Source organism: Ceratotherium simum, chromosome 20 (assembly GCF_057802395.1).
Source record: "Ceratotherium simum simum isolate JZ-2026a chromosome 20, ASM5780239v1, whole genome shotgun sequence".
Taxonomy (NCBI): Eukaryota; Metazoa; Chordata; class Mammalia; order Perissodactyla; family Rhinocerotidae; genus Ceratotherium; species Ceratotherium simum.
The window spans coordinates 56,564,412-56,708,590 of record NC_141919.1 but is presented as its reverse complement, the minus strand read 5'-3'; the positions used below and the strand labels follow the sequence as shown (position 1 = coordinate 56,708,590).

At 38.9% G+C, this 144,179-nt stretch overlaps 1 protein-coding gene across 2 annotated transcripts; it reads left to right on the top strand.

Annotated features, from left to right (window-relative positions):
- Positions 1-27,339: 27,339 nt before the first annotated feature.
- On the top strand, positions 27,340-103,898 carry SLC71A2 (solute carrier family 71 member 2). Of its 2 annotated transcripts, XM_004442718.3 has the most exons (12): positions 27,340-27,748; positions 57,458-57,553; positions 72,088-72,150; positions 82,957-83,084; positions 84,839-84,953; positions 89,988-90,206; positions 91,861-91,974; positions 95,483-95,554; positions 97,164-97,276; positions 99,414-99,511; positions 101,281-101,423; positions 102,122-103,898. In XM_004442718.3, exons 1-12 carry the CDS (start codon positions 27,641-27,643, stop codon positions 102,371-102,373), a joined length of 1,521 nt encoding a protein of 506 aa, XP_004442775.1. In that variant the 5' UTR covers positions 27,340-27,640; the 3' UTR covers positions 102,374-103,898. The 2 variants fall into 2 exon arrangements, with proteins under 2 accessions (XP_004442775.1, XP_087300964.1); XM_087444838.1 differs by lacking the exons at positions 27,340-27,748; positions 57,458-57,553; positions 72,088-72,150 and adding an exon at positions 81,080-81,264.
- Positions 103,899-144,179: the final 40,281 nt, after the last annotated feature.

Here is a 144,179-nt window from a genome sequence, read left to right as displayed (position 1 = left end):
AATAAATGTGGCATAAACATAGAATATTATTCAGTTTAAAAATCAAGGAGGGGCAGGCCTGGTGGCATAGCATTAAGTTTGCACTCTCTGCTTCATCGGCCCAGGGATCGCAGGTTCGGATCCCGGGAGTGGACCCACGCACCACTTGTCAAGCCATGGTGTGGCAGTGTCCCATATAAAGCAGAGGAAGACAGGCATGGATGTTAGCTCAGGGCCAATCTTCCTCAGCAAAAAGAGGAGGATGGGCAACAGATGTTAGCTCAGGGCTAATCTTCCTCACAAAAATAAAAAATAAAAAAAATAAAAACAAAGGAAATGTTGATACATGCTGCAACATAGGTGAACCTTGAGGATATCATGCTAAGTGAAATAAGCCGGTCACAAAAAGACAAATGCTGTATGATTCCACTTATATGAGGTTCCTAGAGTGGTCAAATTCATAGAGACAGAAAGTAGAATGGTGGTTGTCCTGTGGGGAGGGAGGGGAGCTGTGGGGAGGGAGACGTGGGGATTTATTGTTTAATGGATTCAGAGTTTCAGTTTAGGAGGATGAAATTGTTCTGGAGATGGATGGTGGTGATGGTTGTGAAGCCGGGTACCTGAGGTTTACTGTACAAGATATTAAACCAATTTGCTGTTTTCCTATTTAACTTGAGGAATGACTCAGGGGTCTCAAGGATTTGTGAGCTTGTTTTGCAGAAGAAAGAGAATGCCTTCAGGGAGGTTGCAATCACTGGCTGGATGGCCCTCTGCAGCCATTGAAGCCCAGAAGTCAGATTGCCCAGGGACTTATTGGGAGTGACCTCTTTTTTTCCCTGAAGATCCTCCTGCCAAGCCCCTTAGCTCCATAAAATCCCCTGCTTTCTGTTCTTGGGGAGGTGGATTTGAGCGAACCCAGGCTCCCACCTACTCATTTTGGCCAATTTGAATACATCTTTCTCCATTTCTAAGCACCAATGTCTCAGTGTTTGGCTTGCTGTGCATCAGGCACATGAACTTGAGATTAAGAGGTTCAGTATCATTTGCACAAAAATGCTAATGTACTTAATGCTGCAGAACTGTATGCTTAAAAATGGTTAAAATGATAAATTTTATCTGATGTATATTTTACCACAATTTTTAAAAACCGAAGGACTAACACATGATACAATGTGAATATTATGAGAAGTGAAAGAAGCCAATCACAAAAGGTCATATATTGTATAATTCCATTTATATGCAATATCAAGATGGATAAATCCATAAAAACAGAAAGCAGGGCCGGCCCCGTGGCTTAGAAGTTGGGTGCGCACGCTCCGCTGCTGGCGGCCCAGGTTCGGATCCCGGGCGCACACCGACGCACTGCTTCTCCGGCCACGATGAGGCCACGTCCCACATACAGCAACTAGAAGGCTGTGCAACTATGACATACAACTATCTACTGGGGCTTTGGGGCAAAAAAAATAAAATAAATAAAAATTAAAAAAAAAAAAAAAAAACAGAAAGCAGATTGGTGGTTGCCAGGGGCTGGGGGAGGAGGGAACGATGAGTGACTGCTTGATGGGTATGGGGTCTCCTTTGGGGTGATGAAAATATTTTGGAACTAGATAGACGTGATGGTTGCACAACCTTGTGAATGTACTGAATGCCACTGAACTATGTGCTTTAAAATGGTTAATTTTAGGGCCGGCCCGTGGCTTAGCGGTTAAGTGCGCGCGCTCCACTGCTGGCGGCCCGGATTTGGATCCCGGGCGCGCACTGATGCACCACTTGTCCGGCCATGCTGAGGCCGCGTCCCACATACAGCAACTAGAAGGATGTGCAACCATGACATACAACTATCTACTGGGGCTTTGGGGGAAAAATAAATAAATAAATAAAATTATTTTTAAAAAAAGATTTAAAATGGTTAATTTTGTTACGTGAATTTCATCTCAATTTTTAAAAAATGCAGGAGACACTCCTTCAGGGTGAGCAAAGGCCTGGAAATCAATGTGCAGATCAAGAAAAAGAACAAAAGAGAGAGAGACCTTCATTGCAATGCAAGTGTGCAGGCTAGGAGCTAGGAAGAGGCCCCTTGGCCAACCAGCCTCCCTTACAAGGCAAGTATTGACCATGCCATCCTTATCTGAAACTCAGGTTTCATTTTGTTCTTTTCTTATTATAAATACCTTGTGTTATCCCCAAACTTATACTAATGTTTTCTTAATTGTTGCAATCAATATCTTACCTACAGAACCAAGATGCTTGGAAAACCAAGATAAGAGGCTGTGTGTTGCAAACAGCATTGGCCAGAAGAGGTGGTAAGAGGTGATCTGCAGAAAATGGAGCAAGAGTTGAGAGCAAGAGTGCAGATCAAAAGAAAGCAGAGATCTTAGGAACCTCCAGGAAAGATTTTTGGGACAGTCACACATTCAGACGCCTAATAAAAGGCTACACTTCCAGCATTCATTCAGGAGGGTTACATGGAAATTAAAGACTAGAGAACTTGGGGGACATCTGGTTCATACTGAGAAACACAAACACAGCAGAAGTCTGCCTGTGGAGTGGAATTCTGGAAAGGCTCATGGCCCAGACCATAATGCATGCCCCCAGGCACAGCACCTGCCAATTCTGAGAAGAGTGTGAATTCTCTATCCAGGTAGATACAGAATTCACATAAAGGTCAGACCAGCATCTACAAATCCAGCTCATACTCCTTGCCTGTTGGTGGCACTTGTGAGTGAAGAGTGAAATCCGGAAAGTTGCAGGGGAGATGGTATGAAAAGTGCCACAACAGGAGTTTCCTGGGAAGGCTGGGGCTTGGTAGACACTGTCATCCGTTCTTGTTGGAGGCAAATGTGTCAGGGGTATGGCAGCTTGCCCTAGCACCAGGAACATGACACTCCCCAGCATCCAGGACTGTTGATGATGACCTCAAAGCCCAGCTGGGGAGACCATGGAACCCAGGTTCCACGCGGGTAGGATGCTGGCTTGTTCACAGCAGTGTTCCTAGTGCCCAGAGCACTGTCTGGTACAGAGTAGGTGATAAAAATAATTTATATGTCTGAATGTGTGAGAGCCAGGGAAGAGGACTTGATCCCAGCTGCAAACTGAGACCTCATCAAAACCTCACATGTGGGGCCAGACCCGTGGCTTAGTGGTTAAGTATACATGCTCCACTACTGGCGGCCCGGGTTCAGATCCCGGGCACGCACTGACACACGGCTTGTCCGCTGAGGTGGCGTCCCACATACAGCAACTGGAAGGATGTGCAACTATGACATACAACTATCTACTGGGGCTTTGGGGAGAAAAAGGGAAAAAAAGCAGGAGGATTGGCAATAGATGTTAGCTTAGGACTGGTCTTCCTCAGCAAAAAGAGGAGGATTAGCATGGATGTTAGCTCAGGGCTGATCTTCCTCACAAAAAAAAAAAGCCTCACATGTGAGTCTACAGGAAGCTCCAAAAAGAAAGCTGCTGAGTCAGAAACCAGCTCCTTCTCAGTCCAAGGTGGGAGCATCACTGAATTCCTTCGTTACGATCCACTTAGAGTTGTTTTGATTTTTTTGTTTTTCATCCCTCTATTTTCAGATACTAGTTTGTCACTTAATGGTCCATAAAAATTCGCTTCACACACACAAAAAGTAGGAATCAGAAAAATATGGCTTAAGGAGTTTTGTGTGTCCCTTTCTAGTAGTTTCTTGTATATTCCACAAGGTGCAGCAAGTCTCCTTTTAATATTGGATGAGTACCAGCTGTGGCGTTGACGGCTAAGGACCTTGCTGGCCATACACCACCAAGACCAAAGTGTGATGGAATATGATCCACAGGGACCAGGTGCTGTGAGCTCACCGTGACCCCGTAGGGTTAGCCCTATTTTGCACATAAATGGGACCATCAAGGAGGCTGAGAAATTCCTTTAAATAGTAGTGAAGGAAATAAGTCCGCTTGACATCAAGGCTGGCCCAGCGGCGTAGTGGTTAAGTTCACATGCTCTGCTTCAGCGGCCCAGGGTTTGCTGGTTTGGATCCTGGGCGCGGACCTACGCACGGCTCATCAAGCCATGCTGTGGTGGCCTCCCATATACAAAATAGAGGAAGATGGGTACAGATGTTAGCTCAGGGTCAATCTTCCTCACCAAAAAAAAAAAGGCCAAACTCTTATGCACCAGACAATGCAGTCTGTCAGCTTCTAGCATCCAGTGATGTGGGATTATGTGTAGTCTTCAGCTCTAAAATATTGTCTGCTCCCTTCTCAGCCAAAACATCTACATTTTCATTATTAAAAGTTGTACAAAGAATATTGATAAGTCCATAAGATCTCCATGGCTACATTTTGAGGAAGGCAACTTGACACTGTTAATTAATTATAATTGATAACATACCCTTATACCCAGCCACCCATTTTAGGCACTCTAAAAAGATATGTGCAGCCCTACTGATTATGGCCAAAAACAAACAAACAAAAGAAAAACCACTCCCCCCCCCCCGCAAAATAAAAAACAAATTAGAAAGAAGTTAATGCCTACCCATGGGAGAAAGATGAGTAGGTCATGATCTATGCAGACTGTGAGATATGCGGACACTCATGAGAACGTATTTGGGCCATGTTGGCTGCCCGAGGTTTGCCCTTGAGTGTGTAACGACTCCACCAACCTCTCAGCGGACTTGGCACTTGCTTCCTGGTTGAGCCCATCCTGCTCTGACCTCCAGACCAACCCTCATGTCCTGATCACCTTTGTCATATTGGAGGATCCCAGCATCATCATACAGTGCATATCCATATATTCTGCCTCAGTCTGACTTGGTCTCACACCCCATCCATCAGACTTTCCCTGTAAAGCACTTTAGAATTCAGCCACTCACCATCCCCACTGCCCCCTCTCACCTGGACCCTGGCCACAGCCTCCTAACAGGTGTCCTTGTGTTCACTCTGGCCCCCACATCCTATTTGCCACACTAGAATCTTAGAGGTCATTTCAAAACACAAATCGTTGTGTCATTCTTGGAACCTTTGACGGCATTCACCACTTTCGGAGAGAAGTTGATGTTGCCTCATGGAGCCCACACCTCTTGGCTCACCTTCCTCTCCATTGTTCTCAGTTACATGCTCCACCACACTGGCCTTAGTCTGTCTCTCAGCCACTCCCAACTCATTCCCTTACTGGGCCTTACACAGGCTGTTCCTTCTGTTTTGAATACTCATCTCTCAGATCTCCCCATGGCTGCTTCCTCATCATCATTCAGATCTTAACTAAACTGTCTGCTTTTCAAGGAGGCCATCTCAAACATGAGGTAAAACCTCCCTCTCTAATTTACCTTTTGTATGGTAATTATCAGTACCCTACATAACCTTATTTCTTTGTTTAAATGTTTATTCCCTATCTTCTCAGCAGAATATGAGCTCCTATGGGCAAGATTCTGGCTTGTGATTAGAACAATGCCCAGCTCACAAGACAGAATCAATACAGGGAGGAAGAAAAAAAAAGTAACACACCAAATTGCTCACATTGGTTTCCCTGAGCAGAGAGAGGACAGGGAAGATGAGAAAAAACAAGACTGTAAAATAAAAAGAAAAATATCCATGATAAGAAGGCACTTACAGGGATAAATGTTTTGCACATATATAAAACTCAGTGTGAGTTTTGTGTGTGTTTTATTAAAGAAAAAAATTGTTCATTAAAGACAGTAAGGACGACTTTATTCAAGGGAGCTACTACAATGAGATGTTGTAGTAGGGGAGAGAGATAGGCCTCCACTGGGAATACAAGGAAAAGTGGGAATTTATAGCCAAGGAGCAGGTCAGTAGATACAAAATTACTAACAGGAAACATCAGGGGTGAGAGAGGATTCTGGCTAAACCTACCTAACAGCATTCTTGCTGAAGGCAGGCCAGAGTGCCCAGATATAAACCTCAACACCCCTGGAAGAGGTCATATCTTGAGCTTCAAAAATTGGCATCTTTGTCAATTAGTTAACAGCATGATGAGAGCAAGCAAGTCCCTGTAGGGGAGAGTCCATGGGCAAGAGTCACAGGGAATACATGTGAGGGTCTCACTGGGGGTAGTAGCTGAGGGTGTCAACAGGGAAGGGAAAGAATACCAAAGACACAAGTCACCACGGACAGCCCTGCCTCAGCTGCCCAGCAGCAGTCACTGCCAGCCCTTAGAAAGCAAGAACACTGGATTTAGGTTCAAGACATCTCCATGCAGAGGCAGATGCCCTGGAAGCATGACAATCCCTTAGCCCTCTCCACCATGCAGCTCTGCGACTGCCTGAGAGAGCCTCCCAAGCAAGCAGAAAAGCCCCAGGATAAAGATATTTGAATGCTCCATATGTTTAAAAAGAACTAGAGGTGAATAGAAGACCAGCTATCCCTGTACTCTGGGCCTGACCTGGTTTTAACACTGAATGTCCCATGTCCTGGGAAACCCTCAGTCTTGTTCAACCAGGCCAGCTGGTCACCTCATTAGAGGTTGTGAGGCAGAAGATGGATTTTAGCACCACCTTCCCCTCCCTGTTACACTGATATCATGAGATCCTATTTAATAAACCTGATTTGGTTTCTGCAAGAAAGCCAGACATTTAGTTAATAGATGCTGTTTATATTTTGGAAATTAAATAGGACTATACACAGTCTGCATGTTTATCTTATTTCCATTACACAATGACACCAAATATCACAATGATTTTTATTAGATAATGTCTCTACTAGTGAATCACTAGGTGGTGAAATACTTTATAAGATACTCCTATGAAAACATTTGTGCAAAGAATTTTATCCTCCACATACTATTTTGACAAATTTACTCATAAATTGCACTACTGAGAATTCTTGGGGTTGGGGGACGTGGAAGACACTATCTTTTGGGCTGTTTTATTTCTCATATTATAGTGTCAATGAAACTACATCACTCTTTGAAAAATTGATAAAATCTCCAATAATTTCTCTGGCCACTCAATATTTTATTATCTATAACATTTCAACACATCTATTTGGTTGAAGTGTACTCATTACTTGATGGAGTGCACATCCGTCTGCTTTGGTGATTTACACTGTATTTTCCTCTGAGTTTATCTTCTCTGTTTTATGGGTTTCAATAGGGCCAATGGTTCTCAAGTTGGATTATAAGAAACCTTAGCTTTCCACACAGGGTACAATTGACCATTGGTCTTAACTCAGGTCATGGCAGTTGCATTTCTATGGAAACAAAGCTAAACTTGGAATTGCACCCTGACCAAAGGCTCACTAACAGCAAATAAATCATAACTCGATAAGTAATGTCTTAAAGGCAAAAATACTACAGTAATTCACTTTGAACATTTAAAGGGTCATGCTCCCTGTCATTGTCTTTGAGATTATGAAAGGATAGTAGAAAACAACTCATCTTTATTTAATAGATGAGGACACTGTGTCCCATGGAGATGAGGGAACTTGGTCAAAGTGACACTGGTTTTAGTGGCTGAACTTGTGGGAACTGGAAAATAATGGGAACATTGTTGGAACTCTGCCATGGAGTTGTAATCTGATTTCAAGCCACTGAGTCAACGTATGAGGACAAGGATTTCATAAACTCAACAGCAAAAATGTTCTAAGAGAAAATGAAAGACAACTTTATTCAGCACTTTATTTTATTTTTTCACAAAATATTTACAATAAGGATAAATAAGGTTGATGACCTAAGAGAACTGTGAAATACTTTCACAATTTCTTGAAGACTAGTAGTGAAACCAGAGTATCCCAAGCTTTCCCAGCCTGTTGGTAACAGTGCAACCACATGAACATGAATGCTGCAATCCCACAGCTCTGAGCGCCATCCCCAACACGTCTGCTCGTGCTGCATTCAGTTCCTACCAAAATGTCCCCTGTTCTTGTGGATAAGGCCCAAAGGTCACACTAGTGGACTCAAGTGCAAGCCCACCGTACTCTTGGGTCTCTCTCTGGTGGCGGTGCCCTTTGAGCCCTGGATGCAAGGCCGAATAGGGGAGGCTCAGCCTCCCTGCAGCCCCACAACCCCCAGCTGCTACAGCTGTTCTCCACCCACCAGATGGGAAAAATTTCCTCTCTCCAAGTCAAAGTGGATCACCTGGACACTGATCCTCCCAAAGCCTACTGAAAAACCAAGTCAGTAACATGAGGCTGTTATGTTTATTACTCATCCAATTTGACAAATCCAATTTGTGAGATAATATCAACTTATGGTCAGGAACCCCAGGGTCATTCTGCCTCTATTTGAATCCTGGAACCACCACTCACTGGCTGTGTGGCCTTGTGTACCATAACTAATCTCTATACTTCTGTTTCCCTGCATTTAAAATGCAGGCGATGCCCACAGGTTTGTCCTGATACACGAATGACTGCGTATTAAAGGGCTTACTACAGCCCTGGCATTCAGTTAGCTCTCAGTAAATGTACTATTATTCTTTCTATGTGTTGACATTGGTTTATAATTGTGAATAAGACACAGACTTGTCCTCAAGATGCTTACAATCTAGTGGGTCAGTTGGGTTTATTTCAATTCAACTATTTGTTAACAGATGAATAATACTAAGTATTGTTCTCAAAAAGATGAAAGTCTACAAAGAAAGAGAGGCTTTTTGGTACACAAATAATTGTAATAAGTATAATAAAAAAGAAGTGTGCACAAGGTAAAAGGTAGCACACACAGGGAGAGTGACCAGGAAATTCAAATTTTATAGTAATATGATCCAGGCTACTTTGGTTGGCCTGTGCTTCCCAAAAACACTCCATGTGTCACGCATACAAACCCCTGGTGCACTGACATGTATTCCTAACAGAAAAACTTAGCTTTGGCCCACACCTAACATCTTCCTTTGAGATGTTTACAGCTGAGCTGGGCTTCCACCTCAGAGAAATTGCAACTGCAAACCGCTCTAAACCAGCTCTACCCCAACCAGGGAGCAGTGCCAGCACAGAGGGACTTGGAGGTGACCTGAGGTTGCCTCTGCTTTGTTACCATACCGAAATCACCCCCCACCACCACATACCTTGCTAGTTCGGAGGACTATGCATGCCCCAACTGTGAAAAGATTGCTCTAAGAGAACATGGTTATTTTGGATTGAAGCAATTAGGTCTTTACAATATTGAAGTATATCTCCCTTTATCAGCTGTGGATCAAAAGAGGAAGGGGCCAGGTGCATTGGGCATTCTGTGACTATCTTAAAAGGCGAGAGTTTATGAGTTTCAAAGGGGGTGGATCTGAGATTTAGAACCAGTGGCAATGGTTTTGGTCAAGGTATTTGGAGGATCACTACAAATTTTCCCAGTTGAGTCTTAATAGTGCCATTAGTGCATTCGACTAAACCAGAGGACTGAAGGTGGTAAGCATAGTAAAAGTGTTGTAAAACCAGCCAAACAGTGCAGATTTGTCAAAGTACCTGACTAGTAAAATAAGTTCCTTGATCACTATGAAGTTTGAGAGGAGTTCCCCAGGTAGGGATAATCCTTTGCAAAAGGACTTTAGCCACAGAAGAGGCAGTAGCCTGTCTGCAAGGGAAGGCTTCAGTCCAGTAAGAAATCATACAGACAGTGCCCAAAGGTATTTATATCCATGAGAGAGGAGCAACTGTATGAAATCCATTTGCCAAGCCTCAAATGGCCTCTTAGGCAATTTTAAATGTCCAGGAGCAGTGCAAACAGGCTTCCCTGGATTGTGTTTTGGGCAGGTGGGACAAGTGAGGCAGACACTTGTTGGGGCCTTATTAATATCTTCCCACCAATGTTGATTCATAAGTGCTATCATTTTGTCAGTGAATCAATGATTTAATATGTGTACGGTGATTAGGAATGGCAATTTTAGAGTCTTCAGTAGGACTGGGTTGTTATTTGGCTTGAATCAGAGCTTTCTTTTTTTATCAAACCAACAATTGTTGAATTTCCAACCTTGTTTTTCCTTTTTGGAGGCTGATTGTTGGGCTTCTCTAGCCAATTTTTCTAAGTTATCATTTGGGAAAATAGCCCCTTGAATCATGACAGAGGCTTGGCTGCTGTTGGTTCCTTTAAGAGCTGCATTCCTTGTGGAAATATCAGCAAGGTGATTTCTTTTAGCTTCCAGAGAGTCAAATTTAGAGTGTCCCAGGATCTTAACAATAGCTAAAGCAGCAGGTAAAATTATAGCATCCAATTATTCTTGAACATGGGGGCCATTTTTAATTTTATCTCCATTGGAAGTAATGAAGCCATGTTTCTTCCACATTCTAAAATCATGAGCTACTCTGAAAGCTTATCTACTATCAGTACACATGTTGGCAGTTTTGCATTTGGCTAGCCTGCAGGCCCATGTGAGTGTGTACATTTCAGCTTGTTGGGCTGTAGGGGCCAAAGGCAAGGTGCCACTTCAATTAGATCAAAGGGTGTTGATATTTCATATCCAGCACAATATTTACCATTGTAACCTTTTAAATAAGAACTACCAATGAACCATGAGAAGTTAGTGTTACTCAAAGGAGTTTCCTACAGATCATCACGGGGGGTCAGGAGGTGATCCATCATTGTTAAACAGTTGTGAGGGGTGTCGGGGGAAGAGGGAGAATCTCCCTCTGTCCTTTTTTTTAAGGTTTTTATGGCTGGCCAAATAATTAACAAGACAGGTTAGCAGGAGAAAATAATATCAAGTTTAATAACATGTATATATGGGAGAAAGCAGGGACACTGTGTTTTTCAACACAATAGCAGAAATTTTCATCTTAAATACCATGTTCAGCCAATGACAAAGGAGGATTTTGGGGGTGGGGGGAGTCAGTTATAGGAGATTGCCACTAAAGTACAGTAAACAAGAGTAAGGTTATTATGCAGATTTAAGGCCTCACCTTCTACATTGATAAGCCTCTAGAAATGAGGCCATCTCCCCTCTTCTCAAAACAGAGAGGGAGATACCTTTATAAATGGAGATTTCCCTTATAAATATAAATGTTTGTCTGGCAACTCTTTGTAGGGCCATCCAGAGAATGTGGCCAGAGAGACAGAACTTCCGATAAGATGGGCTTTTGGTGCCTTTTCTATTGTAACATTTATCTTACGTTATCTTTACAGCCATCATGATAGAAGATCTGTTTCAGGAAGGAGCCACCACGTCAAATTCTTTAGGCAGTTAGTGGGGGAGGTCAAATGTCCCTCAGAGAAAACAATCAAGGTAAAGAGATAGATTTCAGGGTGACCAAATCTTGATCTCCCATAGTCCCACCTTTGAAACTAGAAGTTTCACAGTCTTTTTGAAACTTAAAGAAGTTTTATAGTCCAGAAGTTGAGTTGGTAGGCTATTTTATCTCACTGAACACATTTTTTAGTCCTGATAATAGATCAGTTCAATTAAGTTCCTTTTGGAAGATGGTGATGCAGGTGGGCTCTCAAGGTTATGCCTATATTGTAGAAGCAAGCAATCAAGTATTTAATAGAAGCATTTTTATGTAAACAAAAGAAAAACAAGGTTAATGGTTGGAGCAAATTGTAAACCAGTTTCTGAGTTTAGAGGACAGCCAGTTAAGATGTCAGCATCAAAGTATCTTTTGCAGTTTAAAACGTCTCTGATGGTGTCGTCAGGTCATCTCTTAAGTTTATATCAAGTATATCAGCTTCAGTTTGTAAGGCTTCAGGAAAAAGAGCAGGTTTAGTTTTCAGTGATTTTAAATGAAAATGATGGAAAAAAATGAAAAACATTAGTTTGGAGATCTGTAGTCAGATATTTTAGGAGACTAGAAGAAATCAGGATCTAGTCTAGTAAATAGATATAACAAAAACCTCAAAAGACAATTAACAAAACTAGGATCTAATATCTGCAAATGTATATTATAGTTTTTATTGAAATATAATTTTTCTTTTTAAAATCACACTCATTTTTATTAAGATAGCCAAATTAAAACTAACTAGTTTGCAAAATAAGTCTAGTTCTAATAAAGTTGGCCCAATTATTTACATAAGTACAGCAAGAATAGCAATTAATCATATAAGCTCTTTTAAATCTGCTTCACTGGAACTTTTTATAAGGAATCTCAGATTGAACTTCAAAGGCCTCTTGAGGCCAGGAAAGCCAAGCCAAGGATTTTGTCATCAGACTTTGCCTGTAATACCCATAGATTTGGGTGAATTCTTTTCTTCTGAGGTTCTCCCAAAATATTTTGAGGTTCTTGGTACCTGCCAGATAAGTGACATTTTTTATTTATCCTGGTAAGTGTTGCTTGGAACATAAAAGCTACCAGGCCAATATTTCCACGTGGCTTTATTCCATAAAGTCTAATCTTCATTCTTCAAAAGCTGTACGGTTATATCGCAAATATGATGTTCCAGTCACAGCCTTGGTAATATAACCAGTGTTTCTAATTGTGTCCTGTTATAAGGAGAACAGATTTTTATTGAACTTATGCAAATAACTATATTGCCATGAAAACAACAATATTCACTTACTAAGAGTTTCTAAATTCGAGGGATCAGATAGAGGGAAAAAGATAAATATTTTAATTTTACTTATAAAAGTATCATTTACCAAATTGCTATAAGTCATAGCTAGCTCAGGAGAAAAGAGAAAAAGTTTTCTTTAAATCTGAAAAAACAAAACATTAAAAATTCAGCAATATTTCAAATGAAAAATCATAAAAATTATAATTATCTTTATCAGTTCATTCAGTCCTGTGTAACCCATTTTTGATCCCAACCTTTTTGTTAGCAGCTTTATGAAGTTATCGGTCTCTCCATCAGATTTCTGTAGTTTCTTAAGAAGTTCAGTTTTATGATCAGAAAGTTTGTCAGAAACCTGTACTTTAGTGTAAATGCCAGTCTTTTTTATGAATTTTTCTGAAGTTACACTTTTACATGTTTTCAATTCAATTGTAACCTGAGTCAAGGTCTTAAGGCTATTCAAATTTTTCCCTTCCTTTTTCTGGCCTTTTCTTAGGTACCAAATAAATAATTATGTGAGAGCTCTCAAAACATTTTTTCCCCCAATTTAGAAGTTTTCCCAATTTAAAGGGGACAGACTCGTCGTCTGTCCATTGACGAGTAGGATCTTCATTGGTATATTTATTGCAATAGTGACTCGAACCAATAAGCCTTTTTAAGGAAAGACCCAGAGGTAACTTTCTACGCTTAGAATAAATCTTTCCCATGGACGCAAGAGGAGTCCCTGGTGAGGGCGCAGATGATGCAGCCCCTGTGATCCACAGAATTCACTCCCAAAGATATTCAGAGACAGTAAAGACCTTCGTTGCACAGGCGGTAAGGATGGTGTAGTGAAAACGGTGTCTCCGGTCTCCCACAATAGTGTGGGATGCCTCCAGTCACCGATCCGCTAATCTGTGACACCGGGCAGGCGATACTGGAATGGGATTTTTCCAGCACTAACAAGCAACAAAGGTTAAGACGACAAAAGCCCTTATGGACTGGGCCCTTTATGACAAACTCCCCTGAGAGCTTGGCACAGCCGGACAAAGACAGTTCGGAACCCCAGTCTACTCGACTGGCCACCAAGGTGCACTCTGGTAAATGCACCTTCCGTATGGTGGAGACCAAGGAGAATATTCTCACTGGTCACAAAGCCAAGTTCTCAGGACACAGAACAAGACAGAGATTACTCTGGGAGGAAAAGGGATCAAGATCAAAACCAAGAGTACTCTACCAAATTTAAACCAAGAGTCACTAAAAGCACAAGAAACTAGTTTCCCAAATATTTTCTCTTGCCAATCTAAATTTAGAAAGAGAAAAAGTTCTCACCATTTCCTTCCGCTGGACTCCGCAGATAGAGATTCCGGGAAGCTGACATGGTAAGAAGTCTTACCGTTTTGCCGGCTTTTGTCAGGCGTTCCCGTATCTCATCATCTGCAGTAGTCCAGGGAGAAGGCAGGTCTTCCAGCCAGAGAAGGCAACTTGCCAGCCAGTGTGGATCCTGCCGACTATGCCAAAACTGTCGGGGGGGAAGAGGGAGAATCTCCCTCTGCCCTTTTCCTTAAGGTTTTTATGGCTGGCCAAATAATTAACAAGACAGGTTAGCAGGAGAAAATAATATCAAGTTTAATAACATGTATATATGGGAGAAAGCAGGGACACTGCATTTCTCAATACAGTAGCAGAAATTCTCATCTTAAATACCATGTTCAGCCAATGACAAAGGAGGATTTTGGGGGTGGGGGGAGTCAGTTACAGGAGATTACCACTAAAGCACAGCAAACAAGAGTAAGGTTATTATGCAGATTTAAGGCCTCACCTTCCACATTGATAAGCTTCTAGAAATGAGGCCATCCCCCTCTCTTCCCAAAACAGAGAGGGAGATACCTTTACAAATGGAGATTTCCCTTATAAATGTAAATGTTTGTCTGGCAACTCTTTGTAGGGCCATCCAGAGAATGTGGCCAGAGAGACAGAACTTCCGATAAGATGGGCTTTTGGTGCCTTTCCTATTGTAACATTTATCCTACGTTATCTTTACAGCCATCATGATAGAAGATCTGTTTCAGGAAGGAGCCACCATGTCAAATTCTTTAGGCAGTTAGTGGGGGAGGTCAAATGTCCCTCAGAGAAAACAATCAAGGTAAAGAGATAGATTTCAGGGTGACCAAATTTTGATCTCCCACAGGGACTTCCTCAGCAATGAAGGGGAGAAGAGTAGCAGGGTTGAGGTTATTACAGGGTAAAAGAGTTATGTGAGGAGCAGTCAGCAAAAGGATTTCATAGGAGACAAGGCAGCTGACTGGAAAACGTTGAGTATGATGAGAATTCAGGAGAGCTTCTACAGCCTGAGCTACAAAGATGGTTAAAAGGGATCCCACAACTATTTTCTCAGGGGCCTTAACTGAAAGGACAGTGGCAGTCATGGCTCTAAGGCAAGGGGGTATCCCTATGCCACAGGGTCCAGTTGCTGGCTATAATACCCTAAGGCCAATGGTGGTCCCTGTGTTTTTGGGTGAGTACCGCAAGGGCATTCCCTTCCTTTTTCATATACAAAAGGGAATCTGATAGTTGGGATGCCCAAAAGCAGGAGGGTTCATTAAACTCTCCTTTAAGGTTTTAAAGTATATGTCATCCTGTTCTTCCAATAAAATTGGGTCAGGGTTGTTGTTCTTTAGTAAGACATACAGAGGCTTGGCCATGAGGAAAAAATTTGGAATCAAAATTCAACAATAACCAGCTAGCCAGAGAAAACTTAGTTGATGCTTAGTTTTGGGTTTGGGGAAACTTAGCACACCATGAAGCCTAGCTGGATCTAAGCATAGCCCTTGTTCTGACACCAGATGCCTTAAATATTGAACGTGGGTTTGGACAAACTGCAATTTTTCCTTGGCAATCTTGTTTCCCTTTAAGGCTAGAAGCTTTAGCAAGTAGATACTGTCTTTCTGTGAGGAGGTTTGGGAGGGAGGGCAAAGAAGCAAATCATCCACATATTGCAACAAGGTAGAATCCCTAGGGAACTTTATACCATCCAGATCAGCCTTCAGGATTTGTGAGAAATAAGAAGGGCTCCTGGTAAAACCCTGAGGCATTGCTCTCCAGGTGACTTGTTTTTCTTCCAAGTCAAGGCAAAAAGGTATTGGCTAGCTTCATCAACTGAAATACTCAAGAATGCACTGCAGGGACTGGCCCGGTGGCATAGTGGTTAAATGCACACGCTCTGCTTCGGCAGCCCAAGAGTTCGCAGGTTCGGATCCTGGGCGCGCACCGATGCACAACTTGTCAAGCCGTGCTGTGGTGGTGTTCCCACATAAAAGTAGAGGAAGATGGGCACGGATGTTAGCCCAGGGCCAATCTTCCTCTGAAAAAAAAAAAAAAAAGAATGCACTGCATAAATCAATTACAGTAAAGAATTTTCTTTCAGTTGGGATGGATGTTAGGAACAACAGGATGCCCAGGGATAATAATGCTGTTTATTGCTCGAGGTCCTGGACAAACCTCCACCCTTGGCCCTTGGGTTTTCTCACAGATGAAATAGGAGTATTACAGGGACAAGTGCAAGTGACAATGAGGCCCTGAGCTTATAATCCTCTATTATGGGCTTTATTCCTTGAAGGGTGTTCTGTGCCAGTGTCAGCCTATCAATAACCAACGTTGTGGCTGGAGCAGCCCTTACAGTTCCTATTATGATTGCAAGATGTCCTTCAGCAATAACCATCAGGCAACTTTGAAAAACTAAAAATTTATTACTTATAAGACCGGGAAATTACACAGCACACATGGGGCCACACAGTGAGGTCGTGGGGAGAGAGAGAGAGAGCATGTGGGCCTGGAATTCTTCTTTTATTGCGGTCAATGGTGGAGGCCTAGCAGTTATGCAGGCTCACTCTTTATTGGTGAATTTAAAATATAAAAGCAAGAATTTAAAGAATGAGAAGGAAAAAAAGTAGTCCAAGTGGTCAGTTATTGAAATCAACCAAGATCTCTGAAACAAAGGAGCCTCAGTGTGGGGAGGCAGCCTGGCTCTTTATCCTGTGGCTGGCAATGTGTTTATTTGAGATAGCACTCTTTGAAGTGGATGCCTCTTTGAAATGAATGCCTCAGCAATCAAAACTTAAGTCAGGCACTTGCATTACAAAAAGGAGAACACCCAATTGTCAGTGTTGTTGACCCTGTGATGGGAAGCATCAGAGTGAATGGTGAGAACACTAACTGCCTGAGTAGCTGATAGGCTAAATGTCAGGGGTAGGGTACAAGGTAACCCAGAAAGTACATGTCTAAATAGGATTATAGTAGCAAACCCTATCATAATTATACAGGCCATAGTCTGAAATCTAGTCCATAGCCATTGTCCCAAACTTGAAAATGTCCTGCAATGAAACTAAGTCAGTGATCTCGGGGGCCCTAGGAAACTGTTCAAAGATTTGGGTAATATTGTGAAATATTTTAGCTCTTGGGCCATCTGATGTAAGTAGGTTTGAACCTGTCCTGAGTTGGTAGATTGCTCCATATCTCATCGAACCAGTCTCTTGGTCCTAAGAATAGATCAGTTGAGTTAAATGTTGTGTCTCATTTCAAGAGGTGGTGATGCAGGTGGGCTCCCAAAATTAGGCCTATGGTGCAAGCAATCAGGTATTAAGAGGCATTTCTATGGAAACAAAAGAAAAACAATGGTTAATGATTGGAGCAGACTGTAATCTCAGTTTCTGAGTTCTGAAGGCAGCCAGCTGAGATTTCTAGTTGTCAGGGTTGAAGCGTCTTTTGCAGTTTGAAATGTCTCTGATGATGTCACTGGGTGTTCAGGTAAACTTTCTGAGTGGCTTACACAGCAACAGACACAAAGATTGTCTAAATGTGTGCTATTGTGGTGATTTCTCTTAAGTTCACGTCAAGTTGTTCAGCTTCACTTTGCAAGGCTTCAGGAAAGGAGCAGCTTCAGTTCTCCGTGATGCCAAGTCAAAAGCGGGAGACAAACTGGAAGCATTACTTTGGAGAGTTGTAGCCAAACATCTGAGGACACGAGAAGAATTCAGGACCCAGTCCAGTTTACAGATGGGAAACAAAACCTCAAAGACAATTAACAGAACTAGAGTCTAATATCCACAAGTGTGTATTATAGTTTCTACTGAAACATTAGACCCAGATATTTTACAGCCTTGTAAAGTCAGAAGTTATCCCATAAGAAACTGGTGAGTTGATTTTCTTTTCTGTGGTGGGAAAATAAGACCAAATGTTACAGTTTGATTGCCCTATAGGACATTAACTAGGGCTGCATCTAATTTAGCTACCTTATTTCATTATTCATTTTTGTTCTCATTCACTGTGCCGGGGGAAGAGGGGGAATCTCCCTCTGCCCTTTCCCTTAAGGTTCTTATGGCTGGCCAAATAATTAACAAGACAGGTTAACAGGAGAAAATAATACCAAGTTTAATAACATGTATACATGGGAGAAAGCAGGGACACTGCGTTTCTCAACACAATAGCAGAAATTCTCATCTTAAATACCATGTCCAACCAAGACAAGGAGGATGTTGGGGGTGGGGGTGTCAGTTACAGGAGATTATCACTAAAGCACTGTAAACAAGAGTAAGGTTTATTATGCAGTTTTAAGGCCTCACCTTCCACATTGATAAGTCTCTAGAAATGAGGTCATCCCCCCTCTTCCCAATACAGAGAGGGAGATACCTTTACAAATGGAGACTTCCCTTGTAAATGATTGTCTGGTAACTCCTCGCAGGGCCATCCAGAGCATGTGGCCAGAGAGACAGAACTTCCGATAAGATGGGCTTGTTGGTGCCTTTTCTATTGTAACCTCTATCCTACATTATCTTTATAGCAGTCATGATAATAACTCCTTCCTGAAACAGATCTTTTGTTTTAAATTTTTTAGGCAGTTTAGGAGGGGAAACTCAAATATTCTTCCTGAGTTCTCTGAGTCCTTATTGTCTTCAGCTCGAAATAATCCACATACCAGAGTGGTGCTTCCTGGGGTAGCTTACCCTGAGCACCATCAAGTGTAACAAGCCTAGTTTTTCAAATTCTTTTTTGAACTCACTTTATGAGATACATGAACTATTGTCAGGTGCTCACTATCTCTTTGTAAGAAATATGTTTTTAACGTTTAAAGAATTACACGTCAACAAAGAAATATACACAAAGTGCACAGAAGGCACAAGGAAAGTGTATGTGATGCACAAGAGGAGATGAAGAAGACCTGGTGGAGATGATACCGAAGTTGAGGGGAAGGGGAGGAGGCTATTCCAGACAGAGGAGGTTCAGGTATGAGAGCACAATGACAGGGATGTAGAATGGTGCCAGATGACGAGGCTGAGAGGTGGGCAAAAGCTAGATACTGAGATATGCATGTCATGCTAATGAGCTGGAGCCTTATCCTGCATAAAAACAGGAGACCTTGAAGAGTTTTTAGCAAGGAAGTGATATAATAAGATGGATTTGTATTAGAAGTACAAATTTTGTTTAAAGAGAGTAGGTATAGGTGGAAGTGAACCCAAAGACAAAGACACTAAACTCTTGAGAGATGAGAAGGGTATGAACTAAAGCAGTGGCAGTAGAATTGAGCAGGCACAGAATGGTTTGAGATATAGATTAAATAGAGCATGATGATTGCTTGGATGTGGGGGTGGAGAAAGAGAGGTAGGAGGTGAGAAAAGTAAGATTTGATAATTGATTATGATGAGGTGGCAAGGAGGAGAAGCTGACCCACATCAGCAATAATTCCTGCTTTAGGCACAGAGGTTGTGTCAGATGGCAGCAACACATGTATCCAGTATGTGAAACAGAGAGAAGTAGGGCAAGGAAAAAAGTCCTTAAATTCCTAACTTTTTACACACATTGTAGAGTAAACTCTTTGTCTGCCTGGCTCACTCAAAATTACATCCTTCCTTATGAAATGTTTGCCCATTCAATCTGATTCTGAATCATTGTAGTGTGCATAACAGCCTAACATACTTTTTTCAGAAAGTATATCACATTTACCTTTTAGCCTAGGGCTGGATGGAATGCAAGAAGTTGAGAAGCTTCAATAAGGATAGTTCGCCCCCCCACACACAAAAAGCCAACTAAAGTGAATCCTCTGAAACAACAGACAGATACAGAAATAAATACAGATATGTGTATACACAAGAGGGTCTAGAAGCATTGACACCTCAGTAGCCACAAGCATAGCCAGCACCCAAATCTTGGTCTCTAATAAAAGGAACCAGAAATGGCTGCTTATAGGGCTCGGCTGAGAAAATACAAGATAAGATGAATGTGGAGGGGCAGGCCCAGTGGCGTAGCGGTTAAGTTCACGCCTTCCACTTTGGCGGCCTGGGGTTCACAGGTTCGGATCCCGGGTGCGGACTGATGGAATGTTTGTTAAGCCATGCTGTGGCAGCGTCCCATATAAAGTAGAGGAAGATGGGCATGGATGTTAGCCCAAGGCCAATCTTCCTCAGCAAAAAGAGGAGGATTGACATCAGATGTTAGCTCAGGGCTAATCTTCCTCACAAAAAAATAAAAAAGATGAACTTGGAGTATCTTGTAATGTCTGTGTTCTCTTGTAGCTCAGTGAACTTCTTCAAAACAATTATTTTGAATTATTTGCCAGGCAATTTATAGGTCTCCATTACTTTGTGGTCCATTACTGGAAAAGTATTGTGTTCCTTTGGTGGTGTCATGTTTCCTTGATTTTTTGTGTTCCTTATAGTCTTACATTGATGGCTGCACATTTGAAGGAGAAGTCCCCTCTTCCAGACTTTACAGACTACCTGCCCTAGGGAAAGACCTTCACCTACAGTTGAGCATGAGGGTGCTGGCTGGGTGGGGTTCAGGAGCTCCAGCTCTGGTCGGGGGGAGGTTCAATAGCATGGACTCTAGGCAGCTCCAACAAGTGAGGTTAGTATTGGTGAAGACCGTGGAGCTCCTTGACAGACAAGGCTGCAGGTGTATATGGCAGCAGCAAGGGCTGCTGGGGTCCTTGGTGAAGAATGCTGGGGTTCTCCTGCTCGCCCTTCCCCTGCAGGGGGTAGTTACGGCTGAGGGGGATCCCTCTTGGTGCTGAGGTCCTGGGCACAGGTATTTGGGGTCTGGGGTGTGGGTATGTGCATGGCAGCACCAGAATCTGGGGCATGTATGGTGGCACTGGGACTGAGGGGGATGGAGTGGCTCCAGCCTCAGGGGATCAGGTGGTGGCTTCTTCTCTGGGGGGGCATAGTGACACGGACTCCAGGCACCTCCATCACTGGCGGTCAGTGTTGGCAAACACTGTGGGGATCCTCTGTGACAAAAGCTGCAGGTGTCTGTGGCACAGGTGAAGGCTTCTGGGGTCCTCCTGCTCTCTTTTCCCCCCATCAAAGGACATTGCAGCTGAAAAGATCCCTCTTGGTGCCTAACTTTGCTGGACTAGGAGATGGGTAACACAGGTAAAATGCTTCCTATGCCTTTCTATGCAGACATCCTCAGTCGTTTTGCTCCACTGGGTTCCTGCAGCTTTTTCATTGTACTCCAGAGCTCTCCGATAGCTATTTTTGTTGGTAGGTAGTTGTTACATTGTTTTTGTTGGGGGACAAGAGTTGGGACTTCCTAAGTCCATTATCTTGCTGATGTCCATCTCTTATAACAGTTTTTTTGAATTGTAAGTTCTTCTAGTGAGTCATTGAACCTGAGGGTGGTCCTGGGAACCCCTGGCTCCAAACCGAATCATTAAATACCTGATTTTAGTGTAATGCAGCACTAAGTTTACCTCAATTTTAAAATCCAGATTTAAGACTACATGATTAATTCATTTAAATGGAAAAAACTCAACAAAAATATAAAATCAAAATGAGCAAACTCTTGAATTTCTCCTTTTAGGAAAAAGAACTGTATTAGCACATTTTGCTCTTACATGGCAATATCTATCATCAACAACATAATGGCATCCTTATCTTGTAATAATTTAAACATTTGCCTTAGCAGATTCTAAGAAGTGTCTCGTTAGGCAATTTTGTCATTGTGCAAACATCATGGGGTGTACTTACACAAACCTAGATGGTGTAGCCTACTATGTGCCTGGGATACGTGGAACTAATCTTATGGGACCACTGTCATGTGTGCAGTTCATCACTGACTGAAATGTCATTATGTGGCACATGACTGTACTGCCAATGTCACAGCAAACTTCAGTGGATGTTGTGATAAAGAAAAAATAAACTTCAAAAACCTCCTTGTTCTCTCTAGAACAACTCTACTGAGAGTTACCTTAAGAAAATGGCCTACAAAATTTTCTATTTTAGGGACCCAGGAATCAGAAAACGATACTCCAGCTCCTAAGTGATATAATCATTACAGTCAAATAGCATGGCATAAAGCATATATTTCCCTTTTTGTTTAGAAAACTGTTGAAATAAAACATTCATTCAGAAAAGTAGAAAAATCACAAGTATACACCTGATGAATTTTCACGAAGTGTACACATCTGTGTACTCAACTCCCAGATCCAGAAAGAGAACATCAGCCTTGTAGAGACCTCTATGACAGTGACTGCCATGACTTTGAACATCACAAATTAATTTTTCCTATTTTTCAGTCATGTAAAAGGAATCATACTGTCTATATTCTTTTATGTCTGACTTCTTTTGTTCTGTGCTGTGAGATTCAATGATGTTGTTGAGAATAGTTGTAGTTTATTCATTTTCATTGCTGTATGGTATTCCATTATGTAAACACACCATGATTTATGAGATAATGCCTGTATTTTACTTTATTTTGAAAATAATACACTGACTGCATTACACTATACAAATTCCTTTGTGTAAAGCAGGGTTTCTCAAACCTCAGCACTATTGACATTTTGGACCACAAAATTCTTTGCTGTTATGGACTATCTTATCCATTATAGGATATTTATCACCATCCCTGGCCTCTTAGCAACCTCCCCCTGCCTGGAGGTCATGAGAACTAAACATATCTCCAGACATTGCCAAATACCCCCTGGGAAGCAAAATCATCCCTGGCTGAGAACCACTGGTTTGAAGAAAGAGACAATTTTCTAGAACCTTGGGATTTGTACACGTGCCATTAGAGCAAGTCTAATCTTTAAAAAAATAAAAAGTTTCTCTTGTTTTTGCTTAAATTTAAGCATGTGAGAAAAAACAGTCTACCCACTCATAAGTAATGCAACAAATAACAAAACCCAAGACTATTTCAACAAAGAAAGAAGTGTTTAACAAGCATACATTAAAAGATTCTGTAAAGTGTGTGTAATATTTTCAAATGTTACTCAACTCTTCTCACAGTCACTGAGTGGAGACAGAGGATATATAGGAAGAAAGAAAAAATAATAGAAAACACACTGAGAACTACTCTGCTAAGAGCTTTACATTGATTATCTCAGTTAATTATCTATATGTATGTATAAGTAAATAATATGCTTTATGTAATTAATATCACAACAATCCTAATACGCTAGGTATTAAATTTATAAACGAGGGGAATGAGGATTAGGAAGATTATATAACTTTCCCAAGGTTCCACAACCTATAAGTGGTGAAAATGATTCCAGCTCAAGTTGATCTTTCAATCTCTACATGCTATCACTTCCTTTTATTTCCTAAAAGTTGGGAATTAAAGAACTGCAGGTTTTTAATGTTAGATATCTGATTCATATGAACCTCGACTGACAATTCCAGTTAAAGTTCTAAAACCTGGCATAGACATAGGTAATAACTAGAGAATTGCATCCTAACCCTTGTTCAGAATTCTTTTGAGTCACTTATTCCTTCTGTACATATGAATGTTTCTGCCAAGAAACAAACAAGATCAGCAATACCCAATATACTGTATGAGTCTAGGAAAATGAAGTTGGAAAGACTCCCAATTTCACAGTATGAGGCCTTCCTTCTTAATTAGGCCCTGTTTGAAACAGTATTATCTTGGTTTAATTTAATTCTACAAGTGTTTGCTGAGCATCTCCTACATTCTGGGCACTGAGCAAAGCCATTGGACTACAAAGATAAATGAGAGAATTTCCTTGTTCTAAAGAAGTGTATGGTATGCAGAATTCTAAGATGGTCCCCAAGATTCCTGTCCCCTAGTGTGCACACCCTGCATAATCCCCTCCACTTGAGTGCAGGCAGGACCAGTGAATATGATGGGATACCACTCTGTGATTAGGCTACTTATCACTTTACTGAGTTAATCCAAAGAGAGATTATCTTGGATGGGCCTGACCTACTCAAGTTAGCTCTTTAAAAGAAGGTAAAGTGTCAGAGATATAATTGAAGGAGCAAACTGCTATGGAGAGGACCCCATGGCAAGGACCTGAGAACAGGCTCTAGGAGCTGAGAGAAGTAACTGACTGACAGCTCGCAAGAACGTGGGGCCCTTCGTCACAGGACCACAAGGAAATGAATTCTGGCAATAACTTTAGGGAGCTTCGAAGCAGATCTTTACTTAGTTGACCCTCCAGATGAGTATGCAGCCCACCGACATCTTGATTTAAGCATTGTGAGGCCCTCAGCAGAGGACCCAGTTAAAATGTACCAGACTCTTGACCCACAAACACTGAGATAACACATTTGTGTTGATTTAAGCCACTAAGTTTGCGGTGATTTGCCATGTAACAATAGGAAACTAATAAAAAGTGTATAATTCATTACATTTTTTTTCAGATTGGAAAATTTGTCTATTTTCTTTTTCTGATTATAAAAGTACACTATTACATATTCACAGCAAAAAATCAGAAATTTGTATGAAAAATATTCTTAATTCTACAGCTAACTACAGTTAAGAGAAAACTTTCATTCTTTTTCTATTAAAGTTTTTAAAAAGATCTGACTATAGCATTCTTTTATAATTTTTCTACGCGACAGTATTTTACGCATATCTTTCTATAATATTTCACGCATCTTTCACAATCGAAGACAAAAAGGAGCATTTCCCAAACTGTGTCCTTTCCATCTGCCAGATATTAATCAGTGTTCCAAGAATATAGATGTTATGTTTAAGTAAGTTTAGGAAACACTGCTTCCTATATGCTCGTCTTGGAAAATCATGATACTTATTAGCATATTAAAACTTGAAGAAATCTGGAAACAAAAAAAAGAAAACATTTTAATTTTGTTATTATTTAACACACAAAGTTATTTCCTACCAGGGCAAGACTCTTCCTCTTGCACACCCGTTAACATCCCGAGGAGCATCTTTTCATTAAAATGAATTCAAATGATAGAGATATCTTAACTACTCCTGGATGAAACAGGGTAATACACATATCTTTCAGTGAGCACCATTCAACCATGTTGAATTAAATTTTGTGGAATCCCAGGTCTTTGGCCTCGAATAGTGCAGAATTAATTAGAAGGTAAGGGTAAGGGTCTATTTAATTCCTATCATATAACTGTCAACATAATGAAATAAACAATTCATCTCTTAAAAATCACTTTTATGATTCTACAGATCGGGGACCAGACCTCCCAGTGCCATCATTAAATATTATTTATGGTGTTTCATTTTTGGCAATGCACTTTAATTGGGATTTTCACAAACTGATATGTATCTGGAGGATAATCAGGAAAGATGACAGGCTCATCTTGGCATTTTAAACAGGTGGAATTAGACATTTTTGTATAAGTATAGAAGACAGAACCAGAATCAAAGCATGGTTGAAACAAGCAGGCAGTTTTTGGCTAAATAAAAGAACATAATTCCAAAAAATGACAACTATACATAAATGTATTGGGTCTGTTTAACATATCCTCTTCTCTGGCTATATTTAAGTAGAGGGTAGGGGACAATCTGTTGGGGGAATTTCCCACTCTCAATTCAAGGCTGGTGGCTTCTACGATACTGTCAGTCTCCTAGTGTGGACTAAACAGTTTTCAATTGAGGTCAGGTGGCAATAAGTTCCCACAATAAGTGGCAGTCTAGGTAGATTAGCAGAACTCAAGAAAAGAACTTCTGTGTTCTTACAGGAAGGGACAATTTTGGACATCAATGTGCTTTGGGAAACAATGTCTGAACAGTGAGTGTGAATTAAGCTATAACTCTGTACCCCAAGTACTATGGACTGAATTGTGTCCTCTCAAAACTCATATGTCAAAACCTTATGTATCAAAGGCTCATACGTCACCCGCAATGTGATGGAATTTGCAGAGGAGACCTTGGGAGGTAATTAGGTTTAGATGAGGTCACAAAGATAGATGGGGGTGGGGGGAGTTGTCATGATGGCATTAGGGCCCTTATAAAAAGAGAGACCAGATAGCTTGCTGTCTCTTTTTCTCTCCCATGTGAGAACACAGTGAGGTGGCCATCTGCAAGCCAGGAAGAGAGCTCTCATTGGAACCAGACCTGCTGGCATCCTGAGTTCAGACTTCCAGCCTCCAGAACCGTAAGAAATCAATTTCTGTTATTTAAGCTATCCAGTCTGTAGTATTTTGTTATGGCAGCCTGAGCTAAGACATCAAGGTTATACCAGCTCAAGGCCTGGGAGGGTCTTAAACCAGCAGATGTACTGTAGCAGAGCACACAAGAATCTTTAGGATTGTGCATGACCTTTTTGCAACAAGAACACTACAAGATGCAAATTAATAGTGGACTGATCAGACTTATTCCATTCTCCAGTAAGTCCACCTGTGTTGCTTTAATAAGGAGGAAGACATAAAATCTTTAGAGTTTCAAGATATTCATCTTTTTCTGAAGAGGCATTGAATGCTCAAACATCTAACAGGAAAAAATATTCTGACTATATTCGTACTCCAAATTTGCAGAGCAGGTCCTACCTGTTACCTTAGCTTCATAACTAGCCAAGTTGCTTACCTTTGGAAGCTTGCGTTGGCATCTGCAAAATAGGATGTGATATCTCACAAGGTCCTTTCGGGCCCATAATAATAACAACTAACATTTATGGAGCCAGGATTAGTGTTAGCTGATTTCTGTACATCATGATCTTACCCAAAGTAAGCTATTGTCCCCATTTTATAGATAAGGATCATGATTTTGAGTAATTAGTTCATATTCTTGGTGTTGGTACCATCAAGTAGTTATAGATTAGAACATGGGCCTGTATGCTTCTTAAGACTGCCCCTCACACTCATCCCATGGTAAGCTCTTCATGAGCTTCGCTTTAGATTTTGAGAAACAGAACAGCCTAGTTATAGTGCATCTGGCACTCTTCCAGTTCGGGATTCCAGACCGGAGGGCTCTCTTTCTGTATCAGAACGTGCGCATCTATATACAGATCTTCTTCCACTTGTGATGGGGTTAAGTCCTGATAAACCTATAGCAAGCTGAAAATATCATTAAGTGGAAATTGCATTTAATAATTCTAACCTACTGAACATCATAGCCTAGCCTACCTTAAACATGCTCAGAACACTTTCATTAGCCTAGATGGGCAAAATCATATAACACAAAGCCTATTTTATAATAAAGTGTTTAATATCTCATATAACTTATTGAACACTGTACTGAAAAAACAGAATGGTTGTTTGGGTACAGAATGGTTTAAGTGTATTGGTTGTTTACCCTCCATCGACTGGGGGCCAAGGTTCACTGCTGCTGCCCAGCATCACGAGCAAGTATCCAACCGCACATGGCTAGCCAGGGAAAAGATCAAAATTCAAAATTTGAAGTAGTTTCTATTGAATGCCTATCGGTTTGGTACCATTGCACAGGGGAACAATCACGTCGAACCATCGTAAGTAGAGACCCTCTGTACTTGCTGGGGGCATCAGGAATCATTCGTTTGACGCCAAACCAAGACCAGAGGTGCCACCACTACAAAAACCCCGCACATCTGAGACACCCCTTGACTCTGTTCTCCAGACTCCGGAAAAAGAAGACAAGGCTGGGGGCGCCAGGAGATGACGTACCCCTCGCGCGACGCCGAGTCCAGACGCCCAGGCGACCAGGAGACGTGGAGGCGGGGCCTGAAGAGGCCGGGGCGCCGCGGGAGGCTTCCGGAGGCCGGAGGTGGAGGCGGGAGCTGGGCTCCGGGTGGGGTCTGCTACCCGGCGGGCTTGTGGTGAGCGGGGGCGCGGCGGCCGCGGCCTCCTGGCCACCCGAGGCCGCCACTGAGGCCGCCGGCAGCCCGGACCGGCAGTCCCGCAGCTGCGCTCCTCTCCTCGCCTCCGGGGGCTCCAGCCTCGGCCGTCCTCAGAGCCCTCGGCGTCGCCGCTGGCGCCGCAGCTTGACCCGCAGGCCGCCGGGGGGCGCGGAGCCCATGAGGGCGCGGGCCCCGCCGCCGCCTCCGCGGCGTCGCCGTCGTTCCGGAGCGCCCCGAGCCGGCGCGGGCATGGCCGCGGCATGAGCGCGGAGCCGCCGCCGGAGCCGGAGGGGAAGGCGGCGTCCGAGCCCAAGGAGGGAGCCATGCCGGAGAAGCGCGCGGGCGCGCAGGCCGCGGGCTGCAGCTCGGTGAGCGCGGGCGCGGGGTCCGGCCGTGCGGCTCAGCCCGAGGCCCGGTGTCGGGAGGCTGGGCGGGGCGCGGAGCCCGGGTGCCCGAGTCTCCCGAGGGACGGGGAAACCCGGACCGTCCGCGCCGGCCCGGCAGGGGCTCCGGCTCCGGGGAACCCGTCCTTTTCCGGTCAGCCGCGGAGTTCGTCACGACGAGGCTTCCTAGGCCGCCCGGCGCCGGACACAACTTGAGGTGTTTGGGTTATTGTTCCGGAGCGCCGGACCTGGGGGGTGCACAGAAGTCGTGCGGTTCTTTCGGAATTCTCCGCACGGGTGGCAGGCGATGCCGTTTTCCCGGGAGTTTCGGCCGAGCCTCCTTAGGCGTGTGGGGGAGCCGGATTCGGCCCTCGCCCGGGAAGTTGGCGGAGGCTGGGCTGCGCCTCCCTCATCTCTAGGCGGTCCCGCTGTTCGCGGCAGGGTTCAGAGGAAGCTACCGAGCCCAGGGCCCGGCCGAGGAGCAGGTCCAGGCCGGCTCTGGTTCCAGTTCTACGGGAGGGTCGGAGGGCTTCCAAAGTCCTGGTCCAGTTGGCCTGGGCTCAGCAGAACAGCCTTTGTCAGTGGCGCTTGGTTTTTTAGGATGGAACACTAAACATGGAGATCCGTTATTTCTTAAAGGCCTTTTGTTTTTGGTCTGTTTAGGACAGAAAATACAGAAACGTTACAATGAATAGAAAGTCTAACACCAAGGAAACGTTTTGCAAAGAAAAATAAGAATTTTAGGAAAGTTAAATATACGCAGTCGGCGTCAGATCTTTAGCTTACATAATCTAAATTTGCTTTTAAAGAATGCTAAATGATTACATTCGGTGATGTGAGTCCCCGTAGAAGTAGAAGGAGAATAAGAAGAATAAGGAAGCATAAGAAGTAGAGGGAGCAGTAAGGAGAATGGAGCCGGCAGAGCTGGTTTCTGGTCCAGGTTATGCCAGAACCGGTGTGCACCAGGCAGGGTACTGACACAGCCTTGCTATTGAGTGCCTAGTCTGTAAAAGGAAGGCTTTGTAGTGTTGAAAGCCCCTTCCTGAGCAAGTTACTCCTTATTTTTGAAAAAACGTTAGGGGCTCCTCATTTCAAAGATAAAATTTCTGGAAAGTGGGAAGTTTATCTTGGTAGGGGGAGGGAAATTCTATAGAAATGGTTTTTCTTGTTTTGTTTTTGATTATGTAAAAAGTAGACTTGTCACCTTCCTGCCACCTAAACAAAACCAAACTGCCAGCGCCTCCTTCTGTCTTTGGATTGATAGACAGTAATTACTAACCAGTGGCCAAGCTAGTAACCTGAGAGGTAGCCTCCTTCATCCTTTCGCATACCTGCAACATCCAATATGTTACTAAGTCTGTGTTTACCAGGTACAGATTTTAGGTTTTTATCCTCTTCTCTGCATTACTATGGTCAGTTCCTCAGCATTTTTGGCCTAGATTTTCACTCTCTCTTGAGACCCTTGCTTACCTCACCATCAATCTGCCCTCCACAGTGTTGATCAGTGTGATCTAACATGTAAATATGATCATTGCTGCTGTCAGTAAATTTTTTCATTGGCTTCCCTTGGCTTACAGGATGAAAAAATAACCTGGCAAGTTGAAGCATTATAGCATAGTGATTGCTGAGCATGTTTGGAATCCCAGTTCCCACCTCTTATTACCTATATATCTTTGGGCAAGTTACATAATCTCTCTGAATTAATAACAGTATTTACATCAGAGGATTGTGTGGGTTACTGCAACCTGGCACCTAGTTAGTCTTCAGTAAATATTAGCTGTTATTATTTCAATATTTTGGGCATGATTGATTGGTCAGAATGTATAGTTGAATCCTGACTGATAAAAGTATTCAGTTTCCCCCATTTACTAATCTGTGCAGGAACTAGACGCTAACCTAAAAATTAAAGTTGCTAATTTTATGTGCTTAGAGCAGGAACTTTGGAGAGATGTGGACTCAAAGAAACCTGGACAGTTTATTCCGATTCCTCCTCCTGTGGATCCTGATGCTAATTTGGACTCAAGTAGATTCCTGCCCAGTCTTATCTCTGAGAGTGCATCCAGTCAGTATTGATAAACTGCAGTGAATACTGACAATGAGTTTTCTTGGTGCTTGCTGTACTTAGTGAGGTGGCTAGCATGGGCAGGTGGCAGAACAGACACTGGTGCTTTTTGGAATGTGCGGTGGCTGGGAAAGCAGTGAATGCCTTTAATCATATATGTTCATGTTATATGCCGGTACCCCCAAATTATGCGTCTTTCCTGCTTACAGTTTCTGTCTAGCATCACTTCCAGGTGCTATGTTCTATAGCCTCCATGACTTGATTTCATTTTGATGTGTTGGAATTTCCTTATAGCTTGATTCCAGTGATACTCATGGTTTCAGGTTCTAGATGCTACTAATAACCACAGGAAAGACTTCCCATGTGCAGGGAATTTGCTGACAACTTTTTTCTACCTTGTTTGGCAAAGAGAGATATTGACCTGAATAATAGAAAAGAATCAAGTATTTACTCCAAGAGATCGTTGCCTTCTAGAAAAGGGAGGTATGTGTAGCAAATAAGTTCTTGTTTTCTTGTCCTCTCTTTGCTCTATGCCTCCCTAATTTTGCGTGTACACACAGCTTAGATGTTTTATCAGAATTATTTGCATTGTCATTGAATGCGTATTTTCCATTATAGTTAGCCTTCATAGCCAGGTAAAGAAAAGTCCTTTTGGAGTCATTTACCCTTGAGCATCTGGTGAGAATTAAGGGTTTGCTGCAAAGAAAACAAAACTAAGTTGAACATACTATTTCAGGATGTTCATGGCCTCTAAGAAGCCAATACTGGGCTACCAGTTAAGATCCCTGAAGTAAGGCCTTTCAGGATGCTGTATATGTAATGTAAATGTAATATAAATGTAAATTCTTAAAAAATTTTAAATTTACAGTTGTTTGCTGCCAATATATGGAAATACAGTGGATTTGAGAAAAATTTTTAATTGCAATGTTATACATGTAACATAAAATTTACCATTTTTAAGTGTACAATTCAGTAGTGTTAAATATATTCACATTGTTGTGCAACCAATCTGCAGAACTTTTTCATCTTGTAAAACTGAAACTCTATATCCATTAAACAGCAACTTTCCATTTATCCCATCCCCCTACTCCTAGTAACCACCGTTCTGCTTTCAGTTTCTATGAGTTTGACTATTCTGGATACCTCATATAAGTGGAATTATACACTATTTGTCTTTTTGTGACTGGCTTATTTCAATTAGCATCATGTCCTCGAGCTTGTTGTTGACACATATTGTCTTCAAGATTGTTGAAGGCATGTGTGGCACATGTCAAAATTTTCTTTGAGCGAATAATATTCTATTTTATGTATATGCCACATTTTGTTTCTCCATTTACCTATTGATGAGCACTTGAGTTGCTCCTCTCTTTTGCCTGTTGTGAATAATGCTGATGTGAACATGAGTGTACAAATATCTCTTTGAGACCCTACTTTCAGTTCTTCTGGATATCTACCCAGAAGTGGAATTGCTGGATCATTGAGTAATTCAGTTTAATTTTTTGAGGAACTGTCATACTGTTTCCCATAATCGTTGTGCCATTTTAGGTTCCCACCAACAGTGCACAGGGGTTCCAGTTCTCCACATCCTCATCAGCACTTGTTATTTTTGGAGGTTTTTTGGTTTGGTTTTGTTTTTGTTAGTTTTTGGGTAGTAGCCATCCTGATGGATGTGAGGTGATACCTTGTTTTGATTTTGCATTTCCTTAATGATCAGTTACGTTGAGCATCTTTTCATATGCTTGTTGGCCATTTGTATATCTTCCTTGGAGTAATGTCTATTTAAGTCCTTTGTCCATTTTTAAATGGGGTTATCTGGGGTTTTTTGTTGTTGAGTTGAAGTTCTTTATATATTCTGGATATTAGCTCCATATCAGATACATGCTTTGCAAATATTTTCTCCATAGGTTGCCTTTTGACTCTGTTGATTGTGTCCTTTGATGCACAGAAGTTTTAAATTTTGATAAAGGCCACTTTCTGTTTTTACTTTGTTGCCTGTGTTTTTTGGTGTCATATCCAAGAAATCATTGTCAAATCCAATGTCATGAGGTTTTTCCCCTGTGTTGTCTCCTAAGAGTTTTGTAGTTTTAAGTCTTACATTTAGGTCTTTGGTTCATTTTAAAAGTTTGTGATTTTGATGAAGCCCAATATCTATTTTTTCTTTTGTTGCTTATAGTTTTGGAGTCATGTCTAAGAATCTATTAGTAAATCCAAAATTTACCTCTGTGTTTTCTTCTAGGAGTTTTATGGTTTTAGCTTACTCATTCGTTTTGAGTTAGTTTTTGTATATGATGTGAGGTAGGGTCCAGCTTCATTCTTTATATGTGGAAATTCAGTTATCTCAGCACCATTTGTTGAAGAGACCGTTTTTCCCCCATTGAATGGATTTGGCACTGTTGCCAAAAATCAGTTGGATATAGATGCATGGGTTTATTTGTGGACTCTCAATTTTATTCAGTTGGTATATATGACAGCCTGTCTCTTGCTTCCATGTTGGCAAGTCACTGGTGTGTATTGGGCACTGTGATCTTTGAGTTGAGGGTCATGTGTGGGACAAATGGGAGTAGCTTTCAACCTTTTCTTTTCCCAGTTGACAGCAGATGACTTGATTGACAAAACCAGATGCCCTAGTTCATCGGAACTTTTCAGGTTACATTGAGAAAGTAGGTGAGGGGCTTGATGGAGATTGTCCTTTTGCCCAGGTACATGCTACACAAGGCCAGACTCCTTAGTGTGGGGAAAGGGGTGGGTGGGTAAGTAAAGGTCTGCACTTTGCTTTGCCTGAGGGATTGTCTACATTTGACTCCTGTTACCTCTTACTCAGGTTGCTGCAGTCCAGGCTACCTGCCATATTCTATGTGCTGATTTTATTTGTGGAGAAATTTGGGCTAAGAAAGGTAGTGTAAGTAATACAGTGGTTAGTAGCACACACTCTGGAGGTATGTGACTCTATACCAGCTCAGGCACTTACTAACCGTGTGAATTGGGCACGTTACTTAAATTCTCTGCATCTGAGTTTTGTCATCTATAAAACAGGGATAATAATAGTTCCTATCTCAAAAAATTGTAGTGAGGATAAAGTGATAGTATCTGTAGTGTGCTTGATCAGGGCTTGGCACGGCATCTGTTGCTGCTGCTCTGCTGTTGTAGCATAACTTTTGCCTGGATGTAGCTCAGGATCCTTTCTAGACTGTCCCTGACCTATGTCCTTGTCCTTCAGAGTGCTTATTTCCATTTTTAATTTTATATTCCATGAAATGGGAGCAGGGATAGCTGCTACCATTGTTTCCAGCACATAGTTGACATAGTAGAACTCAACAACTGTGTGTTGAATGAGTTGAATATTTTCATTCTTAAAGAATGTTGATAGAAATATTTACAAAAACAGTTCTTGGCATCTTGGTTAGCTTTAAGTTGGGTGGTGGTTGGTAAATTAAGAGTTTGAAAAGTTGAGTGAAAAGCAGTTATTTTACAAATGTTTAATGAATGCTTGGTCTATCCAGCATGATAGCCATGTCATTTACTCAACTATTTAATGTAATGTTGAGAAACCTTTTGTAATATTTGTGGAAAAGGTATTTCATCTGGAGAAATACGCAGTAAAATTTTTTTTCCTACTTGCATTCAAGTGTTATTAGGTTGGAGGAGGAAAAGCAAAGCCTTCAGGTATAGTCATTTATTTGGCTTTTAAAACTGTGTACTTCATCCTTGTGTTTATGTTTAAAAAGCTTTCTGATAAAGAATTTATTTTTGATGGAGCATTTTACTAACTAGATAGATATTTTAAATGACATAGACAAATGTGTGCATTATTAAAATATTGAACCATAGCTCATAGTGAAACACTTTTCATACGTGTCTTTAGTAGTAATGCAGAGATGACTTTGACTCTTACGGCAGTACTTTCCAACTTTCAATTAGAAATATTGAGTATTCAATTAGAATATATTTGAAGAGGCCAGCCCGGTGGCGCAGTCGTTAAGTTCACATGCTCCACTTCGGCGGCCCGTGGTTTGTGGGTTCGGATCCTGGGCATGGACCTACACACGGCTCATCAAGCTGTGCTGTGGCGGTGTCCCAGATACAAAAAATAGAGGAAGATTGGCAACAGATGTTCGTTCAGGGCCAATCTTCCTCACCAAAAAACAAACAAAAAAAGAATATATATTAAAATAATTTCTTTTTCCACTTAGAAGTACAATAGAGCCAACAGTTTACACAGTTATAGTCTTGGTTCCTTAGCTTACTCATGAAAATCAAACTCAAATATTTTATTTTTAATGGGTTAACATTGTGCATGATGTAATGATGTACTTGATGATAAGGGGATTTATTATTGCACATAATAGGAAGTCTAGGAATAGTGTGCTTAGCTTAGCAGTTTTATATCACTGAGGACCTGGTGGGCTTTTTACATTCATATGCTCTGCTGTTCCCAGTGTGCTGGCTTTGGGTCTTTAGGATTGACCCCTTGTGGTCTCAAGATGGCTGACAGTGCTAAGTATCACATCCTTACACAACAATGCCCCAAAGTAGAAACAATAATATTTTGTTATATGTCCTTAGAAGAGTGAAGAAAGGTCCATAAGCCCTCCCACATATTTCTCCTCATATCTCATTGGCCATAATTGGGCCATGTGGCTCATTCCTATCTTAAATCACTGAATTATCCTGGTCAAGCTGGCTAGTCAAGATTCAACTCCTGGATCTGAAGAGCTCTCCAGCCTGCAGTCTCAAAGAGGTGACTGCTGTCTGCTTAGGCACACAGTTACTAAAACATGAACACAATTGGGAATTTGTTAGCGAATATCTCTTGGGCAGTGTAGGAAGTCAACCTTTTTCTGCCACAAAGGCCTGTTATCTGCTGAGTTCAGGGTACATTTAGAGAAATACTATGAGATCCCTGCCTTTGAGAGGTGTTGTGTAGTATAGGAGGAAGATTTGTGTTAAATGGAAAAGAGGCTACAGAGATTTAGTAGAGAAACACCTGCCTCTGCTCAAGGAAGTCAAGGAATGTCAGCAGCTTCTCAGATATTATTATCATATTGGGTTGTTGATATTTATGAACTCACCTTTGTATTCCACTTATTCATATTGGGGACAGCATATTTTTTTCTTTAAAGAACGTGACACTAAATATTTTAGGCTCTGCAGCCATATAGTCTCTGTTGCAGCTACTCAACTCTGCCAGTGTAGCCCAAAAGCAGCCACAGACAGACATAAGTGAATGAGCATTGCTGAGTTTCAGTAAAACAGTTTACAAAAACTGGCAGTGGATTTCAGCTGAGGGCCGTAGTTTGCCAACTTCTGCTCTAATATTTAATGGCACTAGTTTTTCCCCTACTCTTTCCTTTTCCTTCTTCAGGATGTTTTTATATTCTTGTCCATTTTATTTATTTATTTATTTATTCATTCATTCATTCATTCATTTATTTATTTATTTTTCCCCCAAAGCCCCAGTAGATAGTTGTATGTCATAGCTGCACATCCTTCTAGTTGCTGTATGTGGGACGTGGCCTCAGCATGGCCGGAGAAGCAGTGCGTCGGTGCGCGCCCGGGATCCGAACCCAGGCTGCCGGCAGCGGAGCGCGCGCACTTAACCGCTAAGCCACGGGGCTGGCCCTGTCCCTTTGTTTTTAAAATAAACTTTATTTTAGAATTGTTTTAGATTTACAAAAAAATTACAAAGATAGCACAGAGATTTTTTTCTCCTATTATTAGCATCTTACATTAGTATGGTATATTTGTCAAAATTAGTGAACCAGTATCCATACATTATTATCAGCTAAAGCCCTTACTTTATTCAGATTTTTTTGGTTTTTACTGAATGCCTTTTTTCTATTCCAGTTTCTCGTTACATTTATTGTCATGTCTCCTTAAGTTTCTCTTGGCTGTAATAGTTTCTCAGACTTTCCTTGTTTTTGATGACTTGCATAATTTTGACGAGTACTGGTTAGCTATTTTGTAGAGTCTCCATCAGTTGGGATTCATCTGTTGTTTTCCTCATGATTAGAGTGGGATTATGGGTTTTGGAGAGGAAGCCCACAGAACTGAAGTGTGGTTTTCATTACATCGTATCAAGGATACATATCATTGTTGATGTTAACCTTCTATCTGAGGTAGTGTTTGTCAGATTTCTACACTGTGAAGTTACTCTTTTTCCCCTCTTTCTATACTGTGCTCTGGAAAGGAGTCACTATGTACAGCCAACATTTAAGGAATGGGAAGTTATGCTCCACCTTCTTGAGTGCAGAGTATCTATGTAAATTATTTGGAATTCCTCTGCACAGGAGATTTGTCTATTCTCCACCATTTGTTTATTAAATCATAAAGACTCATAGATATTTTATAATTTGGGTTATAATCCGAGACTGGTTTATTTTTTCATTGCTCAAATTGTTCCAGCTTTGGCCATTGGGTTCTTTGATATACCCATCCCTCTTTTTTTTGAGCACTTGTATTCTGGCACTACAAGATTCTCCAGGCTCTTCTTGTATATTTCCTGCCCTAGTCCTAAAATTACCATTTCTCCAAGGTGTTCTGGTTCTTTTTATTGGAGAACGGTGTTTGAAACCAAGACCTGGGCACTAGATGCTTATTGCTTTTGGGCTACTGGGGTGTCATTGCTTTTAACTCTCTCAGCTGACAGGGCAAGGAAATATACGTGTGTATGCTAGCCTGTGTATATACACATATCTATAAGTATTTCTATATGTGACATCTCATGCTAAAATGAGTTCGTAATGATATCTCCAACTCTAATCCATTATTACATGGCTCATTCTAGCTTCTTCCCCTTATTTATTAGTAACCTTCCGCTCCAGCAATGGGAAAACTGACTCCCACCATTTGCGTTCCATTTACTTAATTGTTCAATTCCGCTATATATGTATAGTGGTTTCAGAGTTGTTACCTGTACCCTTATGGGAAACACCTTTATCAATTAGAGTACAGTGCTTATATGCAGTTCCTTTTGCCTTCAGTATTACAGACTCTGCTCATTCCTATCGTCACTTGGATCACCAGCTTTTTCCCCTACTCTCTTCAATGAAGTTGATTCATGCATCTGTAATACAATTAGCTTCTTTGTCACATTCTGCGTTTCATGCTGGGATTCCCTGACCTCCTAAACATTTTTTTAAAAATTAGCATGTACTAACATTCACTCTTTGTGCTTTGGAGGTCAGTGGAGCAAAGGAAATTATCATTTTGACACATGTGTAGTGTCATTTATCTACCATTACAGTATCATACAGAATAGTTTTACTGCCTGAAAAAGTCCCCTGTGCTTCACCTATTTAACCCTACCCCTTCAGTCCCTAGCAACCAATGATCTGTTTACCATCTCTAGTTTTGGCTTTTCCAGAAAGTCATCTAAATGGAATCATACACTATATAACCTTCTAGACTTTCTTCTTTCACTTAGTAATATGCATTTAAGATCCATTATTCAACAATCTCATTTTAATTTGCTCCCCCCCCCCCCCCAAAGCCCCAGTAGATGGTTGTATGTCATAGTTGCACATCTTTCTAGTTGCTGTATGTGGGATGCAGCCTCAGCATGGCCGGAGAAGCGGTGTGTCGTTGTGTGCCCGGGATACAAACCCGGGCCGCCAGCAGCGGAGCTCGCGCACTTAACCGCTAAGCCACAGGGCCGGCCTTTAATTTGCATTTTTAAATGACATATGTTGAGCATCTTTTCACATGCTTATTTGCCATCTATATATCATCTTTGGTTAAGAGTCTGTTCAGATCACCCGCTCCCCCATTTTATAATTACGGGATTTATTAATTCATTTAACAAGAAGTCTGGTGGAAAGACAGTTCTGGGATTGGTTCATTTTGCAGTTAAACAGTGTCATCAAGGACCCAGTGCTTTCTATTTGAGGTATGTTGACTTGTCTGGCTCTCATGGTCTCAAGATGGCTGCCATAGTTGCAGGCTTCACACACAGTCAACAACGTCCAAAGGCAGAAAAGAATCAACATAAGCCTCTCTCTGCATCTTTCTCTCTCCCATCTCTTCTTTTACTATTGCATTTTTTAATTGAGCTCTATTTGCATACCATAAAATTCACTGTTTTAAAGTGTACAATTCAGTTATTTTTAGTGTATTCACAAGGTTGTGCAACCGTCACCACTATCAGAACATTTTCATCTCCCCAAAATGAAACCCTGTACCCATTAGCCATCACTCTTCATTCTCTCCTAGGCCCCAGACCCTGGTGACCACTAATATGCTTTCTGTCTCTATGGAATTGTCTATTGTGGGCATTTCACATAGATAGAATCACACTATATGTAGCCTTTGTTTCTGGCTTCTTTCACTTAGCATGACATTTTCAAAGTTCATCCATGTTGTAGCATGAATTGATAACTTTATTCTTTTTTATGGCTGAATAATATTGCATTGTATGGATATACCACATTTTGTTTATCCAGTCATCAGTTGGTAGACATTTGGGGTATTTCCACATTTGGTTACAATGAATACTGTTGCTATGAACATATGTGTACAAGTTTTTGTATGATCATATATTTTCAGATTTCTTGGGTAACTGGGTTATATGGTAACTCTGTTTTACATTTTGAGGAACTGCCAAACTATTTTTCACAGTGGCTGTACCGTTTTATATCCCCACCATCAGTGTATGAGGGCTCCTATTTCTCTAATCGTCACCAACACTTGTTATTTAACATCATTTTGATTATATCCATTCTAGTGGGTTTGAAGTGGTATCGCACTATGGTTTTGATTTCCATTTCCCTGGTGGCTAATGATGTTGTGTTCAACATCATGTGCTTATTGACCACTTGTGTATCTTTAGAGAAATGTCTGTTCAGGTCCTTTGCCCATTTGTAAATACTTTTTCTGTCATTGTTTTTTTGATATTTTGACAAAAATGACATACTTGTTTTATTAATGAGTTGTTAGAGCTCTTTATATATTCTTGGTCAAGTTCCTTATTAGCTATGAGTTTTTCAAATATTTTCTTCCAACCTGTGGCTTATCTTTTCATTCTCTCAACAGTGTCCTTTGCAGAGTCCAAGTTTTTAATTTTAATAAAGTCTAACATAGCAATTTTTTCTTGCAGGGATGGTAACTTTAGTGTTGTATATACAAACGCATCACAAAACTAAGGGACCTTGTTTTTAGGTCTATGATCTATTTTGAGTTACTTTTTTCTATGGTGGTAAAATATACATAACATAAAATTTACCATTTTAGCCATTTTTAAGGGTACAGTTCAGTGACATTTAAGTATATTAACATTGTTGTGCAACCATTACCATTGTCTATCTCCAGAACTTTTCATCATCCCAAACTGAATTCTGTGCCCATTAAACAATAATTCCCCATTTCCTTCTCCTCCCAGCCCCTTGCAACCACCATTCTACTTTCTATCTCTATGAATTTGACTATTCTAGATACCTTATATAAGTGGAATCATACAGTATCTCACCTTTTATGACTGGCTTATTTCACTTGGCGTAATGTCTTCAAGGTTTACCCGTGTTGTGTAGCATATGTCAGAATTTCCTTCCTTTTTATGGCTGAATAATATTCCATGGTATGCATATGCCATATTTTGTTTATACATTCATCTGCTGTTGCACACTGGTGGCTTCTGTCTTTGCTATTGTGAGTAATGCTGCTATGAACATGGATGTACAGATATCTCTTTGAGACCCTGCTTTCAGTTGTTTTGGATATATAGCCAGAAGTAGAATTGCTGGATCATTAGGTAATTCTATTTTTAATTTTTTGGGGAAACCCCATACTGTTTTTCACAGTGGTTATACCATTTTACATTCCCACCAACAGTGCACAAGGGTTCCAATTTGTCTACATCCTTGCCAACACTTGTTATTTTCTGGTTAAAAAAAATTTTTTTTTTTTAAATCATAGCCATCCTAATGAGCACAAGATAATATCTCATTGTGGTTTGATTTGTATTTCCCTAATATTAGTGATGTTGAGCATCTTTCCATGTATTTATCTGTCCTTTGCCGTTTTTTAATCAGGTATTTTTGTTGTTGTTGAGTTGTAGGAGTTTTTTATATATTCTTGATGTTAATGCCTTATCAGATAATTTGCAAATATTTTCTCCCATTCTGTGAGTAGCTTTTTCACTCTCTTGATAATTTCCTTTGATGCACAAAAGTTTTTTCATTTTGATCAAGTCCAATTTATCTGTTTTCTTTTTCTTTTGTTGCCTGATCTTTTGGTGTCATATCTAAGAAATCATTGCCAAATGCAGTGTCGTGAAGCTTTTCCCATATGTTGTCTTCTAAGAGTTTTGTGGTTTTAGCTCTTTTTAGTTTAGGGCTTTGACCCATTTTGAGTTAATTTTCTGGACATGATGTAAGGAAAAAAGGTCCAATTTCATTCTTTTGCCTGTGGGTATCCAGTTTTCCCAGTACCATTTGTTGAAGAGACTCTCCTTTCTCCATTGAATGGTCCTTAGCACTCTTGTTACAAATCATTTGACCATTATGTGAGTGTTTATTTCTGGACTCCATTATATTCTGTTGGTCTGTATGTCTGTTTTTATGCCACTACCACACTGTTTTGGATAGCTTTGTAGTATGTTTTGAAATCAGGAAGTGTGAGTACTGCAGTTTTGTTCTTTTTCTTCAAGATTGTTTTGTCTGTTTGGGGTCCCTTGAGATTCCATGTGAATTTTAGGATGGATTTTTCTACTTCTGCGGAAAATGCCATTGAGATTTGTACAGGAATGTCATTGAATGTATAGATCACTTTGGGTAGTATTGACATCTAAACAATATTAAGTTTCCTGATTCAGGAACATGCACTGCCTTTCCATTTATTTATGTCTTAATTCCTTTCAGCAATGTTTTGTAGTTTTCAATGTATAAGTATTTTGCCTACTTGGTTAAGTTTTCCTGAGAATTTTATTCTTTTGTAGGCTGTTGCAAATGGAATTGTTTTTGTAATTTCCTTTTCGGATTATTCATTGTTAGTGTATAGAAGTGCAGCTGATTTTTGAATGTTGATTTTTTTGTTGTTGGTCTGCAATTTTGCTGAATTCATTTATTTGCTCTATCAATTTGTTTTTGTGGAACCTTTAGGGTTTTCTATATATAAGATATGGCATCTGCAAACAGAAATAATTTAGTTTTCCCTTTCCAGTTTGGTTGCCTTTTATTTCTTTTTCTTCCCTAGTTACTCTGGCTAGAACTTCCAATACTGTGTTGAATAGAAGTGGTGAAAGCAGACGTCCTTTTCTTGTTCTTGATCTTAGAGGAAAGCTTTTTATAGCCTTTCACCATTGAATGTGATGTTAGGTGTGGATTTTTCATATGTGGCCTTTATTATATTGAGATAGTTTCCTTCTATCCTAGTTTTTTGGATTTTTTTTTGTCATGAAAGTGTGTTACTTTTGTCGTGTGTTTTCTGCATCAATTGAGATGATCATGTGTTTTCCCCCCTTGAATTTAATGTGGTGTATTCCATTGATTGACTTTCATATGTGAACTATTCTTGCATTCCAGGAATAAATCTCACTTGGTCATGGTGTATAACCCTTTTAATATGTTGCTGAATGCAGTTTGCTAGTATTTTGTTAAGGATTTTTGCACCAATAGCATAAGGAAAGTTAATTTGTAGTTGTCTTTTCTTGTAGTGTCTTTGTCTGGCTTTGGTACAGGTAATGCTGTCTTCATGGAATGTGTTAGGAAGTATTCCCTCCTCTTCCTTTTTTTTTTTTTTTTTTTTTTTTTTGGTGAGGAAGGTCAGCCCTGAGCTAACATCCATGCCAGTCCTCCTCTTTTTGCTGAGGAAGACTGGCCCTGGGCTAGCATCTGTGCCTATCTTCCTCCACTTTATATGGGACGCTGCCACAGCATGGCCTGACAAGTGGTGCTTCGGTGCACTCCCGGGATCCGAATGCGGGCCGCCAGCAGCGGAGCGCACGCACTTAACCGCTATGCCATGGGGCCAGCCCCTATTTTTTTTTTTTTTTTAAGAAAGGCAGACTGGGGCCGGCCCGGTGGTGTAGTGGTTAAGTTCACGCGATCCGCTTTGGCAGCCTGGAGTTCACGGGTTCGGATCCTGGGCACAGACCTACGCACTTCTCATCAAGCCATGCTGTGGTGGCGTCCCACATACAAAGTAGAGGAAGATTGGCACAGATGTTGGCTCAGGGACACTCTTCCTCACCACAAAAAAAAAAAAAAGAAAGAAAGAAAGGCAGACTGCCACATGCAGCACCTCATTTGGATGTGTCTGGAGTCTTGGAAGCTTGACTACCTTATATTCTCCTACAAGTGGACCTTGAGAGCTTGTTTGGAAGTTCTAGCAGGGGAGTGCAGCTACTTGTATACCCTTGACCGAAGAACAGTCCTCTTCAATTGGGGAAAGTGATTCTCTTCAAGCACGCAGCTTCAGGAGGGATGCATATAAAGCAGTGAGGGAGGAAGGGGACACCCACCTAGCCAGCCAGATTAGCCCAGTCAACTCTGACGATCAGTGGGGTGACAGATGTTGCAGCCAGATCGCCCTCACATCCTGTCCTGTTCATTTTTGAGAAGAGTTTGAGAGGCATTGGTGTCAGTTCTTTAAATGCTTGGTAGAATTTGCCAATGAAGCCGTCAGGTCCAGAGCGTTTCTTTGTTGGGAGATTTTTGATCACTGATTCAATTTCCTTACTAGTTCTAGGTCTATTCATCTGTTCCATTACTTCATGAATCAGTCTCAGTAGAGTGTGTGTTTCTAGGAATTTGTCCATTTCATCTAGTTTATCCGATTTGTTGGGTTACAATTGCGCATAGTACTCCCTTATAACTTTCATTTCCAATTTTAGTAATCTAAGTTTTCCTTCTGTTTTTCTTGGTTAGTTTTGCTAAAGATTTGTCAGATTATTTTGATATTCTCGTAAAATCAACTTTTGATTTTGTTGATTTTCTGTATTGATTTTCTATTTTCTATTGCATTTATTTCTGCTTTAATCTTTATTATTTTTTTTCTTCTTCTTGCGTTCTATTTAGTTTGCTCTTTTCTAATTTCTTACAGTGAAAAGTTAGATGAAAACACAACATATAATCTTTTATAATCAGGCATTTACAGCTGTCCCTCTAAGCACTGCTTTAGCTGCATTCAAGAAGCTTTGATATGTTGTGTTTTCATTTTCGTTTATCTGAAAGTTTTGTGACTTTTCTTGTGATTTCTTCTTTGACCTATGGTTATTTAGGAGTATGTTATTTAGTATCCACATATTTGTGAATTTTCCAAATTTCCTTACGTTATTGATTTCTGTTCACTACATTGTAGTCAAGAACATAGTTTGTATGATTTCAGTCCTTTTAAATTTATTCAGACTTGTTTTATGATCTTTTCATGTGCACACAAGAAGAATGTGTTTGCTGCAGTTGGGTGGAGTGTTCAATAAATGTCTGTTAGGTCTAGTTAGTGCACAGTGTTACTGAAATCTTCTATTTCTTTATTATCTCTATCTAATAGTTCTGTCCATTATTGGAAGTGGGTAATGAAGTCTCCAGCTATTGTTGAGTTGTCTATTTGTGCCTTTTATGGCGTGGGTGCCAGTGGATGAGGGAGAGTGAGTGATTTAATATTTATATATAAAAATTTATATTGCATAATATAAATGTCTTTGATATTGACTGTAAAGAGCTCCTATAAATCAATATGAAAGATTACACTCTCCAATGAAAAAAATGCAAAAAGAGTGAACAGACAATTCATAGAAAATGAAATATAAATTCCTAATAACCATAAGAAAGAAGCTCAATTTCTCTTGTAATCAGGGAAATGCAAAGTAAAATGAGACTGGTAAAAAAAATCTAACTAGCAAAAATTTAAAAATCATTTGCAGTTTTAGGATATAGGGAGATAGGTATTCTCAAACACTGTTAATGAGACTATAAGTTGTTTTTTAAAAATTTTTGACAACCTTCTTAAAGCTTTTTGGTTTTTTTACTTCCATTTTGTTTTGAGGACTCTCCCATATTCATCACTCTACCTCAACAATTAGAAACATACAAGGCCAATCTTATTTCATCTACATTTTCTGTAAACTGATCTTTAAGTATTGGCTGAATTGAACCCAGCCTTTTTGTTTGTTTTATTTTGGCAAGAATACTTTATAGGTGGTGTTATTTCTTGTTGTATCACGTTATGTGGCAAATAGTCTTTGACTCCCTTTGTGATGTTAGCATTGATCAGGTTTCAGGTGTTGTCAATCTGATTATTCCCTTATAAAGTGTCTCATCACCTTTTACCTAATGGTTTTAACAGACATTAATGGTTATTGCCTAGAATCACTGTTTCAGTGAGGTCACAAAGTGGCAAGACTATAACTTAATCATTCCTTCTTCATTCATTATCGAAATTCTTAAAGAAAAGAACTTTCCCTAATCAGGTATTTGGTCACCCTGAGATATAGAAAAGCAGGATAAGTGCTTCCTTTTTTTTTTCTTTCCTCCTCAGTTACCAGTTTTCAGAATAATGGTTTGGTTTTCTAGCATCCTCCAGAGATTGAGGAACTTAGAAATTTGAACATGTATGATATGTTTCAATCCAAGGCAGTTATTACCCTTTTTACTCAGTCTTTGTCCAGTGGGAGTTCCTTCAGGTTGGCTCCTAAATCCTTTGATACGACTGTAGTCTTTGATAGCATCTTTGCTTTTGGCAAGATATGTTCCAGGATCATGTATATTTTTTAATGCAGACCTGGAATCAGCTATTTGTCCAAAAAGTCTCTTTTTCTTTTAGAGGGAAAATAATATTTCAAGACCACACTCTGGGCCCTAGTGGGTTCTCACTCCTGTTGTGTTGCTCATTTTTTCTAGATCTTTTCAGTGGCTAGAAAAGTAAATTCTAACTATTGTTCTTTAAGGTAATATATATCATAATCTGTGTTGATATTTTAAAACCAAACTTAGGATTTTAAGTTTTTGCTTCTTTGATTTTACATTTGTATCTTTTTCTCTTATAGTGAAAATCTTGCTTCCTGGTGACAATAGCATAGTAACTTATTTACTGTATTCACCTACTTACATTTGAAAGTTTCAGAAAATAAAAACAATGTTATTACTACCAATATTATTACTTAAAACAGTTTAAGATTTTTTTGGTTTTCTTTTTGCCCTTAGAATATAGCCTTTAAGGATGTGCATGCAAATTCTTTATTTTAAAGCAACTAAACCACGACTTGATACATAGTTAGGCTGATTTATTTCATTTGGATTTATTTTTGTTTTAGAATTAGTTAAAGCATGTACATGGTTCCAAAGTCAAATATATAAAACAGGGTATGAAATTTAGCTTCTATTTCTGTTGCCTCCACTCCCTTCCCTCCTTCCTCCTGTGTGTAACTGCTTTTCATTGGATGCGTATTTTTCTTCCATCTTGGTTTTTTTTTGTTTTGTTTTGTTTTTGTTTTGTGAGGGAGATCAGCCCTGAGCTAACATCCATGCTAATCCTCCTCTTTTTGCTGAGGAAGACTGACTCTGAGCTAACATCTATTGCCAGTCCTCCTCCTTTTTTTTTACCCCAAAGCCCCCTAGTAGATAGTTGTATGTCACAGTTGCACATCCTTCTAGTTGCTGTATGTGGGACACGGCCTCAGCATGGCCGGAGAAGCGGTGCGTTGGTGCACGCCCGGGATCCGAACCTGGGCCGCCATCAGCGGAGTGCGTGCACTTAACTGCTAAGCCACGAGGGCGGCCCTGTTTTATATTTTAATATAAGCAAATACACATATGTGCATAGGTATTCATCTTTGGACCTCTCTTAGATAAAAAGTACTGTATATTGCACAGTATTCTGTACCTTGTTTTTTTTTACTTAACAACATATCCTGGGCATTGCTCCAAAGCAATATGTAGAGGTCGCCTTTTTACTACTGTATACTACTCCAGTGTGTGGATTTACTGTAGTCTATTCTGTTAGTACTTTACTGAATGAACACAGTACCCCCCCCCCTTTTTTTTGGATTAGTTATAGTGTTGCCTTATGCATATGATACCTTGTATTTTATCTTTGGGCCAAATCCCTAAAGTGGGATTGTTGTTATTTCAGAAGATAAACATGTAAATAATTTTGCTAGATGTTGCCATATTGTTGCCAGTTTTTCTTTGGTGAGGAAGATTGGTCCTGAGTTAACATCTGTTGCCAATCTTCCTCTTTTTTTTCCTTGAGGAAGACTGTCCCTGAGCTAACATCTCTGCCAGTCCTCCTCTGTTTTCTGTATGTGGGATGCCCCCACAGCATGGCTTGACAAGCGGTGTGTAGGTCTTAGGTCTGTGCCTGGGATCCAAACCTGTGAACCCTGGTCCACCGAAGCAGAGCGTGTGAACCCAACCACTATGCCACCGGCCACTGTACCATTTTTTCATTCTCATTAGCAGTGTAAGAGCATGCTGTCAAACTTCAATTTTTGCTATTCTGTTAGTGAGAAATTGTATCTGAGGAAGCTTAATTTTTCATTTTTCTTATGAATGAAGTTGAAGGGTGATTTGATATCTTATTCTATGAACTATTTGTTCATGTCTCTTGCCCGTCTTTCTATTGAGTTGTTAGTCTTTTTCTTATTTTCTTTTTTAAGCATTTTTATGTTAGAGATATTAGTTGATTAGCTGACATAAGTTGGAATATTTTTTCACCCACAGTTTGTACAGCCTTTGGATTATTGTTCCAGCCCTGCAGTTCCACTTCTAGGAATTTCTTCTAGAATGCTGTACAGTTGTATATATAAAAGGATATTAATTGTCCCAGCAATTCCACTCCCAGTAATAGACTGCACATAGCCAAGGGAATTTGAAACATGTGTTTCTAAAAACACTTGTACATCAATGTTTATAGCAGCATTATTCATAGTAGCCAAAGGTAGAAACAACCCAACTGTCTATTAACTGATGAATGAATAAACAAAATGCAACAGAATGGAATATTATTTGGCCATAAAAGTGAATGATGAACATGGATGAACTTTGAAAACATGCTGAATGGGAGAAGCAAGACACAAAGGCCACATATTTGATTCCGTTTATATATGATACAAGAATAGGCAAATCCGTAGACACGGAAAGTAGATTTATGGTTTCCAGGGGATGGGATGAGGAGAGAATGGGGAGTGACTGCTAATGGGTACAAGGTTTATTTTTGGGGTGATGAATATATTCCAGAATTAGATAGTTGTGATGGTTTTATTTATTTATGATTTTTATTTTATTTTTTTGTGTATATAAGGAAGATTAAGCCTGAGCTAACATCTGTTGCCAATCGTCCTCTTTTTGCTGAGGAAGATTGGCCCTGGGCTAACATCTGTGCCCATCTTCCTCTACTTTATATGGGACACCACCACAAGATGGCCCGACAAGTGGTGCATTGGTCTGTGCCCAGGATCCGAACCTGCAAACCCCAGGCCTCCGCAGCAGAGCGTGCGAACTTAACCTCTATGCCACCGGGCTGGCCCCTGTGGTGGTTTTATACAGCCTTGTGAATATACAGTCATGCACCACGTAACAACATTTTGGTCAGTAATAGACTGCACATATGATGATGGTCCCATAAGATTATAAGGGAGCTGAAAAATTCCTATTGCCTATTGACGTCGTAGCCATTGTAACATCATAGCTCAGCATATTACTCAGATGTTTGTGGTGATGCTGGTATAAGAAAATTTACTGTGCTGCTGGTTGTATAAAAGTATAGCAAAAAAAGTATAGTATCACTGCCCCTGAAGACCTTCCAGTGGGTCAAGACACAGAGGTGGAAGACAGTGATATTGATGATCCTGACCCTGTATATGCCTAGGCTAATGTGTGTGTTTGTGTCTTAGTTTTTAAAAAACAAATTTAAAAAGTGAAAAACATAAAAAATTTTAAAAATAGAAAAAAGCTTATAGAATAAGTATATAAGGAAAGAAAATATTTTTGTACGGCTGTACATGATTGTGTTTTATGCTAAGTGTTATTACAAGAGTCAAAAAGTTAAAAAAAATTATAAAGTTTATAAAGTAGTTACAGTAAGCTATGGTTAATTTATTATTATTATTATTTTTTTATAATTTTATTTATTTATTTTTCCCCCAAAGCCCCAGTAGATAGTTGTGTGTCATAGTTGCACGTCCTTCTAGTTGCTGTATGTGGGACGCGGCCTCAGCATGGCCGGAGAAGCGGTGTGTCGGTGCGCGCCCGGGATCCGAACCCGGGCCACCAGCGGTGGAGCGCGCACACTTAACTGCTAAGCCACGGGGCCTGGCCCCTGGTTAATTTATTATTGAAGAAAGAAAAATCTTTGTTTATAAATTCATTGTAGCCTAAGTGCACAGTGTTTATAAAGTCTACAGTAGTGTACAGTAGTGTCCTAGGCTTTCACACTCACTCACCACTCAGTCACTGACTCACCCTGAGCAACTTCTAGTCCTGCAAGCTCCATCCATGGTAGGTGCCCTATACAGGTGTATCATTTTTTTTTATACTATATTTTTATTGTACCTTTTCTATGTTTAGATATGTCTAGATACACAAATACCATTGTGTTACAGTTGCCTACAGTATTCAGTACAGTAACATGCTGTACAGGTTTGTAGCCTAGGAGCAATAGGCTATCCCATATAGCCTAGGTGTGTAGTGGATCATACTGTCTAGGTTTGTGTAAGTACATACTATGATGTTTGCACCATGATGAAAGTGCCTAACAATACATTTCTCAGAACAGATCCCCATCATTAAGTGATGCATGACTGTACTAAAACCCAATGAATTGTACACTTGAAAATGATGAGTTTTATGGGATGTGAATTATATGTCAATTAAAAAAATAGGGGTCCGGCCCACTGGCGTAGTGATTAAGTTCACGTACTCTGCTTCGGCGGCCAGTGGTTTGCGGGTTCAGATCCTGGGCGCAGTCCTACACACTGCTAATCAAGCCGTGCTATGGTGGCATCCCATATACAAAATAGAGGAAGATTGGCAACAGATGTTAGCCCAGGACCAATCTCCTCCCCCCAACAAAAAAAGTAAAAAAATAAAAAATGCATATCAGTAGTCTAATTATGAGAGAACATTAGACAAATTCAAATTGAAGGACATTCTACAAAGTAGTTGGTAAAGAGTATACCAGTACTCTTCAAAAGTGTCAAGATAATGAAAATAAAAACTAAAAGTCTTAGGAACTGTCTGAGATTGGAAGGGCCCTAGGACACATGAGAACTAAATGTGTTGTGAAATCCTGGATAAGATCCTGAACCAGGAAAGAGAAAAAGTTAGTGGGAAAAATGGTGAAATTCAAATAAGATATATAGGTTAAAGTAGTGTAGCAATGTTAATTTCCAGGTTTCTTTAACTGTGCCATAGTTATATAGGATGTTAACGTCTGGGGAAGTTGGGTGAAGGGTATTACAGGAACTCTGTACTGGTTTTGCAGTTTTTCTGTAGGTTTAAATTATTTCAAAATAAGAAGTTTAAAAATAAAAATTGTTAACTGCAACAGCATTAACAAAGTGGAAACTGCATAGATATCCATCAATAGTGGAATGGTTAAAATTATGGTAAATTCGTGCTATGGAATACCGTGTAGCTATTACACAGAATGAGGATTTGCATACAGTGACATGGAAAGAGAGAGATTAAGGTAAAAAAAGATAATGCAGTCATGCACTGCATAACAGCATTTCAGTCAGCAATGGACCACATATACAATAGTGGTCCCATAAGATTAGTACCATATAGTTTATGTGTATAGTAGGCTATACTATTTAGGTGTGTGAAAGTACTGTAGGGGAGGAAGAAATTTTCCTCTACCCTTCTAGGTGCTTCTGGCCAGTCTAAGAATTAAATTGACATAAGACAGATTAACAGGAGAAAAACAAACAAAAGTTTAATAACATGTATACATAGGAGAAACTCAGGAAAACTGAGTAACTCACTAAAATGGCTGAAGCCCTCGCCTTAAATACCATCCTCAGCTAAAGACAAAAAAAGGTGTTGGGGGTGGGCAGAGTTGGGGACGTCAGAGGGAAGGAAGGCAATTCACAGGTAGATGAAAAGGAGCAAAGGTTTGGAAAACAAGTGTTTGGCTACACAGAAACAGAAGAACATAGAAGGGAGCCTAATAAACAGGCTTTTCTATGACTGCCACCTAGTTCATGTTGATAATAGCTTGCTTCCTGAGACAGGTTTATTTATCTGAATTCTTTTAGGCAGTTAAGGAGGAGGTAACAAGAAAAACTTTGAGTCTTGTTTCTTAAAAATAATCAGCCTAAAATAATCCTCATGTTAAAGAGACATTCTGGGGTGGCAAATTTTGTTCCCCTTCAGTGTGTTCTATAATGTTTGCACAACAAAATTGCCTAAAGACGCACTTCTCAGAACATATCCCCATTGTGAAATGATGCATGACTATGTATATTCTGTTACCATTTATGTGAAAGTATGTTTTTACCTATGAATGCACATGCATAAAAATATGACATTTCTAACATTGTGATTACCTATGGAGAATAGAACGTATATATTCCCTTACTTGAAGGTTTCACAACTTTTATATATTTGTGTAACAGTTGTAATTAAAAAAAAAATCTGTAAAAGAGAACACAAAAAGACAATAAACTTATTTGACTCTGCTATTTTATAAAACATTAGGTGGAAGAGAAATGCTAAGTCCAAGTAGATACTGTAGTTCCGTTAGTTCTGCCTTTCATAAGTTTGATATTTTGGTTCTTTGTATTTAAGCTCATCAGCTAGCTTTTAGGAATATTTGTGCAATGATTCATTGGTTGGTTGCTATGTCCTGCTTTGAATGAAATCCCAGGGAGTACTTGTTTTGCACCTCAGGAGAAAATCACAGCAGGCTTAGTTAACAGAGCTGAGTCTAGAAGTTGTTTTCCTTCTCAAGCAATACAATGTTAATTCCATAAAATAATAAAATTAATTATTCAGTGCTTACTGTTTCCGATGATGGATAGTATACAATCTTGTGAACAAAATACTAGGACCATGCCTTTTTATTGACATACAAGCTAACTTCTAATATGCTAGGAAAATCATCACTAAGTTAAAAAAATCCCTGCACTTAGCACCCTGGAGCACCCTATATATGAGAGGCAGCTCAAAGACAAGTCTAGACCTGCAGCTGCTCTTGGCTCTTTCTTTTTGGGGTTTATGTTTGAAAGAAATGGGTCTTAATCCATATAAATGTCTCATCAGCTTTAATCCCTAGGCTTCCTTTCCTTCAGTATCAGTTGCTTTTGAAGATCTTTTCTATAAAGGAGGAGGATGCTCTTTTGGGATCTCTTACACGATTTTGTATATTCCACATGCATATATATGGAAATGTATATATATATACATGTTTCTTTAATTGTGGTAAGATAGACTTAACATAAAATTTACCATCTTAACCATTTTTAATTGTACTCTTTGTTACCGTCCAACGTGGGGCCTTCTGCTTGCCACAAGACATGGAATAGTCAAGAGGCAAGGTGGTAGAAAAAGGACCTTTTCATTACAACTTGCTAGCAAGAGGGAAGATGGCCGACTCATGTCCAAAAGAACCATCTTAAGGGGGCACGAAATCTTACAGCAGTTATGTAGGCCATTGGGTTATTGGGGAGGGGGTTAGGAATGTTGACCTTCTGGTGTTACAGACTGGGAGTGCCACACCAGATCTTTGAGTTTCCACTGATGATGGCTATCAGCATAGATTCTCTGTTCGGGGGTCATCACATTCCTAAGGAACTCAAAAAAACAAAATTATCTCATCGCAGCTGAGAGGCACATGCACAAGCAGGGGTCGTAAAGTCTACAGAGCAGTTAGATCTCCTGGAAAGTGCGTATCCCGCTGGGTTAGTTTGTCAGAGGTCATTCAAAGTTACAATAGAGTTTTTCTTTTTTACAGTATGGCTTCCCTTATGTCAACCTTGTCTTGAGCTGGTATCAACTTCCGTAGTGTTAAATATATTTGTATTGCTGTGAAACCAATCTCCAGAACTTTTTCATCTTGTAAAACAAACTCTATATGCATTAAACAAAAATTTCCTTTTTCCCCCTCCCCCCAGCCCCTGGCAACCACCATTCTACTTTTTGTTATGCATTTGACTACTCTAGAGACTTCATGTAAGTGGAATCATACAGTATTTGTCTCTTTGTGATTGGCTTATTTCCCTTTGCATAATATCCTCAAGGTTTGTCCATGTTGTAGCATCTTCCACTTGCTTATATTTTAAGTCAGATGACACCCATGCTCCCCTGCCACTGCCACTGTGAACTATTTATATTTTTTTTAGTCTGGCCTTCAAAAATTGAGATCTCAGCAATTCTTGTTTCCTTTTTGGCTGTAATATCTATAATACATAACTACTCAATCTACTCTTTAAAACAGTAAACAATGATGTTTGTATGAAGATTATTTTTTAATCTCACAAATATTTTATTGAGTCATGTGTGGACCAAGGGATGAGATTGGAGAGCTAAAAAAGAGACCTCAAAAAAGTCTTAAGAGTTTAAACTTAATCATGAAGGCAAAGAGGGGTTGTATCAATTAATAATTACTATATAAGAAACTACCCCAAAATTTAGTGGTTTAAAACAACAACCATTTATGACAATTCTTTGGGTTAGTAGTTTGGGCTAGGCTCAGCTGGGAGCTCTTCACCGGATTTGCTTTGAGTTACTCATGCTTCTGCAGTCATCTGCAGGCTTGATTGGAGTTGGGTGATCTAAGATGGCCTTGCTCCTATGTCAGGCGGTTGGTGATGGCTGTTCACTGGTTGGTCTAGGGGGCCTCAGTAGGGACGGATGCTCATCCTCCTGTGCCTAGAAGAAGTCCATGTTGTCACTTCACCAAACATCTGTTGGTTAGAGCAAATTGTTAAAGCAGCCTAGATCCAGTAAAGTAGAGAAATAGACTCTACCTTTTGATGGAACTGGCAGCACAGTCAGATTGTGAAAAGGTTGTGTGTACCGGAGTGGAGGAATTTGTAGCTTATTTTTTGCAGTCTTGCACAGGAGTGATAGGATGAGATTTGTATTTTAGAATGATTACTCTGAGTGTATGGTCAAGGAACATTTGGAGGAGGCAGGGAAGAGGAGTCAAGGCAGGATTAAGAGGCCATTGCATCTCTCCCATGCATGGGAGAGATGGTGATATAAGTTTGTAAACACATCACCACACACTTTTTATCCCCTGCTTCTAAGCATCTCAAGATATTCCGTACTCATTTATAAAGGGGCAAAATGGAGCAGGGAGACATTGAGCTGATCCAGAGAGACTGTCCTAGATCAGGCTCAACTAGAGATAATCAGTTAAGTTTTGATAAAGCCTCTTTAATTAGCTCAGATAATTTAAAGGAGAAACCTGTGACACTTCTTTTTTTTCATCAGCATACTGACCACCAAGAGCTTAGGAAGAATTGGAAGGCAGGCAGATTTATTTTTGTCACCTTCTTATATCCAGTTGCCCACACAAAGTTCCTGCCATACCAAGGCCCACCTGTCGTGCTAAATTTCTCTCATGTATCATTGGTGTTGGCAAGGGATGAATGATAGTTCAATTAAAGTAATTTATGTAGATGTGAGAGTAAGAAGTGTTTGCATTTCAGAAGAGATATTTGTTAGTTTAAACAATTTCTAATTGATATATCTAAACATGTTATATGTGAACAAAAAAGTGGGTTGTCTTTTTTTGCAAGGTGTTAAAAATAGCATAATAGTATAAAGATATGGTTATGTGTCGCTTAATGACAAGGATATGTTCTGAGAAATGCATCGTCAGGTGATTTCGTCATTGTGGAAACATCATAGAGTGTACTTACACAAACCTAGATAGTATAGGCTCCTATACATCTAGGCTATATGGTACTAACCTTATGGGACCACTGTCGTATATGCAGTCTGTTGACCGAAACATCGTTATGCAGCACATGCTTATATATGCACATATGCACACAGACTAAAGTGTGTGTATCTGTTTTTATATTAATCAGCATTGCAGCCACATGGATGTCTATCCCAGTGGTCTCCATAAATAGAGCTTCATTGCCTGGGAAAGAGCACCAAACCACAGAAACTGCAAATAAGTAGGGTAGACTTCCTATGCTTCCTACTGTGAGCTGTTTTTAGAGTTTTTGCAGATTCTTATATGCATCATGCATGATAAAATGAAAGATTCCAGAGGACTAGTTAGAGTATTTGTTGACATATTCACCCACTGTTTGGAAGTAGTTGCTTTGCAGTGTGGGATGGGTCACTATCAGAATTTTCGCCCAAATAATTAGGAAATTATTAGTAAATGCGTATAGGCTGTTTACCTTTTTACATTTATTTTTGCCACCATTTCTCCTACTTTTGTTTGTTTTTGCTGTAGATTTTAAAATAGACTCCAGACATCTTCTCATTTCACAAATACATTACTATGTATCTCTAAGAGATAATGACTTTTTAAAAAATTCTTACTTCAGTGCCATTATTACAACGAGTATAATTCTTTAGTATCATCTAATACCCAGTCCATTTTCAAATTTTCGTGATTGATTCAAAATTGTCTTTTTTTCCACTTTGAGTCAAAACCCAAAGTCCACATATTGCTTTTGGTTAATATTTCTTAAATTCTTACAGTCTATATACTAACATAGTTCTCCCTCCATTTTTTTTTCTTTGCCCATACCATTTCTTTTCTTTCTTTCTTTTTTTTTTTTTGTGTGAGGAAGATCAGCCCTGAGCTAACATCCATGCCAAGCCTCCTCTTTTGGCTGAGGAAGACTGGCCGTGGGCTAACATCTGTACCCATCTTCCTCTACTTTATATGGGATGCCGCCACAGCATGGCCTGACAAGCGGTGCATCAGTGCGCACCCGGGATCCGAACCTAGGCTGCCAGCAGCAGAGCATGCGCAGTTAACTGCTATGCCACGGGGCCAGCCCCTGCCCATACCATTTCTGTGTTGAAGAAACTGGATCATTTGTTTATAATTTTTTTCTACATTCTGGGTTTTCCTGTTTAAAAGAACGGAGAAAAGATGTTAGTCTCAGAAGAGATCCTTCTTCCATCTCACCTGTACTCTGTTGAGTGCCTGTTACTAGAGTGGGCTGGAGAAGGGCTATTTGGGATACATCATTGAACAAAAATCCTTTCCTTAAACATGGCAGTTACATTCGCATTCCAGGGAACAAAATGAATCGTAACAAAACAAAAACAAACAAAAATGTAAACAAAATGAATCGTAAAGTTAGTTAGAAATTCTCTAGAAAACAATAGAGCATAACAAGGAAATAGGGAGGTGTAGGACCTTGTTGGATGTGTAAGATGTGTGGCTGAGTATAAGTTGTGTCAGAATGTGGTAGAAGCCGTGGAGGCTGCAGCAGAGGAGTAACATGATCCGATTTACATTTAAATCATTTAAAATACATTTAAATCAGATTTCCATTCAATCTGGCTGCTGTGCAGTGGGTGAAGGAGCAAGGGTGGAAAGCTACTCTGTAATCTGAGCAAGAGATGGTAGAGGATCAGACCGAGGAGAGCCAACGAGGGAGAGAAGAGTGAAGGACAGTGGCAAGGTTTCTGGCTCCAGCAGCTGGAAAGACTGACGCAGAGGGCCTCAGAAGGCTTAGTCACAGGCAGAGGCTGAGTAATTGCTACCCTTTCCATTCACCATTCTTTTGGTAAAGGACTTGTGAAAACTGGTGCTTTTTGAGGGTTATGTTAAAGGCCTTTTGATTTTGTTGTTGTTGTTGTTAGATGATTAAATGGTTCTTTTTTTTTCTTTTAAACTTGTAAAATGCTTTCTGTTTTGCCAATGTTTTATTTAGTGGCATTTTAACTGCTTATTATTAGACATTGCAAAAATTTAGAAGTTTGTAAGTTGGATTTTTAATAACAGTTGTTCTTGGTTCTTTTTGAAAAATTTTAAAACTACAGAAAATTGAAAGAATAGTAAACTGTTCCCTTCATCTAAATTCAGCAATTAACATTTTGTGACATTTGCTTTAGAAAGTAAATATGTACCAATTTTTTTTTGGCCAAACCATTTGACAGTGAGTTGCAGACATCAGGGACACCCATGAAATTTAACATTAATGCTATATGATTATCTAATATATAGTCCATATTCAGATTTTTTCCTACTGTCCCCTTTTCATCTAGGATCCAGTCTAGGATCCTCCATTTGGCTGTCAGGACTCTCGTCTCCTTTAATTGATACTGGCTCAACACAAGGTTGACATAAGGGAAGCTATATTGTAGGAAAAAAAACCATATTGTAACTTTGAATGACCTCTGACTAACTAACCCAGCTGGCTATGCACCCTCCAGGAGATATACATGCTCTGTAGGTTTTGTGACCCCTCCGCACTGCAATAAGTTGATAACTTTGTTCTTTTGAGTTCCTTAGGAATATGATGATCCCCGGGCAGAGAGTCTATGCTGATAGCCATCATCAGTGACAACTGAAAGATCTGGGTATAGGGCGTTGGTCTGGTCTCTGATGCATATCTAGTAAAATAAAAGATTATCAGGCACTTAAGACCAGATGTCTGTCCCTACCCGGAGATCAGATGGATGCCTCCACCCGGAGACCAGCTCCCTATATAACTGGCCTGTAGTCTTTGTTCTATAAGATGGTTCTTTCAGACATTAGTCGGCCATCTTCCCCCTTGCTAGCAAGCTGTAATAAAATCCTTTCCCTCCTACCACCTTGCCTCTTGACTTTTGGCATGTCTTGCAGTGTGCAGACGACCTGCCTTGGGTGGTAACATAATCTGTACAAGTCTCCCTACCTTTACTTTTGTCTTCTATGACATTGACATTTTTAAGGAGACCAGGCCACTTGTCATGTAGAGTGTTCTGCAATCTGGATTTGTCTGATCATTTCCTTTTGATTAGGTTCTAGTTAAACCATGCAGATGTACTTTTACCTTTTGAAGACTTCAAAATATAAGCATAGGAATAGTGTGGGTTTTACAAAGTCTTTTATAAGTATCACTTCCAGTTACTGCCAAGTGCTACTTAGCAAAGCACCTGATCCTGTAATAAGCATTGTCACAGAGTGAAAGAACATTAAATTGAGCGGAATTTTAGATTTCATCTCCAGAAGTCACAAACTACAGAAAACTAGCAGAAGAGGCACAGTCTTAAAACAGAAACAGAAAGCTGGATTTTGACACCTTTAGGTATGGAGTGAGTTTTCAGATTGGACCTAGTCCTTATTGTTCTTCCCCCATGCCTATTATTTAAATCGTCTAGGCTGCCCCTGAAGCTTTTGAGCATATGACCCTGATGCCCACCTCTCTCATTATGTAGCTAGGGAAACTTCAGGCTCAGAGGCCAAGTTGCTGAGGAACACATAGTTAGTGAGAGATAAAATAGTCAGGTCCTAAAACCTCAGTCTCTTAAAGACCCGGTAGATCTTCCACCAAAGCTCCAGTGACTTTCATTGATGGGACAAATGGAAAGTGTATACTCTTGGCACCTTCTATGATTAGGGAAGATGAAGGGATTTAGGGATACCACAGAATGAAGTTTTATCTTAAATTGTATAGTTAGGTCTGAAGTTTATTTTATACAGGGTTTTTTTTGGTGTTAGATACCATTTTAGGATAATGGATTTCTTATATCTGTTTACTGTGTTTCATAATAACTTTCTTCCTTTTTTAGCTACAAGGCTTTGGCCGACCAAGTGTATACCATGCTGCTATTGTCATCTTCCTTGAATTCTTTGCGTGGGGCCTATTGACAACTCCAATGTTAACCGTAAGTATTGCTAAACTGGGTCCTTGTTTATGAGAGCAAAAGAGAAGTTCTTCAGCATATGTCCCCAGGGCTATATGTCTAGGTATGTCTGAGAGTAGCTCTTGACAGTGATTTAAGACAGCTTATTCCATTGGGTTGTTTCCACTGTATAGGCTGTGAACCACTGCAACAAAACACCTGGGATGCTTGTTAAATATTCCTGCGTAGCAAGGTGCTCCCACTGAACCAGAATCTTGGGAGTGCTATGAATGAACTATAGATATTTAAGAAGATGGTTAAGATGCCCTAGGGGAAATTATTGCAAAGCTTTGTTGAAGTTTGTAACTTACTTTGTATAGATGTAATGGCCTTTGACTTAAGAATGTAGTAAGTACCTTGTAACACTGAACGTGATAATTGTAAGAATGTCCAAATTTTCTTTTTGGGTAGCTTAGCTACAGCCATTTCTTTGCAGAGGCTGTACTAAATTTCTTAGCAAGAACTTGGATGTTTGGTGCATGGTGTGGTTAGAGGGAAGAGAGGTGCTAAAGAAAAGATGAGGGGGCGCTGGCCTGGTGTTGCAAGCAGTTAAGTGTGTGCGCTCTGCTGCTGTGGCCTGGGGTTTGCCGGTTCGGATCCCGGGCATGTACCAACGCACTGCTTGTCGAGCCATGCTGTGGCAGCGTCCCATATAAAGTAGAGAAAGATGGGCACGGATGTTAGCTCTGGGCCAGTCTTCCTCAGAAAAAAGAGGAGGGTTGGCATCAGATGTTAGCTCAGAGCTGATCTTCCTCACCAAAAAAGAAAAAAAAAGAAAAGATGAGGGTGCAGATTTTAGGTGCCTAGTAAATATTTAACAATTTTTATAAAGATATTTTTTAATTGGCCTTAAATTTCAGTTGTCTTAAATTGTCCTTTTTTTTTTTTATTTTAAATAATTTTAGTTATTTATTTTTTTCCCCCAAAGCCCCAGTAGATAGTTGTATGTCATAGCTGCACATCCTTCTAGTTGCTGTATGTGGGACGCGGCCTCAGCATGGCCGGAGAAGCAGTGCGTCAGTACACGCCCAGGATCTGAACCCGGGCCGCCAGCAGCGGAGCGCGCGCACTTAACTGCTAAGCCACGGGGTCGGCCCTTAAATTGTTCTTTAAAAAGCATTGATGGTTGGGGCCGGCCTGGTGGCGCAAGCGGTTAAGTGCACATGTTCCGCTGCGGCGGCCTGGGGTTTGCCGGTTCGGATCCCGGGCCCGCACCGACGCACGGCTTGGCAAGCCATGCTGTGGTGACGTCCCATATAAAGTGGAGGAAGATGGGCATGGATGTTAGCCCAGGGCCGGTCTGAGCAAAAAAAAGAGGAGGATTGGCAGATGTTAGCACAGGGCTGATCTTCCTCACCAAAAAAAAAAAAAAAATCATTGATGGTTAACTCTTCCCAATCACCATTTTGCCTTAATGCAGAATCCTTTTAGATACAGATAAACTTTGTTCCCAAATTAGGTTTAGAAAATAGAGAACTTGAGAGGGTGGCTGTTAGCCTTACATAAGACTTTGCTATATACTTTTTAAAGTTTTTAATTCTTCCGGCACATTTAAAATACAACTTGATTTAATTAAAATTATAACTTGGATGGGACAGTTGATTTAAAAAGTTGCCCGTGTTTTTAATCCTCTGTTTTATTCTTTCTCATTGCACTGCCTTTTCCTTCATAATGCTTTACTATGGAAGGTAACTGGTTATTAGTTAGTGGGGTTAAGTGGTCCCCGTTTTAAGTTTCATGAGATCCTGCCTGCCATGTTCATCACCGTGTCCCTAGTGCCTAGGGCTGCCTGGGACACAGTTGATGCTCAATATGTATGTTCTTTGAACAAATATATGTGTTGCAGTCACACACATATGTGTCCTTGAGTGATTGCTTCTCCAAGACATATTTTTAGTATGAATATAGACACACCAAGCCACTCATTTTAAGGAACTGTGTTATTATTTAATTTTTGGCCCTAGTTCTCTGAATTTTTCCCCCTAGCTCTTTAGGTTACAAAGTTAAGAGTTTCAAAGAAGTGTTTTTCTGATGCAACCAGTTGCCTATAATCTGTTTTAGTGGTTCAGCAGGTTTCTCAATATAGAAGTATTCCTGTAATCATTCTTTATTTGATAAGAATTCAAATTGAAATGAACAATACTTTAGTGTTTTTGATGCCCTGTCAGAAATTCTAAAACCTCCTTCCAGACAATTAAAATCCTTGGGCCTTTTTCACCCTAAACCAGATTGTCAGATCCGTTTAATTTTAGTTAATTAATTTTAATATGCCCAGGGACTGATGCACCTTCCTTCTTAATACCCAAATCAGGTAATTTTCCCAGGGTTTCTGTATCCCTGTTAGACCCTGGAATGCAGTCTTAGAAGCGAGTTAAAATGTTGCTCTACTGCCTCTTTGCAGTTTCTGAGCAGTTTTGCTGCTTGCAAAGATTTGGTTAAAATGAACATTTGTGTGTGAGGAGTACAGAGTTGTTAGCATCACTTTCTGATGTCATAGAAGTGTTGCTGAGTTAGTAGATGTGCTCATTCTCTTTTTTTTTTTTTTATAATTTTATTTATTTATTTTTTTCCCCCCAAAGCCCCAGTAGATAGTTGTATGCCATAGCTGTACATCCCTCTAGTTGCTGTATGTGGGACGTGGCCCCAGCATGGCCGGAGAAGCAGTGCGTCGGTGCGCGCCCGGGATCCAAACCCGGGCCGCCAGCAGCAGAGCGCACACACCCAACTGCCAAGCCACAGGGCCGGCCCAATGTGCTCATTCCCTTTTTCTGAGGTCTTGGTGTCGCTAAATTAAGCTAAATATCCTTTACTTTCCTATTTCCCCCAGCCTTTACACCACAGTTTGTTGTTTCTTTTTTGATGTGGAGAGACTGGTTCACTCCTCCTTTTGAAGAGAAAGGTTTTCTCTAGCACATCCCCTCCACTTTCTGCCTTTTCTGGTTGGACAGAAAAGTGATAATGTTAGGTGGTTTGATAAGGAAGGGACGAAGTTAGGGTTTGTTTCATTACAACTGGAGTTCATTTATCCTCTTCTTTATGTTAGGGTTTACTATTGTCCGATTTCTAGTTCTTAGCATCTTGAATCTTTCACCCACTATGGTGTAACTATTAGGGTGATGGTTCGTGTGTTTTCTTATTTTTTCCTTGCTGTCGCTAGTGGACAGCACTCTGTCCTGTTTCCATCAGGTGAGAAAAACTTGAGGTCAGGATTTGAAGATACAGAACAGTACATACATATTAATATTTTGTCTAATCTGTCTCTGCATCCTGGCACTCATTAGGACACTCTCTTTAAAGTAATATCAAACAATTTACGTCTTAGCCATTTTCTCTGTGACATTTGTTGCCTATCTCATGTAGCCATGTCCTAGATTACAACTTTAATTTGTTAATTAAGCACCATCAGAAAGGTCTTCACCCCAATACACTGAAGCAAATTTGTAAAGTTGGCCTCACACAGTGGCCTTACCTTCTAGTAATAGTAGTTTGTACATAAAAATGACCGCTCTGGTCTTACATCCCTGCCTGACATTCTACCCTCTAGTCAAAACGTGCCTCCCCTTAGAGGGCCTGATCTCATTTTAATGTAAATAATCTGATTAAACTAATTTAAATGTATTCAGATATATTTAAATAGAGCACTTATTTCAATAAAGATGTACTTAATATTAGTTCCTGTAAGTGAAGAATTTTATTCTTGTAATTTGCAGATTTTCTTTTGCAAGCTGACATTCCTGAAACCCTGCTAGAGACTCAAGGACTCAGTGTTCTCCACTATGCCATCTTCTCTATATGGTGATCTAATAAGCCAAAGAACACTCTTTAAACACTTTCCTGCCACATTCAGTTTTCCTATCCCTTCTTCCTCACTCTCAGAATATGTGCCCATTCATTCAACAAGCATATATTCTATCTTATCAGCCCCTATTTGCTCTGCAGTCCAGCTCTTCTGCCTCTTTGACTTAATCACTGTTTCCTCTTGGGAGTTGGGGTGGATGGGAGGGGACAGGACTATTTGGCAGGCATTTTGGGCATAATATGCAGGCTCTTTGTTGTGTGACTTGCTCTCATGTGAAAAGGAAATAAAATTCTAACTATAGTCACATGGAGACTCTTCCTTTCTGGAATCACAAGATGTTCCAGGCTCGTCTTACGGTTTTGATAGATTTCTAATGATATTTTAACCAAAGTACCCAGAACTTGCCCTCTTATGTACATCATAATGATTAAAATGAGGTAAGTAGCACTCACTAAAAGTATCTATAATATATGATCACAATGTGTTAAATCTTTGCTTTCTTTTGCACAACTGACTGTTATGATATAATGAGCATTAACTACATAGATGCAGTGACTTTTGCTTGGGATTTATTTCTTTCCTATTATTGTCTGTTGTATGTTGTAGTCTGTAGCATACTTTTATGTTAATAAACTTGTGAATGCTTAAAAAAAGACAATGCTGGTTTCCAGCTTTCCTGATCAATACAATTATAAGAAGAGTTGACATGAAAATATAAAGTAACCATTGGTGGATCTCCTTATCTTAAAATATGATATATAAAACATTTGATGTGCTTTCTGATTTTTTAATAGATTTTTTTCAGCACTTTTAATATCATTATATTGCCTTTGGCATCCATTGTATTTGATTGGAAGTCAGCTTTTAATAAGTATTGTTCCTCTATGTCAGGGGTCTGAAAACTGTTGCCCACAGGCCTATTCTGGCCTACTGCCTACTTTTATGTGGTCTGTGCACTAAGAATGATTTTTACATTTTTAAATGGTTGGAAAAAATCAAAAGGTATTTGGTGACACATGAAAATTATATGAAATTCAGATATAAGTATCCATAAATAGAATTTTGTTGGACTACAATGATGCCCATTGAATGTGGCTGCTTTTGTGCTACAGTGGCAGAGTTGAGTAGTTACAGCATAGACCATGTACTCTGAAATATTTACTATGTACTATATATCCCTTTACAGAATAAGTTTGTCAGTATCTGCTGTATGTGGTGATTCACTTTGTTTTTGTTGCTGCTTTAGAGATTTTCTCTTTGTCTTTCAACAATTTGACTGTGCTATAATGTGTCTAGGAATGGATCTCTTTCTATTACTTTTACTTGGGGTTTGTTTAGCTTCTGGGATATGTAGATTAATATTTTTTATCTAATTTGGGAAGTTTTAGGCAATTATTTCATCAAATATTTTTGCTGCCCTTGCTCTCCTCTCTTTTTGGACTGTCATTACACATCTTTTTACACTTGATAATGTTTCTCAGGTCTCTGAGGCAAAGTTAATATTTTTTCTAAAAATTATTGTCAAACTTCTGACTTTTAACATGACGATATAAGGAGGTCAACAAATTCTCTTCTAACGGAGCTGGACAAAACAGTCAAAAACAACCATTTCAGTGCTCTGGAATTCAACCAAAGGCATAGAACAAACTGAGAAGCCTTTATTTATTAAGCTACTGAACTTTAGGCAAGAACAGTGAGTTTGCGGTTCTGAGCTGTGTCCTTTTGCTATAATAAATTGTAACCGTTGAGTGTAACACTTTCTGAGTTCTGTCAATCCTTCTAGCAAATCACTGAAATTCATTCTATTGTTGATGGACATTTGGGTTTCCACTTTTTACCTATTACAAATATTGCTGTTGTGATATTTCTTGTATATGTCTTTCGGTGAATGTGTATACATGTTTCTTGTAATATATACCTAGGAGTAAAATTGCGGGGTTTTGTTCAACTTCGGTATATACTGCCAAAAGTTTTTCAGTGGTGGAACCAATTTACCCTCCAGCCAGCCAGGCTCCACATCCTCGTCAACAATTGGTATTTCATTTTAGCCATTCTGTTGGGTACAGGGGTCTTAATTTGCATCTTCCTAATGATCAATGAAGTTACCTCCCTTTATGTATATTTATTGGTCATGTGAATATCTTCGTGACATGTCAGTTCAAGCATTTCATCTATTTTAAGTAATTGGGTTGTCCTTTTCTTCTTATTTGTAGGAGTTCTTTATATGTTCTGGACACAAGTTCTTTTTTTGCATGTATGTACGTGTGTGTGTGTAAAAACATACGTATTTACTGCTAATATCTTTTCCGCCCTCCTTGGATTGCCTTTTCACTCTCTTAATAGTGTCTTTTGATTAACAGAAGTTCATCATTTTTATGTAGTTCAATTTATTAATTTTTTCCTTATAGTTAGTGCTTTTTAAAAATCTTAAGAAACTTTCTTCCTCCCCAAAGCTTTATTGGTTTATTTTTCACACATAGATCTACCATCCATCTAGAAAAAATCATTGTGTTTTGTAGGGGTCAAGATTCATTTTGGTTCCAGATGGATGTATAGTTGAACCAGCATCATTTGTTGAAAAAAATCTTCCTTTTCCCACTGTATGTGTCAACTTTGTGATAAATCGAGCAACCAAATACATATGGATTTGTTACTAGGTTTTGTATTCTTTTTATATATATGTCCTGTGTCAATACCATGCTGTGTTGATCTCTATAACAATATCTTGATATCTTGTATAACATTTGTTGTTTGGTTCTTCTTCCCCAAGATTGCCTCGGCTATTCTAGGTCTTTTGTTTATCCATATACATTTTATAGTCAACTCTTCGATATTCACAGAATAACTTGCTGGGAATTTTGATTGTGATTGCATTGACTATAGATTAATTGGGGGAGAACTGACAATCTTTACGATATTGAGTCTTCTAATCTATTTGGTATATCCTCCTTCTGTGTAGCCTTTAAAAATTTGTCTGAATAATATTTTGTATTTCTCAATGCAGAGATTTTTCACTAGATTTATTCCTAGGTATTTGATGGGTTTTGATGCTATTGTAAATAATTTAGTTAAAGGTTTAATTTTCTGGTTTTTTTTGTGGCTGGCACATAAAACAACAATTTGTTTTTGTGTTTTTTTTTTTCCTTGTGAGGAAGATCAGCTTTGAGCTAACATCCATGCCAATCCTCCTCTTTTTCCCGAGGAAGACTGGCCCTGAGCTAACATCCGTGCCGATCTTCCTCCACTTTATGTGGAACGCCGCCACAGCATGGCCTGACAAGCGGTGCGTCAGTGCGCGCCAGGGATCCGAACCCCGGGCCACCAGCAGCGGAGCGCACGCGCTTAACCTCTACGCCATGGAGCTAGCCCCTGTTTTTGTGTTTTGACCTAATGATTTTGTGTTTGTGTCTAATGATTTTGCTAAATTCACTTATTAATCCTAATAGTTTTTCTGAAGATTTTTATATACACAATCATATCTTTTGTGAATAATGATGGTTTTTGACTTTTTTCTTATTGCATTGGCTATGACAATGTTGAGTAGAAGTACAGTGTTGAATAGAAACAATCATAATGAGCATCCTTAAAGTATGGATGATCTCTGGTAGAAAGCAATCTAAAATTCACCACTAAGTATGATGTTTACTGTAGATTCGTTTCTGTAGATACTCTTTATCATAGAAAGGAAGTTCTCTTCTCTTCCTACTTTGCTTACAGTTGTTTTCATGAATGAGTGTTAAATTTTATCAAATGAAGTTTCTGCCTGTAAGCAGATAATAGTAAAAATTAGATTTTTCCCTTTATCCTGCTAATGTGGTCAGTTACATTCGTTTTTGAATGTAAAGCCACCCTTGCATTCTTGGAATAGATTTCACTCAGTTGTGATATATATTTTTTATATATTGCTGGATATGATTTACTAGTATTTTTTTAGCATCTTTGCCTCTATAGTCATAAGAGATTGGTGTGTAATTTTCTTTTCTTATAATGTCCTCATCAAGTTTTAGTGTTAAGATTTTGTTGGCCTTACGACAATTAATTTGGAAAAGGTCTCTTTCTAGTCTCTGGAAAAGTTTGAATGAAATTGCTGATATTTCTTCTCTAAATGTTTGGAAGAATTTGCCAGGGCTGAAGTTTTTTGGTTTTTTGTTAATTTAGCAAAGATTTTTAATAACATTTAATTTTTAAAAATGAGATGTGACTATTTAGATTTTCTGTTTCTTCTAGTGTCTGTTTTGGTAACTTGTATTTTTCAAGGAATTTCTTCAGTAAATGTATAAGAGTCTAGTTTATTGACATAAAGTTGTTCATAATGTCACCATTCTTTTTTTTTGAAATGGAGATATAATTGACATATAACCCTAGTTTTATATATATATATATATATATATATATATATATAAAATAATATATATATTAGTTTCAGGTGTACAACATAATGATTCGGTATTTGTACATTACAAAATAATCACAGTAAGTCTGGTTAACATCCATCACCATCCATAGTTAACAAAATGTTTTTTTCTTGTGATGAGAACTTTTAAGATCTACTTTCTCACCAACTTTCAAATATGGAGTACAGTATTATCAACTATAGTCACCATATTGTACATTACATCTCTATGACTTATTTATTTTATGACTAGAAGTTTGTACGTTTTGACCCCTTTCACCTACCCCCTACTCCGCCTCTGGCAACCGGCAATCTGTTCTCTATATCTCTGAGCTTCATTCTTTTTTTTTTCCGATCTCACATAAAAGTGAGATCATACTGTGTCTATCTTTCTCTGTCTTATTTCAGTTAGCATAATGCCTTCAAGGTCCATCCATGTTGTTAGACATGGCAAGATTTCATTCTTTTTATGGCTGAATAATATTCCATTTATATATATATATAAAGAATAAATGGATATGTGGATATATCTTACAGTTTCTTTGTCCAGTCATCCATCGATGGACACTTTGGTTGTTTCCATATCTTGGCTACTGTAAACAGTGCTGCATTGAACATGGAGATGCATATGTCTTTTTGAGTGAGTGTTTTTGTTTTCTTGGGATAAATACCCAGAAGTGGAATTGCTGGATCATATGGTAGTTCCATTTTTAATTTTTTGTGGAACCTCCACACTGTTTTCCATAGTGGCTGCACCAATTTACATTCCCACCAACAGCACACAAGGGTTCTCTTTTCTCCACATCCTCACCAACACTTGTTATTTCTAGTCTTTCTGATAATAGCCATTTTAACAGGTGCGATATCTCATTGTGGTTTTGATTTGCATTTCCCTGAGGATTAGTGATGTTGAGCATCTTTTCATGTACCTGTTGGCTATCTGTATGTCTTCTTTGGAAAAATGTCTATGCAGATTTTCTGTCTGGTTTTTTTTTTTTAATGTTTATTTTTTATTTTATTTTATTTTATTGTGAGGAATATCAGCCCTGAGCTAACATCTGTGCTAATCTTTCTCATTTTGCTGAGGAAGACCAGCTCTGAGCTAACATCTGTTGCCAATCCTCCTCTTTTTTTTTTTTTTTACCCCCCAAAGCTCTAGTAGATAGTTGTACGTCATAGTTGCACATCCTTCTAGTTGCTGTATGTGGGACGCGGCCTCAGCATGGCCGGAGAAGCGGTGCGTCAGTGCGCGCCTGGGATCCAAACCCGGGCTGCCAGTAGCGGAGCGCGCGCACTTAACTGCTAAGCCACGGGGCTGGCCCAGTTCATTCTTTTTTCTAATATTCCTTGTGATTTCACCTTTGACTCCTGGATTATTGGCAGTGTATTGTCTAATTTTTAAACATCTGGGGATTTTTCTAGCATATCATTGTTATCAGAGAAGATATTATGATTTATTTCAGTTCTTGAAATTTATTGAAGCTTGCTTTATATCCTAGTATGCGATTGATTCTGATAAATGTTCGTTATGACCTGAAAGGAATAAGTATTCCATGTTTGGAGTAGTGTTCTCTATGTTAAGTGTGTTGTTTGTTAATTATGTTTGATGTCTTTTATATAATCACTGATATTTTTTGTCTACCTGTTCTATCATCTGTTGAGAGAGATGTGTTTCTCTTCTACCTTTTGCATCATTGTTGTTAATGCAGCTAAATTCTATATTTTTTAAATATTACAATACGTTGTTATATCTTATACAATCAGTGTTCAGTTAGATTTACCCTGATATTTACCCATTCTGGTGCTCTTCTTCCTCTTTCTGTATGTATTTCTCTGTTTTCTTCTGTAATCAGTTCTTGAAGACTTTCCTTACTTGTTTTGCTTTACTTTGTTTGGTGCTGGTCCCTGTGCAGTGCATTGTTTTTAACGCATGTGGCATCTTCTTGAATCTATTTGGAGGACACTTATCCTTATTTTAAAGCTCTCTTCTGTTTCCTACCATAATTGGGTTATTTAGCATTGAGATAGATTATCTTTCCCTTTTTGTGTTCTTTTTTTGTGCCTTTCCATCATTTTCCTCAAGTTTTTTTTGTTGAATTTTATATATGTTTATATTTACAAATGAGGGGGTAGATGAGGGATTATGAAAACAAATGTCTTCTAGGTATAGGCAAGTAACGTAAATGTGAGAAGTGGGGTAAGAATGGGTTGGTATTATAGTTGGAATACGTACTCCTTCTGCAGCAGCCACGTCTACTTTTCAGCCATTCAGTGATGTGGCAATTCAAGTCTGATGTTTTGAAATCTTCTGACTTCTATGAGATGCTAGAAAATAATATGGAGTTGGGTGAAATTTCCTGAAATTTACACATTGACAACTAACTCACTTTGAAAAACACTGTATGAGTCAAAAAGCATATCAGTTTGCCAGTTTGCCACCTGTGGTCTAGATAGCTCTGGTAGCTAGAGTGTTCTCCAGCCCAAGTGGAAACCCTATACCTTAGAATTGAATGGAAGCACTGCTTATAGGAACTCTTGATTTATGAAAATATGGGTGCTCTGGGATTTCCTTTGTAGTACTGAAGTAGTTATCATGTGATTACAGGGCTTTATGTCACTCTTAGCAGCCATAAGTGACTGGGGTACTGTCCTTTGTGAATCCATATTCAATTCTGCAAGTATCCCACTTAGAATTCCCACTTCAGACAACTATGCTTGTGATTGTTATCTTAGGGACAAGTATGAAGGTCAGCCATTTGGAGAGCAAGATACTAGGAGCTTATCTTGTAACCTTTCAATAACCCATTCAATTATGGATATTTTTCCTACTCCTCCAGTTCTGGGTTTTTTTTTCTGGATTCTAGAAAATTTACTTCTTCTAAGATCTTTTTCACCTTCACATGTTACTGTTTCTTCAACTCACTTAGAGTTTATTGTCAGCCTTTTCCCATTTGCTCTATATTATCCAGAAGTGCCTCACTATTCTTGGCTTTCAGGAATGCTATAAATTTAGTTTCATATTTCTTTTGTCATATTACTGAACTATTAGGTGGAAGTGGAGAAAAACAGCTGCATGTGTGTGTTTGTATGTAATGTGTATATGTGTATATAGATATACATATATGCTTACATGCATGTAGATAGTTATTCACTTCATTATATTGGAAGTCAGTTCAATTCTCTAAACTTTCTGAAGTTTTTTTTTAAGTGATAAGCAAATGTTACTGTATTTTATATTTACTAGAGTCCTTCCCAAGAATAAAGGGTGATATCTTCCTTGAGTTTTTTAGTATAGAAAGATGTTAAAAATGAAAGCTTTGATCTTATCTTAGGTATTTAATACACCTTTTATCACTAGGTTTACTTTATTATGGTAACAGTTATTATCTTTTGTAGTTAAATTATTTATATACATTATTTTATTTAATTGAACCTGCAAACCCAGGCTGCCGAAGCAGAGCACGCCCATCTTAACCACTATGCCACGGGGCTGGCCCCTCCCTTATTTTTTAAGTTTATTTCTGTAACATATTATTTATTTATTTATTTTTTGTGAGGAAGATCAGCCCTGAGCTAACATCTGTGCTAATCCTCCTCTTTTTGCTGAGGAAGACCGGCTCTGAGCTAACATCTATTGCCAATCCTCCTCTTTTTTTTCCCCCCACAAAGCCCCAGTAGATAGTTGCATGTCATAGTTGTACATCCTTCTAGTTGCTGTATGTGGGACGCGGCCTCAGTGTGGCTGGAGAAGCGGTGCGTCGGTGCGTGCCCGGGATCCGAACCCTGGGCCGCCAGTGGCGGAGCGCGTGCACTTAACTGCTAAGCCACGGGCCAGCCCTGTAACATATTTTTTAATGTGTTGCCTACCGTGAACCCTTATTAACCAAAGAAGTAGAGCACTGACAACAATTTATATCTGCCTTTACCCTCTTTGCCTATCTCTTAACCTGCCTCCCCCACAAAGGTAACCACAATTCTAAATTTTGTATTTATAATTTACTTGGTTCTTTTCTAGTTTTATCTCATATTATTATATATCTAAACACATGCATATATATATCTAAGTGATTTATCATTTATTTTGGTTATTTTTGAACTTTATAAAAAGTATATCATGTATATAATGCTCATGTCTTCTGGGGCTTGCTTTTTTTTTTTTCCTATTGTGCAATTTTAACACAATTTATTGTTTTATTCTCCTGTTTGTGAACATTTGATTTGTTTCCAGTTTTTCCATTGTTTGAACAATCCTGCTATAAACATTCTTGTACCTGTCTTGGTGTTCACATACTTGATTTTCTTCTGTGGTTAAACATTGCTGGATCATAGGTATGCAAAAGTTTGGTTTAACCAGATTGTGCTAAATTGTTTTTCAAAGTACTTAAGTAATATAGCTTCCACAAGGAATGTGTAAGAGATCCTGTGGTTCTAAATCCTGTGGTTTAGATTGTAAAATTTGGTTTTAGATGACGCTTCTTTGCCTTTTAACTGATGTATTTAGTCTACTTGAATTAAATTACCATATTATTTTGTTCTTTGTGCCACAGTTCTAAGTTTTGTTTTCCTTTCTGTCTCCCTTTGCGTTGAGTCGTTATGCTAATTTTTCTCCTATTGGGTTAGAAGTTTTCTACTCTATTCTTGTCATTTTTGTTGTTACCGTGGTGTAACTTATCAAACTCTAATATTAATGTCTTTACCCTCATCCAGGATAATAATATTGTTAAGTATTTTAATTCTGTACAATTGGAAATAAAATCTATAAGACACGTGATTTTGGTTTGGTAGCATTACCGTTCATTTGTATTTACCATTTTCTTTACTCGTTATTTCATTTTGCATCTTGAACCTTACATCTGGATTATTTTCTTTCTTCTGGAAGTATATTTTTTATATTTCATTAGTTCGAGTCTATAAGTTAGTAAACTTATTACTGTAAGTTCGTAAGCTAGTCTTTGCTAGGTCAAAAAATGTGTATATTTGCCTTTGTCCTCAAAGGCTATTTTAGCTGGGTATAGAAGTTTAGGTTGGCATTTGTTTTGTTTTCCTCCTTACGTTGATGATAGAATAACATGCTCCTTGTCTGGGTTCCATTGTTACTCATATGGGGCCATCTGTTAGTCTAACTACTCCTCCTTTGAAGGCAATCTGTCTGTATTTCTCTGACTGCTTTTAGGAATTTTTCTTTGGTTTTCTGCAGTTTTATTTTGATTATGAGTATAGATTTCTTTTTATACTGCTTAGAGTTTGTTAGGCTACTTTAATCTCTGCATTGATGTCTCTCATTGGTTCTAGTACATTCTCAGCCATTGACTCCTGAAATATTGTCTCTGCCTCAATCTCATTACAGGACAGGTTTAATTAAACTTGTGTCAGACTTTATATTGGATCCTCTGTGTCTCTTACTTTCTCTTTTATATTCTTTTTGTCTCTCTGTGCTGCATTCTGGATAGCTTTCTTTGATGTAATTCAGTAATTCTCTCTTTAGCTCTGTCTAATCTTGTTAAACATAACCATTGAGTTCCTAATTTAGTACATTTTTTCTGTTCTGGAATTTCTTTTTGTTCTTTTTTCCATCTGCTGTGTACTTTTTTACAGTTTCTGGTTCAAAAGTTTCAAGCTTATTTTCTATACCTTGGAACATAGTAAGCATATTTATTTTAAAGTCTGCATTGAATAATTCCAAAATGTGAAGTCTTTGAGAATCTGTTTCTGTTTTTTATTTTTGTTTGTTTGTTTGTTGCTGTTTCTTGCTCATGGTGTCTTATTTCCTTTTGTATCTGATTACCTTTGATTATGTGCTGGTCATTATATTTGAAAAAATATACGTGTAGTTGATTTGAAGCCTAGATGATGGCCTTTTCAAAAGTGATTTTAGATTTTTTCTGCTAGGCATCTGGAAGTGGTACCAGTCTGGAATCAGTGTAATCCACATTTAAGACTGAGGTTTCCTGGACTACCTAGGTCACATGAAGCTGGGCTGCAGGTCCATACCTGAGTTTTTATAACACTTTGGTTATACCTGCTTAAAATTCTTGGTGGTTGAGGGGGTAGCCAGTTAACAATTTATTTTTGCTGCAAATACTTTTATAGCAAAAGCAACTGAGTGCTAGGCATACCTTTTTAGGGTTTTGCCTTATTTAGATTTCTGCCTCACTATGTTGTTACCTTTTCATACTTTTAGGATATTTTCCATATTTCATTGATACTTAAAATTTTTTCAATCCAGAGTTCATCTTATTTATCTAGCCTGCCATTAACAGAGGCAGAAATATTTCCCTTTAATTTTCTTTTAAATTTATCTTGATATTTGTTTATTTTTTGTAGGTTCTACATGAAACATTTCCTCAACACACATTCCTTATGAATGGTCTCATTCAAGGTGTAAAGGTAAGAACAATTTTTGGGTGGTTCATGATGAACCAAAGCTAGGAATCCTTAGTAGTTTAACTCTGGAAATTTAAATAGGGCTTACACAAACAATTACTCTTTGTTCTGGAGACCTAAATCTAAATTTTTAGCTGGATTATCAAAGTCAAAGTAAAATACAATCCAGATCCATAAGGCATAGAATCCATAAGGTAGTTTACTGGTAAAAGCAGTACTTCGTTTTTATAAACATGTACACAGCAGTTTAGAAAGAGTTTAATTATGTGAACTTCTAATTGCTCTGCCTATCAACAGAGTAAAATGGGCAAGTGTTACTATCTTCTTTTGAGATAGACTTTGAGATTTAGGAAAAAGGAAGCATCAAGATTTAGTTGGGTAAATATATTTTTTTCAAGGCTGGTGTTCTAACCACCACTGTCTGAGTTCTCAACCACTTGATTTAATTAGCCTTACTTCATTGTTTAAATCTTAATGTGATATTTATCAGAAAAGCTTTTAAATAAGGGGTTAAAATATAATATTATGTTCCAGTCCTATTTATAGTGAAGTATATGGGTATAGCATCTAATTTGCCCTTCCTAGCTCAGATAGTATCAGTCTGTGCATAGTTTTACTTTGTGCTGAACAGCACACTTAAAATTCAGATTATGCCCTAGTAATTTGCTGAATTCAGCCATGGGAATTTGTTGAATTCACAGCTTTGAGGCAGCATTAATTTTAATGAATACTACTTATTCTTTGCCTGTTTCGAAAAGAATTTGAGACTGCTTACAATAATAACATAAGTAAAACAGGGCAATTTAAAGGTTGAGACAAGAAATTTTTAATACTCATTGAGAGGAAGAGGAATATTATCAAGAATCTGGCATGTGTTTGTGTAAGCACCACTTTGTGAGCAGTGTAGTAAAAAGAAAAAATAAATGAGAGAGCATTGGTAAAAATATAACATAAGTGTATCCTTACGGTACATTCTTGGAGAAGTTACTCCATAGGTCTTTTGTCTTGTGGATTAGCTAATAAAATGTGTTTTAGTCTGGTTCTGCAAAGTAAACCTAGGTCTACACCCTAAAGCCAAGCAGCATGCTATACTTTTCACCCAGAGTCATTCACAACGTTAATCTGAAAAAACATAAAACAAAAGGTATTTGGATTGATTCAAGGGCTTGGACAAGGACTTATTTAACTTGAACAACTGTTAAACTTTAATAAGGACTCTAATAATTGGTTATTGTTTCAGGGGTTCAGGTATAATGATAGAACTCTACAGCAAAACATAGCTCTATTAAGATATCTTAATATGCCTTTGAGCATCGTGGAGTATCACTTCAGATAGCTTTAGCTTTAAATCTCTGTTCTGTACTTTTTACTATGTTACTTTGGTCATATAATTTAACCTCCCTAACCTCAGTTTCATTAGTCATGAGATGAGAAAGATAAAAGATCTTTCTAATAGGATGATTACGAGGATTAAATGAGCTGGTATATGTAAAACTATTAGCACATTATATTCATGTGCTAAATAATAAATGTTGCAAAGAAAAATATGTAAAAAAAAAAACTATTAGAAGGAAACCTTGGTGGCCATTTTTCTTACCAGTTTGGGGAAAGATTTTCTTTTTTTTAGAAATTCATTTATCAATTTTAGAATTCATAAAGGAAAAGATTGAGTAGTTTACATCAATATTTTAACTTTGGTAAGTCAAAACCACCATCATCAAAATTAAAAGACAAGTGCCAGATGTTATTTACAACGTGTGTAGTAGAAGAAGGAATACCTAAAAGTACTCTCAAAGTAAAGCCATAGGAAAATGGTATCTCAGAAGGGCAAAGAAGGACGTGAGCTGGCAGTTTACAAAAGATGTCCGTTTTTTGTTTGTCACTGATAAGCAATGAATTCCAAATTAAATGAGATAATATTTTCACATATACATTGGTAAAAAAGTTTAAACTGACAAGAACTATTTCAGTGGATGGTAAATTGGGTCCCCATGTACTGTTGTTTTTTTTTTTTTTTAATTTTTATTTATTTATTTTTTCCCCCAAAGCCCCAGTGGATAGTTGTATGTCATAGCTGCACATCCTTCTAGTTGCCGCATGTGGGACGCGGCCTCAGCATGGCGGGAGAAGCGGCGCGCCCGGGATCCAAACCCGGGCCTCCAGCAGCGGAGCCCGCGCACTTAACCGCTAAGCCATGGGGCCGGCCCGCCATGTACTGTTAATGAGAGGATAAATTGGTATAGCTTTTCTGAAAGGCAGTATTTTAAGAGCCTTAAAAATATTCACGTATTTTAACAAAGTAATTCCATTTCTAGAAAATTGTTCTAATCAAATAGAGTTATTTGGAGATTCAGGTAAAGGGCTATTTGTAGTAGTAAACATGGAAACTGTTAAAATGCCTTAAATTTAAAAGAGTAAATAAGTTGTGGTACAGCCATATGATGTAATACAGCCGTATAAAGAAGACATTTTTGAAGAACATCATATAATTTTTGAAACAAAAAGGATATAAAACTATACAGTATGGTTCCAGTTTTGTTTTGACCAAAATACATGTATATAAGCAGGGGGAAAAAAGGGTTAAAAAGGAATCTGAAGTTTGAAAGAGTGTGGATTTATGGATGATTTTTAGTTTTCTTTTCTATATTTTGTTCATCTTTGTAGAGTTTCTGCAGTTAACATTTACTTTGTAAGTTTACTATCATAATGCGTGGAGGAGAAGATTTAGATTTGGGGTAAACATCATTAAAGGATACAACAGAAGTTCTGTTCTGTGAATTCTCCAGTTTTAGTTTCCTTTTTTTTGCTGTAGCAACAGTTTTTTTTTTTCATGAGGAAGACCAGCCCTGAGCTAACTTCCGTTGCCAGTCTTCCTCTTTTTGCTGAGGAAGATTGGCCCTGGGCTAACATGCCTGCCCATCTCCCTCCTCTATATAGGGGAAGCCGCCACAGCATGGTCTGACAAGCACTGCATCGGTGCATGCCCAGGATCTGAACCCTGGGCTGCCCCAGCAGAGCATGCACACTTAACTGCTACACCACCGGGCTGGCCCCAGCAGCAGCAGTTTTATTGATATGTAATTCACATACCATGCAAGTCATCCATTTAAAGTGTACATTCAGTGGTTTTTAGTATATTCACTGAGTTGTGCAGCCATCAGCATGCAATCAGTTTTAGAAGATGAAAAATTTCATCACCTTAAAAAGAAATCCTGTACCCATCAGCAGTCACTTCTCATTTCCTCCCAACCTCTTCAGCCTTAAGCAAGCATGAATCTACTTTCTGTTCCTATAGATTTGCCTATTCTGGACATTTCTTATAAATGGAATCATATAATAGTGTTTTGTGAATGGCTTCTTTCACTTAGCATAATGTTTTCAAAATTCACCCGTGTGGTAGCACTTATTAGTACTTCATTCTTTTTATGACCAAATAATAATCCATTGTATAGATAGATATACTACAGTTTATCCATTCATCAGTTGATGGACATTTGAGTTGTTTCCACTTTTTGGCTACTGTGAATAATGTTGTGAACATCTGTGTACAATTTTTTATGTGGACATATGTTTTCACTTCATCCTAGTTATATACCTAGGAGTAGAACTGCTGGGTCATATGGTAGCTTGATTTTTTTTTTATTGTATTTGCACATTAAATTATTTCTTAACCTTGTTTTTGACAAGTAATACGTGTTCCTCATCTCCTAGACTTCTGAAAGATAGATGGCTCAAGCCTTTGACAACAATTTCTTTTATCTCTACACTCACTCCCTTGATGATATCGTCAGACTTATCACTTTCGACTCTCAAATAAATATCTTCTTAGATCTTGGCCCAGAACTCCAGACTAGTATACCCAGTTGCCTAATTGACATCTCTATTTCTTTGTCTGATAAGCGTCTCGAAGTTAAGGTCTCCAAAACAAAGCTCCTGATCTTCGCCTCCAGCCTGACGTACTCACAAGTCTTCCTAATTTCAATTACTGGTCATGCCATCCTTGCTCAGACCAAAATCCTTGGAGTCAGTCTTAACTCCTTTCTCTTCCACATTCCAAACCCAATCTGTCAGCACATTCTGTGGTTCTATCTTCAAAATAGATCTATAATCAAAACACTCCTTTCAGTAGTGATCTTGATAAAATAGAAGCCAGCTTGTAGCTTAACCAACCCCACCCACCCCACCCTTTTCTCTCCTCTGGCAGCATCCCTGTTCTTTCCTCTGCTCCCTGCTGACCCAGCTCCAGCCACAACTTCCTCAGCCTGTGCTTGCCTGAAGGCTCTGCAGGGACTGTTTTTTCTGCTTGGATTGCTTTCCCCCAGATATTGGTGGGCCTCACTTGTAACTCAGCTCTTCACCCAGATGTCATTTTTCAGTGAAGCCTTCACTGACTACTGTCTTTTTTTTTTTTTTCTTATGAGGAAGATCAGCCCTGAGCTAACATCCATGCTAATCCTCGTCTTTTTGCTGAGGAAGACTGGCTCTGAGCTAACATCTATTGCCAATCCTCCTCCTTTTTTTTTTTTCCCCCAAAGCCCCAGTAGATAGTTGTATGTCATAGTTGCACATCCTTCTAGTTGCTGTATGTGGGACGTGGCCTCAGCATGGCCAGAGAAGCGGTGCGTTGGTGCATGCCTGGGATCCGAACCTGGGCTGCCAGTAGCGGAGCGCGCGCACTTAACCACTAAGCCATGGGGCCGGCCCTGCTGACTACTGTCTTGAATAATGTTTCCTGTTCTCATCACTCCCAATCCCCCTTTTCTGCTTTGTTTTTCTCCAAAGCTTTATCATCTCACCTCTGACATGCTATAGATTTCGCTTTACCTTTATCTTGTTGTTGTGTGCCCTCCTCACCCCTCCTCTTTTAGACTGGAAGTTTCTTTTTTTTTTGGGGGGGGGGGCGGGGAGATCAGCCCTGAGCTAACATCCATGCCAATCCTCCTCTTTTTAGCTCTGGAAGACCGGCTCTGAGCTAACATCTATTGCCAATCCTCCTCCTCTTTTTTGTTTTCCCTTTTTCTCCCCAAAGTCCCAGTAGATAGTTGTATGTCGTAGTTGCACATCCTTCTAGTTGCTGTATGTGGGATGCTGCCTCAGCATGGCACGACAAGTGGTGCGTCAGTGCGCGTCTGGGATCTGAACCCAGGCCGCCAGTAGCGGAGCACGCGCACTTAACCGCTAAGCCACAGGGCCAGCCCCTAAATAATATTATTTAATGAATGGATTTGTCAACCAATTATGAGGTAGACTCTGATAGACTTAAACAAAAAGAAGTTTATTCCACGTTTGTTAAGACTGCAGCCCAGGAAGACAAATTCAAGTAGCACTTGAATTGAAGGGAGAAGGAAGGTTTTATAGTCGTGGCTAACAAAGACAAAGAAAAAAAAGGAAGAGGAATATCTTTTAACAAAGTCCAGGTGCAAGGTAGTCGTGGGGTGAGGGTTGATTGAAACAATCCATTAAAACTTAGAAATGTAGGGGCCAGCCTGGTGGCTCAGCCGTTAAGTGCGTGCACTCTGCTTTGGCAGCCCAGGGTTCGCCGGTTTGGATCCCAGGCGTGCACCGATGCACCACTTGTCAAGCCCACACTGTGGTGGCGTCCCATATAAAGTAGAGGAAGATGGTCATGGATGTTAGCCCAGGGCTGATCTTCCTCAGCAAAAAACAGGAGGATTGGCATCAGATGTCAGCTCAGGGCTGATAGTCCTCACAAAAACAACAAAACAAAACTAAACAAAAAAACTTAGAAATGTAGAAGTTGACCTTGACAGGAATGAGGTCTCTGTCCTGATAATTTTATCTTCCTTAAGAAGACTTGTAGATGCATTTCAGGCATCTAATGAGTTCGAGTTCATCCTGAAGGAGGAATTTGTTTCTCTTCTCTTCGTGTCTGCCTAGCTCCATTTTAGTGCCTTAACATGAGAGACTCCATCTTTTTTTCAATTCCACATCTCCTCCTCATGATCAAAATCTACCAGAATGGTAGCATTGATGATCAGTTTTTATTAGTACCTCATAGCCAGGGTAGATGGCACCTGCCCTGGATCCCTCTAGCCCCTCCGTGGGGGGAAATGGGAATGAGGTTATACAGGTAGTCTCTTATTTATCGTTAGGCAAGGCCACATTTGAGCAACAAGGCAGACAAGATGAGGGAAGGCCAAATTCATGAGGATGTGTCTGTACGTTGATGAGGGCATCTTGCAGAGATGTTGAAGTTGGGGAATCAAGTCTGTCTATTGGGTCTAGTCGTTGTAAGACCATCACTTTAGCCTGAATGCTGGTTTTACAACACTGAGTAAAGAAAACTGGTTAGTTTAAATATCATGATCAATACAGAGCTTCCAAGGAGTAATAGAATTAGGAATTGTAATCTGGACCGCAGAAATGTGCTGATCTCTATAGGAAGCCAACTAAATAAATCATTCAGATTAGGTGTAGGATTGCTAAGGTCATTTACTTTTTTTTTCCTCCATGTGATTTAGTGGAGATGACATATTGGAAGATTCATCAGGTATAAAAACACAACATTCAGTTTGAGTGATTGCACATGTACTACCTTCTGATGCAGTGATTGCACATGTACTACCTTCTGATGCAGTTATAATGTCTAGGGCCATTCTATTTAAAGGATAGCGTGTCTCATTAAAGACATTTCAGTGTTTAATACATTAAGGGCTTGTTGGGTGACCTTAGTCAGGGCTGCTATTTGCAATATGACATCTTCTAATCCTACAGAAGGAACAAATATGGCAGCTAGGTGATCATACCAGTGAAAAACTGCACAAGTCTGTCTGGCTTTGAAGAAAGGGAGATTAGCAGCAGTCATTAATTTAAGGCAAACCCTTCCTTGCATCCAAGGGAAAGCTAGGGTGCAACATCCTAACCACCCAAGTGGAAGCCAGGGCCAGAGGTTTGTCCCACATATCCAACAGTTAAACTGATTTTTATGTGTAGTGAAGGAATAAGCCTGTTGTAAAAAGATATTGCTATCAGGGGCCCATTCAGACATAGATTTGGAAAAACAGAAAAATCTTAAATGACATTTGAACAATATGACAATGGTAATATTAGAATAGTTGTAGAAGTAGGTATACAGGTCTGGTCTAGGGCCTTGGGACAGCTGTCTGCTTCAGATGTTAGCAGCTTCCTTCCTAGTCAGTTTGATTTGGAGGTCTCCAGTGTTTGTAGAGGACTGGATGTCAGGTGGAGACTTCCTTCCCTGTGAGATGTATCTCAAAGTTTAAATGCCCACTAGTTCTGCAGCTGTGTCAGTGGTAGGAGCACTTGGTAAGGTCCTTTCCAGTGGGGCTCAAGGCCTGTCTTCCAATGTCACTTCAAGAATGCCCAGTTACCAGGCTATAGACTGTGACCAACAGGGTCCTTTAAATTGGAACCCAGGAAAGCTTCTTTATCCTATTCATGATAGGCTTGAGTATAAGACATAGAGACTTATAGTAGCTGGTCATACTAGCGAAAGACAACATGGGATCAGCAGAATGTTTTGTACCAGCAGACACTGATCTGCTGGTGACTATCCCATGTGGGGTTAGTTCATGTTTTCCAAAGAGGGCACTGCGAGCAGATGGTGAGACCAAAGGCAATACCTCAGGCCAGAGGAGTCCAATCTATGGATATGTAACCAAACGTCAAAGGCAATTAATGGAACTAGAATCCAACATCTACAAAGGTGCAACATAATTTTTCTCTCCACAATTACCCTTATTTTTTGTCAAAGATTATCACAGTAAAACTAATTTGTTTATGTTAAAAACTTGGCCTGATTAGTTACATAAATGAAGATAAGAATACCCAGTGAGAGTTTCTGAATTCTAGAGGGATCAGGTAGGGAGAAAAAGTAGATGTTTCATCTTTCTTCACGAAGCTATATCTTACCAAATTTTTAATAGCTTAAGAGAGAAGATTTCTTTAAATCCAGTTCAGTTTTATGATTTGAAAGTTCATCAGAAACTTGTATTCTGTATTCTGAAGTGTCACAGGTCATTCCATGAATCTCTCTGAAAATGAACTTGAATTGTATTCTGAAGGGAGAAGGAAGGTTTTATAGTCATGGCTAACAAAGACAAAGAAAAAAAACAGAAAGGAATATCTTTTAACAAATTCCAGATGCAAGGTAGTCATGTGGTGGGTTGGTTGAAACAATCCATTAAAACTTAGAACTGTAGAAGATGACCTTGACAGGACTGAGGTCTCTTTCCTGATAATCTTATCTTCCTAGAGAAGACTTGCAGATGCATTTCAGGCTTTTGATGAGTTCAAGAGTTCATCCTGAAGGAGAAATTTGCTCCTCTCCGTCATGGCTGCTTGGTTCCATTTTAGTGTCTTAACATGAGAGACTCCGTCTTTTTTTTTTTTTTTCCTTTCAATTCCACTGATTAAATTACAATTTAAGGGCCGGCTCCGTGGCTTAGCGGTTGAGTGTGCGCGCTCTGATGCTGGCGGCCCGGGTTCGGATCCCGGGAGCGCCCCGAGGCACCACTTCTCCGTCCAACGTGAGGCCGAGTCCCACGTACAGCAACTAGAAGGATGTGAACCTATGACATACAACTATCTACTGGGGCTTTGGGGGGGAAAAACTGAATAAATAAAATCTTTAAAAAAAAAAAAAAAAAAAATTACAATTTAAATCCATAATCTAGAAGACAATATCATTTTTCTGTAAAAACTGCATTATTTTAAATATAACTTGAATGTTTGGCCTTCCCATATCCTTTGTTTAAAAATGGCATAAATTCCATATTTTAAAGCATTGTTTGAAATCTGAACTGTCCAAAAACTTTCCCAGGGTTCTTTGTGTTTAAAGAGTTACTGTTTTTGTGATGGTTGTTATTTCTACTGCCTTGTCCTCTTGAATTTCTTTACATACTTTTCTTGACCAGTTCTACTCTACCCAGGTGCTCAGAATTTGATGTTTTTAGAGAATTTTGAAGCAACATAAAAGATGTTCTTTTCATGAAGAAAATTCTTGAAGCTGATCATTACAAGTCCTGAATTTGAGCCCTGCTTTGGCAGTCATTTTGATCCCAGTTGAAGGAAATCATCTAATACTTCATCTATTACCAAATGCCCTGGAATCCTCTGTGGCTTAGAAATCACAAGGTTTGATCCCTGGGCGTGGATTAATATTCTATTTCAGAGGAGCCAAAAAGCTTTTCTCCTCGGCCTACCTGCCCTCCCTTGAATCTTCCTCTCACCTCCCCTCACATCAGTTTACCTGTCTCCTGGCTTCTGGGTTTACTGGTAGCTGGTAGGGGATTGGAATCCTATTCCTTTTCTTCCCAGCTGTGTGACCTTGGAAACTACTGTGAGTTGATTTCCTCTGAAAGGTTTTATTCAATTCACCAAACCTCTTTGAAAGTCCTTATTTACCAAGCCCTGTGATGGCACCAAGAGTACAGAGATGAAAACAAATTATCTTGTACCTTAATTTCAATTTCTAATCCAAATAACAAGTAGTTGTAATAGAATGTTACAATGGAAGAGATATGTACCAGGTGTAGGGGAGTTTGTTTTGCAACCCCCCAAAAATGGTGTGATCAGTTCTGCTTGAGTAGCTAAGAGAATAGATAGAGGAGGAGGTGCTCCTCGCCTGGAGCTGTGAAGAATGACTAGTAGTTTATGAGGCCCAAGTGTGGGAAGTGCATGCAGGCACAGCCAGGGCCTGTGAAAAGGCCCATTGGCACAAAGGAAAATGGTATGTTCAGAAAACTAAGAAGTATTGCAGATAGCCAAAGTGTAGGATGTGAGTTAGGTGCCAGATTTTGGAGGGTCCTATTTCTATCCTATGCTGAGGAATTTTTTAAACATATCATGAAAATTCAAATACACAGAAGTAGAGAAAACATCATTAACACCCCTGTACTCATCACCCAGTTTCATTATTTGTCAAGATTTTCCCGCTCCTGTCTCAGCTATCCTGGTTTTCCCCCACTTGTTTTTATTTGTAGTGTTTAAAAGCAAAGTTTAGACACTCATTATTTCACCCATAAATACCTGCTCAAGAATTTAAACTGCACAGTGGAGACCATTGCAAGGTTTTAAAGAAGGGATCAAAGAGCTAAGGTTGGCAGCTCATCAAGGTTATTCTTGGGGATATGTGGAGGACATATCAGAGGAAGGGAGGACCAGGGTTAGGGACCAGTGAGGAGACGGTTTTATTTTAATCCAGGCAAGAAATGCGGAAGTGTGTCACAGCAGCAGATAGATAGAGAGAAGTCATTAAGAGAGACTGGTCTGAAAAATCGCCTTGGGGAGTGGAGGAGTGGAGGGAAAAGCTTTGGATGGCTTCTTAGCCAAGGTGGGAGGTACGGGCATGTGGTCAGGTTTACAGGAAACTGTGTGCATGTTAAATGTCCAAGTAGAGAGTCCATTTGGCTGTAGGTACAGAGCTCAGAAGAGATTGGAAAGCTGTCTTCATTGTAGGGGGTGGTGGCTGTGTCTACAGACAGAGCATGTGAAATGATGACTATGGCACCAGCAGGGTCTGAGGGGCAGGCCTGTGGCCGCTTCAGAGAGCCCTGAGGTCAAACAGGGAGTTGATAAGAAAGTGCCAGCAGAGTGACTGGCAAATAGTGAGGAAGTAGTAAAGTAAATGTGAGTTTCTGTACTTCCTTTGCGTATGTTTGGTGGTGTGTTTCTTGCTTCCCCTTAGCCTCAATTCTGTTGTTCAAGTTGCATTATCTCTTTCTGTTATTATTCTGTTTGGGGGCCAATAAAGTGAATTGAGGCATTTAGAAAATAAAAATTGCAAATAATTATAAATCTGACCTTCGCTTCTGTTTTCTTCTCCAGGGCCTGCTCTCTTTTCTGAGTGCCCCGCTCATAGGCGCTCTATCTGATGCATGGGGGAGGAAGCCCTTTCTCCTCGGGACCGTCTTTTTCACCTGCTTCCCAATTCCACTGATGAGGATCAGCCCGTGGTGAGTGGCTTGGCCCTCCACCATCATGAACTGTCTGTTTTGAGTCACATGTTTAAAATACCTCTGCAGAGCACTTCTTAACCATTTCAAAGCAGTTGTACCTGTGTTTTCATTTGATCTCTTTGGTAATACTGAAAGCCAGTTTGGGCAGTTGTCATTATGCCCATTTTATAAATGCAGAAACGAAGACATTAAAGTCTAAGATAAGTTACTTACGTGAAGAAATAGAAATAAAAGATGTCTCTAAGAGCAACTGCCGTTGCCGTGAGGTCAGTTACAAGATTGGCTCCCAGGACGGGGCTGACGATCCTTGATCCCTGTGCTCACAGCTGTGGCTCAGCTCATTTTGCAAATGTGCTGCTTTTGTCAGCTCATTGCTCTAGGGTGCTGACAGGAGCACAGTTTATATCAGTAGGCAGGAGTCACTTTTGTGTATACTATAGTAAGACCAATAGCCTATTCTAAATCATGATATGAATTTTAGTTTGATCTCATTTCTTCATGATAAATAGGGAGAGAATATTTAGCGTGGAACCAAGTCTATTTAGTTACCACAGATGGTTTGGAATTTGCACCTGAGCTGTAACTTAGTTATTTTTCTGTAGTTCGGAGGATGATATTTTGGCCAAAATTCCTGTTGCTGAGATGCTCTTCCTATGTGAAGAACACACCTTAGAATGAAAGGGATTGTTTTTGTTTCTGTTTTTGATTTTTTAATGCAAATAGTAGATTTTCTTTTTTTGGCTCATATGAAAATATCCTCATTTGATTATCTGATAGGAATTTTATGTCAACATTTGTGACATTCTAAATTTGTGGGATACCCATAATGGATCATTTTATTTTCTACCATATGATGAATTTTTATAAAATACTTTTTGGTATTGAGTCTTTCTAAGAACAAGTCATGCTTTTCCAATGAATTAGGGCTTTTTAAATGTCCTCTCAATACCTGAAAATGTTTTTCTTTAGATCTTTAAGTGATTTTACCTCTTCCCTTCCAGTATTCATGCTGCTGCATTTGCTACTTGTATTGGCGAATAATGTTAAATAAAAATGATGATGGTGTGTATAAAGGAAATGTTGTAGTTTCATCATTAAGTGTTAAGCTAGCTTTTGGATTGAAAAATACTCAGTTTATCCATAAATTTTCTTTTTTTAAATCAAGATTGGATGTCAAATTTTATTGGATGCCATTTTGCATCAATAGAGATCATTTGATTTTTCTCCTTAGATCTCTTACTATGATGAATTATAGTAATAGATTTTCTAATAGTGAAACATCTTTATATCCTGGGATAAACTCTACTTTTTGTTCTGTAAGCTTCTGTTTGCTAGTATTTTAACTAAATTTTTTTAAAGCATCTATGCATACAGTAGAAATTTTTGGTCTTAATGATGTTAATATTTTTTGTTATGTTTTTGTGTAGCCATTTAAAAGTCATTTTCTGTACATGTCTTTTTATTAGCTAAAGCTAGGAAATTTAGAAAGTTTTTATTTCTCTTCTCTTGGCTACCTTTAAAACTATAACTTAATTGACACCCTTTGAGCAATGGCAAAATTAATAGGTTTCTACTTCTTCCTCCCCATCTTTGATTATAATTTTATTAGCTGTCCTTTATGTCTTTAAATTACATATACATGTATATTTTTTTATTTCTTGGTTTAATCTTCACATGGTATCTTTGGCTCTGGTTATAAAAGTATACACACACTACTTTGCTCCTGGGTAATTAAAATAATCTTTTTATAGGTGGTATTTTGCTATGATTTCTGTGTCTGGAGTCTTCTCAGTCACATTCTCTGTGATATTTGCCTACGTAGCTGATGTCACTCAGGAACACGAACGAAGTACTGCTTATGGATGGGTAAGATAATAGGTTGTTTTTTAACCAGAGAAATAATTAACCTTCTATTAAAAATTCACAGGAAAGTGAGATGTAAAATAAGTTGTAAATATTGACTTATAAAAGAAAATCTAAAGTAATTGAAATAAAAAGGGAGACTTACAAAAGGTTAAAAATATCGTAGAAATTGTTAGTAATTTATTCTCTGGTTTTAGGGTTGGAAGATTGGCAGGAATGTGTGAGTTGTCAGTTGCAAAGTTTTTTAAAAAGTTGATTTGATTTGCATCTTATTAGCTGATCTCATGAGAAACCATAAACAGTAAACAGGTGCTAAGATCAGAAGTCTCTCTGTACCTAATTTTGAATTGCAGAGATGTCAGCTTCAGCCATGTTAATCCATTGTTACTGCATTGCTGGTTGTTTGTCTCAGCCACTTATTTGGGACATGGTACTGCAAAAAAAAAGGACTGCGTTCATTCATCAGCATATAATTGTTGAATGCATAACAAAAGTTATAGGAGACCTTTTTTTGGATAATTGAGTATTAGACAATCATTTCTGATTTTCCTAGGCATAATAATGGCATTGTGGTTATGTAGAAGAAAGACCTGTAGAAGATGGCAGGCTGAAGCCCTTTAAGTCAGAGTGCCACAACTCTGAGAGCTATTCAAGTGGTTGCAGGGGAAAAGATAGCATGTGAGCATGTGTTCAATGCATGAACCTGTTGGGGCATGAAGGTCTTATTGAAGGGAAAAATTTTCTCTTCTTCCCTTCTGCGTTCTTTGGCTGGCCTAAAAATTGATACAAGACATTAACAGGAGAAAAACATTTAATTTTGTACATACAGGAACCCCACAAAGACATGAGAGACTCAAAGGCAGTCAGGATACCATCCTGAGCTAAGAAGAGGGTAGGGGTCTGGGGCTTCAAAGGGGAGAAAGAGAATTCACAGGGAGATAAGAAGAGCAAATGTCTGGTAAACAAATGTTTGCCATGCCTTGCAGATGTCTTTTTGATATAAAAAAGTTATCTCTGGTAATAGCTCTCTTCCTGGTATAGGTGCCCTCTCTAAATTCTTTTAGGCTGTTAAGGGAGAGATAAAAAGCTTTTCTTGAGTCTGCTGGGTCTTAATTGCCTTCAGCTCAAAACAATCCACATGCCAAAGTGGCACATTCTGGGGTGGTGTATTCTGCTCCCCCTCTCTGCATTGTGCTTTTCTCTCAACTTTCCTGTGTTTGGTAATGTTTACAATAAGAAGATGGAAGAAGGAAAATGATCTGGCTGGACTGTTGAATAGGTTGGAGGGGGATTGGATGCCAGAAACCAGGGTTACTTGTCTCCTTTCCTGAGTCTTCCTCATTCTTTTACATCCCACTTCCTGGAAGACAGTAAGTAATTATTCACTGTTGACTGAATGAATGAATATTGGCACGAATCAATGATGGATATATAAGTCAGTTACTGCTTTTCCACAGAACACAATGGCAGTTTTTACTTTGTTGACTTTAGACAGCAGTAGTTTAAAAACTTCTCCTTCAACCCCAGTTCCCCTCTAGCTACTACCTGCTCTTTCCTCCCTCCCTTTTGCTCTCCTTCCCTGAATGTCTCTCATGCCCTGTCCTAAAACAGGGGCGTCTCCAGAGTGCTGTGGAGGACAGAGAGAGAACCTGAGAGGAAGGCTTCAAAGGAGGCAGGGTGTTCAAGGAAGACTCTCAAGAGGTGGTCAGCAGAGAGTTGAGGGGTGCCAAAAGCCTCGTTTATCATACTTGTGCAGCTTCTCTCTCGTGGCGGGAAGTACCCATAAAGATACCCATAAGAGGGGCCAGCCTGGTGGCATAGCGGTTAAGTTTGTGCGCTCTGCTTCGGCGGCCTGGTGTTCGCTGGTTCGGATCCTGGGCTCGGACCTACACACCGCTCATCAAGCCATGCTGAGGCAGCGTGGCAACTAGAAGGATGGACAACTATGACATACAACTGTCCATTGGAGCTTTGGGGAGAAAAAAGGAAAAAAGAAAAGATACCCATGTCCCCTCCAATTTTATTAGATTTTAGTTCCTTGCTTTCAGCAGAAAAAACATTCTCAAAGCTGTTGTGCTGAGCAGTAGTGCTGTAAGGAAAGATTTCAGAGAGAGAGTTCTGGAACCAAAGTGACTCCACCTCTCTAGCTCAATTCTTCATCTGTAAAATGTCAGTTATGATAATGCCTGCTCATAGGGGTGCTGAGAGAAGTTATTGAGAGGAGTGCCCAGCTGAAGTGTGCTCTCAGCCAGTAGGTAAGGCTGCCTGGACTTGGTCATGGGACTTAGGATCTTGGCCAGTGACTAATCTTAACATTTACCCCTACGTGTCAGATGTTTAAGTGACAGAACTAAAAAAAAAAAAAAAAAAAAAGCTTGCAGGCTACGTATCTTACAAATATGGGAGGATTTATTTGCCAATTAATTACAGGATTGTCAATCAAGTTTAGCTGAGGTTCTAAGGAGCGTTTTTGAGATCTGTTAAAGAATATATAAAATAAGTACACCTTCCTTACTGAAACTCCTCCAGTAAACCAAGAAAGTGGTAATTCTTTCAGGGACACAGCAATGAATAGTCATATTAAGTAAGTTAACGCTCATTGAGTGATTGTTGTGGTAAAGTCATCCTTTAGGTCTATTCACCAGAGTCATATTGAGTGTTAAGTGAAAGAGGGATTTAGATAAATATACAAACTAAGCAAGTAGGCTCCTCTAAGTTTTAAGAAAAGACACACTTTGCATAGAATTTTATGGGGTCATAGATCCGAGATATTTTTATTTCCCTGTTCCACATGACTAAATTGGCTCCGAGAATATTCACTGTAGTATAGTTTAATAGCAGAGATTTTTCCCACTAAATTCCTATTGTTTTTCACTGTTGCTATATATATATAATAATTTACTTTTTGCATACTTGAAGAAACTAAATTGATCTCCAGATGCTATACCTGCTTCCGTCTGCTACTCAGGGAATGGAGGGAGGAAGACTAGAGTGTTGTAGGTGGGCAGTAGTAGAGGAAGGATGGAAGGAGGGAATCCTGAGCACTGAGGGACCTAATCGAATTGAGCTGTGTTAGGAGGAGGGTGTGGGCCTGCTCCTCTGTCTCTGAGAGCATCTGCCCTGCTGTGCCATCTAAGTCAGTTCTGTGAGGCTGTTGGCTCTTCATACGTAGACTTGTAAATAGTAATGCTCGTTTCTTCGTCTGTTTTGCAAGATTTAAAGGAAAAATTCTCAACAAGATTTCTGCCTTTGCTAATTTCAGGTTTTCTCCATGGCAGTTTACAAATATTTAAACTATGGAAATACCAGAAAATAGAGCACTTCTTCCTCAGAGCAGTGTTGCAGGGTGCATCACATGGATGGGAAAGATGAATTTAAGTACCACAGTTTGGAGTACATCATTTATTAATGAGCATTAATTTTGTATTCAATCATTCTTTTTCCTCCTTTACATCTGAAGTAGCTACTGTATCGTCTCTAAATCTAGGGGGGCAGTGCTTAGTAAAAGGCAGTCATTTTTATTCAAAACTCATGTATCAAATGTATTCTTATATATTAAACTGTTGTTATATAGATAATAATTTAATTCCATTGTTCTTAATGACCACATTTTGAGTTATTGAACAATCTGTAGCTTAGGAAATGTCTAGTTGGTTAGAAGACAGTTATGATAGAATTAAAAATGTCTTTTTGACGAATAATGAAATAAATGATTAAGTGTTTTCTTCTGTATACTCCATGATCTTTAGATTCTATAAAAAGCAATTTCAGCTGAAATTTAACAGCTATAAGTCTTACGGTACCTTTTCGTTAGAAAGATTAATTTGAGAGATTGGAAAATGGCTTCGAGTTCTTGCTCATCTATGTGAACTTAAGACAATTGTTTAACTTTCTATTGCTGTTTCTTTATTTGTACATTGAGTAATAGAGTATCTTCTCAATTTACATGCAAAAGTGTGGTGAGGATTAAGATCATGGAAAACTCTTTTATGAATGAATGACCCATTTTGAGCAGATATGAGATTGTTAGTGTTGGCACCAGAGGACCCTGCAACGGTGCTTCCCTAGCACCTGGGAACCCTAGATTCAAGTTGCAAGTGTGATCAGTTGGCTCTGTGGTCTCTGTTATTAGATGGAGGAGGTTGGAGGTGACAGCGTGACAGAAATCCAGCTCAGGGATCTCTCTAGTTAAAAAACTTTTACCTCTCTCTCAACAAATCTTTTTGGGTTTTTTGTTGTTGTTATAGCTTTTTGTCTTTCTAAGAATATCAGCGATTTTTTTCCCCTTCTCAGTGCTAATGAAATGGTCACCAAATAATAAAAGGGTGAAACAGTGCATGTTTTTAGAAGATGAAATCAAGCACGGTCTCTGAGGGATTTGTAGATTTTATCATTAGCTCTGCAGGAAGTTTTTTCATACCTTTCTCCTCATATCACCCTTCCCCAATTAAAGAAGACTAAAGTGTGTATGTTTTATTTATGGGGAAGGTTTTCATAATTTTTATTTCTAATGAGATCATTATTTTTTACTCTTGTAGCTTTCCATGATATCCCCAATTAGTTAATAGTTTGTGAACAAATTCTTAAAACAAAATTATTATTATTATTTTTGTGTGTGTGTGAGGAAGATCAGTCCTGAGTTAACATCCAATGCTAATCCTCCTCTTTTTGCTGAGGTAGATTGGCCCTGGACTAACATCCGTGCCCATCTTCCTCTACTTTATATGGGACGTCACCACAGCATGGCTTGACAAGCGGGGCATTGGTCCGTGCCCAGGATCCAAACCTGCAAACCCTGGGCCGCCCAAGCTGAGCGCACGCACTTAACTGCTGTGCCACTGGGCCGGCCCCCAAGACAAAATTATTTTAATTCTTTCATTCTTAAAATTTATGTGCAACACTCTTTTTTGTCTTCTTTAAAGCCAGGGAAGGATGGTGGTAGGTATGCACCTGTGGGATTCTGGGTGAGAACGGGAACATAGGTGTGCACCTGCAGCAGATGGGACCCTCGATCGATGAGAGTGTGCTTTCCCACAGGTCTCGGCCACCTTTGCAGCCAGTCTGGTCAGCAGCCCAGCCATTGGAGCATACCTCTCAGCCAATTATGGAGACAGCCTCGTTGTGCTAGTGGCCACAGTGGTGGCTCTTCTGGACATCTGCTTCATCTTCTTGGCTGTTCCAGAATCTTTGCCAGAGAAAATGAGACCCTTCTCCTGGGGAGCTCAGATTTCTTGGAAACAAGCAGACCCTTTTGCGGTAAATAAAAACAAAACATTTACTTTCCTAAATGTCTTTCTAAGCCATGCAAACAAAAGAACATTTCAAGCATCCCAGAAATTGGTGATCCATTTCTTTCTCCAGAAAAATAGAAAAAATTTAATCGCAAGTAAGAGACTGAGGTAGTCTGTGTACCAAGGCATATATAGAATTGATACTTCTTAAGTCAAGCATGTGGTTATCATAAGGGAAGAGAGAAAAAATGTCCAGTTAATCCCTGATGAGGGTTTGGGAAAGAAGTTGGTCTTTTTTTTTTCTTTTTGCGTGGTTGTTTTCATCCCTTTTTTGACAAAATAGGTGAAGGTGGCCATTTGAAGTGGCCGTTTTCATTCACTTAAATTCAGAAAGGATAAATGCATTTGGTTTGACTAAAGTAGTTATTTTCTATATTCTTAATGTACATCCACTTTGACCAGAGGCTTTGAACTTATATTTTGCAGATTGAATGGATTATTTGTTTTCCATAATTCATTTTTTGGTATGGGGGAGATCCCATTAACAACTAAAAAAAGTACTGAGAGAAGAATCTTCTCTCTCCCCTTCTCCCACCTTATCTGGTTTGCAGTTGCTCTTGAAGAAAATATGTCCAGAAAAAAAATAACCAGAGATCCAATTTTTGCTTTTTTCACCCCATATCTACTTTTTAGGAAAAATACACATAATAGGAAAACTAACTTAGAAATTCTTTTCTAAAAAGCCCCATGATCTGGGGACCCTGCCCATTCTGTTTGTGCCATGATGGCAGACATCAAAAGGAGGTTCTTGGAGAAGGAGACCAAACGTGGACCCGGGAGCCAGTCAGGCCTCCCACCTTCTTGTCATGTAGTGATCAAGTTACACAGGGAAACTCCTCTGTGAAGGGAACGACTGTGGCTTCCTTTTCAGGGCTGTTGTGAGGGTTACAGTGAATGTATATAAATTAGCTGGTCTAGTGTCTGGTGTGCAGCAAGGTCTCGATAGACAGTAGCTGCTTTTGCTATTAGTTATATTAATGTTACAGTTATGATGACTAGAATGCTCTGCAGCACTCTCCACTCCTTAGAAACGATGCACCTTTTGGTCTCCTCAACGATCCTGTGTGGAAAGGAATGTAAGAAGGATTTTTGGACAAGGTTGTAACATTCAAAAAGTTGTTACGAGTCAGAGAATCTTGTTGTCACTGACCCCACAGCTGGAGCATACTTATTTGTCTACCAGTTTTACCAGCAACTTGAATATTAACATTTTAAAGAATAGAGCGAATTTGTGTGTACTGAAAACCCCATAGTGTTTATGGCTTTAAAGGAGTTATATTATGAATGAAAGAGAGAGATGAGATATTCTTAAAAGGTTCTGGAGCAGTGTTTTTCAGGGTCTGTTCATAGGATGTTGAAGGATGTGAACCAGTATTGTTAACAGAGATAAGAAAGTGTTTAAAAGAAAGGCCTGTAATATATGAACTACATACCTCTGAAATTAGAACTTCCATAGGAGACGGTGATAGATTTAATGTTAAGGTTCACTTCCTTTTATAATCCCCTCAACTTTTGTTATCCACCTTAATACATGAAAACAGTGAAGCCAGTATCACAGAATATCAGTGACATTAGTTGCTATTTGCTTTTTATGTCTTTCTCTTTCTGCTTATTCCTAGTCACTGAAGAAAGTTGGAAAAGATTCTACTGTCTTACTAATCTGCATCACCGTGTTCCTTTCATACCTTCCTGAGGCTGGACAGTATTCAAGTTTTTTCCTCTATCTCAGGCAGGTGGGTAGTGGGTGCCTGATAGCTTTTGAACATGAGGAAAATCAAAAGTTGGGGTCTGTCTAAAGGTATTTTGGGGAAAACAGTGTGGAGGAAAAAATGTGAATTTGCTCCTAGTTATAAATGTAGGTGCTGACATACAGTTAGTAGTCAGGAGACATTTAATGCAATGATGTTTTAAAATATAGTGAAATGTTTACTGTAGAAAAAATTTCCTTGAGAGTTATGCAGAAAGAGAATTAGCAGAAACAGGATTTAGCGTAATGTTTTAAATCTTTAATAATATCCATTAAATTTCACAGAGAGGTAGAGTTTATTTCAGAGATGCCCTGCCCTGAGTCTAATCACAGCCAGCTTGCAGAGCCATCTTCAGTAGGCCATAACTCAACGCCACTGTAGACTTTGAGGTGGCTCACAAGCGATAATCAAGATAATATTTCTCTCCTCTGATTTTTTCCTCTTTAAAAATTTACTCTTTACTTTGTCCCCCCAAAAGGCAATTGACTTAAGGTAATTTAAAAAAATGTTCCTTTTTCCAACTGTTGTTTCAGGTTTTGATTGCTGAGACCTGAGTTGCCTTGCATTGCAATCCTGCCTTGGTCTTTTATGGATTTCACTGGAAGTCCTTCTCTTAATGGTTTACTCCACTTTGGCAGGGCAAGCCTCCCCCCAAGATAAATTCTTGTATTTTTGGAGATATTCTTAAATGAAACTTGTTAAATTTGCCATCCTCACAGTTTTCCTGAGAGTATGAGACTGTAATATTTTATATGGTGGCATATAGGTAAAACATTTTTTCAAGCAGTTCTATTTCTGTTTTGCTCATTTTTGGTGGGTGGATGCTGGAGATTTAGAGGGAAGAGTGGTGAGATAGTGCATTTAATGTAGAAAATTATATATGCATTCATAATTATGTATGCATTTAATGTAGAAAATAATATAGGAAAAATGGGAAAACCCAAGGAAGAAAGTGAAAAAATCATATCTTATCCCTCACACAGATAATAGACAACTGTGAATATTTTCATTTTTTACCTTTTTTTCCTATGGATGTACTTATGACACCACCACCACCAATTAGAAAAAATCAGGGTCGGCCCTGTGGCTTGGTGGTTAAGTGCGCGCACTGCGATGCTGGTGGCCCGGGTTCGGATCCCGGGTGCGCATCGAGGCACCACTTCTCCGTTCATCCTGAGGCCGAGTCCCACATACAGCAACTAGAAGGATGTGCAGCTACGACACACAACTATCCACTGGGGCTTTGGGGGGAAAAATAAAATAAATAAAATCTTAAAAAAAAAAAAAAAAAAAAAGAAAAAATCAGAAGCATTCGATGTTATTTTGTATTTGTGCTTGCTTTTAAGAGAGGTTAACAAACATACACATTTTAGTTAAAACTACATTTGATATTTGCAAATCATATATATGATAAGGAACTTGTGTCCAGTATATATAAAGAACTTGTAGTAAAACTCAACAATAAAAAGACAACCCAACTGAAAAAATAGGCAAAGGATTTTGAATAGATATTTCTGCAAGGAAGATATATAAACGGCCAATAAGCACATGAAAAGATACTTAACATCATTAGCCATCAAAGAAATGCAACTCAAAACAGTGAGGTACCACTTCCCAGCTGCCAAGATACCTATAATCAAAAAGACAGACAAGGATATGGAGAAATGGGAGACTCTCATACATGCCAGTGGGAATGTAAAATGGTGTAGCCACTGTGGAAAAGAGTCTGGCAGTTCCTCAAGGTGTTCAACATAGGGTTCCCAGCAAATCTATTCCTAGGTATGTAGCCAAGAGAAATGAAAACACATGTCTACACAGAAACTTTTACACAAATTATTATTCATAATAGTCAAAAGGTATAGACAACCCAAATGTCTGTCAACTGATGAAATGGATCAACAAATGTGGTAGAGCCATACAGTGGAATGTTGTTATTTAGCAATAAAAAGCAATGAAGCACTGATACATCCTACAACATAGGTGGACTTTGAAAACATTATGCTAAGTGAAAAAAGCCAGGACCCCGTATATTGTATGATTCCATTTATATGAAATGCTCAGAATAAACAAATTGGTAGAGAGAAGTAGATTACTGATGGGCGGAGGGGTAAACAGAGGAATGGAACTCCTAATAGGGTCCATGTTTCTTGAGGAGTGATGAGATCTGGTAAAATGGGTTGTGGTGATGTTGCCTAGCTCTGAATATACTAACCATTGAATTGCACGCTTATGATAAATTGTGTGGTATTTAAGTTCTACCTCAGTAAAGCTATTTAAAATATATATATATATATATATATATATATTTACAAATATAGGCTGAGAAATAATCCCTAAGGCTACAATTTCAGGTTCTCATTTTTTAGAAAAAATTGCATTTGATTAGAGAGTAATAGAATATTGTTAATGTCAGCAGCACTGATTTGGGAACCAGTCTAGCTCTAGTTCTTTTATTAGCTAGTTGTGTGACTTGAAGCAAGACAGTGAAGTATGAAATGAGAAGAACATATACAATAATTTTTAAAGTCCTTTTTCTGAATTTTATAGAATTTCAATAGAGGTTAAAATAATTTAACTTTTTAAAAACTTGATATTTAAAACTTAAAAAGTTTTAGGCATTTCAGAGCTACTGTTAAGGTTAAGAGGCTTAGAAATCATTGCCAGCTAACTTTGGCTGATCATTAGAATCACCATGGAAGCTTTTTAAAATATACCTATGCCTGGGCCCAGAGAATCTGCTTTAATTGGTCTCAAGTGGATTCTAGCATTTCATTGCCCCCCTCTCCTCCCACCTCCTCTCCCCTTTTCTGTTGCCCACATGATTTTAATGTGCAGCCAAAGTTAAGAGCCACTGACTTTGCTAGTGAGCAAATGCTGTATTGGCAGTATCAAAAGTCAAATCATTTTCTTCATGTTCTCTGTAATGCTTGATAATGTTATATTTGTCTCTTGGTGGATTGAGGATGGAGAGGGATAGGAAACGATAGGTAGACCTATAATAGAAAATATTACCTTAAAAGTTAAATCAAGGGCCAGCCTGGTGGTGTAGTAGTTAAGTTCGCACGCTCGGCTTTGGTAGCCCCGGCTTTGTGGGTTTGGAACCCAGGCACAGACCTACACACTGCTCATCAAGCCATGCTGTGGTGGTGTCCCACATACAAAATAGAGGAAGATTGGTACAGATGTTAGCTCAGGGACAATCTTCCTCAAGCAAAAAGAGGGAGATTGGCAACAAATGTTAGCTCAGGGCCAATCTTCCTCACCAAAAAAAAAAAAAAAAAAAAGTTGTGTCTGCTTGTAATGATTTCTTATATGATATTTAGATATAAATTACTGATTAAATGGGTTCAACTTTCGGCACTGCCTTAATTTGCCATTGTTAAGGTTTTATTAACTTTCTTCAATTATTCTTTCCTATGGCTTTAATAGAATGTAACACTTATTATTTTTATAATATCTGTATTACAAAAGTATTTTCTTTGCATTTCCACAGGTCATAGGTTTTGGATCTGTTAAAATTGCAGCATTCATAGCTATGGTAGGGATTCTGTCTATTGTGGCTCAGGTGAGTGTCATTTTTACCCATCCTCCCTTTTTTAATGCTTTTATTCTGAAATAATGGTAGATTCACTGGAAGCTGCAAAGACTGTTCATGGAGATCCCCTGCACCCTACCTCAGTCCCTCTCTCCTGCCATGGCAACATCTCAAACAATATCAAAGCCAGTAAACTGACTTGGATACAGTCCACAGAGCCATTCCATTTTAAATAGAATGTTAAAGTTGTGATTTAGGAGGAGTTTAGTACAATCTTTCAGTACTTTTTAGAATACTTGGTACCTCTACTAGGTCAATTCAGCAAGTAAAAATTTGCTTTTACAACTACCAACCACAATCTAACTCTGGATATTGCAAAATTAACTTAACCTGGAGAATATTTCCATATTATTTTCATGTTGAAAAGTAAGTGGAAGTGAAAAGCAGAAATGAAGATCAGTAGCTGTTCCAACCCGTGCTATCCCCAAGACTGAAGAAATGTGGAAAATCACTGCATTAGAATATATGTGTTGAGTAAAGAGCATTAAACGTTTCCCCATTACAGTTGTGCGTCGCTTAATGGTGGGGATACATTCTGAGAAATACATTGTTTGGCAATTTTGTCGTTGTGGGAACATCATAGAGTGTACTTACACAAACCTAGATGGTATAGCCTACTGCACACCTAGGCTGTATGGTACTAATCTTATGGGACCACCATAAGGGAACATGTAGGCAGTTCTTTGACTGAAATGTCCTTATGCTTGCATGAGTGTATAAATATGGGATGACAAAAGGCGGGGCATATGTCCTTTCAAGTAGTTTACTGACGTGCTTAGGTACATTCACTATATCGTGTGGAACTGCCTGGAGGCTGTTTCCCTGAAACAGCTATGTGCTGCTTTAAAGCACGGTAGGCCAAGCGGAGCTCTCTTCTATGATAACTCTTGAGAAATGAGGTAGCTGCAAAACTGTTTTACCCAAATATTAGAATTGACAGGCTCATAGGAATGCATCAAGGTAAAGTCTTTTATTTTTTTGTTGAACTATATCAGCAAATGTAAATTATGTTAAACTTGCAAGTTGTTCATGATTTTGTTTTTTTTTTTTTATTAACTCTGATTAGTCAATTAGCCTAGACTCATCTTTTATCCTATGCCTTTTCAGACTATCTCAACTAGTTTTTTAGCTGAGTGTATATTTTTTAAGATCAAATTTATATCAATGCAACTTTGTGAAACTGTTAACCTCCAGCAAAATCCTACATATTCTGTAAATGTTCAGCAGGGGTTTGCTATTCGCTGGTTAAGTGATTGGTATTTCTCCAAAGAGACTGAGGTGTGTCCCTCTCAATCACGACTGGTGAATGCTATGATGGCCTTTTAGGAAGTGCTAGCAGAGCATCAGATAAACAAGCTTCTGGGGAGGAGGCTGAAGGCCCCGAGCTCCAGGTCAGTCTGGGAGCCCCTGAAGCTCCACCCCTCTAGAACTACATGAGTTCTGCATGGTCTTCAAAGTCTCAGGTCAGGCAGTGTGCCCTTATAGGTCCCTGGTCATCATTAATGGGCTTCCCTCATAGAGCTTGCCTTAAATCTGTGTGTTCACATGGTTTCTCAGAATTATCTCCTTTGCTTTACAGACAGTCTTTCTGACCATCTTGATGAGATCACTAGGGAATAAGAATACCGTCCTCCTTGGCTTGGGCTTCCAGATGTTCCAGTTAGCCTGGTACGGTTTTGGATCTCAAGCCTGGTAAGCCTCTCCCATGGATTCTCCTGAACTAACAGACAGATGCATCTTTTAGAGGAGCTCAAGTTGGTTGACTGTGATGTGAAGGAAGCAAAGGTTATTTTATTTTACTGGTTTGGTATGTTCAATATTTCAAAAACTGTTTAGACTTACTTTGGGGAAGAGTTGAGCTAGGTGATTCGGGATTCTTTGTAAAGATTGCCTTCATCTCAGTGGGCTTTCAGTGAGTTGTTACTTAATTGAATGTTTGTTCCTCCTCCTCCGACGCCCCCAAAAATTTTATGTCTACTTTTTAAACATGTTTGTCAGTTTTTAGGGATGTATCACATATAGTCAAAAACCAAATAAGAAGACAAGGAAAAATGACTGATTATGGCAGGATTCACTGCCATAATTAGCTGAGTGACCCTGGGTAGTGACATAACCTTTATGACATAAAGCATTTGAATTAGATGAACACCAAAATCTCTTCCAAAATATGTGTATTGTGAGGCAGTTATTACTGCTAGCATGTTAGATTCCCATAAACAGGAAAGAAGGTCAAAGAAAGCCCTATGGAATACTAATAAATAAAAAGAATCTCAAGTGCTGTTTTGTTATGTTGTAAGTTTCCCTGTGTCCCTGGTTACCAAATACCAGAGCTCTTATCTCCATTTTAAATATTAGAATTGGTCCTCATTTTGCATATGTAAATGGATGATATAGTTTAGAGAAACTAGAAATGCTTTAGCAGTTTAGTGGTCAGTGGTGGATTATTCTTGTTCTTTAAGATTTCAGTCCGGGGCGGGCCCGGTGGCGCAAGTGGTTAGGTGTGCGCGCTCTGCTGCGGCGGCCTGGGATTCGCTGGTTCGGATCCCGGGTGCGCACCAACGCACCGCTTGGCAAGCCATGCTGTGGCGGCGTCCCATATAAAGTGGAGGAAGATGGGCACGGATGTTAGCCCAGGGCCAGTCTTCCTCAGCAAAGAAAGAGGAGGATTGGCAGATGTTAGCACAAGGCTGATCTCCTCACAAAAAAAAAAAAAAAAGATTTCGGTCCTATGACCTTTGATTCAGTAGCTGATTCAGTCAAATTCATGCCACGTTAAAAAGATTTTGTTGACCTGAAGAGTTTTTCTTTTTCAGTAAGGACGTACATGCATGTCAGCCATCCTCAAGGAAGTCTGGCCAAGTGGGTTTTAAGCCCAGTTGGGGTCTCACTTTCCTCACATTCATACTTAATATTGACATACGCTTAAGCCCCTTTCGTTGAGAGAAGGACAAAGGTCTGAAGGAAGCAGGCTTTGGAAGTCTGCAGGATGTCATCCTGACCTTCAGGTCTCTGTTTTTTCTCTTGGTGGCACATGATGCTTTGTTAAGGGGTAGCAAACTGAGCAGTGGGAGGGCAGTGTGAAGGTGATCCTTTGAAAAATACAAAGAGAAAAGTGGAAAATCGGTGGGAAAAATGTATTTATAGACAGGAAATCCTTTTGAACTTCACTGAGCTTACATCTAAAGATGGTAATAGGGAAACCGGTAAGAAGAACAGATTTTGAAAGAGGTAAAATAAAATAATGAAACTTACCCGACCTGTGAAGTGATCAGTACTAACAGTGTAATGTATAACTTTCCCCAGGTTAAAAAAAAATCCATTTTGTTTTTTTTTGTTGTTGTTGTTTTTAAACAGTTTTTATTTATTTGTTTGTTTATTTATTTATTTGTGTGAGGAAGATCAGCCCTGAGCTAACATCCATGCTAATCCTCCTCATTTTGCTGCGGAAGACCGACTCTGAGCTAACGTCTATTGCCAATCCTCCTCCTCTTTTTTTTTCCCCCCAAAGCCCCAGTAGATAGTTGTTACGTTGTAGTTGCACATCCTTCTAGTTGCTGTATGTGGGACGTGGCCTCAGCATGGCCAGAGAAGCGGTGCGTTGGTGCATGCCTGGGATCTGAACCTGGGCTGCCAGTAGCGGAGCGCGCGCACGTAACCACTAAGCCATGGGGCCGGCCCAAAAAAATCCATTTTGAAAGAGGGAAAAATAAATAGAACTTAACACAAGAGAACAGAAAGCATTTTGTGCTTTTGCCACTGATTGAACTCTGAACAGCAGGCTCCTTGGGGCTGGCCTGCTGCCTGATCACAGCCTGTCCTGTCCTTGCAGGATGATGTGGGCAGCAGGGACTGTGGCCGCCATGTCCAGCATCACGTTTCCAGCAGTCAGCGCCCTCGTCTCTCGGAATGCAGAGTCAGATCAGCAAGGTGAGGTCGCTGTCCCCTCACTGCTTTCTTCCTTCAGCAGAGACATACCAGCCAGAAGCATGAGCAGCTTTGAGCTTCTCTACATGACAGCAGAGCAGGAGGTGACAGTCATGTGGTCCCTTCTCAATGATCATACCTATTTACTTTGGCAAATAGGAAAATTCTGTTTTCCTCTCTGCTTTTATCTCATATTTTTAAAATCTAGACTCAGCAGTTCAGAATACTAAGAATTAGAACTAGAACTATCCGTTTTCTCTTTTCAGTTTTGACTCCGCTTTTGTGTGTTACTATCAGAATTAACTAGACTATAATCACATTTTAATAGATATCTGTTAAATAGTGATAGACTAGTTAGTAAAGCAATGAGTTCTTTATTTAATCACTGTAATCACTAAAATTTCTTTAATTTGGAATCACTCAAAGTTCATTAGCTTAATTTAGGAAATGATTCTTTGAGAGAATAAAGAAAAAATAAATCTGTGTAGTTGTTGATAATTAGATTCAGAGTGAGAGACAAAATTAAGATGACTGTGTGGAGAGCAGCATTCTACCATGTCATCCTTCTTGTGCCTCTTGCTTCCCTGTCAGGCAGTTCTCACTACCAGAATTAAGCCTTTTCCTTCGCCCTCTCTTAATGGTTCACCTTACTATAGTCAGGAAGTAGTGAATTTTAGAAGGAAAATGTTTTAAATATCTTAGTAGAGCTGTATAAAAAGTTTCATTAAAAAACTAGATTGGAAAAGATAGTTTATTCATTGTACCTATTTTCCCGTATCAGGAATTAGCCATCTTATTCATATCCATTTTTAAATAGTGTCACTTGAGGACCACAGATTCTGTGTGTCACCTGGCTCTGGTAACTCAGCTAGCTGCACATCCTTGGGGAGGTGTTGTGTTTGAAGTGAAGGCGTGAGCCATCCATAGAGGATGGGCACTGCCTTGGTGTCTGACAGACACTGTCCTGTCTTTCAGGATATGAATTTTCTTTGGCCCTTTTTATGCTTATATGTATTAATACAGATGTTTTCTAAATGTCAGCATACAAAATTATTAGAACACATTGTATTAGGTTGAATTATATTTTACCATTTTTGACTTACAGAAACATCCGTTTCATATGGTTCAAGCTAATTTTTTACCTGCCATGTTAGAAACTAGAGATATCTAGAAATTGACATTTCTGGGATTTTTCAGTGCAGGTCTGTAGAGAGATGCATGTGCAATGCAGAGGTCATCACGAGGGATGGAGTCTGCCCAGAGGTGCCAGGAGCACAACAGCATCAGGACTACTGTGGACTCACATGTGGGCAGGGCTGCAAGAGGCAAAGGGAAGATTCGTATTGTAAAAAGCACTATTAAATGAGTAGAACAGGAAAATCTCAATCCACAGAAAAGTGGAAATTGCCTGTAAATGGAGAATATTAAAGTTCTTTTCATTTTATTATTCCCCATTTATAGGAAGATCTAGCTATTATGGGAGGAATTCAGCCCCAGAGGATTTCAGAAACATCACTTTCATTTCATCTCCTTATAGATCTTAGGGCAGAGAGTGAGGATAACATTAAAAGGACATAATAAAACCAAGAAAACATTTGTGCAATGAATGAAAATATGATGGGTGAAGTCCCTGATCTCCTTTCCTCAGCATGGACTACTCAATGCAGCTGAATCAGTACATATATTGTAGTTTGTAAGCAGGTACTGTTAAGTCTCCAGTCTTGAAAGGCTTTTCTGAGAAGACTGGCTCTCTTCTCTTTGTTCTGATTTAGGCGTTGCCCAGGGGATCATAACTGGAATAAGAGGACTGTGTAATGGCCTAGGGCCAGCACTGTATGGCTTCATATTCTACATGTTCCATGTGGAACTGACCGAGTTGGAACCGGAATTGAATTCTGACAGTGCTGCCCTGCAGGTAATTTGGTGATAAGTCTAGTTTTATAATGACTGTGTCTGATTATGGCAAAATCTTCTGACCTCAAATTTGGAAAGTGTTCTTATTTGTATAATATTACTCTTGTATTTGACAGTAGTAAGTGCTGTGTTTGGGGCCTCTTGGAATTGGAGAGGGATCAGTTCAGAGATTTAATGTCTTGTGTAAAAGATTTGTCTTACTTTTGTTCAGATTCTGTCTTCACCTACACAATTACTCTGATCAGAATGCTGTCATCTGGTGAAGCCCAGGCCAAATAAAATATGAAATGACCTAAAATTCCAGCTAGAAATTGAGCTAGAGTGCTTTTTCTACTATTTATTTGATATTTCTTCCCTCCTTTCTTCTAAGCGATATTTATTACAGATTTCTATACAAAACTGGAATTAATGTTCATGTACAGAGTGCATGATCTCAGGTCACAGGATGGGATTAGAGATAAACACCTGTCGCTTACAGGTTTAGTTAAGCTATTGAGAAGAGATGCAAAAATCAGTGATTAGTTGCCCTCTGTCATATTCCAAACACTGTCTTGGAATTTGCCTTGACAGTTAATGATGTTTGTTTATGAGAAAATGATGCACCTTTTGGTGTACGTCTTTTTGGATCATCCAGGACTAATTTTGGATTAAAAAGACTAACCAAATTCTTCATCTCCATTTGTTTCCCACCCCCATCAGGAAGCTGTCATCCCAGGCCCACCATTTTTATTTGGGGCGTGTATAGTTTTTATGTCTTTTCTGGTTGCCTTATTCATCCCTGAATACAGTAAAGGCAGTGGAATTCAAAAACATAGCAACAGCGGCAGCGGCAGCCTGACCAACACCCCGGAACGGGGAAGTGATGAGGACATTGAGCCACTGCTGCAAGACAGCAGCATCTGGGAGCTCTCTTCCTTCGAGGAGCCTGGGAATCAGTGCACTGAGCTATAAACTCGGCAGAAAGGAGGATTCTGCAGATGCCGTCTCTGAGAGCCGTGGAGGAGCCACACCACATGGAGACATCATGGTGCTGGAGGGGAGATGCTAGTGGCATCCTTCAGGGCCAGGTTTGAGAAGTGCAGGATTCCTCCTCTGCCTTCCTTCTCTTCCTCCTCCTATTCCATTTCTTCCATTCTTCCTGTTTATACATTAGAACAAGTTAAGATTTGAAATATTTTCCTGCAAATAATGTGCAACTCTCAAAGTTATCTGGAGTTCAAACTTTGAAACTCATAAAGAGAAAGTCATAACTCTGGTAGAAAGGATGGCTTTCCTTTAATAACTCTGGAGTAAGAGTGACAGCAAGTTTTTCCATGTCCTTTTCAGTAGGAGGTGCAGGATTGTAGTGAGACTGCCGTCTCTGGCAAGAAAGAATCCGTTTTTATTTTCTTCCTTTCTGTGTCTCTAAACTGCCCACTTAGCTCGTAGGTTTTTATGAGTGGCTGCTCCAAGAGTCACTCAGTATCAGGGATCTATTGCCTTTGTTCAAAGGTCAAACAAAATCCTAATCTTATTCTCCTTTCCTTCTCTCAACTTCCTATTCTTGGCTAGAATAAAATTCAGCATATACACCTCTGGACATTAATAATATTGATCAGTGATAACCTTTACCAGATGAAGGAAAATTTTCTTATAAATTTAAATCATGAATAACTAGCAACTCAGATTCCCGGACCTAGCGTCTTGGTCAGATCCAAGGTGATTTTACAGAGGAACAACACACACCAAGCATTCTGGTGACAACATAGAAATTGGAGGGTGCTTCTAAGAAAGTTTTCAACGACGTAAACATTCCTAACTGAGGATGAGAGTTGTAACTGGATACCAGTGGAGTTTGTATCTAAGTCAGACTCATGTGATGCGTTATTACTATTTGCTCATCCCCATGTCTCCCGTGTCCTACTTCTCAAGTTTTCTCATTCATCACACTCCTGCCTTAACTGCTCTGTAATATGCATTTGTTTTCATTTGGTCTTTATTTCCATCTGTTTATCTGACTTTTGAATCTCATGGGAATATGTACATCCAATTCCTTTCTAAAATACGATGGTTTAGGAAGCTCAGTTCTACAGTAAGTGTCTTGCTAATTTTTTGAGATGTTTTATGGACAAAGAAAACTTTACAGATTTATATGTATTTTGCTGCACCAGTAAATGGACCATTAACTAGGGCCCATCTTTAACAGAGCACTCCTTAGAAAGTTTTATAGGTATGAAATATATGTAGATATTTGTAAGGAGTTTTAAATTTTTTTTTGATGGGGTGCTGTGTAAATCTTGTATTTATAAATGTAATGAAGATGTTGACGGAAAAAAATATATACAACTTTTATAAAGGATTGTGTACTGACTGAATACATTTAAAAGAAAATATATTTTGAAACCTGTTCTGCTATGAACAGAGATAACATATCTTTTTACTATGCTATTGGTTTTTAAGTTAAGCTTCCTAATGCATAATAAATTTGCAATGGATACTTCTATGTCTTTTGTGTTTCTTTAAAGCAAATAGTACCATTGATCTTTGGGTTCTCTTTTGGGTGTCTTTCAACTAAAATAAGTTATTAATCCTTAAACTAATGCAAAAGATATGTGTATTTCCACAAAGTTTCATTTTTAACAAACTTCCTTCAAAATCTCCCTTCAAACACAGATCATCACTGTTTTTTAAAAGCAGACGCACAAACAGATATTTGTATACCCATGTTTATTAGCAGCATTATTCACAATAGCCAAAAGGTGGAAGCAACTCAAGTGTCCATTGTTAGATGAATGGATAAAGAAAATATGGTATATACATACAATGGAATATTATTCAGCCTTAGAAAAGAAGGAAATTCTGACACATGCCACAACATGGATGAACGTTGAAGCCATTATGCTCGGTGAAGTAAGCCAGTCATAAAAGGACAAATACTGTATGATTCCACTTACATGAAGTACCTAGTCAAATTCATAGAGACAGAAGGTAGACTAGTGGTTGCCAGGACTAGGGGAAAAGGAAAGTGGGAACTTACTATTTAATGGGTAGAATTTCAGTTTGGCAAGATGAGAAAAGTTCTGGAGATGGATGGTGAGGGTGGTTGCACAACAGTGTGAATGTACTTAATGCTACTGTACTACTTAAAAATGGCTAAAATGTTCAATTCTATATTATGTATATTTTGCCACAATTTTGAAAAAATACTCTCATGGCATCTTTGTTCTTTCCCATTGCTTATCAAAGTTTCAGTTTCTTTACCCAGTATAACAAATGTCATTATTCTTTTTAATTAGGTAGATTTTTAAAATTGAGATAAAACTCATCATTTTAATCATTCCAAAGTGTACAGTTCAGTGGTTTTTAGCTTATTCACAAGGTTGTACAGCCATTAGCACTAATTCCAGAACATTTCCATCATCCCAAAAAAGAAGCCCCTGTACCCATTAGCAATCACTACCAATTTCCCCATCCCCGTCTCCTGGCATCCAGTAATATACTTTCTGTCTCTATGGATTTGCCCTGTTTTGGACATTTCATATAAATGGAATCATACAATATTTGGCCTTTTGTGTCTGGCTTCTTTCACATAGCATGTTTTCAAGGTTCATCCATGTTGTAGCATGTATTTTTTACAAAATACCTAGCAAATTTTATTCCTTTTCAAGGCTGAATAATATTCCACGGTATGTGTATACCACATTTTCTTCTTGATGGAATATCCCTTTTATCATTATATAATGTCCATCTTTATCTCTTGTTATCTTTTTCATTTTGAAGTCTATTTTGTCTAAGTATGGCTACACCTGCTTTCTTTTGGTTGCCATCTGCTTGGAGTATCGTCTTCCATCCCTTCACTCTGAGCCTGTGTTTGTTTTTAGAGCTGAGATGTGTTTCTTGGAGGCAGCATATTGTTTGATCTTGTTTTTTAATCACTCCAGCCACTCTGTGTCTTTTGATTGGTGAGTTCAATCTATTTACAATTAGAGTGATGATTGATATATGAGGGCTTAATACTGCCATTTTATCTCTTGTTTTCTCATTGTATATTTCCATTGTTTCTTTTTCCTTCTATGTCTGTCTGCCATTTCAGTTTGGTGGTTTTCTGTGAGGGTTTTCTCAGTTTTCTCTTTATTTGTGATTTGTGACTCTGCTCTGATTGTTTTGTCTTGTGATTAACATAAGGCTTCTATAAAAGATCTCATAGATGAGTTAGTCCTTTTTCTATTGGCCTCTTATCTCCGTTAGCCCATGTGGGTTCAGTCCTTTTCTTCTCCCCCTTCTATGTTTTTGTTGTCACATATCGTTCTTTTTTGTGTTGTGAGTTTGGATCAATTTCAAGTGGTTATAGTTATTTTTGATGCTTTCTTTCCTTTTATCCTTTATGATTGTTTACTAACCTATTCTGATATAGAGCTGCAAGTTTCTGATTCTGTCTATTTATTACCTTGCTCAAAGCTTTGTAGACCTTTGCCTTTTTGTTTCAGGTAGAGGGCTCCTTTCAGCAGTTCTCCTATGGTAGGTCTAGGGGTGATGAACTCCCTCAGCTTTTGTTTATCTGAGAAAGCTTGTATTTCTCTGTCACGTCTGAAGGATAATTTTGCTGGCTAGAGTATTCTTGGCTGCTAATTTTTGTCTTTCGATATTTTGAATATAGCATTCCACTCTCTCCTAGCCTGTAGAGTTTCTGCTGAGAAATCCACTGATAGCCTGATGGGGGTTCCTTTGCAGGTTATTTTTTTCTCTCTGGTCGCCTTTAATATTCTTTCTTTGTTGTTGACTTTTGACAGTTTTAATACTATATGCCTTGGAGAAGTCTTTTTGCATTGAGATAACTAGGAGTTCTGTCAGCTTCATGTACTTGCATATCCAGTTCCTTCTCCAGGTTTGGGAAATTCTTGGGTATTATTTCTTTAAACAGGTTCTCTGCTGCTTTCTCCCTCTCCTCTCCTTCTGGGATACCTGTTATCCTTATGTTACTTTTCCTAATTGAGTTGGATATCTCCCATAGAATTTCTTCATTTTTAAAAAATCTTAGTTCTCCTCTTCCATCTGAATTATTTCTAGATTTCTGTCTTCAAGCTCGCTAATTCTCTCTTCCATATGGTCTGCTCTATTTCCAACGCTTTCTCTTTATTTTTCATCTCATTAATTATGTTCTTCATCTCCAGAATTTCTGTTTGGTTTTTTTTAGAGTTTCAATCTCTTTGGTGAAGTACTCCTTCTGTTCATTCATTTTATTCCTAAGCTCATTGAACTGTCTTCCTGAGCTTTCTTGTAAGTCATTGAGGTTCTTCATGATTGCTGTTTTGAATTCTCTGTCAGATCACAATCTTCTGTGACTTCAAGATTGGTTTCTAGAGAGTTGTCATTTTCTTTCTGTTCTTCCCTGTTACTGTAGTTCTTCATGGTGCTTGATGAGTTGATTCTCTGCTGGCACATTTGTGGTAGTAAATACCTTCCTTATTTGGGTAAGGCTTTGGTTACTTTGGTTCTGAGCTGCTTCTGGTTGTATTTAAGAGCCTGCGCTCCACTGCCTCTGCTCTAGACGTTGCCAGCGCCCTCCTTGTGCTGCTTGTGCCTCCGAGGTTGCTGGTGCCTTGCTACCTATGATGTCACTGCAGTTGTGGGTGTCGCCACCACTGTCACCAGGCTGTGAGCACCTCTGCTGCTTCTGGGGTTGCTTGGATCTCATGTGCCCCCTAGTGGCTCTCTGTGGGTTTTCCGTGGGCTTGGGTGCTACTGCTTCCAGGTTGTATGGGGGTTCTGGCAGCACCACTTCTGGGGGCTCTGAGTTCACAGGTGTTGCTGCTGCTGCCAGGGGCCTGGAGTCTTGTATGTAGCCCCTGCTGCTGGTAGGGCCGGTGTCGGGGTGCCACCACTGGGGGCTGGGTCGTGGTTACTGCTGTGGCTCCTAAAGCCTCCTGGGGGAGGGGGAGGGGCTGAGCTACGCGCATCATTGCTGCTCCTGCAGCCTCTGGTCTCTGGCACCAGTACGCTTTTTGAAACCTCAGGTCAGGGCACCACCACCCCTGCCAGGAGTATCTGTGTTTTGGATGCTGCCACTGCTGGAAAGACTGGTGTTGGAGTTGCAGCTGCCAGGGGAGGTGGTGAGGAGGCTGCTTCCCTAGTTCCACTGCCTCCCTGAGGTCCAGTCCCTACCATCAGATGTATAGATGTATGGATCTCTCAGGCATTCTGGTGCACTATGCAAGGAGTCCTTTGTTGGTCAATGGATGTCTGGTTGTAACTTAGAGGGGAGAGACAAGGGGAATGACCCACTCTGCCATGATGCTCATGTCACTCCCACATTTCCTTTCTTTCTTTATCAATTGATAATTTATCAATCAAATGTCAGTGGACATTTGGGTTGTTTCCACTTTTAGGCTATTATGAATAATGCTGCTATGAACATTCTTGTCCAAGTTTTTATGTGAACATGTTTTCAATTCCTTCTAAGTATATACCTGGGAATGGAATTGCTGGGTTATGTGGTATCTCTATGTTTAATCATTTGAGGAACTGCAAAACTTTTTCACAGCAGCTGCACATTTTACATTCCCATCAGTAATGTAGGAGGGCTTCAGTTGCTCCTTATACTTGCCAACACTTATTATTTTCTGTTTTGTTGTTGTTTATAAACATTCTAGTGGGTTTAAAGTGGTATCTTGTTGTGGTTTTGATTGGCATTTCCCTAATGACTGATGATGTTGAGCATCTTTTCATGAGCTTGTTTGCCATTTGTATATTTTCTTTGGAGAAATGTCTATTCAAGTCGTTTGCCCATTTTTGAATTGAGGTGTTTGTTCTGTTGTTGAATTGTAAGAGTTCTTTATATATTCTGGATACTAGACTCATCAGATTTTTGATTTGCAAATGTTTTCTCCTATTCTGTGGGTTGTCTTTTCACTTTCTTGATAGTGTCCTTTGATGCACAAAAGTTTTCATTTTGATGAAGTCCAGTTTATCAGTTTTTTATTTTGTTGTTTGTGTGTTTGGTGTCATATCTAAGAATCCATTACCATATCCAAGGTCATGAAGATTTACCCATCTGTTTTCTTTGAAGAGTTTTATAGTTTTAGCTTTTACATTTAGGTCTTTGACCCATCTTGAATTAATTTTTGTGTATGGTGTAAGGTAGGATTTCAGTTTCATTCTTTTGCATGTGTATATTAAATAACCTCAGCACCACTTATTAAAGAGATTCTTTCCCTGTGGGGAATGGTCTTGGCACCCTTTTTGAAAATCCAATGAACAATCCTTTATGGGTCTATTTCTGCACTTTTCATTCTATTCCATTGGTCTGTGTTTATCCTGATGCAGGTACCACATGGTTTTTGATTACTGTAGCTTTATAATAGTAAGTTTTAAAATCAGAAAGTGTGAGTCCTCCAACTTTGTTCTTTTTAAAGATTGTTTTGGCTATTCAGTTGCCCTTGCAATTCCATATGAATTTTAAGATCAGCTTCTCCATTTCTGGAAAAAAAGAAAGGTAGTTGGTATTGGGATAGGGATTGCATGGTAACTGTAGATCACGTTGAGTAGTATTGCCATATTAACAATATTAAGCCTTCCTACCCATTAACATGGGATGTCTTTCCATCTAATTTCATTTTCAGATTGTTCATTGCTAGTGTATAGAAATACAACTGATTTTTGTGTGTTGGCTGTGTATCCTGCAACTTTGTTGAATTTATTAGCTCCAATAGTTTTTTTGTGTGTGTGGGTTTGTTAGGATTTTCTGTATATTAGATCATGTCATCTCCAAATAGATAGTTTTCTTCCTTTCCAGGTTGGCTGTCTTTTATTTATTTTTCTTGCCTAATTTTCTGGCTAGAACTTCTGGTACAATGTCGAATAGCAGTGGCAAAAGCAGACAAGCTTGTCTTGTTTCTGATCTTAGGGCAAAAGCTTCAGCTTTTCACCACTGAGTATGGTAGTAATTGTAGGTTTTTTATAGATGCTGTTTATTATGTTGTGAGAAGTTCCCCTCTATTCCTAATTTGTTGAGCTTTGCTTTTTTTTTTTAATCATGAAAGGGTGTTGGATTCTGTCAAATGCTTTTTCTGCATCAATTTAAATGATCATGGTTTGTTTCTTCATTCTAGTAATGTGGTGTATTACATTGGTTGATTTTCATGTGTGATCCACCCTTGCATTACTGGGATAAATCTCACTTGGTCAGGGGGCGTAATCTCTTTAATATACTGTTGGATTCAATGTAGTAATTTTTTTTTTTAGGATTTTTGCATCATATTCATAAGGGATATTGGTCTTTTCTTGTGATATCTTTGGCCTTGGTAATGCTGGCCTCATAGAATGTGTTAGGAAATGTTCCGTCCTCTTCTGTCTTCTGGAATGGTTTAGGAAGGATTGGTGTTGATAGTTCTTTAAACATTCAGTAGTATGCTACTGTATTAGTCAAGGTGTCCCACTCTAGTTATTTAAGGGGCCGGCCTGGTGGCGTAGCAGTTAAGTGTGCGTGCTCCACTTCAGCGGCCCGGGGTTTGCAGGTTTGGATCCCGGGCGTACACTGACGCACTGCTTGTCAAGCCATGCTGTGGTGGCGTCCCATATCAAGTAGAGGAAAATGGGCACGGATGTTAGCCCAGGGCCAATCTTCCTCGGCAAAAAGAGGAGGATTGGCATCGGATGTTAGCTCAGGGCTGATGTTCCTCACAAGAAAAAAAAAAAAGTTAACTATACTGTCAACTAGGCAACTGAAAGAGTGAGGCGGGTACTCTAAAGCAGTGGGCAGTGGTTCTCAAACTTTAGCATGCATCAGGGTCAGCTGGAGGATTCTGGTCACACCGTCAGGGTTACTGACTCAGTAGGCCGAGTGGTGCTTGAGAATCTGCATTCTAGCAAGTTCCCAGGAGATGCTGATGGTGTGGGTCCTGGAAACACAGTTTGAGAAGAGTGTTCCAGGTACCATGGGGTAACAACTACAATTTCTCTGAGCTGAGGGAACAGAGGGTACAAGTTTGAATTATTAAAACATAGACTCTTAGGGAAGGGTCCCTGTGTAGTTGAGTCTCTCTGAAGAGGGGCTACCAGCTGGCCAATGTTGGTGTTTCTAGGCTTGGCGGTAAGGGCTGCAGGGGTCCGGGCTGCGGCTGGCACAGTGCACCTGGTTCTGCACGTGTTGGAAAAACTGCAAACTGGGTTCAGCTGCTGCTATGAGAAGGCACTGCCACTGCCAGGGTGAAGAAGTGTTGCTGGAAAGAAGCTGTGAGAAATGAGAAGAAGATGGGAAGGAGTCAGTCAGTCCCTCTTCCCTTCAGTTTGCAGTTTCGCTGTAGTATCCTTTAATGGCAGAGCTAACACAGGGCCAGCTGGCAAAGCAGAACAGGTGTGCCGAGTAAAGAGCGGGTTGGAACTGAGAGACAATAACTGAATTGCTGGCACCGTCAACATACCTGCTACACATGTGTGAGCTTCTGTGCAGCCACCAACCGACTCCATTTTGCTATCTAATGAGACATTACTATCTCATTTACAAATGATACACCCACCCTCTCTGCAAAATTAGGAGACACACAATCTTGGTAGTCGCATATCTATCTCCCCCCAAATCAATCATAGTCCCATTTGAAAATTCTCTTACAAAAAGGTAAAATAAACCTCCAGCAAAACTTGTATAAAATGAGAGAAGAAAAGAAAATGCTTGCAACAACATGGATGGACCTTGAGGGTATTATGCTAGGCGAAATAAGTGAGAGGGAGAAAGTCACTACCGTATAATTTCACTCATAAGTAGAAGACAGAAACAACAACAACAACAAACACACAGATATATATGGAGATTAGATTGGTGGTTGCCAGAGAGGAAGGGGAGGGAGGAGGGCGAAAGGGATGATGAGGGCACATGTGTATGGTGATGGATGGTAATTAGTTTTTGGGTGGTGAACATGATGTAGTCTACACAGAAATCTAAATATAATGATGTACACCTGAAATTTATACAATGTTATAAACCAATGTTACCTCCATTAAAAAAAGAAAATGCTTACTCTATACAAATACACACAAACCAGCAAAAGAAAGATGATGTATTCAGCAGCCCTGTCCTCTTTTCTGTGACTGGTTGTGTGGTCGTAGCTGGTGTTTATAACTTCTGCCTCTCTCCGTTCCATATTTCCTTGGTCCTCACCAGAACCTCAGCTCACTGGGGTTTTCTACCTGATGGGTGACCCAGATCTTCATTTCTAAAGGATCTGAATCCTCAGCAGGCTTGTCTTTTTTTGGTAGCTATTATTTTCCACTAGCTTTTCTAATGGGCATAGAAGTACTAAGAGGTGCCTCAGAATCCCATGGGTTCCAGACATAGTCCTCCTTTCCCCCATTGGTGGCAGCAACCCATTTGCCTCCTGCCTCAGTGGCATGAGGAGGCCAAGTGGCAGTCTCATCTTCCAATGCAATGGAGCCATTGTGTCACCTTGTGGCAGCATTACCCACTTACTTCCCGCTAGCAGCTCTCAGAGTTGCAGAGATGAGTTAGTAGGTGTGATGGTAAGAGGAGCCACTCCCCTAACTCCCTTGAGTCCTCAACCCTTGTATTCTGGCTCTGAGAGCACCATACACTGTGTCTCATGCAAGGCAGATACTGCATCCTGTTAGAACCCCATCCTTTAAGGTTTTTCATTTTTTGTTTTGAATTCTTCATTACTTTTGATTAAAATTCTTTGTACAGAATGATATATTTTTTACTGTATAAAATATTTGAAATAGCTAAAGTTTACAAGTTTATAAAGTTTGAAACAATGAGATAATAGTTACCTTAAGTTATGAACATCAAGTTGTACACCTTAAATATATACAATTTTTATGTCAATGATAAAGCTGTTTTAAAAAGTCTTATGGGGGCCCGGCCCCATGGCTGAGTGGTTCAAGTTCCACACACTCTGCTTCAGTGGCCTGGGTTCAGATCCCAGGTGTGGACCTACTCCACTCGCCAGCCATTCTGTGGCGTGTCCCACATACCAAATAGACGGAGACTGGCACGGAGTTAGGTCAGGGCGAATCTTCCTCAAGCAAAAAGAGAAAAAAAAGAGGATTGGCAATAGACGAATCTTCCTCAGCAAAAAATAAAAAATTTCATGGGACGGTTGGATTTAAGTGGAATAAAAGTATATTCCTATGTATTCACAATGAACAATTGAAAAATAATTAAATAATTCCATTTACAATAGCTCTCCCCAAAATTGGATGTAAATCTAACAAAATGTGTAAAGGATCTGTATGCAGACTACCAAGCACTAAGGAAAGAACTCAAGGAAGACCTACCTAAACGGAGCGAGTCAAGACGGTAAAGATGTTAATTCCCCAAAACTGGTCTATAGATTTAATGTAATTCTTAACAAAATCCCAGCAGAATCTTTGTAGATAGACACAAGTAGACTCTAACATTTATATGGAAAGACAGGAGTAGCTATAGCTACAACTATTTTGAAAAGGAATAAAGTGGGGGACATCATACTACCTGATTTTAAGAATTACTCTAACTACAGTAACCAAGATAATGTGGTGTTGGATGAGGGATAGACACAAAGCAGAGCAAAGAACCCAGAAACAACCCCACACAAGTATGATTTTTGACAAAGGTACAAAAGGAATTCATTGAAGAAAGGTGATACATGTAGATCTAATTCTACTGTATGGTATGTGGTATATTATTGTAGCAATGGGCTACTTTATGACTTATAACTGTTCTCATCTTTTCAATATATTTCCACACAGTAACTATAGAAGGATCCTGATAAAATGTGTCAGATCTTGTGCCTCATTTGCCGAACACCCCTGGCCCCTCACATTGGCCCAGAGATTCCACGTGCCCTTCCCCCATCCTGCTGTCCCCTCCACACTGGCCACCCCTGGATGCCCAGGCTGGCTTCTGCCTCAGGGCATTCTCATGTTGTTCTCCTTTCTCCAGATTCCTACTCGTGTGTTTCTTCACCTCCTTTAGATTTTTGCGCATCTTTTCATGACGTCTTCCCTGACCATCCTATTGAAAATCACCATCATCCAGTCCCTGGCATGACGTCTACCACTCTGACCTTTGGAGTCTGCTTTCTGAATGCTGCAGGACTGCTATTCTGAAGAAAACCAGCTTGTCGTGGAAATGCACTCCACTCTGCCAGAAGAAGGTTAATTTTTTCCTTCTCTTAGTTGCAAAGCAGACACTATGTCCCAACTATCTGTGAAGATTCCATTCTGTGAGGTCTGCTGTCAATTTCATTTTGTCTGTAAGTTCAGAGTAGGGTCAGCCCACACCCCCATGAGACTGGATGGTTTGATCTCTGCCCCTTTGGGATCTACCCTGGAGGGACTACAGGGGAGGTCCTTGAAGTGCACTCACCTATGGGCTGAGCACTGGGTTGAGAGCCGGGAACAGCCAGAAGTTGTCTGGGCTCTGGTCTGAGCGAGCTTATAGCAATAACAAGGAGAAGAGACAGGCCCAGGGGCAAGAGCCACAACACATGCACCTAAAGGAGGTGCGTATCCCCTTTCCTGTCCTTATCAGTGAGGAGAAACCCTGTTTAGGCAGAGAACATAGCAGAGGAGCACTGGGTGGAGCCCCCGCCTTGGGACAACCTGGATGCTCTCTCCCTGACTGACTTTCCCACAATACAATTGCAGGCCACCGTCCCTGGCCAGCTGGGACTCTTGGCCTCTGGTTCTTTTTTTAATGAGATATATGCCTTCTATCCCTTAGCACATGCTTTTTCAGACTATCTGGGTTGAATTCATGGCTGTTGTATTTACCATTGAATTTTTTCATGTATTTTGTCATTTTGTCTGTGTCCCTGTCCAGTGGTTCACAGTGTTTCTGCTGCCCTTCAGCCTCGTGGTCCCATGTCATCCCTCTCAGTGCACTGTTCATCTTGTGGGTCCAGGCACAGAGCTTCTTGGTGTTCCTGAGTCAGATGCCCCAGCAAGTGGCTGCAGCATGGGGAGACCCCACCCTGAGTCCCCTGTTCCCCAGAGCAGGTGCCTGGTGCTGCTGCCTCCCTGAGATCTAGCGTCTGGCCAGCTTTGAGCTTCAGCCTCGCTGAACAGTTTCTGTTTCTGTTCTCTCTCTTATCCAGGGAGATGGTTATCTTGTTTTAACCCAGCTACGGAGTTTGGATTTTATTCTTTTTATGTTTTGTTTCGTTCTCAGTTCTGTGATTGAGGAAAAAGGAATGAGCATCTTGACTAGGTCCCCTTGTCTCTCTTTCTAGTTTGTTTTTTCTTCATTTCTTTTTATTTTTTTATTTTTGTGTTTGCCTGATCTTCCTCGATGGTGGGCCCAGAAATCCATTCCTATTACCAGCACAGCCCCACTGGGTGGCCCAATCTATGAGCTTCTCAGCAGCAGCTCTCACATGGCATCATGTGCCAGTTGGGAATATTTGCACACATAGGTCTTTGTAATACTAAAATACATGGGTCGCTAATGCTGACTGTTATTATTTTAGTTCCAATAACATGATTTTATATCTTGGTCATTTGGGATAAGAAGAATAAAAAGCCTTGCATTTTAAAAAATTTATAAAGGAACGTACTTGAAAAAAATGTTATGAAAAACTCCATGAGATTTGGGGGAAGAGTGATGTGGAAGTTATTAGTTCCTTCACACTTAAGTATGAATTGTTTCTTTTCAACTCTCCCTGAGATTAGCTTCATTAAATTGAATTATTTAAAATGCTCAAGAATGCAAAATGTGTAAAGATAAATGTATTACAAAATATTAACACGCATTAGGTGTATTAGGATATTTAGGTATTTTAAAGATTTTATTTATTTATTTTTTCCCCCAAAGCCCCAGTAGATAGTTGTATGTCATAGTTGCACATCCTTCTAGTTGCTGTATGTGGGACGCGGTCTCAGCATGGCCGGAGAAGCAGCACGTCGGTGCGAGCCCGGGATCCGAACCCGGGTCGCCAGCACTGGAGCGCGCTCACTTAACCACCAAGCCACGGGGCCGGCCCTAGGTATTTTAGTTATTTTGATTTTGTTTATGGGTTATACACTTATAATTGCTTTAATGGTCATCGTTACCACTTTTTAAAAAGCTGTTACTCGTCTTGGGAGGGGTGCAGTGGCGATTAGAGTCCTTGTGTTCTAAAGTGCATTGACCACTAGATGGCAGTGTTAGCGGGTTTTAAGCTTAGGCTCAAAAGGAGAGCACTGCTAGGTCCTGTTAGAATTTTTAGTTTTATAAACGGGGAAAAAATGACATTTTATGAAAATGGGCATTTTTGAATATTTGCATGCCAATACTCTTGAGCAGTAATATCAAGACACTAAAAAGTCAGTTGTACTTCGAAATTTTCATTGTTCTTTCCTGTGTTTAGTGTCAGTCATAATTTCACATTGTGCATTGTACATAAAAAGAGGGAAAAGTGGTACTATCTAACATGAAAGTGTGCTCATCTATTTTCTGTTCTGACCATAGTAATTCTAGAAGAAAGCATCGTTCTCTTCTGTCATGAAGGAGCACTTGAGTCTTCCTTGTTCTCATCTGGCTTTTCTACCAGTGTGGAAAGCTGCCAAAAGTCCCCTTAGGGGAGTTCTGAGTCTCGCCAATTGCTGGTTATAAAATTGAGAGTTTAGGATATCCGCAAAGATAATTATGTCCCAAAATTGCTTGTGAATTTTCTATTTTATGGCTATTGCTTTGCTGTTTTTCTGAATAGATTTAGAATCTATTTCTCTGCAGTTATTATTAGTTAAAAACAAGAAAAGAAAACATCCTTTCCTTCAGAGTTTTCAACTGACTGGAATTCAGTTAATTTATTACAATCTTTTTATAAATCACTTTCAATTAGGTTCTCGTATGCCATCTCCTTGAATACTGACTGAATGAATGAATGTACTTCCTCTTCCAGTTGGATGTGGGTCAGCACTGAGAACATCATTGTGATCTTTATTCTCGGTGTAGCACTGATAAGCTCTCATAATTTTGTGGGGGAAAGTGAATCCAAACACCAGGAATTTGAAGAAAGATTAAATTATTCCCATACTGAAGAAGGGGAATAGAGGGAGACTAAGACTCCAAATTAATCCACTGCATTGCCCCAGGAAATAGAGGGACCCCAGAAAGAAGTAATCCTTGAACATCCTACTAGTTTACCTAAAGATGCAGAGCAGAGGTTAGGGCAAAAGATGGGGCTGTTGAGACTTAAAAATATCTTGGGGGAAAAAAGAGTCAATTCCCCAATCTTAGAGAGACAAAGACTTTCATCACCATGCTCCATGGAGGCCAAAGGTTGCAAGACCAACTGAATAACCCTGCAAACATAAATGTCCACTAGACAAGGTCCTTAGCTTTTATCAAAATAAGTGGGCTCCCAAGAAACTTCCCAGAATGCTAGAGTGATTCAATCCATCCAGGGAACCCATTTGTCTTACTAATGTGACTCAGTTATTGAGGGTTCAGTACTAGCATTGCTCTAGGGAGCAGGGGCACAGGATAAGTAAGACATGGTCCCTGCTAGAAGAAAACTCCTGACGCTCTGTATCTGCCTCATTCTTGACTGTTCCCAGCATCTTCTGAAATGCCTGTCACTGAGGGGACACAAGCTTAGTTTAATTTTTATGGCTATGATGAGATTACATTGATGATTACAAAAGTAGCTTCCATTTGGCATCTTCTATATTTAATCATTATTTCACTTAATCTTCACAAAGGTTCTATGAAGTGCTATTGGAGCAAACAAAACTGAAAGATATTTGTTCTAATACACTCCAGAACAACCAGTGGATCAAAGAAGAAATTGAAAGAGAAATAAAAAAAGTATCTTGAGCAAACGAAATGAAAACACACATACCAAAACTCATGAGATGCAACAAAAGCAGTTCTAGGAATAAAGTTTATAGCTATAAACACATACATCAAGGGGAAAAAAATCTCAAAACAAAACAAAAACAAAAACAAAAAACCCTAACATTATGCCTCAAGGAACTAGGGAAAAAAAACACATTAAGCCCAAAGTTAGTGGAAAGGAGGAAATAATAAAGATTAGAGCAGAAATAAATGAAATAGAGAATAGAAAAACAATAGAAAAGATTAACCAAAGCAAGAATTGGTTCTTTGAAAAGATATTTTCAAACACAATTGACAAACCCTTAGCTAGGCTAACCAAAGAAACAGAGAGAGGACCCAAATCAACAAAATTATAAATGAAAAAGGATGCCACAGAAATACAAGGGATCATAAGAGGCTACTGCGAACAACTATATGCCAACTAACTGGACAACTTAGAAGAAATGGAAAAATTCTTAGAAACATACAGCCAACCAAGACTGAATGAGGAAGAAATCGAAAATCTGAACAGATCAATTACTAGTAAGGAGATTGAATCAGTAATCAAAAATCTATCAATGAAGAAAAGCCCAGGATCAGATGACTTCTCTGGTGAATTTTACCAAACATTTAAAAAGGAATTAACACCAATTCTTCCAAAAATTCAAAGAGGAAGTAGTACTCCCAAACTCATTTTACAAGGCAAGCATTATCCTGATACCATAGCCAGATAAGGACACTACAAGAAAAGGAAACTACAGGGCACTATCTCTGATAAATATGCGTGCAAAAATTCTCAACAAAATACTAGCAAACCAAATTCAACAGACCCTTAAAAGGGTCATTCACTATGATCAAGTGGGATTTATCCTGGGGATGCAAGGATGGTTCAACATACACAAATCAACATTTGTGATACATCACATTAATAGAACAAAAGATAAACATTATATGATCATTTCAATAGATGCAGAAAAAGCATTCAACAAAATTCGACATCCTTTCATGATAAAAAAAACTCTCAACAAACTGGGTATAGAAGGAACATGCCTCAACATAACAAAGGCCATATATGACAAGCCCATAACTAACATTATACTTGATGAAAGGTTGAAAGCTTTTCTTCTAAGATCAGGAACAGGACAAGGGTGTCCACTCTCACCACTCCTATCGAACATAGTACTGGAAGTTCTAGCCAGAGCAATCAGGGAACAAAAAGAAATAAATGGCATCCAATTTGGAAAAGAAGTAAAATTGTCTCTGTTTGCAGATGACATGATCTTAATACACAAAACCCTAAAGACTCCACCAAAAAAACTATTAGAACTAATAAGTGAATTCAGTAAAGTTGCAGGATACAAAATTAACATAAAAAATTAGTTGCATTTTTATATACTAACAACGAACTATCTGAAAAAGAAATTTAAAAATCCCATTCACAATAGCATCAAAAACAATAAAATATTTAGGAATAAATTTAACCAGAAGAAGTGAAAAATCTGTACAATGAAAACTATGACTTTGATGAAGGAAATTGAAGGAGATACAGACAAATGGAAAGATATCCCATGTTCATGGATCAGAAGAATTAATATTGTTAAATTGTTCATACTACCCAAAGTAATCTATAGATTCAATGCAATCCCAATCAAAATTCCAATGGCATTTTTCACAGAAGTAGAACAAACAATCCTAAAATTTGAAAGACCCGGAAAAGCCAAAGCAATCTTGAGAAAAAAGAACAAAGCTGGAAGCATCACACTTAATGATTTCAAACTATACTACAAAGCTATAAAAATCAAAACAGTATGGTATTGGCATAAAAACAGACACATAGACCAATGGAATAGAATTAAGAGCCAGAAATAAACCCCTGCATATACAGTCAATTAATTTACAACAAAGGAGCTGAGAATACACAATGGGGAAGGCACAGTCTCTTCAATAACTGGCATTGGGAAAACTGGATACTCACATGCAAAAGAATGAAACTGGACCCCTATCTTACACCACTCATAAAAATTAACTCAAAATGGATTAAAGACTTAAATATAAGACCTGAAATCATAGAACTCCTAGAAGAAAACATAGAGAAAAATCTCCTTGCCATTGGTCTTGGAAATAAATTTTTTGGATATGACACCAAAAACACAAGCAACAAAAGCAAAAACCAACAAGTGGGACTACATCAAACTAAAAAGCTTGTGCATAGCAAAGGAAACAATCAACAAAATGAAAAAGGAACCCATAGAATGTGATAACATATTTGCAAACCATATATTGAATAAGGAGTTAATATCCAAAATAACTCATATAACTCAATAGCAAACCCCCCTCCTCCAAATAATCCAATTTAAAAATGGGCAGAGGATCTGAATAGACATTTTTCCAAAAAAGACGTATAGATACCTTGGCCAACAAGTACACGAAAAGGTGCTCAACATCACTAATAAGAAGGGAAATGCACATCAAAACCACAATGACATATGACCTCACACCTGTTGGAATGGCTATTTTCAAAAAGACAGGAAATAATGTGTTGACAAGGAAGTAGAGAAAAGAGAACCCTTGTGCACTGTTCGCAGGAATGTAAACTGGTAGCGCCACTATGAAAAACAGTACGGAGGTTCCTCAAAAAATTAAAAATAGGGGCCAGCCCAGTGGTGTAGCGGTTAAGTGCACGAGCTCCCCTGCGGTGGCCCGGGGTTCGGATCCTGAGTGCACAGCAATGCACTGCTTGTCAAGCCATGCTGTGGCGGCGTCCCATATACATTGGAGGAAGATGGGCATGGATGTTAGCCCAGGGCCAGTCTTCCTCAGCAAAAAGGAGGATTGGCGATAGACATTAGCTCAGGGCTGATCTTCCTCGCACACAAAAAAATAATAATAATAAAAATAGAGCAACCATATGATCCAGCAATCCCACTTCAGAGTATATACATGAAGGAAATGAAATTACTATCTGGAAAAGATATCTGCACCCCCATGTTCATTGCAGCATTATTTACAATAGCTAAGACCTTGGAACAATCTAAATGTCTGTTGATGGATGAATGGATAAAGATGTTTTGGTATATATTTTTATATATATATTATTCAGCCACAAAAAAAGAAGGAAATCCTGCCATTTTCAACAACATGGATGGACCTTAAGGGTATTATGCTTAGTGAAATAAGTCACATAGAGAAAGACAAATACTGTATGATTTCACTTATATGTGGACTCTAAAAAAACTCAACTCATAGAAACAGAGAGTAGTTTTGTGGTTGCCAGGGGTGGATGGGGGTGGGGGGAAATGTGTGAAGGTGGTCAGATGGTACAAAGTTGCAGTTATAAAATGAATAAATTCTGAGGATCTAATGTACAGCATGGTGACTATACTTAACAATACTGTATTGTATACTTGAAAGTTGCTAAGAGAGTAGCAAAAAGCTCTCACCACACACACAAAAAGGTAACTATGTGAAGTGATGGATATGTTAACTAACTTTATTTTGGTAATTATTTCACAATATATACATATATCAAATCATCATGTTTTGATGTTTCATTACACCTGAAACTTACAAAATGTTATATGTCAATTATATCTCAATAAAGCTGGAAAATAAATAAACGTCAAAAAAAGAGAGATTTGTTCAGTAGAGCAAGGCTGAATAAAGTGAAAGCTGCTGGCTGCTTAAGTGATTTCTGCCAAGGCCTCAGGCAACACACTTGATTTTCTCTGTGAGCTGTTGGTCTCTTATAGGAAGGACTATTTTAATGTTTTGATGCATATGAAGATTGATCTTTTTGACTTAAAATATTGGTTTTGTTTATGCATTGGAGTAGAATTTTACAAGTATTTTATAACTGTCTCTGGTATACTTTTATGTATTCTCCTTCAAATATTTGGAAACTAATAATGTTATCTGAGATTGTCAAGCATGATGTCTCCAGCATAGTCAGTCAGCTTATATGGCAGCTCCGGCCTTAAGAAAGAGTGTTCTCAGGAACAAGGCCAATGGCCTTTTATGATGTAGCCTTTAAGTCAAAAGGTATCACTTCTGCCATATCTACTCTTCAAAGTAGTTACAAGCCCATCCAGATTCAAAGGGAGGAGTCATAGAGCCCACCGCTCATTGAGAGATGTGCGAAAGAATTTGCAGCTGGATTTGAAAACCACCACAGGTGGTATGAGAGGGTTTTAAAATGGGAACAACTTAACTAGACTTGCATTTTAAGTAGATCCACCTGGCTGCAATGAGGAGCATGGATGTGAAGAGACCCATTGAGAGAGCTGGATATGGTAGTAGTGGGGATACAGAGACATGAATGGATTCAGGAGATGTTTAAGAGGTAAAATCAAGGATATAAAGCAATAATTATAATACTATTTGGCATATAACACATATAAATGTAATATACTGGCAACAGCACAAGGGAAGAGGAAAGAAATGGAGCTTTATTGGCGTAAAGTTTTTACCTTTTATTGGAGTCAAGTTAGGATTAACATGAAGTGGATTGTGGTAAATTAAGGTGCATCCCTAAGAGCAACAACTAACAAAGTAACAGAAAAATGTTTAAAAATCAACCAGGAATTAAAATGATACACTATAAAATATCTGTTTTTTTAAGGTAGTAAAGAAAGAATAGAGGAACAAAAAAGACATGAGGCATATAGAAAATAAATAGCAACATGGCAAACATAAAACACACTGTATCAATTACATGAAATGTGAATGGATTAAACACTCCAATCAAGGTAGAGATTATGCAACAAAGAAAAGTCCGGGACCAGATGGCTTCACTTATACCAAATATTTAAAGAATTAATGCCAATCCTTCTCAAACTCTTCCAAAAATAGAAGAGGAAGGAACACTTCCAAACTCATTTTATGAGGCCAGCATTACCCTGATACCAAAACCCAACAAGGATGCCACCAGAAGAGAAAATTACAGGCCAATATCTCTGACGAACATTGATGCAAAAATCCTCAAAAAAATATTAGCAAACTGAATTCAACAGTACATTAAAAGGATCATACACCATGATCAAGTGGGATTTATTCCAAGGATACAAGGATGGTTCAACATCTACAAATCAATCAATGTGATTCACCACTTTAACAAAATGAAGGATAAAAATTGTATGATCATCTCAATAGATGCAGAAATAGCATTTGAAAATTTTAAACATTGGTTTATGATAAAAACTCAAAAAAGCAGGCATAGAGGGAAAGTACCTAAACATAATAAAGGCCATATATAACAGCTTACCTCATCCTCAATGGTGAAAAGCTGTAAGCTTTTCCTCTAAGATCCGGAACATAAGGATGCCCACTCTAACCACGTTTATTCAACATAGTATTGGAAGTCCTAGCCAGAGCAATTAGGCAAGAAAAAGAAATAAAAGGCATCTAAATCAGAAAGGAGAAAGTGAAACTGTCACTATTTGCAAATGACATTATATATAGAAAACCTAAAGATTCCACCAAAAAACTGTTGGAAGTAATAAGCAAATTCAGTAAATTTGTAGGATACAAAATGAATATACAAAAACCTGTTGCATTTCTATACACTAATAACAAACTATCAGAGAAATTAAGAAAACAATCCCATTTACAGTTGCATCAAAAAGAATACCTAGGAATAAATTTAACCAAGGAGGTGAATGACCTGTACACTGAAAACTCTAAGACATTGGTGAAGGAAATGGAAGAAGACACAAATAAATGGAAAGATATTTCAAGCTCATGGATTGCAAGAATTAATTTTGTTAAAATGTCCATGCAACCCAAAGCAATCTACAGATTCAATGCAGTTCCAAACAAAATTCCAATGGCATTTTTCACAGAAATAGAACAAACAATTCTAAAAATTTATGGAACCACAAAAGACCCTTAATAGCCAAAGCAATCTTGAGAAAGGAGAACAAAGCTGGAGGCATCATGCTTCCTGATTTAAAACTATATTATAAAGCTATAGTAATCAACACAGTATACTACTGGCATAAAGGCAGACACATGGATTAATAGAACAGAATAGAGAGTCCAGAAATAAACCTACACAATTAATTTACGACAAAGGAGCCAGGAATATACAATTGCAAATGGACAGTTATTCAATGAAAGGTGCTGGGAAAACTGGACAGCCACATGACTATATACTATATATATATATATATATATATATATATATATATATATATATATATATAATGGTTATTTATGTATACATATATATATAATGGAATATTATTCAGCCATAAAAAATAAATAAATCTTTCCACTTGCAACAACATGGATGGACCTTGAGGGCATTATGCTAACTGAATAAGTCAGACAGAGAAAGACAGATACTGTATGATCTCACTTATATGTGGAATCTAAAAAATAACCCCCCAAAAACCCAAAACAAACCTATAGATACAGAGAACAGACTGGTGCTTGCCAGAGGTAGGGGGGAGAGGTGGTGAAATGGGTGAAGGTGGTCAAAAGGTACAAACTTCCAGTTATAAAATAAATAAGTCATGGGGATGTAATGTAGAGCTTGGTGACTACAGTTGATACTACTGTATTGTATATTTTAAAGTTGCTAAGAGAGTAAATCTTAAAAGTTCTCATCACAAGAAAATAATTAGTAACTGTGTGGCAATGGATATTAACTAGACTTATTTTGGTGATCATTTTGCAACACACACACATAAAGATTACAGCCACTCAGGGGCTGGCCTTGTGGCGTAGTGGTTAAGTGCGCGTGTTCCGCTGCTGGCGGCCCGGGGTTCAGATCCCGGGCGTGCACCGATGCACCGCTTGTCAGGCCATGCTGTGGTGGCGTCCCATATAAAGTGGAGGAAGATGGGCACAGATGTTAGCCCAGGGCCAGTCTTCCTCAGCAAAAAAAAAGAGGAGGATTGGCATGGATGTTAGCTCAGGGCTGATCTTCCTCACAAAAAAAAAAAGAGAGATTATAGCCACTCTGGAAGAAAAGGTTTGGCACTTTCTTGTAAAACTGAACATGCAATTAGCATATGATCCAGCAATTGCACTCTTGGACATTTATCCCAGATAAATAAGAATTTGTGTTCATACAAACCCCTGTATATGAATGTTCATAGCAATTTTATTTGTAACACCCAAAAACTGTAATCAATACAGGTGTTCTTCAATAGGTGAATTGTTAAACTCCATACCAGGAGTACTATTTAGCAATAAAAAGGAGTATTAGAATCCCAGTTTCTGGTTTTGCGTATAAGGAGCTTGAAAGTTGCCACTCCATCTTAACAAGTAAAAAGCTGAAGAGGCTCAAAAACCAACAACTCTTCTTGGATCTATAAGAGAGGAGAGGACAGAAGACAAGTAGCTGCCCTCGATATTGGAGAGACAGACAGATAAATACAATAGTCACAGCTTCTGGGAGCAGAGACTCATGAGCAGAAACCACCTCAGGAACCACTGCTGGGGTAGGAAACTCTGAACTGTAATTGATGAATTGCTGGAGGCTCAGTGTGGACAAATTTGAGAGTTAAAAACTCCAGAGAGACCCAGCAATAGGGGTCCCCCCACAATTTTGTTAGATTTACTGACAAGAGCTCAACCATGTTCTCACAGTAAATACTGGAGAAAACTCTCCTCGTGTTTATGGCAGAGGGAGTGGAAAGGAGCCATTTGGAAACACGCCAGAGCATGCTGTTCTTCTTAACAAGTCCTTCCCTGAGGAGAAACCAGTTAACTAGAGCATAACTTATTGGGGTATTAACAGCCACTGATCTGGGGGAAGGGAAATACCCAGTTCCAATCCACTCTATCCATCCTGCACTACTTAAGGGGAAGAAAAACTTGAGAAACACTTGCGAAGTTCACAGTTCAGAAGCACAGGCTCAGTAAAGGACTGAGACCTCATCATAAGACTGTAGAACACTTCCCCTCCCCCCACACCTCACCAGCACATCACTAAAGGCCTATTTACAGCAGTTCCTTTTACCCAGTATATCATTTCCAGCCATAAAGAAAAAATTACAAGGCATATTAAAAGGCAAAAATCAAAATTTAAAGAGACTGAATAAGCATCAAGCCAGACATGGGCAGGATGTTGGAATTATCAGACCAAGAATTTAAAACAACTATGATTAATATGCTAAGGGCACTAATTGATAAAGTAGACAGCATGCAAGAACAGATGGGCAATGTAAGCAAAGAGATGGAAATTCTATGAACAATCAAAAGGAAATGCTAGAGACCAAAAACACTGTAACAATGGAGCAATGAAATGTAAGCAATGAAGAATGCCTTTGATAGACTTATTAGTAGGCCGAACGTGGCTAGGGAAAGAATCTCTGAGCTTGAGGATATCTCAATTAGAAATATGTAAAAATGAGAAATAAAGACTGAAAAAAAAAAAAAGAGAATATCCAAGACTGTGGGACAACTAAGAAAGGTGCAACATACCCCATGATGGGAATACCAGAAGGAGAAGAAAGAGAGAGGAATAGAAGAAATATTTGAAACAATAGTGACTGAGAATTTCCCCAAATTAACGTCAGACAGCAAACCAAATATCCAGGAAGTTCAGAGAACACCAGGATAAATGCTAAAAACATTACACCCAAGCATATAAATTTCAAACTACAGAAAATCAAAGATTAAAAAAAAAAATCCTAAAAGAAGCCAGAGGAAATAAAACACACCTTACCTATACAGAAGCAAAGAATCACATCTGACTTCTCAGAAACCATGCAATAAAGAAGAGTGGAATGAAATATTTAAAGTGTTGAGAGAAAAAACCCACCAACTCAGAATTCTGTACTCTGTAAAATTATCCTTCAAAAGTGAAGGAGAGGGGCCAGCCCCATGGTGTAGTGGTTAAGTTTAGTGTGCTCTGCTTCAGTGTCCCAGGTTCATGGGTTAGGATCCTGAGAGCCGACCTACACAACTCATCAGCCATGCTAAGGTGGTGACCCACATACAAAATAGAGGAAGATTGGCACAGATATTAGCTCAGGGCTAATCTTCCTCACCAAAAAAAAAAGTGAAGGAGAAATAAAGACTTTCTTGGACAAACAATAATTGAGGAAATTTGTTGTCAGTAGACCTACCTTGCAAGAAATATTAAAAGAAGTTCTACGGGCTGGCCCAGTGACATAGTGTTTGGGTTCACATGCTCTGCTTCAGCGGCCTGGGGTTCGCGCGTTTGGATCCTAGGCGCAGATCTGCACACTGCTAATCGAGCCATGCTGTGGCAGGCGTCCTGCAGATAAAATAGAGGAAGATGGGCACGGATGTTAGCCCATGGCCAATTAAAAAGAAAAGGGTAGAGACAAGGAAAATCATATGTCAGAAACTCAAATCTACATAAAGAAAGGAAGAGTGTTGAAGAAGAAATGTGAAGGTAAAATGAAAACTTTTATTTTTCTGATTTTTAATTGATCTAACAGATAAAAGTTTGCTCAAAATAATTACAGCAACACAATGTACTCAATTGTGTGTGATTGTCTATATATCATACATATGTGTATATATATATATATATACATATGCTTATATTTAAGTGAGATGAATGACAGCAGTGATACAAGGGACACGAGGGAAGAATTAGAATTATTTTGTTATTACAAGTTACACTACCCATGAAGTGGAAGTGGATTAACTGTAAATGTATCCTGCAAATTCTAGGGCAACCCCCCCCCCCAAAAAAAATTTATGTATGTGTGTGTGTGTGTGTATATATATATATATATATATATATGGTCTCTAGCATTATGTATATATATAACTCATATGCTAAAACAGGAGAGAAAATAGAATCATATGAAAGGCTCAATTAAAACTACAAATGGCAGAAAAATAGTGTAAGACAAAAATAGGAACAAAGAACAAGGGTAACAAATATGGTAGATATTAATCTGACTATATCAATAATCACTTTAAACATCAATGGTTTAAATGTACCAATTAAAATACAGAGATTGTCAGAGTGGATTAAAAAACAAGACTTAACTATATGTTGTCTACAAGAAACATACTTAAACATAAAAACACATATAGATTAAAAGTAAATGGATGGAGAAAATTATACTATGCTAACACTAATCAAAATAAAGCAGAAGATATACAGATGGCCAACAGGCACATAAAAAGATGTTCAACATCACTCATTATTAGGAAAATGCAAATCAAAACTAAAATAAGATAGCACCTCACACCCATCAGAATGGCTATAATTAACAAGACAAAGAACAACAAATGTTGGAAAGGATGTGGAGAAAAGAGAACCTTCATACACTGCTGGTGGGAATGCAAACTGGTGCAACCAATAGGGAAAACAGTATGGAGATTTCTCAAAAAATTAGAAATACCCATATGATCCAGCTATCACACTACTGGGTATTTATCCAAATAACATGAATTCAAAAAGATTTATTCAGGGCCAGCCCCATGGCTTAGCACCGACACACTGCGTGTCCGGCCATGCTGAGGCAGCAGCCCACATACAGCAACTAGAAGGATGGGCAACTATGACATACAACTATCTACTTGGGCTTTGGGGAGAAAAAGGGGAAAAAGAAAAAAGGAGGAGGATTGGCAATAGATGTTAGCTCAGGGCCGGTCTTCCTCAGCAAAAAGAGGAGGATTGGCATGGATGTTAGTTCAGGGCTGATCTTCCTCACAAAAAAAATAAATAAATAACAAAAAGATTTATGCATCCCTATGTTCATTGCAGTATTATTCACAATAGCCAAGATGTGGAAGCAACTCAAGTGCCCATCAATGGATGAATGGATAAAGAAAATGTGGTATATATATATATACACAAAGGAATACTACTCAGCCATAAAAAGACAAAATCATGCCATTTGCAACAACGTGGATGGACCTTGAGGGTATCATGCTAAGCGAAATAAGTCAGACAGAGAAAGACAAATACCATATGATTTCACTCATATGGGGAAGATAAACAAACACATACATAAGGAGAACAGATTAGTGGTTACTAGAGGAGAAAGGAGTGGGGGGGGGAGGGTGAAAGGGATAGAGGGGCACATATGTATGGTGATGGATAAAAACTAGACTATTGGTGGTGAACAAGGTACAATCTGTACATAAACTGAAATAAAATAATGTACACCTGAAATTTACACAATGTTATATGCCAATATGACCTCAATAAAATAACTTTAAAAAAGAAAGCAGGAGTAGCTGTATGAATTTCAGACAGAGCAAGAAAAGTTAACAGGGATAAAAAAGATTATTACATAATGATAAAGGGATCAGTTCTCCAAGAAGACATAATAATCTCTGATGTGTATGTGCCTAACAACAGAGCATCAAAGTCTGTGAGGCAGAAATTGATAGAACTGCAAGGAGAAATAGATGAATCCACTATCATAGTTGGAGACTTCCACACCCCTCTTACAGAAATGGACAGATCCATCAGGCAGAAAATCGGTAAGGACATTGCTGAGCTCAACAACACCATCAGTCAACTGGATATAGTTGACATCCATAGACTACTTCATCCAACAACAGCAGAATACACCTTCTTCTTAAGTTCACATTGGAACATTCACTAAGATATATCACATTCTGGGCCATAAAATACACCTAAACAAATTTTTAAAAATAGAAATCATACAATGTCTGCTCTAAGAACACAATGGTTTAAACTAGAAGTCAATAACAGAAACATAACTGGAAAACCTCAAAATACATGGAGATTAAACAACACACTTCTAAATAACACATGGGTAGAAGAAGAAATCTCAAGAAACTTTTAAAATATTTTGAATTAAATGAAAATGAAAACACAGCTTATTAAAATGTGTGAGATGCAGTGAAAGCAGTGCTTAGAGAGAAATTTATAGCATTGAATGCATATATCAGAAGAAAGATCTAAAATCGATAATTTAAGTTAACAACTTAGGAAGTAGAAAAAGAAGAGCAAATGAAATCCAAAGTAAGCAAAAGAAAAGAACTAATAAGAATTAGAGTAGAAATCAATTAAATTGAAAACAGAAAGTCAATAGATAAAATCAATAAAACCAAAAGCTGGTGTTTTGAAAAGATCAATAAAATTGACAAGACTCTAGCCAGACTAAGAGAAAAGAGAAATGACACAAATTATTAACATCAGATATGAAAGAGGGGACATCACTACAGATCTGGAAATTAAAAGGATAATAAGAAAATAGTATGAACAATTCTATGCCCACAAACTTTATAACCTAGATGAAATGTACCAATTTCTTCAAAGACACAATCTGCCAAAACTCACACACAAAGAAATAGACAACCTGATTCAGCCTATATCTATTAAAGAAATTGAATCAATAATTAATAACATTCAAAAACAAAGCACCAGCCCCAGATAGGTTCACTGGTGTATTCTACCAAACACTGAAGGAAGAAATTATACCAATTCTCTATAATCCTTTTCAGAAGATAGAAGCAGAGGGAGTACTTACTAACTCATTTTATGAAGCCAGCATTATGCTAATACCAAAACCAGACAAAGACATTACAATAAAGGAAAACTAAAGACCAATACCTCTCAGGAACATAGATGAAAATTTCTCAACAAAATATTAGCAAATCGAATCCAACAGTGTATAAAAAGAAATATACACTGTGACCAAGTGAGATTTGTCCCATATATGCAAGGCCATTTTTTTCCCCCAAAGTGCCAGTAGATAGTTGTACGTCATAGTTGCACATCCTTCTAGTTGCTGCATGTGGGATGCGGCCTCAGCATGGCCGGAGAAGCGGTGCGTCGGTGCCCGCCTGGAATCCAAACCCCGAGCCGCCAGGAGCGAAGCGCGCGCACTTAACTGCTATGCCATGGAGCCGGCCCTGCAAGGCCATTTTGACATGCAAAAATCAATTCATGAAATCCATCATATCAACAGGCTAAAAAAGAAAAATCATGTGATCACATCATTTTAGACCTACACCTGCATTTTGACCTTAACTTAGAAGTATTCTTTGGACTCAGGACCTTGGACCTGAATTTAGACCTGATCTGGATATTGGAACTAGAATTTGAAATAAGACCCACTCTTGGATCCTGACCTTGAACCTCAAAAATTGACATAACCCTAATCATAAATATAGCCCTAGGTGTAGCCCTAACTCTACATCTAGCTGTGGCTCTAGCTCTAGCCCTAGTCCTAGGACTAGCAATAGCCCTAACATTAATCTTAACCCCAACCCTAGCTTTAGACCTGACCTAACCTTAATCATAACCCTAACTTTAACCTCAACCACAAACCTAACTCTAAGCCTAAGCCTAGCCCTAAGCCTAATTGTAAATATACCTCACAATAAGATGGTTATTTGAGTTCAATGTGTGAGAAGGGACAAATTTTTCTTAGAGAAGAATTCCAAATAATGGGTGGATATTCCTCCTGCCAGGAGATGGACCTTAATTTCCCTCCCCTTATGCCTAAATTGGACTTAATGACTCACTTCCAAAGAGAGAGTATGGAAAGGGAAAAATAGCAATTTTACAGTGGAAAAACCTGGCACAACCAAACGATCAAGGTCCACATCACCAACAATATCATGTTGTTATCATGTGTCCCTCATATGTGATGATAAGGGGACTACACCTCTGTGGAATTCTTACCCCAAGCCCATAATTCCAGTCTAATCATAGTAAAACATCACACAAACCCAAATTGAGGGACATTCTGCAAAATACTTCATTAGTACTCTTCAAATCGGAGTCTCAAGATCATGAGAAACAAGGAAAAACTGGAAAACTGTTACAGATCAGAAGAGACTAAGGAAATATGATGACTAAACACAATGTGGTGTCCTGGATAGGATCCTGGAACAGGAAAAAAGATATTAGTGGAGAAAGTGGTAAAATCTGAATAAAATCTACAGCTTACCTAACAATATTGCACCGATGTTAATTTCCTAGTTTTGACAAATGTACTGTGGTTATGTAAGATGTTAACATTAGGGGGAACCGGGTGAAGGGAGTACTCTGTACTATTTGCAACTTTCCTGTGAATCTAAAGTTATTCCAAACATTTTAACAGGGATTATTATTTTTATTTTGCCTATTAATAACTGTATTAGAGAGTAACCAAAGAAATCCAATTGATGAATGACAGCTCTTCTTTATAGATGAATTCTAACTAGAAACAATGATTGAATTACAAATTCACTGCTTTATAACTGCTAATGAAATAACTGCTTCAAGCAATATCATTACAAGAAAGTTTGATAGAGGCCTGGATATTTGACTTGTTGGTCAAAAATGGAAAAATGCACTTTTACCGTGAAGAAATCAGGCAGCAACTCTACCTGAGCCTGATAATCAATTTTAGCATCAATATTGGTGACTAACCAGTCATTGTTTGCATTTTGTGATGCAAGATAAAGTTCACAGCATCCCCTATAGAGCATTCTTTTTTTAAAATGTGTTTCACTTGAATCTAATCAAGCACACATTATTGGGGGTCACTATTTTAGATTAAATGAGACTGAAGAGATGTAACAAATAAAGATAATGTGTATAGCTAGGTTAGATTCTTGTTTGAACAACAACAAATAACTATAAATAGCATTCTTGGGATATTTATGGGGAAATTCAAATATGGACCAGATAGTATATGATATTGGGGAATTATTGTTAATTTTCTTGGATGAATTAACGATATTGTGGTTTGTAGGAAAATTTTCTTATTTCTGTTTAGGGATGAAGTGTGATATCAGCCCCTCTCCAAAAAAAAAATGCTATATATAGAAATGGGAGAGTAATAAATAAATAGCAAATTTTTCACAATTGTTGATCTAGGTCGGAGTTTCTTAACCTCAGCACTATTGACATTTTTGGCAAGATAATTCTTTGCTGTAGGGGGCTGTCCTATCTATGCATTGTAGAATATTTAGCAGCATCCCTAGTCTCAATCCACTAGATGCCAGTAACACCCCACCCTACCTGCCCAGTTTAACAACTAAAAATGTCTCCAAATTACCAAAAGCTTCCTGAGGGAAAAATTGTGCTGGATGAGAACCACTGATTGAGATGAAGAGTACTTATGAATGTACTATTCTATTTTGAAAATCTCCACACTTAAACGTTTATAAAAACTCATTCTCTTCTTCATTCCTTTCTTTCCCTTTCCTTGCTATTCTTTTCCATATTTCCCTAAGATCTTTTTTTTTTTTTTAAAGATTTTGGGCCGGCCCCGGCTTAGCAGTTAAGCGCGCGCGCTCTGCTGCTGGCGGCCTGGGTTCGGATCCCGGGTGTGCACCGATGCACCGCTTCTCTGGCCATGCTGAGGCCGCGTCCCACATACAGCAACTAGAAGGATGTGCAGCTATGACATACAACTATCTACTGGGGCTTTGGGGGGAAAAATAAATAAATAAAAATAAAGATTTTTAATCTTAAGCCCCAGTAGATAGTTGTATGTCATAGCTGCACATCCTTCTAGTTGCTGTATGTGGGACGCGGCCTCAGCATGGCCAGAGAAGCGGTGCATCGGTGCACACCCGGGATCCGAACCCAGGCCGCCAGCAGCAGAGCGCGCGCGCTTAACTGCTAAGCCACGGGGCCGGCTCTCTAACATCTTGTGGTAGACTAAATATTGGCCTCCAAAGATCTCCACGTCCTAATCCACAGAACCTATGAATGTTACCTTATATGACAAAAGAGATGGGAAGATAATCCTTAATTTTCTAGGTGGGCCCTAAATGTAATCATAAGTATCATTATAAGAGGAAGACAGAGTGAGATTTGGCTACACAAGTGATGTGATGACAGAAGCAAGAAGTTGGAGTGAAGCAGGAAGCTGGAGCAATACAAGGAAAGGACTACTAGCTAAGGAATGCAGGTGACTTCCACAAGCTGGAAAAGGCAAGAAAATTGATTCTTCCCTAAAGCCTCCAACACCTTGATTTTAGACCTCTAGAACTGGAAGACAACACATTTCTGTTGTTTTAAACCACCAAGTTTGTGGTAATTTGTTATGGTGGCAATAGGAAACTAATACACATTCCTTGCAGGAACTGCAAAGCCATGGCCACAGCCTAAGAGGCATTGGGATCAAAGAGGCAATGGTGGAACCAGCAGCCAATGAGACTGAGGGATCAAGGGTTGAGGATCCACCAGGTCTGAGGAGTACATGTTGGATCCAGAGACCGCAAGAGCCACCAAGCTGAGGGAGCAGGGTAGTGGTATTATTGAGGGTTGCAGGAACTATTCCCAGGGCTGTGGCAAGGAAAGTACAAAGCAAGTCTGGATTTTTTGTGTGTGCCAAAAGTATAAATGCTCAAAGTCTGATAAAGACAAGTAAAAAGGACAGAGAAGCCAGCTCGAAATGGCTCCCACTGGGGGAAAAAAAAAGGAAAATTTCAGCATCAAAATAAATAATGACAGTAATAGATTACAGACATTGAATATAATAGGAATCCATGAATCTATACTGATAAAAATAAAAAGAAAGAAAGGGAAAGTTCATGTTATAATAGAATGACAACCAATAAAAATAGAAAGAATGATGGTAATAGAAAATTACCATTTGGCAACCATCCTAGGAGTGATTGATTCAAGTAATCTATTTGTGTCTTTGGATCTCGAGTCTCTTGTAGATAGCATATAGATGGATCATGTGTTTTTCTCCATTCTGCCAATCTCTGTCTTTCGATTGCAAAGTTTAATCATTTACATTTAAATTAATTACTGATAAGGAGAGATGTTTCTGTCACTTTGCTGCTTGTTTTCTATATGATGTATGGCTCTTTGGTCCCTCATTTCCTTCATTACTGTTTTCTTTTGTGTTTAGTTGACTTTTTTGTAGTGGAGCGTTTAAATTTCTTTCTCATTTCCTTTTGTGTATATTCTATAGCTATTTTCTTTGTGGTTACCATGGTAATTACATTTAATACCCTAAAGTTATAACACTCTAATTTGAATTTATACAAGCTTAACTTCAATAACATACCAGAACTTTGCTCCTTTACAGCTCCACTTCCACCCTTTTTGGTTGTTGATGACACAGAATTACAACTTTATACATTGTGTGCCAAAAACCATAAACTAATAATTCTTTTAAATGCATTAGTCTCAAATTATGTAGAAAGCAACATGTGGAGTTATAAACCAAAGTTACAATATTACTAGATTTGACTAATGATATTTTAAAATGTATTAGTCTCTTAAATCATGTATAAAATGAAAAGTGGAGTTACAAACCATTGTTACAATAATACTAGCTTTTATAATTGCCCATATATTTACCTTTATTGAAATCTTTATTTCTCCCTATGACTTTGAGGATCTGTCTAGTATCCTTTCATTTCACTCTGCAGAACTTCTTTGAGTATTTCTCGAAGGGCAGGTCTAGTGATAACAAGCTCCCTCAGCTTTTATCTGGGAATGTCTTAACTTCTTTCTCACTCTTGAAGGATGATTTTCCTGCTACAGGATTCTTGGTTGACAATTTTTTTCTTTGAGCACTTTGAAGATATCAGCCCACTGCCTTCTGGCCTCCAAAGTTCCTTATCAGAAATCTGCAGGTAATCTAATTGAAGATCCCTTCTACATCACAAGTTCCTTCTCTTGCTGCTTTCAAGATTCTCCCTTTATCTTTGGCTTTTGAAATTTTGATTATACTGTGTCTCAGTGTGGGTCTCTTGAGTTCCTCTTACTTGGAGTTCATTGAACTTCTTGGATGTTTATATTCATGTATTTTATCAAATTTGGGAAATTTTCAGCCATTATTTCTTCAAATATTCTCTCTGCCCCTTTCTCTCTCTTCTCCTTCTGGGACTCCCACAATGGGTATGTTAGTTCCCTTTATAGTATCCCACAAGTCCCTTAGGCTCTGTTAACTTTTTTTTCAATCTTTCTTGTGTTCCTCAGACTTGATAATTTCCATTGTCCTATCTTCATGTTTGCTGATTCTTTTTTCTGCCTGCTCAAATCTGCCTCTGAATCCCTCCAGTGAATTTTCCATGTCAGCTATTGCACTTTTCAGCTCCAGAATTTCTTTTTAGGTTTCTTATCTCTTTTTTGGTATTTCCATTTGTTCATACATCATTTTCTAGACTTGCTCCATATCTTCCTTTAGTTCTTTGAGCATCTTTAAGATGGTTTTTAAAGTCTTTGTTTAGTAGATCTGCCATTAGGTCTTTTTCAAGGTCTTTTTCAGGTCTTTTCACCTGTTTCTTTGTATGCCTTTGATTCTTTTGTTCAAAATGGCACATTTGAATCAAATAATATGGTAACTCTGGAGATCAGATTCTCCCCCTTCCCCAGGGTTTGCTGGTTTTTATTATTATTGTTATAGCTTGTCTCTGTGCCAAGGATCAACCTGAGGTGTAAACTTAAGGTCTTTTGAGGTCTTTTTTGAGCCTGCACCTTTCCCTGGGCATGCACTATGTCTTCTAAATTTCCGTGTTCATGCAGTTACTTTTGAATATCTTGGTCTTTAGTGCTTGTCTCCCAAAAGGGGAGAAAGGAAAATGAAAGGGAGAAATAAAAAGGGTGCTGGCCCTTTAAACCCTTTGGAAGTCATTTCAGCCAGAGGGGGAAGGGTTTGCAACAATGAGGGGAGGTGCGACAATGGCTGCCTACTGTTTGTCTGCACCTCTGTGATCAGAAGCAGCAGTCAATGATCAGAGCACATGGGGCTGGCCCCATGGCTTAGCGGTTAAGTGCGTGCACTCTAGGGCCGCACACCGATGCACCGCTTGTCCAGCCATGCTGAGGTGGCACCCCAAATACAGCAACTAGAAGGATGTGCAACTATGACATAAAACTATCTACTGGGGCTTTGGGGGAAAAAAAGGAGGATTGGCAATAGATGTTAGCTCAGAGCTGGTCTTCCTCAGCAAAAAGAGGATTGGCATGGATGTTAGCTCAGGACTGAGCTTCCTCACACACACACACACAAAATCAGAGCACATATTCCCAATATTCAGAGGACAGGGTCCTTTTGGCCCACCCTTGCTTTCACAAGCTGTGTGCAAGCTTCTCTAGGAACACTTTCACAGCTGCCTGCTGGGGATAGGGGAGGAGTAGCTGCTACTCTGCTAAGAACTGAAATTGACCAAAAGTAACCATAATTTACCATCCAAGCCTTCCCCTAGAAGTTGTTTTCTTAATTTCTTTTTCTTGACAGCCGTTAGTATAACAAAGAAATACAATTGAATTTTTTATGTTGATGTATCCTGTAATGTTGCTGAACTCATTTTTTAGTCCCAGTATTGTATGTGTACATTCCTTGGGATTTCCTATATGTAGGATCTAATCTTTTACCTCTTTGTAATCTGGATGTCTTTTATTATTTTCCTGTCTGATTGTGCTGATTAGAACCTCCAGTACGGGGGCTGGCCCGGTGACATAGTGGTTATGTTTGCGCATCCCACTTCGGCAGCCCAGGGTTTGCTGGTTTGGATCCCGGGTGCAGACCTACTCACTGCTCATCAAGCCATACTGAGGCGGCCTCCCACATAGAAGAGCTACAACTCTACAACTATGATATACAACTGTGTTAGGGGTTTGGGGAGAAAATGAAAAAAGAGGAAAATTGGCAACAGATGTTAGCAACAATCCTCCTTCAAAAACAACAACAACAACAAAAAAGGACCTCCAGTACAACGTTGAATGCAAGTAGTGAGAGTGGACATCTTTGCCTTATTCTTAATCTTAAGGGGGAAAGATTCACTTTTTCACCATGTCAGCTGTAAGTTTTATTGTAAATGTTCTTTATCAAGTTGAGGAAGTTCCTATCTATTCCTAAATTGTTGAAATTTTTTTACCATGAATGGCTGTTAGAATTTGTCAAATGCTTTTTCTGTGTCTACTGATATGACCACATGAGTTGTGCCTTTAATCTATTAATATGGCTTATTACATCAATTGAATTTTGGATGTTAAACCAACTTTGAGTACTGGGATAAATTCCATCATATCATACTGATAATCTTTTTTATACATTTCTGCTTGCTAATAGTTTTTTGTGATTTTTGCATCTATATTTGAGAAATGTTTGTCTAGTTTCCTTTAGTTCTGATGTCTCTGTCTTTGATATCAGGGTTATACTGGCCTCATACAGAGTTAGAAAGTGTGCCCACCCCTTTATGTTGTGGAAGTTTGTGAGGGATTGGTAATTATTTCTTCTTTAAATGACTGATAGAATTCACCAGGTAAGCCATCTGGGCCTAGGCTCTTGTTTTGGGGACGATTTTAAATTTCTATTTTAATTTCCTTACTGCTTACAGTAACAGAATAACAATAGTGAAAACAAAAGTATGGTTATTTGAAAAGATCAACAAAAGTTGACAAACCTTTAGCTGGATTGATGAAAAGGAAGAGAGAAAACTCTGATTTTCTATTTCTTCTTGAGTCAGTTTTTGGAATTTGTATCTTTCTAGGAGTTTGTCCATTTCTCCTAAATGTCTAATTTGTTACTGTAAAGTTGTTAATAGTATTCCCTTTTTATCCTTTTTATCCCCAACCTATCCTGGAAGGTTGGTAGTGACGTCTCCTGTCTTATTCTTTATTTGGTTATTTTGTGTTTCCTCTCTTCCTTTTCATCAATCTAGCTAAAGGTTTGTCAACTTTTGTTGATCTTTTCAAACAACCATACTTTGGTTTTCACTATTGTTATTCTGTTATTTCATTGATTTCTGCTCTAATCTTTATTATTTCCATCCTTCTGCTTGCTTTGGATTTAGTTTTCTATTTTTTTTTTTCGTAGTTTCTTAAGGGGTAGTCTGAGGTTATTGATGAGATCTTTTTTCTTTTCTAATATTGGGTTTATAGCAAAATAGCAACAAATTACCCTCTAAGAATTGGTTTAGCTGTGTCACATAAATTTTGATATGTTGTGTTTGTTTTCATTCTGTTCAAAATATTTTTTGTTTTGTCATTTCTTCTTTGACCCATGGGTTATTCAGAAATGTGTTAATTTCTAAGTATTTGTGGTTTTCCCAAATATCCATTTGTTCTTGATTTCTAATTTAATTCCAATGTGGTCAAAGAACATACTTTGTATGATTTCAGTCCTTTTAAATTTATTGAGATTGTTTTATGGCCTAATATATGATCTATCCTGGAGGATGTTTTATGTTCACTTGGAAAGAGTATGTATTCTATTGTTGGGTAAAATGTTTTATAAATGTCAATTAGGTCAAGTTGTTTGATGATGTTGTTCAGATCTTCTATATACTTTATAATTTCCTGTCTAGTTGTTCTATCTCTTATTGATACAGAGTATTGAAGTCTGCAACAATTTTTATCAAATTGTCTATTTCTCTGCTCAGGTCTGTCAGGTTTTGATTCATGGGATGTGGAGATCTGTTGTTTGGTGCATATATATAATTGTTATATTTTCCTAGCTTTATAACTTTAAAATGTCACTCTTTCTCTCTATTAACATTTTTTGTCTTATATTAATATAGCCATTCCAGATCTATAAAGGTTACTATTTGCATAGTATATCTTTTCTATTCTTTTACTTTCCACCTATTTGTGTCTTTGAATCTAAAGTGTGTCTTGAGACGGCACACAGATGGATTTTTTTCAATCCACTTTACCTCTGCCATTTCACTAGGGTGCTGAATCCATTCACATTTAATATTATTCTTGAAGGATAAGTTTGCTGGATATAGAATTCTTGGTTTTTCTTTCAGCACTTTACATATTATTTACCTCTGATCCTTATTTTTTTTTCTGGTAAGAAGTCAGTTATTAATCATATTGCTGTTCTCTTGAATGTAATAGAAGTCATTTTTCTCTGGATGTTTCAATATTTTCTCTTTGTCTTTTTGTCTTTTTTTTGTGTGTGTGTGAGGAGATCAGCCCTGTGCTGACATCTGCCAATCCTCCTCTTTTCTTTGCTGAGGAAGATTGGCCGTGGGCTAACATCTGTGCCCATCTTCCTCCACTTTATATGGGATGCCACCACAGCATGGCTTGCCAAGCAGTGCATTGGTGTGCGCCTGGGATCCAAACCGGCTAACTCTGGGCCGCTGCAGCAGAGTGCATGCACTTAACTGCTTGTGCCACTGGGCCGGCCCCTCTCTGTCTTTTAATAGTTTAACTATAATGTGTTTAGTTGTGAGTTTCTTTGTACTTGTCCTATTTGGGTTTCATTGAGCTTCCTGGATGGGTAGATTTATGTTTTTCATCAAATTTAGGAAGCTTTTGGCCATTATTTCTTCAAACATTTTTTCTGTCCCTCTCTCTTCCTCCTCTCCTTCTGGGACTCTATAACATGCTTGATGATGACATACACCTCTTTGAAGCTATGTTAATTTCTCATTCTTTTATTTTCTTTCGGTTCTTCAGATTGAATAACTTCTAATGATCTATCTTCATGTTCTCTGATTAATTCTTCTGCCAGCTCAGATCTGATGTTGAATGCCTCTAATAAATTTTTCATTTCTGATATTGTACTTTGTAATTTGGTATTCCTATTTGGTTCTTTGTTTTTAAAACAATTGTTGATATTCTCTATTTGATAAGTCATTGTTGTCATAATTTCTATTCGTTCTCTTTTATTAGGCCTTTTTATAGTACAGTTTAAGATTCACAGCAAAATTGATGGGAAGGTACAGTCATTCCCCATAATCCCATGTCCCCACATATGATTAGCCTCCCCCATTATCAACATGCCCCACCAGAGTGGTACAGTTGTTGCAATTGATGAACCTACATTGGCACATCATAATCACCCAAAGTCCATAGTTTACATTACAGTTTACTCTTGGTGTTGTACATTCTATGGGTTAGGACAAATGTATAATGGCATGTATCCATCAGACAGTTTCTATTGAGTGCTTTTTTTCCTGTGTGTGTTTCACACTTTCCTGTTTCTTTGTATATCTTGTAATTTTTTGTTGTTGAAAACTAGACACTTTAGACAATATATTGTAGCAACTCAGTAATCTGATTCCCAGCTCATCCTGGGGCTGATTATTATTGTTTGTTTAGTGACATGGAGTAATTCCATATAGTCTATTTCCTCTTCCACTGAAGTCTTTGCTCAGTTTTCTGGGGTTTTTTAAAAATTTTGTTTTTATTTTTAAGCTTGGCTTCCAAGGGAGTACCACTTAGCACAGCTAAATGCTGTCAGTGACTGGACAGAAGTTATGGGTAGACACCTTGAGCCAGTAAGGCTTCCACCCCTTGCCAAGGATGACTTTGGGGATATATTCAAAGTTCAGATAGTTTACAAGTATTCCCCAGTTTTTACTTTTTGTGTTCACAAGGCATCACCTCATAGCCTTCCTAGTTTCTTCTTACCATATGTGCACCCTTGTGTGATGCCTCCAGACCACCAAGGATGAGGAATATCTCATCAAGGCCCACTTTGATGATCTCACTCTTCAGATCTACCTGTTAAATTTCTTTTCTGCTCATCTAATGATTGCTCCAACCAGTATTGATGCTTAGAGCTAGCTGTGACATTGGCCTTCCCTGATCCTTTGCCCCTGAAATCACTCTTGTTTTTAACACTCCTGGACAAGTAATTTTCCACACTGTGCTCCAAATGAAGGCAGCCATCTCAGGCAGTGAACATACCAGTCCTCACAGCCTGCTCTGCCCTATAGAACTTCTTCCATACCACAGAACTGAGTAGGGGAAGAGAGCAGTGAAAGGCTAAAGTGCCACAGGCTTCCACTATTACTGAGTTTATTTAGATTTTCTTGAGTAAACCCTTATCAATTTGTTATATACCTTGTTCAATATTCTGAGTCCTTAAATCATTCTTTTTGAAAATTTTGTCCAGTTTTCCCATTGTTTTTTGGGGAGAGGATTTGCTGAGCTCTTTATTCAACCACCCAGAGGTCCCATCCCCTGTATTATTATTTTTTATTTCTTTTGAAAAAAATCTTACTATAAGTACTCTTATTTTACCTTTTTAAATTTTAATACATCCTGGAATGATTTATCAGTTCATACCACTCTTCTTCATTCCTTTTTTTATGGCTGCATAATACGCCACTGCATGAATTTACACTAATTAATTTGATTAGTCTCCTATAGATGAACATGAAGATTTAAAAATTCAGCTATTTCAATAATGATACAATAAGCAGCTTTGTTCCTGCATTGTTTTGTATTTGTGGAGGTCTGTCTTCAGGTATTTTCCTAGAAAAGGTATCTCCAGGAAGAAAGGCAAATGCATATGTAATTTTGCTTGATATTGTTCAAATTTCTCAAGTTTCTCTCCTTAGGGTTTGTCCCATTTTGTATTCTCACCAGCAATAAACGAGGCTTGTTTTAATTTTTGCCAGTATGATAACTGAAACATGATATTTTATTGTGGTATCAATTTTCATTTATCTTAGTATGAGTAGACTTGAGCATCTTGACATGTATTTGAGAATGGTTTATCTATTACTCTGAACTTTCCATTCATCTATCTTGCTGGTTTTCTATTTTGATTGTCTTTTATTTTAAAAAGCTTTTTATATATTAGTGAGTTAGCCCTTTATCTGTGATGTAAATTGCAAATGTTATTCCAAATTCATTATCTGTCTTGTCTTGCTTACATTTTTTGTCCTATGGTAGGTGTTTTTTTTTTTTAATGCAGCCAAGTTTATCAATCATTTTTCTCATTGCTTTTGGTTTGAGTAATGGTTAGAAAGCCTTTACCCATACCCAGGTTATGAAGGAGTTCTTTCACTGTTTCTTCTAGTAACTCCATGGTTTTGTTTCTTACATTTAGATTTCTAATATATTTAGAACTTCTGGTTTATGTTGTAAGGTATGGACTCAATTTTTATCTTTTATCCAAATGCTTATCTCATTGTCACAATATCATTTATTAAAGAGTCCATCTTTACTCCAGTGATTTGTTATGCCATAATTTAGTATACACTATCCAGATATACTTGAGTCCATTTCTGGGCCTTATACTCTTGCTCCCCTGGTCTGTCTATCATGCTTTACCTCTACAATGTTTCAATCACATAGCATCTATAGTACGTTTTAGTATCTACTAGCTGCAAAACCTCCTTCACTGCCCATCTTTTTCAAGATTTCCAGCTTTTTATTGTTAATTTTTTTGGTGTGAAATCACCATATATATATTTTTTGTGTGTGAGGAGGACTAGCCCTGAGCTCACATCCAATGCCAATCCTCTTCTTTTTTTTTTTTTTTTTTTGCTGAGCAAGATTGGCCCTGGGCTAACATCCATGCCCATCTTCCTCTACTTTATATGGGACGCCACCACAGCATGGCTTAACAAGTGGTGCATTGGTGCGTGCCCAGGATCCAAACCTGTGAACCCCGGGCCAAGAAATCGGAGTGCACACACTTAACCACTGTGCCATAGGGCTGGGCCCTGAAATCACTTTTTATATCCAGCAAGAAAACTTGTTTGCTTGTGGTTTATTTGGGAATTATGTTAAAGTTATATATCAACTTGGAAAGAACTGACATGTTTATGATACTGCATCATTTAAAAACAAAGTAACTTTTAGCAGTTGACTAAGTCAATATTGTGATTTTCTGTTGCATCAAGTTTTCTTTTTAGAGCTTTTCACATTTTAGTCCTAAATATTTTTTTTTAGTCCTAAGTATTTTATTTTTTTATATGTTGAGATTCCTGTCATAACCTGTTTTTTAAAATAAATGAAGACTATTAACTTTGTATATTAAAATCCTGCTGCATTATTCAGTAATTTTTTGTTTTATTATTGACTCTGTGAACTTTTTAGATTTATTTCTTCTGCAAATAGTTTCACTTCTTTTTTAATTTACATAACTCCAATCATTTTCTCATTGTATTTCATTTGCTAATGCCAGCAATAAAAAGTGGACATACTTGCTTTGTTTCTGAAGAGAAAATGTTCCTAGTGTTTTAATAATTTTTATTTCCCCCAAAGCCCCAGTAGATAGTTGTATGTCATCGTTGCACATCCTTCTAGTCGCTGTACGTGGGACGCGGCCTCAGCATGGCTGGAGAAGCGGTGTGTCAGTGCGCACCCGGGATCCGGGCTGGGGGCGCCAGTAGCGGAGCTCACGCACTTAACCGCTAAGCCACGGGGCCCGCCCTAGTGTTTTAAATATTAAGGAAGATACTTGTTTTAGGGCTGGGATATATCAATGTTTGTTTAAGTGAGTTTTTTAAATTAGAAATGGTATTGGATTTTTTAAAAAATCTTTTCAAGTGCTTAGGGGAGAAATTTTATGACTTTTCTCCTTAAATCTACCTATATGATTAGTTGTTAATTGAATTCCAAATATGGAGGCATCGTGGCATTTTTGGATAAATTCTACCTGGTGAGGTTACATTATTTTAATATGCTCTTGGAGTCTGCTAATATTTAAGATTTTTAGATCAATATTCATTACTGAGATTTGTAATTGTTTTTTAATTTTCCTCTAGGTTTTGGTTATACTTGTTCCATTTAAAAACTTGAAACTTTTCGTCTTTTACTATGCTCTGGAACAATGTAAGAAGCTTTAAATTAATGGGTCTTTGAAGGTTTTATAGAATTCTCTTGTGAAACCTTCTATGATGCTATTTTGTGAGATAGCTAATACATTTATTTCTTCTATTAAAATTTCTTTGTTTTTTATCATAACGGGTCAATGTTGATGAATATATTTTCATGGGAACCTATTAATTTATCAAAGTTTTTGGTTTTTTGCATAGAATTGTGAAAATAGTTTATTGTGATTTTTAAAATTTCTTCTTTCAGCGTAATTTCTCTTGGTCACTTCTTACATGCTTTTTTTCATTTTCATTTTTTTCTCAATTTAAGGGTAGTGAGTGATTTGACTATCTTGTTGAGCTTTTTAAAAGAAATAGCATTTCTTTACATATTCGCTTATGATTTTTCGTGTGTGTGTTAGGAAGATTAGCTCTGAGCTAACATCCATGCCTATCTTCCTCTCCTTTATATGGGACACCGCCCCAGCATGGCCTGACACAAGAGGTGCGTCTGTCTGTGCCCAGGATCTGAAGCTGTGGACCCTGGGCCACTGAAGTGGAGTGTGTGAACTTAACTGCTTAACACCACTGGGCCAG

Coding starts and splice junctions, on each gene's coding strand:
- SLC71A2 (XM_004442718.3), top strand. CDS start 27,641: ATGAGCGCGGAGCCGCCGCCGGAGCCGGAGGGGAAGGCGGCGTCCGAG. Junction 27,749..57,457: donor AGGCCGCGGGCTGCAGCTCG/GTGAGCGCGGGC, acceptor TTCCTTTTTTAG/CTACAAGGCTTTGGCCGACC. Junction 101,424..102,121: donor CTGACAGTGCTGCCCTGCAG/GTAATTTGGTGA, acceptor CACCCCCATCAG/GAAGCTGTCATCCCAGGCCC.